Below are 102695 nucleotides of genomic sequence, written 5' to 3'. Positions count from 1 at the left end.
TTGCACCAGATACCTGCACAACCTACATACCTGCAACAGGCAGGCTGCAGGCACTCGACTGACTATAAGATTTATTTTTGTGGAATGGGGTAGAGAAAGCCCTGTTGTCTGAAATCCCCCTTTCCTAGGCAATACTGTTGTGACGAATGTAGCAAACTCTTAGTAACAGCTGGCACCGGCAGGGTCATGGTTCAATTACAGCCTGTTAGGCACTTCCTGAACTGAGAATCGGTGCTTTAGCTGGATACGCCACCACAGAGCTCTCCAGAAATGGTGATTGATTGATGCTTGGCAGTTTATTTGTATGCGCATGCAAGGCTGTGTTGGCCTGTTCTCTCAGTCACTGTGACTACTGGCTGCATAACATAGAGGATGGCTGTCCAAAAATGCAACCTTATCCAAGCCATTCTGTCTGGAGAAGTGACCATCAAGTCCAGTGGTTCCCAAATAATGTGAGACGGCGTAATGTATGCCATGTGCTGTACGATTATTCCCTTTCCATGGAAGTTCACACTAATAAACCGAAACACTGCGCTGGTCAGTTTATAGATACTGATATTACTGAGAAATGTTTACAGTTATTATAATGTATGCTAGGCTGCATTTTAATAAGGAGGGGATCTCAGTAGATCTCACTTATCAGCAAGGCATTGCAGTTAGATGGTTTGGGAGCCCTGGTCAAGCCGGTGTGTTCAAAATAGGCTAAGAAAGTTGCTGTTTTTAAAATTGTGGCTTAGTTTTGAATTATGCAGTGCAGTCTAGGTATTCCCATATTGGCTACATCTAACCACACAGTGTTTTGTTTACGGGACAGCTATTGGGACAGAGTTCCAGAGATCTCTACATCCTCTACAAACCACTTAGTCCCTGTCCATTTTCCACTGTGGTCTGAAGACGCATCTCTTCAGACTGTACCTGAATTAACTCTATCACTACTCTACAGGGTACTCTCAATCTAGGATCGCTCTTATCACATGTATAGGCTATCCTTCTATCTTTATCTTCTAGCATTTTCATGTTACACTTGTATCTTCATTCAGCACTTATATTGCACTTGTATCATTATCTTGATGTTGTAGCTCTGTCATACCTTGTTGTCATGCCTCATTCTAGTTTGACTTGTCATGACTTTCTGACCTAGCCCAGGCTTACTGTGTGAACTGGGCTTGATGTTCTTGATGGCTATGGATAATTGTTCTATAATGAGTACTGTACCTCATCGGACCTGTATTTTGTAGTTGTCCAATGACCTTCGGTATGCAATTATTTTATGTCACTTTGGATAAAAGTGACTGCCAAATATAATGCAATGTAACATCAGCCAATGGGTAGGTATATATTGGACAGTAGTAGCTGAAAATGAATGAGGGTATATGTGAGTAATGAAACTTGAATGTAATTACTTTAAAATGAAAAATAAGGCGCTATGTATGTAATCACATATTGTATATTACTACAACAAAAATTGGTGAGATATGGGTATGCTCTTTTTACTGTCATCATGTTTTGCGTCTCTTAATATTAATAAAGGCACAATTTACTTCAAAGCCCCTTGTCATTCTTATAAGATATCTTGTATGTATGTTTTAATAGTTTTTGCTGACAAGCCATAACACTTCTCTTGTTTTTCACAGGTTCTGATGACAAATGAAGTTGTATTCTGGAATTAGAGTAAAACGCTTCATCTTCTTTCAATACTGCTCCATGGTGAAATGCAGTTCAGATTTCAAGGTTCTAGGTTCAAGGTCACCCAGGATTATTCAGAGGTCATAAATGGGTTACATACTGAACTAAACTATCTGAGACTTCCAGGTTGCAATTCAGCTGACTGAAATAGTTTGTAGTATGAAATGAGTTTCAGTCTTATTTAGACCTTCATCAGTGCATCCGATGGGTGCAGAAGTCGCAAGCACTGAAATAGGGAGGAGCTAATTTGCTTCAGCTGGAAGACAGTTACTACTGAAAACATGTTCAGTACTGACATCTAGTGGTACATTTCCACCAGTACTCTTGGATGTCAAGTTCTCTTGTCTGATGATATTACCGTAATAGGCTCCATGTGAAGAGGCTGTATATTGTCATAGGTGGTGCATTCTGGCCATTTGGTACAGGGGAAATGCTCCCAGAGCAGCCCTAATAAATGTGATATAACTGGACAACTGGGTGCTTATTCTGTTTACTTTTTATTGTCTGTGGCACAGTACTCCATAATCCTGTAACTTCTGATTCTCTTTTCCTTGGTCAGAGTCTGTCAGGATCTTTGCCTGACCCCATTACTTTTCTTTGACAGAGCAATATGTAAATCCCCAAGATTGTGCAAGGAAAATATTGTGGAAATATTTTGCATTACTATGGTCCAGTTACCTTTGCCATCAATTCACTTTAAACAATATGGCTTGATAGAAATACAGTAAATCAAACCAAATGCAATGTGTCTATTCAGGAAAAATGCATAATGAAATGACAATGAAAAGCTGCAGCAGCAGGGAAAGGGGGACAGACTGGCATAGATGGGGCACTGTCAGCCTGTGGGCAAAAGCACCCTGAGAAAAAGTGTGCTGCTTGGGCTGCAACATTTTTTTAAATTTTTACATGCATTGTGAAGTGGCCAGTATGCCAGTGACTGCATTGATTGGCATGGGCTGTACTATTAGTTCAATTCAAACAGGACTGTTTGTGATTACTGAGCTCACCAGTGCTCTCTTTCTTCTTGATGAGGTTCCAAACAGATGATGTTGGTGAGCCTATGTCTCTGACTTTTTTTTTCTCTCCCTCTCCTTAATTCTCAGGCTCATAATGGCTTCCTTGACTTTCATTGGCACAATTCGGGTCCTCATTTGACAAACACCAATAACAGACTCCAAAGACAGTCAAAAGACTAGAATCAAAACTGGATACCGGACGTTCTCTCATGCCTGCACTAAGGAAGCAGTTGAACACACCTGACTAATCAAAAACGCCTGTGATGTCATTTGTCCCAAATATTATTATGACCTGAAATGGGGGGACTACTTATAAAAAGCACTATTTAATACATGGTGACAGAAAAAATGTTTATAAATACCCTTACATAAATGCTAAGAATATGCACTTTAACCAGATTTAGTTGTTAGATTACAATTTACCAAAATAGTGGAGTACATAGCCAAATAAAGAAAAAATATCTTTGTCCCAAACGTTATGGAGCTCACTGTAGCCTGTAATCCTATACATCTTTTATTTCAGGCGGTGTAAAATGTAAATGTAAAACAAAACTTCAGCAATCCACGTTGCCCAAGAGTGTTCGGCTACAATACCGACCGGAAAGAAACGCTGCTGCTCGGTAGCATACAACATCCATACATTTCTGAAGCTGAATCGTGCAGGGTCACCGCACTAAAGAGCTCATACTCATGAAGTGCTTGAAAATCATGCAGCCGAATTATTTTTTACATCGGTAATTTACACAAGTGTTTTCAAATAATTGGCCATTTCGGCGCGCTGTTTCACTTCAAACATGGTGCGACTTTCAGAAAAAATATAGGCATTACCTTCCATTGTCTTGTAAATAATATTTGCATCGTATGCTACATTCACTTTATACCATGAAAACAATTATTTGAATGGAAACGTGCATTCCTTTTCAATTCTGAGAAATTACAACTTGAATGTGAATTTGCTTTTAAAATTAAGATTTGTGATTTATTTGGGGAAAAAATGTAAACGTGTCAGTATGGTAGCCTATTACATATGTAGTATCTATATCCATTCCCAGTAATTTACATAATTGTGTGTATCTTTGAATGCGTCCTAATAGCAAAGTCCACGTTTCGTTGCAAACAGATTGCTTCCGTCTGTATCGATCACACTAGAGTTTAACCACCCCAATAAAATTAGAGAGTTTATTTTCCCTTCCTTGGATAACACACGGCCTTACTAATGCAATTTGTGTCTAACTGACTGTAGTAAGTCTTCCGCCGCGCGAAAACGAAGGCTTTTTCTGCGACCCCGGCAAAGAAAAGTGTGTGTATTTCGGCGACCGAGCATGCGCAATGACGGAACGTGCCATATTGGAATGAGACTGAACGAAAAGGCAGACGGAGACTGCATCTGAAATCGACGTGGAAAAACTCAGAACAGGTGAGATACGCATTTAAGGACAAACTACTTAAGTAGTTCATAACCTGTGCTAACGGATGAACGTGTTTTTGTGTTTATTTGTACTGCCTGGATCCTTTTTCCTGCTTCTAAAAAGCTAGACTGGGCACCCTCGAGCATAAGTGTCCCTATTGCATAGCACAAGCTCTGACGTTTCAGTAACTTGGTCACAAGCGGTGGACACGGTGTACTGAAACTGAAGCAGCATAGCCGCGCTGGACAGGGATTCGTACTTAGTGCTGTGCACAAACTGTCCCGAATGTTTTAATACGAAATGTGTTTTGGGAGATCTCGCTTTATGGCTTTTCTTTTTAGCATTCGATGAACCAATAGCTAGTAATCGCTCCCCTGATTTGAAAGTTGGCCAATTGGAGCGTGTTCTTGGGACCTGACATTACATTACATACTGATATTATTTAGTAGCTAGCCAAATATAGGCTATAGCCCGATATTGCCGTGTGTCGACAGGCGACCTAGCTGACTCTTAAAGACGATGATCCAAGCTTGAAACCGTATTAAGCCCTGCACATACTGTCTCTTTGTGTTGTTTTGTAATTTTGTATTTTTTTACTTAAACCAATGGACATATGAACTCTAATTCTTATGTGTGCTTAGGCCTATCTTAATTTGCTATGCGGAATGCTGCCCAAAGACATGCGCGTGTATGATACATCTTAAAGTCGCAACATAAGCATATCATACAGTTATTTTCCCTGTTACTGTAGCGAGCTCGACGATGTTTACACCCAAATTATGTAACATAAGACAGGCTTATTTGCGGTAGTTCAATCCCGGAATCCGTCCTGAAATTGCGAAATACATTTTCAGAATCTTGCTGGTTCTTTCACTGGTCTGGCACGAGTGCGGTTGAGTGGTGGCATCGGTCCCCTGTGCACACTCTCAAGATATGGCATGCTGAGCACGAGGGTGGGCACATAAACTAGACAGGTTACGTGATGATTCCTTGCAGAAACACTCGATGCATTTGTTCAATTCGTTCAGAAGGGAAGCGTCGGTTTAATATAGATGTAAGTTTGTAGTGTTATACGATTTACTGTAATTGGATTGTGATCATATTGCAAAGGGTTTGCGAATTTTACACACACATGATGTTATGGTCTGCTTTATATCAAAATCAGACGAGCATCATTATTCAAAATGTGGATTTAAGTCAGTTCATAGTCCCCTTACCACATCATTGCTCAAAGATGACCTCGACCGCGAGTGCGGAGGGCAAGCAACACCTGTTCGGTTTCATGAGAGCATTGGAGGGTGCCTGGCCATAAATTGATGTCAGCATGAGTGTGGTGATATGGTATGCAGATTTAGCCATACTTCAATCGACAGCTCCAGTTTGTTTTCTAGACACTTCACCCAAAAATTCCAACACGCACAGGCCTCAGGAATTCATTTGATCATTGTGGGCATAATAATAATCTTAGGATGGCCTAACGTTATGTCTCTTGACACAAATATACTATTTTTCTCTATGACTAATTATTATACTATTTCTGTCTATGGCTAGGAGCACTGTTTCATGATCAATTCGTCATAAATACAAATTCTCCTGAAGTCTGCAGCATTTGTTTGCCTAACCTGTCACTCCTGTGCATTCTCTGTGTTGATCCTAAAGCCTTTCCTTGTCACCTCTGTTCTAAATAATGGAGTAACTGTGCAGTGTGTTATGTGTGTATGTATTGTATGTCTATGTATTTCCGTTTTGTTATGTTGTTCACCTAAGGTAGCTGTTTTGGTCAAAAGACAGCAGACTACGTAGAGGTCATTCTCTACAGAAAGGCAGAAATGTTATTATTCAACACTTCAGTGTTACTGCATTTCCTTATAAAGAAAAATTGCACATGACCAATTCTTATGTGTGTTTTAGAAGTGCCTTACTCGCTGTTCTCATAAGAATCTCTTCCCTAGTCTGCCTGTTTTGTAGTAACAGACAAATATGCTGTTTTCTTGGGGGTACAGAGTGGTACTGCTTTTGCCAAATAATAAATGTTTATTTTGATGCTCAGTGATGTTGTCAGTAATGAAGAAGTGTGTGTTTGTGTGTGTGTGTGCGCATGTGTGTGTGTCTGAGTCTGTGTCTGTGTTTCTATATGTGTGTGTTTATTTATATACATGTATATATACAGTGCTGTGAAAAAAATATTTGCTCCCTTCCTGATTTCCTCTATTATTGTGTATTTGTCACACCGAATGGTTTAGTCAAAATGAAATATTAGACAAAGGGAACCTGTGTGCATACAAAACACATTTTCTAAATTATTATTTCATTTACTTAATGAAAAAAGTTTTCAAACACCCATATCACCCATGTGAAAATGTTATTGCCCCCTTAAACTTAAGTGGTTGCACCACCTTTATCAGCAATAACTGAAGCCAAACGCTTCATATAATGTGATATCAGTCTTTCATATTGTTGTGGAGGAATTTTAGGCCACTCTTCTTTGTGCAACTGCTTCAGTTCAGACAAACAGGCAGGTTTTTGAGCGTGAACTGCTTGTTTCAGGTCCGGCCACGTCATCTGCATTGGGTTCAAGTCAGGATTTTGATTAGGCCACTCAAAAACTAAAATTTTGTTTCTTTTCAGCCATTAAAATGTGGACCTATTTTTGTATTTTGGATCATTGTACTTGTTACATGCCCAATTACACTTCAACTTCATCAAATGGACAGAATAAGAATTTTCTGGTACAGAGTAGAATTCACGGTTCCTTTAATAATGGCAAGTTGTCCTGGTCTCGAGGCAGCAAAGCGTCCCTACGCCATCGCACTACCACCACCACGTTTGACTCATCTGTCCATAGAACAGTATCCCAAAAGACCTGAGGATCATCCATGAGTTTTTTTGGAAAATGTGAGACAAGCAATGATGTTTTTCTTTGTTAGTAGTGGTTTCTGCCTCTCCCATGAATCCCATTTTTATGCACTCTCTTTTCAATTTTGGAGTCATGAACGCTCACCTTAGCTGAGGCTAGAGAGGGCTATAGTTCTTTGGATGTTTGTCTGGACTCTTTGTGACTTCCTGGATGAGTTGTCCCTACACCCTGGGAAGATTCACACATTTTCAAGTGTTCTCCAATTGGAGATAATGGCTCTCACTGTGGTTCGGTGGGGTCTCTGAGTCTAGGAAGTGGCTTTGTAGCCCTTTCCAAACCAATATATTTCAACAACTTTTTTTCTAATTTCTTCTGGAATTTCCTTTGATCGTGACGTAATGTACTTGTAGAAACTTTGTGGTGACTACTTCACTCTGATGGTAAGGTTCAATATGAGTGATTCTTAGATTCAACAGGGCTGGCTGCAATCAATTTGCTGAATGTAGTTATGAATTAATTTTGGTTCATTGGTTGATTGAGTAATTGAGGGGAAGATTACTTTTTCACATGGGTGACATGGGTTTGATAACTTGTTTCATTAAATAAATGAAAAAATTTAATTTAATGTGTTTTGTGTTTACTAAGGTTCCCTTAGTGTAATATTATGTTTGGTCTAAAGATCTGAAACCATTCTGTGTGATAAACTGAGGAAGTCCGGAAGGGGGCAAATACTCTTTCACTACACTGTATATAATACACGCATATGCATGTATAAATGAAACAGGAGAGGGGCACAGTGTCTGAGAGAGTGAAAGAAGTGCGCTTATTGCTCTGCTTTAGTGAGGCGGCCTCTCTGCCAGCTGGGGTAGTTTGTTAATCTTCCTGTCTCGGTGCAGTCTGGGTGGTGGAGGGGCCAGCTACTGATGTGCAAAGTCCTGGAAGCTCTTCGCTCTGAGCACCTGATTTAGAGATAGCTCTGAACTCTTGAGTTTTCCTCCCCCAGTATGGGAATTCATTTTCATAAAACATATATTTGTACAGGTACATTGCACTAGTACCAGTAAGAGGACTTGTATCCATCAGGTTCATAGGTTTTATTCCCGGGGATACACTGCCATTGTGTCCATGAGCGAGTTATGAAACCGTCAGTAAAATATCTAGCGGTATATTGGAATAACATGCTGAAATGTGCTTTAAGCATTCCTGAATAAGTGCATTGGATGTGCCAGTGTATTACAATGAATTACGCATAATTGGGCTTTATGAGAACATATCGGCCAGGCCTTTTCAGAGTTGTGCTTTTTCAGTAATTAAATGGATGGTTGAATCAGATGTGACTGAGTCATTCTTGCCCGGAGGATGCCTTTGTCTGTGCTGTGCTGCTCTTTTCCCCCCTGTTTGTCTTGAGCTGGGACCTGGCCTTCCAGCGTGTGACATTCAGCACAATGAGACTCTGGGTGTGCTGGCGCTCCTAATCCAGGGTGAGTGGGAAAGGCAGAGTGAATGAGCAGCTGGCAGCAGAGCTGTCTGCCGCTCGTCTCGCCATTAATAAAGACATCAGCGCTCACAAAGACAGCTTGACAGCCCATCTGAATGTGTTTAGACCACGCTGTGTGTGTGTGTGTGTGTGGTTAGATTGATGCTGTATTTAGTGAGAGTTGTACAAGTGGATTGTTCTTAATGGTAGGGTTCCAGTTCATTGTTTCAGAGGGAATGATTACTGAGATTGTGAATAACATATTGTGAATAGCATTTTCCAGAAAATGTGTATATTTCACAAGTGGTACAAGTATCAGTGTTTTATGTGGACTAAAAATAATTAACAGTTGCCAATATTCCTAAGGAGTATATGGCTTGGGAGAGAGAAACAAAGCACATTTAATTTCACTATATCGATCGATTACTTTACAAAAGTGTGTGTGCATGTGTGTGTGCGTGTGTGTTTATTTGTGTTGTGTTCAGTGAGTGAGGGTAAATAATACTGATTAGTGTGATGGTCCTCTGTGGAGATTCTGGGGTCATGCCCCTCTGTTTCTGGTTTCAGAAATGCACAGAACCCCCTCAAAGGGCTGCATTGAAGTGGGAATAGGGTGGGTGAGTGTGGAGGGAGGGTGGGTGAGTGTAGAGGGGGGGTGGGGGATCAGGGATGGATGGCGTCCCACCCCCTTTTTACTTGCTGTTGTGTGGGGTATGGGGTACCAGATGCCCCCAAAAGCATGCATTGGTTTTATGTCTTTTTATTTACATAAAACTTTGTGGTTGCTGGATGAAATTGTTGCTGTACAAAGGGATGTACTACTCATTATGACAAAATATGTGCTGTGGATATCATGAGAGCAGCTGAAATATTCTGCATCTTTATGCTCCATATGAGGAGAATAGAAAGCACTATAGGCTTGCAATTTTATTTCAACATCAGGCTTAAAAAACTGTGGTAATATGTGGTAATTTCCTGAACTGTTTTTAGCATGTACACTGTGCTGTAAATCATAACACAGAAAAATGCTAAAGAGTGGTCAACAAGAAGCATGTTATATTTCTGCAGGTTAAAGTACGCATGGTTTTTCAAGAGCAGTATTGCACTCAAATTAGGCCTATTTGTAAGTATTCCTCTGTGTTCAAATAATACCAGACAAAAACACTCCTTTCCCCAAGCCTGTGCTTGCTATCCCCCTCTCTTCTAGTAGTCTAATCTCTCTTGTCTGGTTTCTTTTGCTTTATCTCTGTCTCTCACACTCATTCCCTGTCTTCCTCCATCAGCTCTTTGTTTGCTATGCTCGCACTCATTTTTAAAAGCACCTGTAGAGCTGTGTACTTGAAATTTGGGGATCACCATGAATGCAAACCATATGTTCCGGATTAGGTTTGGTCTATTTTCTGTATGCATTCTCTCTCACACACTCTCTCTCTCTCTCTCTCTCTCACACACACACACACACACACATACGTGCAGGCACACACACATACACACACACACACACACACCTGTTGTGTGTATGGTGCTTTGGGCTTGTGGGTTCCCAACAGGTTGTTATTTATTCAGAAACTGCTGTCACCTGCATCAGCATGGAATGCAGGAAGCAGTTGTTGCTCTCTGCAGTGCATGTGCACCCATCTGCGTATAGATCTCAACCCTGTAGCATTTTCCATTAGAATGAAGCGGCAGGGACCTGTACCTGGGTGGTAATGTTTTTGTTGTTCTGCGGAAGCGCACAGATAGTGCGTAGGTCCTTTATGGAACACAAGGGTGCTTATATGAGACGGAGTGTCTGTTCTGTGATCGCTGATTTGCGAAACACTGGGGACACATCAGAATGTAAGGACACCTGGTGGATGATGCAGAAATGGGAACGGTGTATTGGATGAGTGCCATTGTCTTCATCAGTTCTATTATTTTCTACCCTCTCTCTGATTCAGTCATTTAACCAGTTCTCGTGTCTTGCAAGAGTCCTATTGTGCAAGTTGGATACAGATGATGAAAAGTACTGGAGGTGGACATCAGGGCAACAAAACATCATGTATATGAAACCATTCATGTAAAAGTCATAACTGCCTGAAAATTATTCTATTGAAAAACTGAATGGTACAGTATAAACTGTATCATTCCATCTGGTTACATCTGGGCCATCAGTATTCAAGCATATAGACACTAGGCTGTATGTAAACTCAGTTGGTCATTCTCTGTAAGTGGGCCTCCTGCTCCTCTGTACTTGTTTCAGTGCTACCAGGTTTTTAAGAGAAATATCAGGTATTTCTTGAAATTATTTTTTTAATTCAATGAACAAATAAATCATGACCATTTTTGTCCTGGTGTGAATTTTAGCAGTCATTATTATAATCGTAATCTTTAGAGTCATTATTTTCAATTACGAAAATAATGAAGTTAATTTCAAAAAGTAGCCCTGCCAAAATTACGATTTTTTAAAGAAAGTGCTATATTTTCGATTTAATACAATAAAAAAGGCAATATGAACTACACCCAGTAAACCCTTAGTTTTTTTTAAAAACTAGCTAACTGACAGACATTGTCCTACTGCTCAAAAGTTGCCATCTCTTGCAGTGTAAGGTGGGAATTCGTTCTAAAGTCTCGCTGTTCATGGGGCATGTCACAAAATGATACTGACAGTTCAAAATACTTCTCCATTAATGCAACCCATTGTTCATATTAGAAGAGAAACTGTTGAACTGAGTTCTGAGATTTGATATTAATAGTGATAAAACTCAAATGAACCAAACAACTTGTCAAACAGTTGCGATAGGAATAAGTTTAATGGTAGCACAGTACATTTTTAATTGCAAATGCCACAAAATTGTTTCCCTTTACAGCCCTGCTGAGTCTGAGGCTATATTGATTTTTCTCTGATGTTTGTGGAGGCGCAGTGCCTCGGCCTTTAATACCTGGGGGGACACCATGGAGTTTGTGAGGATGGCTTTGTGTGTATTCCTATTCCTGTGTCCTGTGCTCTTCTAGAGGAGGGGGCGTTTCTAGCCTGGAGCTGCACGCAGTGATCATCATTGGGTGCCACCATGAACCATGAGCCGCTGGATTCTGGTTAGTTCAAATATTTGTTTGACTTTCCTTGTGTTAGTGCTTATGTGCAGGTGAACTGAAAGGGTAGGCTGTATTGATTATATGAGTGTCTGTAGATTATAATAATGGTATAACACAGTGCAGTCAGTGAGATGTTCTGTGTTCATTTCACAGAAGACACAGGCTCTGGGCAGGATGACTCCGAGTTCAACTGGGATGAGTATCTGGAGGAGGAAGGGGCCACAGCTGTACCCCACCATGCCTTCAAACATGTGAGGCCCATGTTCCTGCACACATGCCCACACTAATCAGCCACGATTGATTACATTCATCACTTGATCAGGAATGTCGATTGCACCAAAATTTGAGTCTTATCAGACTTTTTTTCAGTGGGTTTTGCAAAACTAACAGAATGAACATGAATTTAGTCTGTACTTTTCACAGCTGTACTGCTGAGATTGGTTCTGAAACAATACAGGTGGTCCTTAGCCCTGCACTCCACCCTCCTGTCCGCTGAAGGTGGGGCCAGTAGTGGGCTGTAATAATGAGCCCTGCCCCCTGTGCCCTCCAGGTTGACCTGAGCTTGCAGACGGGCCTCGCGCCGGGCATGAAGCTGGAGGTGTCTGTGAAGGGCGAGCCTGAGGGCTTCTGGGTAGCCACTATCATCACCACTTGCGGGCAGCTGCTGCTGCTGCGTTATGAGGGTTACCACGACGACCGCCGGGCAGACTTCTGGTGTGACATCATGACTGCTGACCTGCACCCTGTTGGCTGGAGCCAGCAGCATGGACGAGAAATGAGACCTCCCGACGGTGAGCTAAGATATTTAGTATTTAGTTTGCATTCTCAAAAGTATGGTTTTTTTCCCGAATTTTACTAAAGACCCTAGGTGCCCCCAGGCCCCAGTTTGGAACTGCTTTTGAGATGTTTGTGTGACCTGGCCAATGTAGATTGTTGACAGCAGATTAGTAATTTTTTTAACATTTTAAAGTCAGTTAGAGATTGTGCTTGTGCTTTATTCAGCCCTGTGACACATGCTTTTTATGGCCCTCCTCAGGTGTCCGTGAGAAGCATGAGGACTTGGAAGCCCTTCTGAAGAAGTCTCTGTCAGAGGGCTGTAGTGCACCTGCCAACTTGCTGGAGGGGGTAAATGAGAGGGGCCATTTTGTACAGGGCTGTGTATGTGAGACAGGAATGTGGGTGAGAGACCGGGTTTTGGGTGGCCACTGACTCAGGCCATTCACATGAAGCCATGAGATAGATGATTTTGGAAAGAATTACAATTTTACATGAGCAGACGCCCTTACTTAGGGTGATATGGACAGCCATATTATCACATTTTTCCATATGGCTAAGTAATCCCTGAATCAATACAGGTATTTATTGTGCATTAGACAAGAACAGAGCTAGACTTTCAGTCTAACCTGCAACCTTCAGATTACAATGCTAACCCCTTAACCTCTTTGCCACACAGCCAAAAATCCCTCCAAACATGATAGTAGACCTCAGTAATTCAGACCAGTGGTGATTAGAGAATGACCAGGGACTCAGGACACAGTGGAGCCCTGTCCCTGTGTACTGATCACTGTCTTACCGCCACCCTCTTTCTCTCAGCCACACAGGGGCAAGAACCCTCTGGACCTTCTGGCTGCGGGTTTGAGTGTGGAGCTGCAGGACCGTGAGGACGCTAGTACGGCGTGCGTGGCCAACATCGAGGAAAATGTTGGGGGACGACTGCGTCTCCGCTACGCTGGCACAGAGGGGTTGCCCCAAAAGCAGGCCACTCTCTGGCTCTTCTACCTGCACCCCTTCCTTCACCCCCCAGGCTGGGCCAAAGAGCATGGATGCACACTATCTCCCCCTGTTGGTCAGTGTGAGGGCTACACATACACTATACATGTGTGCTTTCTACCTATGGTATAGGGTATGAAAAGGCCACACGGCACATTAACGGTGGTTAAACTAATCAGAGAAGCTGAATTGTTAAGAATGAATTGTCACGGTGTCGGTCTGTAAATCAGTTGTAGTTTATTAGGTTTTCAGACTTTTGGAAAGCTGACATGTTTTATGTTTGCGTGCGTTGTTCCATTCCTGGAGTTTTGCACGCGTAGGATGTGTGACGTGCTGTGGCTATTAAGCGTGTGCTATGTTACCTGTGCTAAATGGGCGCTTCTCTGTTCTCCAGCACTGCGTAGTCTGTGCAGCGAGGCCGAGTGGGATGAGGTTCGGCAGAGGATCACAAATCAAACGCAGGATAGCGACATCACCGAGGAGCTCTTCAAGGTACAGCCTGCTGACTATCTCCTGCTGTCTCTTTCGCTTTCTCTTTCTCCAGCTAACTCTCCCCTGTCCAGCTCCATTCCCTTCTCTCTTTCTCTAGCTGTTCTCTTTCTCTCTTCTGCTTTCTGTCTTGTGCTTTTTTTGGACATGTTTTGGATGGGTGTGGACTCTGACGCTGTGGCTGAATTTGTGCAGGACCAGCAGGCCATCTGTGCTCACTCCTTCACTGAGGGGATGAAGCTGGAGGCTGTGGATCCTGCCGCTCCTTTCTGTATCAGTCCGGCAACTGTCACCAAGGTAACTGCCACCCACTCTCTAACACATGCCCCCTGTCTTATAGTATATCCCTCTCAGTTCGTCCTCAGCCCCCCACTATTTACCCAGTAATCCCTACAGTTCCCACCTCATCCTAAGCTCTGATTGGATGAGCCTGCCCATACAGTGGATTCATTGAAACTGGAGTTTTGATTGAGTGAATAATTGCTATGGCTATTTTGTGGCTAGTGGTTTATAACTGCAAGTTTGTGAACTAACTTTCTATTTAATTTGCATAATTAGGTGAAATATGATGGTAAAAACATAAGTCTTTTCTCTGGTGGCAGTGGCCCGGCTGTTTATGTAAAATATCATATGTCATATTCTGTTTGTCTTGTACAGGTGTTCAGTGACCAGTACTTCTTGGTAACTATGGATGATCTCCAAGAGGAAACGAGGGTCACAGGGGGTCGTGGCCCCTCCTTTCTGTGTCACCGGGACAGCATTGGGATCTTCCCAGTGCAGTGGAGCCTCAAAAACGGGGTACAGCTCAGCCCCCCTCCAGGTCAGATTCCCAGGACATTGTTGGGTGCATTTACAATGCCACAGCAGGCAGGTGCAGATACACGTAAATAAGGATGATCACAACCACATGAGCAGACTAGACATTAGCACTGTTTAGTGCAAAACTGACTGGAATACACAAACATCAAATGAGATATGAAGTATGCAATGTTCTAGTAATCAGCACAGCAATAATAACTGGAGGAGCTTAACAGATGAGTGTACTTTTAAACTTGAATTCCAAAACTGCCAAGCAATAAATTTTGTTTCCATTATTTTAAATTTTGGGTGAATAGCATCACTAATAGGACCTAGTTTCATAAGCTGCAGTCCACATCATTCAGCTGTGCTGAATACTTTTTTGTTTTACCATCTAACAAGTGTCTCTGTTTGTTGCTTGTGGTGTGTGTGTGTGTGTTTGTGTGTGTGGGTGGTGCAGGATACCAGGGGCAGGACTTTGACTGGGCAGATTACCTGAAACAGTGCGGAGCAGAGGCTGCACCCCAAAACTGCTTCCCCACTGTAAGTCAGACGGACAGACGCAGTAGGGGGCTCAAATACCAGCAGACAATACACTGACTTACAAAGTATGATTCTACACTATCTGTACACAGTGACTTTCAGGTGATTCTTTACAAATAACCTTCTTAATGTGGAATGCTCAGAGAATGGGATGGTAGTATGACATGACCATGTGCTAAACATAAATCTGCCTCATTCAATTCAGCTTGCTTCAGTTGCATTAAATGTTTTATTTGCATTGAATTCTTTGTGTAAAAACATCTCTCTCTCTCTTTCTCACCATCTCTCTTTCTCTGTCTCTCAGGAGCAGTATGATCATGATTTTAGGGTATCAATGAAGCTGGAGGCAGTGAACCCACTCTCCCCAGAACACATCCACGTGGCAACTGTCACCAGGGTCAGAGGTCAACACATCTGGCTTCGACTGGAAGGTGAGTGTGGCAGTGAAGTAGACATTTTTTCTGCAACACAGGCCAACTTTGCCTGTGGGTCACTGTTACAAGGCTACAATGTTGTGGCTGTTCTACCATGTTAAAGCAAAGAGAAAAGCATAGCGAGTGGAAATGAGACGTATATAAATACCGAACTGTGGGATCTACACAAGATTATTGTGATGACTGCACTGCCAGTGTGTGTGTTTGTGTCATCTGCATCTGTCTGTTCTTTGGCCAGGGTTGAAGCAGTCTGTTCCAGAACTGATTACCCACGTGGACTCCATGGATATATTTCCTGTCAGCTGGTGTGAGACCAATGGCTACTCCCTCCGACACCCCCGTAAGCCCCCAGGTCAGTCCTGAAAGGGAGGCGCCGTATAACTACACAGATGATACACAAGTATTTCCTGCTTTACAGGTCCCTCTCTGCTCAAACCAGTTTTCCCTTCACCATGCTAATGAGTTGCCCAAAATTATCAAAATATATCAATTAAATAGATAAATGGATGAAATACCGATGGGATGAATACTGGTCACCATTAAAGCATCTATGTTTGAAAAAAGTGATGTGTTGGTCATTTCCATGGTAAAAATCCAATTGTGTGCTGATATAAATGCAACAGAATCTGAAAGATGTGCACTTGTATGTACTGTACGTACTGTAAGTTGGCTGCATGTGGAATGAATGATATGTATAAAGTTGCTGCCATTAATCATCAGTTTAACATGCCTTTGCAGTTCAGAAGCAGAGGAAGGTAGCAGTGGTCCAGCCAGCTAAACAGTAAGTATTACAGACACAGAAGGGAATAAATACTCTGCATGCTTTTCAATGTGCGTCGCGGGACGGGGGGAGATCTACCGTGAATAAATGTATTGCCAAAAGGAAAAATGATTTGGCTGGCCAATTTTGTCCAACAGTCACAGTTATTTCTTTCTAGTATTTCTCAGTCGTGTGGGTGGAAAGGCACTCTAGAGGTCCCCTGGGCCTGTTATCGCTCTCATTTCTTCCCCTGGAAGTGTTTGTTTTAGACTTGTCTTTGTAACCATTTTTGCAGTCCCCACTGGTCTGAGGTCTCATTTTCTCACTCTACAGCAGGACTCTGCCAAGGGCTTCACTTCCTGATGCTCTGAAACAGCAGGTGAACAGCCAATCAGAGAACGGTGAGTGTTGGTCCTGCACATGCCCACATAGACCTTATTTTCCTCATTTATTCCATGTCAGTAGAAATGATGAACACATTGCAGCATGCTCTAGCTGGTTCTGTGCTTTGGGTTTCTGGCACAGCAGGAGCAGGGAATGGAAAGTACAGCTGCCCCAAGATCTACTTCAACCACCGCTGTTTCTCCGGGCCATACCTGAACAAGGGTCGCATCGCTGAGCTGCCACAGTGCGTTGGGCCTGGAAACTGTGTCTTAGTACTGAAGGAGGTGAGAGGAGGATTGGACTGGACTGAAACTGTGCTTCACGACAAAGTGGATTTACGCACTTCGACTTTTTAGTGATGTCATCCTTCCTCACTCCCTTCCTGTCTCTCTTCCCCGTGCTACACGCTTTGCTTTTCCCGTCTTTCTCTATTCATCTGTTTTCTTTCGTCTCCCCTTCCCAAACTTCTAACACTTCCTCACTCGCTGTCTTCCCTTTTCTCTCGCACATCATTCTGTCGCTCCGTCCCCAGGTGCTGACGCTCCTGATTAACGCTGCCTACAAGCCAAGCCGTGTGCTGCGGGAGCTGCAGCTGGATGAGGAGGCACGCTGGCATGGCCAGGGGGAGGCGCTCAAGGCCAAGTGAGAGAAACGTTTTTATACTGAGCCCTGCCGTGTAGTAGTTCTGAACCACAGTGATCCAGCAAACCTCAACTGTGCCGACTGCAGTAAACCTTACTGAGCCACTGTAGACCTCAACTGTGCTGATCTGCAGTACTGAACCCTTTTGTGTTGCCATTTACCATGTATTGCTGTTTTGTACTTTATTATGCAGAACTCAGACATTGTGTAAAATGTCTTATTGGTAGGCTCCTATTACAGATCACAAGACTGTTTTGCCAGTGGCATAATGCAATACTGGGTTTACCGTTTACATTAAGATGCAGGGCTGCATAAGCTCTCAGGTGCACCAAACCTGGACAATATAACTTGTGCTGGCCTGAGCTGTTCTATGCCGTGTGGTTTTGTCCTACAGATACAAGGGAAAGAGCTACCGGGCCACAGTGGACATTGTGCGCACAGCAGACCAGGTGGCTGAGTTCTGCAGGAAGACCTGCATGAAGCTTGAGTGCTGCCCAAACCTGTTTGGACCACGGATGGTCCTGGAGCAATGTTCCGAGAACTGCTCTGTTCTAACCAAGACCAAATACAGTCAGTACCAGTGCTGTCTTTATGTCAGTTGCACATATCCTGTTGTTCACGAGATACACACGGCACCACTGATAACCATGGTGTAAACCCGCCCTTCAGTATCATGCAGTAACCTGTGTGTGTGTGCGAGGGTAATGTTCCTTATGGAAAATAAAATATAAAAAGGCGGTGAAGCTTCACAATCCAATAAGATGGGATAAGGTGGACACACCCCATCTGTTGAAGCCACTCTCCTATGACCAGCCCAGTTTCAGGCCACTGGCTGTCCAGTTCATTTCATAGAAGCAGTCTGTACGTTTATGGTGTTGAGTTTTCTGTGCTTGTTTTGAGGGTTGTATTTCCTTAAGGATATTTTTGTGTTTACTATAGCACATTACTATGGTAAAAAGAAGAGCAAGCCTGTTGGACGCCCACCGGGGGGCCACACCAATCTGGAGGGAGGGATGAAGAGGCCAGGAAGGAGGAGGAAGAGAAGGAAACACTTCTTCGTCCACAAGAAGAAACGCTCCTCAGCCTCGCTTGACAGCACTCCTGCTGGCTCACCACAGGTACTGCACCCAGATAAAGGATAGACACAGATAAACAAAAACATGCCCACACGCTCTCACACACATATACATATCCACTTCCACCAAAAACATACACATACAGAGACAGAGTTTACTCACCCCCTCCCCTCCCCCACAGGGCAGTGGTGAGGATGAGGAAGACCTGGATGAGGAAGACTTCCTGAGTGAAGACTCTAGTTCCGGGCTGCAGGATGAACAGCAGGACGACTCGGAAGTCTCCGAGAGGAAATCTCAGCCCCCCTCCCCCACAGAGAAGCCCCGCCCCTCCCGCCGCCGCAAGGCCCACTCCTCCTCCTACTCTGATGACGAGAACCAGCCTCCCTCACCCAAGGTGATGCGCTAAACACTCCTTCTATTCTACTACTTCCACACTGTTTCCATACCCTGGGAGCACCAAAAGCCTGTGTGCCAAGGTGGCTGTGTGCCACAAGTCATGCAGTGTTTCTTTTCAATGACTTCTTATTTCTGATGTTACAACATTGTGGTGTGTGACTGCACTGTCGGTTGTGTGACTGTGCAGTCTGTGTTTCCAGACTCTCGGAAATGTGAATGTATTGCAGCGCTGCTTTGTGACTGTTATGTCTGTGTATTGTGCAACTGTAATGTCTGATGGTTAACTGTGCCATGTCTGTTTTATGCAACTGTGCTGTGATTGCAACGTGGTGAATGTGTCGTGTCCCTGCTTCACAGCTACGCTGTCTTTTGGGTGTTTAACTGCTCTGTACTGTGTGTGTCCCAGAGCCTACGGGGGGAGGTGCCACAGAAGCTGCACTTGGACAGCAGCCCGCTGGAGTGGAGCGTGGCAGATGTGGTGCGCTTCATCAGGACCACAGATTGCGCTCCACTGGCGCGCATATTCTTTGATCAGGTACAGACATAACCGCACGTATGGGCACGCCCTCTGATTCACTCTCACACAAGTGAAAATAAAATACAAAATAGGTGGACTAACAATAAAACACACATTCTTGCAGACATGCGTTTTCCACTTTCTTGGCTGAAAGTGTCAGTACAGTAGCTCTGAATATGCATGTTTTTATATCCCAAATATTGCCAGACTGTTAAGCCCTGTCTCAGTTACTGTGTTTGTCTGTCTAGCTGTATACCTCACAGCAGTTGTGTGTCTTGAGTTCACTAACTATGAATACAATACGCTCCATAAGCCTGTAAGTGTATCTTTGCTTTCAGGAGATAGATGGACAGGCCCTACTCCTGCTAACCCTACCTACAGTGCAAGAGTGCATGGACCTGAAGCTGGGCCCAGCGATCAAGCTGTGCCACCACATTGAGAGAGTCAAGTTGGCATTCTACCAGCAGTTTGCCAGCTGAGGGCAGTAGAGGCAGGAACGAGACATGCCACTGGGCCCGTTGCATGAAACTGGACTAGCTCCCCATCTGTGCATAAACTGGAACCCACATTCGGTGCCATAGAACCTAGAAACCTCTGTCATCAGTGGCAGTGCGATACTACCTCTTTATTTCTGTCATTTTTAGTTGTGTTGCTGATCTGTCCGGAGCAGAAACATTTTAGTTTCTCAGTGGTGGTTGTCTCTGATTCAGGGTGTAGATCTCTTCAACAGGCTCTACAGGAAGTGATCACAGTATTTAATTTTGATTATACTGGCTCTGGTGCTGGTATTGCTTCCAATAATCGTACCACATTGGAGATATTATTGGAGAAGGAGGCATTTCTAATGTTGAGGGTATCTGTGTGATTGATAAGCTGGTGTATATACAGTGGCCTCCATAACATTTGGGACAGAGACATATTTATTTCTTGATTTGGCTCTGTACTCCACAATTTTAGATTTGTAATCAAACAATTCACATGTGGTTAAAAGTGATCATTCAAAGCTTTTATTTAAGGATATTTTTATACACTTTGGTTTCACCATGTAGAAATTACATCCACACCTGCCTCCTGAAGAGTGTTTCTGATCTGTTGGATAGATGTTTGGCAGTTTTTCTTTATTATGGTGATAATTCTTCTGTCATCAACTGTAGAGGTCTTCTTTGGCCTACCAAGCCGTTTGCGATTACTGAGCTCACCAGTGCTCTTTTTCTTCTTAATGATGTTCCAAAAAGTTGATTTTGGTAAGCCTAGGGTTTGTTCTATGTCTCTTGATTTGTTTTTTCGTTTTTCTCAGCCTCATAATGGCTTCCTTGACTTAAATTAGCGCAACTCTGGTCTTCATGTTGCTAAACACCAATAACAGACTCCAAAGGCAATCAGAAGCCTAGAATCAAGACTAAATACTGAAAGCTCTCTTATACCTGCACTAAAGAAGCAATTATAAACCTAACTAATCAGAAGCACTTATAAAGCCATTCGACCAAACATTATTGTGCCCTGAAATGGGGGACTACATATAAAAAGTGGTGTAATTCCTGCATGGTGAAACCAAAATATATAAAGTTACTCAACAAGAAAAGCTGAGAGCACTTTAACCACGTGTGAATTGTTCATTACAAATCTAAAACTGGAGCGCAACGTCTAGAAAAAAAAATGTGTCCCACAAAGTATAGAACTGTACATTAAGGAATTTTGTGGGTGGGTTTTTTTTATCATGTTTATAGTTGTATATTTTAGGCACTGTTGAACAGTAGAGCTAGGTATTGCAGCATGAATGTATTAATATCACATGTTCCCTCAGTAGTCAGCACATAGACCTCATTACTGTGCCTGGCTGCAAATCCACTGTTTGCTCAGCACTCAGTTAATACAGCACAAGGAAATAATTTACTCTGTGGCTATTTAGTGCCAGTCCAGTCATCGTCAACATGAGCAGTAAGGACAAACTTACTGTGGAGGAATCTCTTCTTAAGTGGGGTATATCCTAACCCACATCATTTTGCCAATATTCCTGTCAATGTTGGAACAGGGTTGTCACATTATTACAGGGCTATGCCTGTGTCATGTGACTGCTATGCATTAGTTGTTGGCATATTGTTTACATGCAAATCATATCAAAAACTTTTCTCATTGTAGCACGCATTTCTCACTATATTTGTTATGAAATTATAATGCAATAATATAGAGTTTTGAGAATTGGGAGGAGCACAATAAGTAGGATCAAGTAACAGAGATTATTTTGGCTACAGTACAAATTTTTTTCTGATAATTTCTGTTCAATTCTTTGATGCTTCCTGTGCAGAAAATGTGCACTTCATCTGTATTGTGTTTTGTTTTCTGAGGATTTACTGCATCCTCTCCATGGTAATGATGTCCTATACAGTATAAGCCATGTCACCTGTGTGTTGAGTGATGTCCATTAGGCAAGGGAATAGGAGCAATCATTTGTGCTGGAGAGAGGTTACTACAGATCAAGGTTTTCCCTATTTCTCTCATATGAGAAACAGGATTTGAATTTTAAAACAATATTATTATGGCTGGTTTTGTAGGATTTGGCTTTTACATTTTCAGATGGCATCTTTTTAATTCTGACAGACATCTCATATCTCACACATTTCCTTTCGTGTCATCACCATCATCAGCACTCGTTAAATTATTATTGACTTGTGGTATCAATAGAAGCCGGATCCAGTGGAGTTTGAGCATTCTGAGTGTACGTGCCCTAGCCAGCTGTAAATGAGTCCTGGATTATGATGTCATAATTTGGGATGAATCAGTCACAAAGGCACATGGGAATGGTGATTAGTTGGTATGAAATTAACAAGCAGTGTAGGCTTGGTGCAATTTATCATCCGGTGTTCAAGTAATGCAAGTACTGCAAAAAATCTCAGCATGCATCATTTATTCATGGTCAAACACAATTTACCCTCATTGGTTTCTGTCATCTAGTATTGCGTGGGCTAGTTGAAAGTGAAATGTTGACCACATGATATGTTTTATGCTTTAATGATTATTTTGTTAGCTTTTCCTTTTTGTTCATAGAAGAAAACTCATTATCTTATTGATTTTATTCTCTGGTTAAAAAAATAACAGGGATTGTGATATCTGATTAATAAATTCATTGTTTGACATGCATATGTAAATATTGTAAGTACGTTGATGGAATATGATTGCTATTTAAAACATAAATAGAAATTAATTTTAACAAAATAAAGGATTTACAGTGAGTTATTTGTTGTCTTGATTATAGAAAAACCTGAGTTCTGAAGGTCACCTTTCCAAGACTTGCCATGTAGACATTCACAGGGTTTGGTGAAAAAATGTGAACCTGTGAACCCACAAAAAAAGTCAAGTATGGTCATAGGTAGAATGACAGATAAAGAAAAGGGCAACTCTAAACCAAATCTGAACTCAACAAGATAAAAAGCATTCCCCTGAATGGAGATCTTCCCAAATGTGGAGGCCTTATCTGTGGCTGGTCATGCTCATGTTTCGGTCATAGTGTTGTCAAGATTGCACCAAAATGAAGCACCGAAATCTGCATTGGGATTTTGTCTGGTAGTTAGGCTTACTGGTCATATGGGAACCGGTGTCATAGTGCTACCAGCTGGGTTTTGCTAGGACTCAGACCGCTACAGTAAATTACTACAACATATACCATAAAACCATGGACAACAATTGCTGGCTTTGCCCACCAACAGGCTTGTTATGCAGGCCTGCAGCTGGGTAATATTGGAGTCATTCTGCAACAACGTTACATGCAGCGATCGAAATACTCAATCATACAGGCATGATAAGTGATGATCATTTTTTAAAGACAGTGCTTTGTATGCGTGTGTAACAGGTACTGGCATTTTTCTATGTTGAAAACTATTGCAAGCTGTTGAAGCTTTTATTCAACTTTTTTTATATATCAATAATTCAATATGAACTACTTTGAAATTAATAGGAAAATTCTTGAATTATGACTAGTATAATGGAATTGTTGATATCAAGAATTTAGATTATTACTAGTTAAAATGTCATTATTGATAGCAAAAAATAAAAGGAAATATACGCGCTTTCTCTACCCCCTCCCTGTCCTACAATTCCCAGGGTGCAGTATGAGACCTCATCAGGCGACGACGGACTTCTACCGGCTGGACGTCACGATTTCCCGGGGATGGACGAGGAAGCGGTGCAGAAAAAATACAAAATTTAAAAAAACCAAAATGAAAAGAAGATTAATTTTGAATGCTAACAATATGGAGCGCTTACGTAGTGTTCAGTAGCTATGTTTTTACCTGTCTGTTGGAAACTCAGTGACTTGAATTGTGGATGCTAGGAATGCTAGAGTAGTAATGTGAAGTTAGCTTCTAGTCAAGAATCATTAGCCTCAAGCAAGCTAACGTCACTGAACCGGTGAACCTAGCGGACAGGTCTCGTGATCAAGCTATCTAACATTCGGGATGTGTACGTGACGCCAGGAAAGATGCTGCTGTTCTGGAAATCGATGCAAAGGATGCGTGGTACTTATTAGCTTGCGTTCTTACTAGAAGCATTCGAGACAGCGTGTATAGCTAAACTACAAACGATGGGTAGCTAATGTACGAATGCTGTTGTGCATGGATGATTCGCATTTCGGTTGGGATTATCGCATTTGGCGCATGCAAAACGTAGAACTAGACCAACTAGACACGTGTGTGCAAATACAGTAGAAGGTGCCCAACACAGGTTGAAGTAGACTATGTCGGATATTAGGTAGCCATTGGCCTAAAGTTAACCCGTTTACAGGCTCGATTTAAATGTTTTCGAAGCTCAGATGTTGCTACCATTGTTGCTGTGGTCCGTAGGACTATGATTGTAACTACTGCGAGGATGGGTCGGATGTACAAACGAAGACGAGTCTGTTGTCTTTGGATAACAACATTCCTCCTAGCTTTGCGTATATCACCAGCAGAACTGATAGTGTAGGAAGCCGACGTTGGAGCTTTTGTGGAAGGGGCATCTATAACGATAGCTGCTATGTTAGTGAATTGATACTGATTAACTTTAGTGCTGGCCATCACAACGTCTTGGTGCCCCGCTTTATCATGACTTATTTGTTAACCATGGGGGAGAGCGCCGTAAGGATGGTATCCCGGCCCGGGGAAGTAGTTGCACTGGGTGGGGTGCTGTCTCCCGTCGCTTCACAGAACTCGTCCACTGGCCACACCTTGGACCCCCATGACAAGGGCTGCGAGAACGGCGCATTGATGGATTCGTTCGGGATCTTTTTGCAGGGGCTGATAGGCGTCGTGGCCTTCAGCCTCCTAATGTGTGAGTACAACCTGTCCTTTCTTACTCAGTCTTTCGATTCGTACTGTGTTAGTTAGGTATGTCTCGTGAATTCTACTGCCATTGTTGATGAAGCAGTGTCGGCATCTGTATCTTTTCAAATTAAATAAGGTGATCTACTGTAGGCAGTGATTATCAGTAGTAACATTAGCAGACTGCAGACTTCAGTCCTTTTCTTGCAATAATATATGCCCCTCTCCCCTCCTGATGTTAAAAAGTGGAGAACATCACTGTTCATCTCAGGAATACAGAAATGTGATATCACCAATGTCCTGTTTTAATCCCAGCCAGTGTAAAGTTAGCCAATCAAACCAACAATTAGCGTTGCAAACAAAAGTGAATAACATTACACAGATACCTCTTTACACAGGTATACCTGTAACATGAATTGCCTAAAAATAAATGTTTACACATTCCTTCTGTTTGACAGAGCCCGGTCTCCGCTCTTTTTATATGCCGAGCCAAGCAGCAGGTCTGATTCAAATGCTGTCACATCCATAACCTGCTGTTGCAACTTGGCTCAGTTCAGAACGGGGAGATTTCAGGAGAGGCCATCGTTTGAATTCAGAGCTAAAAGGGATAATTTTTGCAGAAGCCGCAGGAGAGGGAGAATTATAAAAAGAGAGAAGGAATCGGAGAGTGAAGACGAATTGTGGTGAGATAAAGATACTGCTGTGGAAAGGTCTGGTCTGATTGAGGCTAGGTCTCTGATGGTTGTCAGTGGTGTTGTGAAGATAGGCTCCAGAAGGGTTGAGAGGGCTGTAAGGGGTCCCTCCTGTACTTGTCCCATGTGCCAGTTCACAGAAGTCTGCCTCTTATCAGACTCTCAAAGTAAAACAGACTGTTTACTGTGCTGACAGCAAGTCAGTAGGTGTAATAAAGAGACAGTGCTCTGTTGCAAAACATCCTACTGGATCAGCATTTTGTGAAACATAGGTTCTCCATAATACAATGTAATTATGTTTCATATTGTTGGGAAGTTGATGTCATTGGTGCTAGTAGTTTTATGGTACAGGCAGTCCCCGGGTTACGAACATCCAACTTACGGACAACTCTTACTTACGTACGGACTGCCATAAAGCCTATTATATTAAAAATTTGAGTTAAATACAATGGTTTGTAATAACGAACGCACACATTACTTTGTGACGCTCATGAAAACATTGCGCGGTGTATTTGGAAGTGTTTCTTAAGTGTTTTATAGGCATAGAAAGGTAAAATATATACTATATACTAAGACAAACACTTGACTAACTGACACTAAATATGAACCTTATGTACCTGTTCCAACTTACCTGCAAATTCGGCTTAAAGACAGACTTAGGAATGGATCTCGTTTGTAACCCCGGGACTGCCTGTACTAATAGAGTGGTGCTGACAGTGAGTCAGCACCACTCTATGATGCACCCGGCGTGGATGGGCCCACCTGGGATTCTAAGCTTTTAGTCCTGTGAGTGCATACGATCTGCTTAGAGTTGACTGTAGACGCACAGTTGTGAGAGAAAGGCAACACTTTGCACTGCAGTGTGTATTTGCATCAATACCCATTTTTCTGGGCAGTTTGCAAAGTGTGCAGTCAGGACATTTCTTGAAAACATTGATTTGACTGCGGATGCGTGATTTATGTTGGCAGCCCGCCCACTCAGAAAGTGTAAACCTCTTACCCTTTGCATGTCCTCATTTCCTCCCTTTTGAGAGAGAGCGAGTGAGTGAGGGAGGGAGGGATGGAGGGAGAGAGAGAAAGAGAGAGTGAAATAGGATAAGTGGGTTATCTGCTCCACTTCATATCATCTTCCCACTTGCTTAAGCTGTTTTCTAGGCATGAAGTGGCTATTTCTTTTCTTCCAAAGTTTTAAAAGAAAAAATTTCTGACAGGAATGTTCCTCAGCTTAGCGGTCTGTGGGAACAGGGAAGTGACAGGTGATGCCATCGCAGCTTTTCTCTTTAATGTAACAAGTAGACACATTTTTTTCTTTTACATTTTTACAAAACAGATTTCGGGAATACTTCAATAAGAGGGGATTTCAGTCGGCAGGGCTTTCTCTGTCTCTCTGTGTGAGAGCTGCTCCTGCAGTGCATGGCTGTGGAGTACATCACTTCACCGTGCAGATGTTTAACTCTTTATTTCCTCCTCCCCTGGGCAGTGAAGCGGTTCCGGGAGCCCAAGCATGAGAGGAGGCCCTGGCGGATCTGGTAAATCGGCCGTCCTGCATTCTCATTCGCTGCATGCATACGAATGACCACCTACACCAAAGAGGCAGAGGTTGGGTTTTGGAAGTGCTGCTGAATGAATTGCTCAACCCCAACTTTGTGAAAGCAAGTGTGAATACTTCAGTGTGATCCAGTCCATCTCACTTCGCTACAATAGATGCGAGCACGTGAATAAATCCTGAATACCCTAGCCTAAGCAGACATAAACGGCTGCACATGTGGTACAGGTCACCCGGTGGTGGGTTGCACATGTCACTCGTGTCATGTTGAGTACCTGTGTGCGGTTGCCTTTGGCCAGGTGAACATTCAGCCCCTCTTCCTCTGCCCCACCCCAGGTTCCTGGACACCTCCAAGCAGGCCATTGGGATGCTTTTTATTCACTTTGCCAACGTCTACCTGTCAGACCTCACTGGAGAGGACCCCTGCTCGCTGTAAGTGTGTGCGTTTGTGTGTGCGCTTTTCTCTGTCCCTGAGTGTGCACATATGTGTCTGTTTGTGTAACGGTATGTGTAAATGTTAATATTCCATTAGAGCCAGTTAGTCACATCTTCCTTGAGGAAAATGGCTCCTCTTCATATTAATGGGCACACAAGTTTTTGATATCACTGATGTCACCGGCAGTGTCGGTGACATCAGGACTACTGTTTATATGCACTACCTTCGGCTGAGTTTTTATTGGCTGTACCAGTGTCCAGGTCTCTGATTGGATATGAATCCACAGGTACCTGATTAACTTCCTGTTGGACGCATCTCTGGGCATGCTGTTGATCTACGCAGGGGTGCGGGTTGTGAGCGCAGTGGTGGAATGGCGACAGTGGGACTCTCTGCGTTTTGGGGAGTATGGTAAGAGCCACAAAGCCAGGGCCACTGGAGGGGGTGGTATGTGGGTACCTTCATCTGCTTATAAAGTTTTCTTTTAAAGATTACTTTTTTATTGCACTTTACTTTTAGCACTTTTCATTTTCTGCAGTACGGTGCTTTTGCATAAATTACTTATATACCCATTACCTGAGATCAGTTTGAGTTGACTTTAAAATTATTTACAGGGCCTAAAAAACACCACAGTGAGATTAAATGTAGGAATAAGATTTCATGGTGTGCCTACATGTTAGGAATCTGTAAGACTAATTAAGCATTTCCTTGGGAGCTGAAACACTTCCATTGCAGCACTGTCATGTAGATTGCATTGAGGGACAGGAATCCCCTATTTTCCATGTAGCAATATGCTACTGGTCTTCAGTCAACATATGTAATCCCTGTGTAGTTCTGTAGGTGGCAGCACTTCCTCATTGTGCTCTAGGATGTTCTGCAGGACTTTCACGTGCACATTGTGCCTGTACTGAAGGGGAAAAGAAGATCGAAACAGCCTTTGAAAAGAAAATGATTTACTGGTCATTGACATCTTTATCAGTCACAGGACAGTGGCCTGGAGTTGCATAGGCCACTGTGTATTTTGGATTTACACAGGGCCCTGACGCTAAAGTCCGTTTCTAAAATAACATGACTGCCCTCTGCCCCCATTCCTCATTCCCCCATCCATTAGGTGAGTCGGTTCAGTGCACGGCTTGGGCAGGCCAGTGTGCTCTCTACATCTTCATCATGATGTTTGAGAAGGTCGTCATTGTTCTCGTCCTTCTCATCCCGCAGTGGAAGCAGGTGAGAGAGTGGGTTGATATGGGCAGGGGGAGGGGCTAAACAGAACTAGGGGTGACATCCTGTGAACTGTTGGTGAAAATCTTTTGTCCCTGTTGATGTGAAAATGATCATGTAGCTTCCGTCATTCAATTAGTAATCGGCTCCATACAAGTGGTATTTCAGTGGTATAGTTCCCCTGGTAGCTTTTAAGAGACAGATTTTCCACTGTAGTTCTATAAACTAATAATATAGTTCCACCTGTGTCATCACATGGCTCAATAATGTCGCTTAGCAAACTAGCCAGTATTGGTGGAATGCCTTAACGTGCAATAAAGTTATTCAAGTCTCTGATAAATATGTACAAATTAGCTGTGGATTGAACAATTGGACAAGATTTCAAGATTTCTAGTTGACGTACTTAATGAGTACATTTCCGCAACATGGCACAAGGGATTTCCTGTTGGAATTAATCCTGCATCTTCCTATTCCCACTTTTTAATGTATTTAATTACTACAGGATTAAATAATACCAGAAAAATATGAAAAAAACCTTTCAACCAAGTATCATTTTTATTTTTATATTAAAATTTTCATTTGTATTTTTGTGTTGAGGTTTGCTTTGATTTGATGCTTATTTTGAATGAACTTGATTTAGTTGTTTAAAATGTTGTTTAATCTGTGTATGTGTGTATGGTTGTATGTCTATGCTGTACATGTGTTTGTGTACCTGTGTTGTCCCTATTTTTCTGTGTGTGTGTGTGTGCCTGCGTGCGTGCATGCATGCGGGCCTGTGTGTGTTTGTCCTAGCTTGCTGTTCTGAACCCTATAAAGAACCCACAGTTGGAGTTGGCCATCGTCATGTTCATCGTCCCCTTCTTCGTCAATGTAAGTGACGGGCACTCTCATGGGTCTTCTCACTGCAGGACAGGGCGGCTGTCCAGCCTCAGTTATATTAGAGGGCAATGCATGGCTCTTTCTCAGCGTGTGTCTGCTACTTTTTTGCCTTTGTGTTGTTTGTGTTGTATGCATTGTGTTAATTATGTGCAATCTTTTATGCGTACTAACACTGTAGTTTTGTATAATTGTGTGTGTTTCTGTGTTGTTTCTAAGCGTCTTATGTGTTTTTGGTGCTGAAATCCATTGTCCTACCTCAATGAATTGCATTTTCTTTCTAGTATTTTGTGTGTTTGTGTCTGTCTGTGTGCGTGTGTGCGTGCGTGTGTATGCGTGTTTGCGTGCATGTGCTAGAGAGTCTATATTTGTGTCTGTTAATGGGTTTGTGATATGAATAGTACATATGTGGTCGCCAGGCCTTGATGTTCTGGGTGGTGGATAACTTCCTGATGAAGAAGAGCAGGACTAAAGCCAAGGTGGAGGAGAGGGAGGGTGAAGCAGAGTCTCGCAGCAGCGGCAAGGTGCGCTACCGACGCGCACTCTCTCATGACGAGTCTGAGTCTGAGGTGAGCTGTGTGCGCTGCACGTATAATAATAACAATAACAACAGTACTAATTATTATAACATGGATGAACCCGGTCTATTGTTCCCATTGGTCAGTTTGCTGACCAATGATAAACCACTGGTAAATAGAATATTTGCACATCGTTTTAATATCATTGCAGTTTCTACCAGTTTACGTTGTCATTGTATATCAGTAGCCTATATGATTTAAATAATTGTCGACAGAAGGCACAATACTGTGATGTTTCCTGATTGAGAGGAGTGTCTTGTTCAGTCAGAGCAAAGATTCCAGTAGTGGTAGTCCTGTCCTTTTCTGCTGATGCGAGCGGCCACCCTCCCCCCATAGATCCTGATCTCGGCTGACGATGAGATGGACGAATCAGATGGAGAGGAGGATTTGCGGCGGTTGACCGACCTCAAGCCTGTGAATAAGAAGAAGCACCGGCTGGAACTTCCTGTTTGACCCCTTTCTTTTTGGGCCTGGTCCCTCGCGTATGGCCAGGGGTGGCCCCCCTGTTTTTAAAGCATGCAACAAGAACTGCTATATCCATATTCATTTTGATGGAGGCAGATGGGAAGCATGCTTCGGATTGATGATGAAAGGAACCAATCAGAGAGCTCTTTTTGTGTCAGCAACCAATAATTTTAGGGCTCAGACCGTTAAGGACGACAGGATAAACAAAGTCAAATACTGGACTTACTGAATAGTAGCTCTTTTGGAATAAGACTGGATGGTCAAGGATAACCTTTCTTGACACGGCAGGTTCCATTGTTTACAATGCTGCTTTCTGATTCATGTTACTTTAATTTTTAAAATAATTTCCAAAAGACAATAGAAACCACTCAACAGTTTTGTGAATCGTTTATTTATTCTATATTCAGCGCAGTGTCTGAATGTTGCTATGGTTACTTTTGTACCTGGGCAGCTGTGGAAAGATCATATTTTGAGCACTGTGCGTTCCTTTTCAGGAGATTTCTGCAGTTGATGATGTGATGGGAACCACAGTGGTTTGAGAGGTAGTGTTTAGATCTTTATGGAATACCTTTCCATTTAAATCCTCTCCTGTAAAGTGGGTGCACTGTCTTTGAGCACCATTTTCAGAACTACCTGTGCATGTGTTTGAATTGTTTTTTTCAGACCAGTCATTTATGGACGAAGGCGTGGTGTGACAGCTGTACCTGCCCCTGCCACACTGTTCCTACATGAACACGGGGCTCTGATGTGTTTGATTGAGATGGCAATGGGGGTGGTTGATTCAGTCTAGCAAAAGGTTTGATTGACATGAGAGGCAGTGGAGACGGTGGGTGAAGCAGTTTGAACAGATGTTACTTTGCTGTCAATCAGCACGGCTTACTGTAAACACATGACTTCATGTAATACTATCTATTCTTAATAAGTGCTCTGAATACAAAAAGAAAGTATGATGCCTGCCTGTGAGCACAGAGCATAGTGCACAATGAAGGCCTTCCCCCTACTCTCACTGCACTGCCTGATAACAGGAAAAGCTGAAGGGCTTTTACTGAATACCCATATCTGTATGTGGGACAGGTGTATGTGAATACGGATTCACTGGCTAACATTCACTTTGGACTGTTTGTTCATAAGCCCTCTTTGTGTGGCAGCAGATTTGGCACAGTACTGGGTTCTGTACTGCTCAGGGATCAGTTCTTAGACCTTCCCCCCCACATCACAGAGAACCCCTCACATAAAAACAAGACTATGGGAGTGTCTTCTCTGCTGCCGGTGGTAGCTGGAGAGCTAGTTCTTTATTTCTTCTGTGTTGTATTTCTTCTTTGGCGATTTTTGCCAAAATATGGAAGATTCCTGAGAGCACTGCTCCTTTGATATGTAAAGGCAATGCGCGATCTCCATTTCTCCCAATGTTCGGTGTTCTTGTGTTGTTTTGATGGGAGGTGTGGGGTGGTGGGTGCGTCTGTATTTAATTTTACTTAAGTTAATTATTGGGGTTCTCCAAATTCTGTTCCTGTTGCCTTTGAAATGGGATACCGTGCCTATGTGTGTAGTGTCGTGTCTGTGGTTATGATCGTGGTTGTGGTTAGTGTTATCGCAACAGTCAATTAAATTTATTTTTTGTCTTATTTTGTTTTTTCATTTTCATTAAACCTATTTAAAATTCATTCTAAGCCTATTGAAAATGAATTTTAGTGCTACAGGTCAAGCGGACAGTCTTAGTGTTGTTGGGGGGTGTAACCTGATATCCCCTTGTGCCCCCTGTCAGTTGGAGTTACTGTACTTTTCTACCTGCCTCAAAAAGGGACAGAGACCTTGTGTCTGTGATGGTGGAGCAGTTTCCCAGTATATTTCTAATGGGTAATGCGGCAAGCAGGGAAAATGCATGGGCAGGGAGGAGGGTGATCTCTTTTTTATTTTTCATTTCTTATCATGTGTGTCTCTCAGATAGTCAAGTTGGATGGTTCATTTCCCCTGTCCCTTGTTTGTAGTTGAGTCTGTGCGTGTCTGTGTCTGTGTCCGTGTCCGTACACGCATGTGCCTGCACCCTGAAGGCGACCATGCTGATTTCATGTAGCTGCTTTAACCTTGCAGAGACAAAGATGGTGACAGAGCCAGTTTGATCCAGTCACGTCTAGACAGATTAATAGAATTCCGTATGAAGATGACACAAAATAACAAGATGGCCCAAAATCATAAAATAATCAAAAATTTCTCAGTGCTCCATCAGTGACCACCTGCCGATATAGTCTTTGGAATACTGAAAATAAATAAAAATGCCTCTCTGTACAATACGATGTATTTACATTATATATTTGTTTACAATAAAATTAATAAAATAATGTTGCAGTCGTTGGTGTATTTTGCCACATGGATAAATTATGTTGGTGAGGATGTGTGTGTGTGCATCAAGGGCTACCACCTAAATCTCGCCTCCAGGACTCCATTTGCACTGTCACATACATTTGAGTATATAAGATTGTAAAATTGAGGAAATAGAATGTTTTTGGCATGATGTCTAAGATACAAAGACATCAACAGCAGTTTTAGCCAGTTTCCCAGGGGGATAGATAGATTTTATAAAATGTCAGACCCGAAGGTATCCATAAAAGTGTGTAGGCCTATTTGGAATGTCAAATTTTGTAGTATACCATGAATCTAGGCCAACCCAGGTAGTGCCTGGATCTTCACAAATCCATTCAGCAATAATCTGTGCGTGGCATTGCATTTTAAGTCAACATCTTTTTTAATGCCAGACAAATGTTGAGAAATGGTTATTTAAGTCATCTACTGATTTTTTAGTTAAATACAATGGGAACATTTGAAAAGGATATATTCCCCATGGAAATTTCAGTAAGGCTGGGAGTCACAGAAGTTGCAGGTGCCACGGATTTCGTGGCTTTCTCCTTTTTTTCCATTTTACAATTTTGTCCATTTTAAGTACTTTCTGGGACATTTGGGTGGATGGTAACTGTCAACCTTAACGTAGCCTACGGTCTTATTTGTACAGGCCTACACATTTTGCCGATAGCCTATAAACTGAAAAGGTGGCTGCCTGAGGAAGAGAATACGGTATTGAAATGCGTTGTGGCGTCAGCACATGTATGGATGCAGATGGCCTTTTTTTTGCTCCTGTGGCTACTTATATAGTACGGTTTTGTGCAGTTTAAGCCTAATAAATTTATTTCTTCAGTACTGAAGAATTTCCCTATTTTTTCAAATGTATTTATTTCTTTATTTATTTATTCATTCATTTTATTTTATTTTTGTTTATTAGGTTTGAGTGCCTCAATAGCCTATTGCCAAATTCTGGGAGAAAGAAAGTGCCATAGTATTCGTGAAGTTATTCCCTTGGTGTACATGCGTGCAGGGGAACAAAATGGAGTGACGGTGTTTTTGTGAGTGAAAGTGAATAAAATGGCCAATAAGTGGCACAGGGAGTTAGCTCTTGGGAACTGCTTATTGAATTAGACAAGGATTATATGAGGGAATCTATTCAGTTTGCATGGTGAAGGAAACCCTCTGCACCAATTCTGAAAAGGAACAGCTATTATTATCCTCTCTCTCTCTCTCTCTCTCTCTCTCTCTCTCTCTCTCTCTCACACACACACACATAGTCTCATAGACACAGACTGACTCACTGAGTTATCTCTCTCTCTCTCTCTCTCTCTCTCACACACACACACACACACACACATATAGTCTCATAGACACAGACTGACTCACTGAGTTATTATTATCTGCAGCCCCCCCCCCCTCCCCCCTTAACCATATTGCATTCACACAGACTGGCTCATCATGCCATCTGACTTTATATGCCAATGAGCCACATATTTTTGCCATTTAAGATGAGCTAAAAAAGTTATAGTGTATCACAAAAAGAATTTTAGTAACATGACAATATGACACCTTTTGGTTATATTAGCTCTTCAGTGTGAGTATTAGACACAGCATGAATTAAATGAATTCTCTTAAAAAGTTTAATTCTCAGTTCAAACCCTGGTGTGAGTAGTACTTGGGAATATCTGATGTACACCAGCAAGGAGACATGGTGTTGTGGGTAATTATGGGTAATTAATAATTATTGGTACTTTGCTGAATATTTTGTATATGGAACCAAAGGTCATGGAAGAATAAAGGTTGATACAATGCTTTAAAAAATTGTGCTAAAAGCAACTTATTTTTATTATAAAAATAAAATTTACAGAATGGTTTTCAGGTAACTAATAAGACTGTCCACACTTGAAGTTTCAGTATCTCCATTTAGGTCCCACACCCTTTATCCCTAATCCCGGAAATGCATAAAATGAAGTGGTAAGGATGTTTGATGGCTGAGGACATGTGGGGCAGTGTGGAAACAGTCATCACACACATGTGAACACAGAGGAAGGGGGTGGGTGTTGTTGTTTATGTCTCCTTCAGCTGTTCCTCTGGAGCTTGACGAATTAGAAGAAACTGTCCCAGCTATATCAGCTGTTATCTCATACCTAATAATACACCCTGACAACAGACTGACACACAGAGAGGGAGAGAGCCCACTGACATAGTTTCTGAGTCATTGCTGACTCTCACACAGCCAGATATATAATAGGTTGGACAGAGAGAAATTGAGGAGACGACCACTCTGTCAGGAGCTTGTTTTCCCTTGACTCAACTTGCCTGCGTACACCATGTCCCAGGTAGGACATATTTTAGGCAGACTCTGTATTTTGGATGGTACAAGGTTGTGAAAGAGCAATTGCAAAGTGCTAATGTGAAACGTTTGTGAGCAATGCTCAAAAGCCTCCATTCATTTGGAATTATTCTGCAAAAGCTATAATTTCACATGGAGATGACTTCTTTGCCAGGGACACAGTGCGGTTCTCTGGTGGTGGTTATAAGCACTTAGAATGCAAGTGCTGTTCTGAGAAAGAGAACACCAGCTGTGTCGAAACATCAGAACTTGACATGCGATTGAGTAGGAAATTCATTTCTGGTCTGCCAATGATTCTGTTAGCAAATAGGTTCAGTAAGAAGTTAGCATGACTGTCATGGATCTGAAAGGAAGTTGCCTTGGGTTACATTTTCCCCTCTGTTCTCCTCCCTCCAGCCTGGTGAGGTGAAGAAGAAGAAGAGGCCAGTGATGAAGGAGGAGGACCTGAAAGGGGCCAGGAGCAAGCTGGGCCTGAAGGGCGAGGTGAAGAGCAAGACCTACGAAGTGATGGTGGAGTGTGGTGAGTTTGCCAAGCAAAGGCTTTAATACCTTCTGTGAGAAACAAGGAGGCAAGGCAAGAGGACAATTTTTGTCAGACTGAGCACATATACTGAGCTGAGTACAAGTTTCCATTCCTTGTATAGACTGTTGCGTACAGGGTGTTGCTGGGGGTGTGGTAGTCTGATTTTAGGCCAGTATCCACGTGGCCTCGTTCCCAACATAGAGAACACTGGTCACTCAGAAAAGACCCCAGCAAAGCAAACAAGCAAGACACTGTATTACGTTTTGAATCAGCTATTGAGGAGACTCAAGATCACTGGTAGATTGTACATACCTCTCAGTTTGTGCAAATATCTGTTTGGCAGGCTTACTAGAATCTGCTAATCTCACTTACTGCTGTTTAGGAATTTTTAAAGGTTTTTTTTTTCTTTTGATTTTTTGATATTTTTAAGAATGTTCATGTACTGTGCCTTGCTGACTGCATCATGCAGAATGTTTATCTTGCTAAACAGTAAAGAGTATGGCACCCACATTGAAGCAGTGCCAGGACATGCCATCTTGTGCGCTTTTTGTCTGAGGTCCTCACTTACTGTGATTTACCTGTCATCCCCAGAGCGCATGGGGAAGGTGGCGCCCTCTGTCTTCAGCAACGTGCGGTCTGGGGGAGAAACAGCTCTCCAGCAGCCTGGCAGCAAGCCGTCGGGCAGCGTCTTTGGGAAGTAGCGCTGTGCAGTACACACATCCCTCACTCTGCTGTCCATGGAGTTTGAGAGAGAGAGACTGAGAGAGAGCGAGAGAGAGAGAGAGAATTTGCAGAAGGATTGAAAGAAGAACTTTCTCGAAAGATCTGTCTCATGCTATGTGTTTATTGGTGTTTGTGTGCACCAATATGCCATCTGCACACATATGTATATGTCTGATCTCCATATGCCAGTTATTTTTATATGTAATTTAAGTTCTGTGCATATGCTTTAGAATATAAAGTACATGAACTGTGTACATTACAGTATATGTACATATGAAACCAGCACTAATTTATATCAATTGTAAATATATGGCAAATATTTTGACATATATTAAAATAACTTTTCTTATGTTCTTGAGTTTTATATTCTACCACACACTACCACACCAGAGGAGTCGAGGATCACACTGTGAAGATTTCACTGTCACACTTACACCAATGCACTGCATAAATGCAAACTCCTGACAACAGTAATTTGGCTCCATTCGTGAAGTATGAGGGTTGAGTCTTCTGTAGTTGGTTTGCTGAAACTCTGGTGAAAACAAAGTGTTAGCTATCTCGAATATTTACTTGACACATGAGGTCAGAGAACATTGTGGAGCAAAAGGGCAAAAGATTTTTCTTCTAGTTTATATTAACTCAGAGTACAACAGAAACAAACCACTGACTCAAGATAAAATAAAGATAGAACTGAGACAGAAAAAAACCAAATGATTATTTCTAAATCTGTAATTACCCATTTGCAATAACCATAAATATTTTTTTCTTAACCCAGAACTTATAGCAATACTTGCCAAAAGTGAAAACAAGCATATCATTTCACTTTACTTATTTACCTCACATTCATTAGCTATGCACATACAAGAATATGACATTGTCCATTTGCAGAAACTACAGATTTCAGAAAAAGAAACAGGAAAGTAATAAAAAGTAAAAGTGATACTTAATGCATGTAGTAGTGGGTAAAGAATGGGTTTCTTTCACTTGAATCCAGTATCCTTGTGAGAATTAACTCTTCAGTCCAGAATCATGGTAGTATAACTAACAGAAGAGTACTGCCCTGTGAACATTACTTATTGGAAACACAAAGAGCTGAATCTGTAGCAGACAAACAGTGGGGAGTGTGCTCAAAACATTATGTCATTCAGTATATTTGCTTCACTTCTTAAGACGAGGGTGTAACCCTTTGGAATCTGTGACATCAGTACTGACGAGACGGCATCCTGTCCTTGCTCACACTGCTGATATTTGTGCTATGCTGATGGGAGGTGTGTGAATGTATGTGGGGGTGGGGGTGGGGGAGGGGATTTAAGTGATTTATGTAATAATCATCATCATCATCATCATCATCATCATAATAATAATAATATAATACAATGTCAAATTGTGTTTATGTTTTACAAATTCTTTCTATGCCAGTCTAATAATTAAGATATTTCAATTTAAATTAATGCATTCTGCTACTTTCACAGCAGAGAGACAAAAACAACAAGGAAAAGAAGCTGGTGTCATTTCCCTTTTTAGTGCATGGTGGGTAGGACACGCATAATAGATTCAGTCATGGCACAGCAGCAAATGGGAGGAGGTGCTTGAATCTGCATTGGTCCTAGAGAACACTTCTTCTATTTTCTCCTCAGTCGACTGTGTCTGAACTAGCATATACATCATTGCATGCTTTGAAAAAGTATTTGCCCCTTAGTGATTTCCTCTATTTTTGCATACTTGTCACTCAGAATGGTTTCAGATCTTTAGACAAAATGTGATGAAAGCAGCTATCAAACACCCAGAGTCACTCCATGTGAAAAAGTAATTGCCCCCTTAACCCCTTAAGTCACATTCAGGCCAGTGTGTTTATTTGCATTCATTTGGGGGTTTTTTTACGGTGAAATTTTCAATCAGTCTGGTCACACAATACACCATCTAAAATATTAAAACTCATAGTTCTACCTCTATACATTATTTTACCATGCCAATGATTTAGTGACAACAGTTCCTTATTTTGTAACGTGGGGTGGTCGAAGACCCATAATATCATTTTGGTTAGCCATGTCAATGAAGACAAAAACAGGGAACACACAGCCTATTAATCTTCTTGCTATGTTCTCTTTATGACAGACTGGTTGAGAATCTGAATCTGAATCTTACCCCTAACCCTTTGTTAGCCTTTATATGCATGAACTAATTAATGAAAGGCACACAGCTGGCCAAGTAACAGCTGAACTTCCAACTGTCCAATTTCTTCTGCCCAAAATGGGGGGACTATGTATAAAAGGGCTGTAATTCCGATATGGATCAACCAATATGGATGTAAATACCATACTCAAATTAAAGCTGACTATACTGTAACCTCTTATTCATTGTTCCATTTCACATTCAATGTGCCGGAGTACAAAAATAAATAAAAATTATGTCACTGTCCAAATACTTTAGCATTTAACTGTGCATGCAAAAGTAAAAAAAAATCCCTGTCCCAAAAATTATATTTATATATATATATATATATATATATATACATACTCTGTGACCTGGCTTAGTGCTATCAGTTAGACTTGGGCCAGGTCTGCTGGTCATTGCTCCGGTCTGAGGCTCATAGTCCTGTTGATTCTTCCCACGCGCCCCACCCCACCCCACCGCCCACTCTATACAAGCACAGAAAGTTTCATAAGGCGTTCTGCTGGAATTGGTCAGTGCTGTTCTCAAACTTCATCATGTTGGAACTGAGGATTGCGCTGCTCTGCGTGTGTATCGTCGCCGTTACCCATGGGGCACTTCTCATTTCCCGGGAAACCCTGCATTCCGGGGAAACCCCGATCAATTTCGACTCTGTAAGTCATCAACTCTGTTCACTAAATCCAGTTCTTTACTTTAATTACTGCTGCTGTGATGTAGAGGTACATTTACCTTCATAAGCACTCATTTGTCTTTCCTTTCATTTTTCTCTCTTGCTTCAGCTTCCATTCAGTTGAATTTTGAGTGCAATATCTATTTGTTTTGTAAATATTTGTCGAACTGTTGCAACGATTATTTGTAGTTAGCTAGTTGTTGAGTTTCACGGTTCAGCTGATAGAGGGGGTTCTTTCAGTGACATGAGTAGCTTTTGTTCTGAATTTGTTTGGATACACAAAGAATGTATAATAGTCTTACCTTGGGATAACAGGGAGGTTTCATTTGCCTAACTGCGTCCACAATGTGTGGCTTGGTGTATTTTCTTATACACCATAAGTATGCCTGGATGCAGGTTGTCAGTTATATTGTTATCTTGGTTAGTAAGTGGGTTCCATTCCTTACTGTCATACAGCAGCATTGGCTGTAATAATCAGTTATTAAAACATAATCATATGGGTATTATCATTTGTCACACAGTAAGAATTAATAATTAATTGTGAGCTGTAGTGTAATACCATATTGGAACAGGCCAAGTGGTGTCTCCTTTCCAAATCTGTCTTTTCTATGGGAAATAATTATTTTGAGCTGTCTTTAAGTTTTCTGCCCAAATGTGACAGTATTTACCAGTATTTATGGAGGGGCTGGGGCTGGAAATGTTTAAATATTTGTAAATTAAAAGATTTAAAACAGTGCTCTGCCCTTACTTCCAGGATGCTCAGAGCGAGACCAGGCATCTGAAGGTACTGTCCTCTGGATTAGCTCCGAAAACCAGTGTACTGTTAAGGTTACATCAGTTTCAATAATGTTGTTTCTTGTACGTCTGTAGAGTTTCTGGTCAAATATGACCAGCCATAGGAAGTGAATGTATAATAGTGATTCTCTTTACTGTTTTTCTGCAGAAGCGAAGCCCTGTCAGTGAAGAGGTAAGTATTATGAAGCTTCTTCTATATGTTCATGTCTTCAACTGTATTTTATTTTATTGTATTTATTCAATTTTATACTCTCAAATTTTGTAAGGGAACAACTCATTCAAATTGATAGTTTTTTCAATTAATTCCATCCATGAGGGGCAAAGTACTGAAAACTTATTTTTCCAACTCAGTGTTTACATGTGGTCTATCTAAGGTTAAAAAAGTCCTGAGACCTGGTACCATAGTTATTGGATTTAAAAGTAACTAAAGATGAGAGATAGTGTGGAAGTAGAGCCTTATGGATATACAAAATGGAATGCAGTTCCTTTCTCTTTGTTAAAGAGCAACATCCTACTTTTTCATACAAAAGACAATGATGAGTGAGAAATATATCTCCTGTGATAAAAAGCAAATGCACTGTGATACACTGATCAAGAGGTTTGAAAGTGCAAGGGGCAACCTGTCCCCATAACCTAATACAGACAAGACATTTGATTGTGCAGTGGTTTTCCTATTAACAAAAGAAAAACATACTTTATTTCAGTACAAGATTCCAATTTTATCTTTTGGTTTTTGAGGCAGATGTTCTACAACCATAACAAAAAATAACCATAAAAATAATGAAAATATTGTTTTAACTTAACTAATGTGTACTTATAATTAACAGTTATTTCAGTCTGCTTCTTCAGTCTCTCTCTCTCTGATATGTCATATTGGGGCATACAAACACCAATGAATGCATTATAGCATGAGACAGATCTTTTGAGAAAGAAAGATTTGTTTTTCAATCAATTCTTCTACAATCTCTCTCCCTCCCTCCTTCCCCCCCCCCCTCTCTCTCTTTCTCTCTCTCTCTCATACACTCTCCCTCTCTATATGAAGGGGAAAGTGGAGGTGCGCAGTGTGAAAGTGGTCTCCAAGGTGGCATTTCGCTTTGCCCTAACTGTCATGACCTCCACTGTTATCAACACAGCTAACTCATCCCAAGAAGTTTTCTTTGGTGTGGAGCTTCCTAAGACTGCCTTCATCACAAACTTCAGCATGTCAGTGACTTTTTGTTAACCTATACGCCTTTATAATGCAAACAGTGCAAGGGAGGGAGCAGTACGTGAAATTAGACAGACAATCTTTATTGAACTCTCTGCTGACATTTTGTGTGTTTATGTCTGTGTTTATGTGTGTGTATGTGTGTATGTGTGTGTATTTCAGGGAGATTGATGGAAAGCTGTATGTCGGTGAGGTGAAAGAGAAACAGAAGGCCAAAAAGGAATATCAGGCTGCAGTCTCTAAAGGGCAGACTGCGGGACTGGTCAAGTAAGGGAACCCACTTGACTTTTAATCAGGTCAAATTAAAACTACACATTATTTCACAATTTAATTGTATAAATTCAGTAGCAATTCAGTAAAGCAATTTTATCAAAATAGCAGAAAAAAAATAATATTAGCTAATACTAACCCCCATCCCATCACAGATAATTTGTTGGTTATGCACAATTGGTAAAAGGCATGCTAATAAATATACAAAACTGTGTGTTGTCTGTTGTTATAATCAATGCATATTGTGCAGTTAGAGCAGTGCCTACTAGTGAAGTGAGCATATGAACTGGGCTGTGTTAATGTGTAGGTGTCACAGGATGACAAAATGTTAGTCATCTGGGTAAATTTGCAAGGCTCCTCTATGACGTAATGTGGTTCTACAGCAGTGTGTCAGTACATCAAGGCGTTTTGTAAGAAGCTGCCATTTCAATATGGCAGTGCCCTTCCTCTGGAGTGCACAGCTATAGCAGGGCTTAGTGTGAACCTTATGATCCACAAAGTGGGGTAGTGGGAATAATGATTACAACATTTATAGAATGCCATTTGTTACTGGTCTGCTCCAGGCATTTTAATGCACACTGCATTTTGAGAACATGGTGTAAATGTCCAAAAAATGTTTTACATTTTTGGACAGAAATGGTCTGAATGCCTTTGTTAAAAAGGAAAAGGTGAACCTGGATCAGTGTTACTAAATGGTGCTGTGAGCCGGGTCCAGTGGCAGCCAGTATTAGGGCTAGGACAGGGAAAACAGTGGCATAGAAAGAACATCAGCCACCTTGTGATCTCTGTTGGAAGAACCATACGTACCCCCGATTCCAAAATGTCAATCCAGGAGCTGGACAGTGAGGTTGAGACACTCAAGGAGATCCTCTTGTTAGAAAAACCTGGAATGGATATTTTGTGTAGAAACTAATTTTTTTCACCAACAGTTTCACACAGAGACACAAATACACACATGCATCTGTGAGCAGGGAATGCTCTACAGTAACAGTTGATATGACCTCTCACCTTAGACCTGTCCAGTGTGGTAAAAAGCTGCCAGGAGTTTCCTCCTACTAGTGTAGCTCATAGCGTCAAAGAATTTCACAAGGCTCCTGGGCACAACAGGGTGAAAGGTGACAAGGAGGTGATTTATCTGGTTCTGGAATGTCTAATAGAGATACTTTTCCACTGTTTGTAAGGTAAGAAGTTGCATTTAAGGAAAACGGCACTTATCATATTTGAAATTCTATTTGTGTACATAGTGATTAGGGATAGGCATTTGGATGGTCTTCCGTGCTCAAGTAGCTGGGTGGACTTTCGATAGTGATTTTATGGACTTATGCTCTAAGGATTTCTGAAACTAACATCATTACCCATAAAACAGAAAACTGCTAAAGCTGCCATGTAAAAATAAAGAATGAAACTAAACATTTTAATTCACATGAATTTATTTTCAGGTATTTTTTTTTCCTGAGTACCGTATAATGCTAGAGCAGTCCTTATCTTTCTAGTATTCAAATGCTTGAGTACTCGTGCCCATTCTTAGTAGCAATATTGGTTCATGCATAAGAAAGCTAACAAAAGGTTATATTTTGTTAAGTTTTATAGGTTATATTATCGGTATGACATTTTAATTTGGAGTCTTGTGCCATTGTCTGCCAACGTGAGGATTAAAGTGGGATATCTTGGTGGTTTTATTTAACCAATACTAAATCACTGAGATGGAGACCAACGGTATGATGATGCGGACTCATTTACTGGATCACCAGACAAACATATCAAGCAGTGAACGTGCTTTTAAAACAGACAATAGGAGGAGCCCAGACTAATGAATAATATTCTAGTACTGGAATCAGGACAATACATTACACAAAGAAGTGTCAATGCCAGTAAAGCAGGCCATCATGAAACTGAAAAATCTGGCTAAACTGATCAGACATAGCAAAACATTGGGTGCGTCAAAATCAACTGTGATAAATTAAGAAGCAGGAATGCACTGGTAAGTTCAGCAATAGCAAACAAACTGGTAGACCATGGAAGACCACTGTAGTGGATGACCAAAGAATACTTTCAATTGTGAAGAAAGACCCCTTTTAAATTATGAAGAACACTCTCCAGGATTTAGGTGTAAATGTGTTAAAGACTAGCATAAAGAGAAGACTACACTAGCTTAACCTCAGAGAATTCTGGTATGGACAGATCAGATGAGTATTAACCTGTACCAAAGTGATGAAAAGAGGAAATAAGTGTGGAGAACTGAAGGAACCCCCCATCTTGGAAACATAGTGGAGGTTGTATTATGGCTTGGATATGTATGGCTGCCACTGGAATTGGCTGACTTGTCTCCACTGATTATATTACTTCTGACAGCAGCAGTAGGATGAATTTGGAAGTGAAGCATCTTATGCACTCAGATCCAGCCAAATGGCTCAAAATTTTGGAGGGTATGTCACCTTGCAGCAGGACAATGATCCCAAAGGCTCTGCTAAAACAACCAAGTTTTTCAGTGCCAAAATGTGGAACATTCTTGAATTGGCTAATTCAATCACCTGACCTGCATCTAATTGAACACACATTTCACTTGCTTGAGACAACACTGTAGGTAAAAATCTCTCAAAACAAACTTAAACTGACAATGGCTACAGTACACACCTGGCAGGGCATCACAAGGGAAGATACCTAGCGTCTGGTGATATTAATGGGTCTTACACTCCCAGAGTTGTCGCACAGCGTGTTACTCATAGGCTATGTTTGTGTGTTTCAAGGGCATCCGGCAGAAAGATGGAGAAATTCTCTGTGTCTGTGAACATCGCAGCCCATAGTGAAGTTACCTTCACACTGACCCATGAAGAACTATTGAAACGCACTGGCGGCAATTATGAGTTCATGACACGAGTGAAACCCAAACAGCTGATCCAAAATTTTGAGGTTGGTAAGACCATGCAAAAGACATAGTAATACATTTTAAAATGTGCATACTATGAGAATACTATGTTTCTGTCTTTCATCAACAGATTGTAGTTGACATTTATGAACCACAAGGAATTGCTTTTCTGGATGCCTACGGTACTTTCATCAGTAATGAGTTACTCCCACTTGTGGAAAAAACTGTCACTGAAAAAAAGGTAACTGTCATACTGAAATCGGAGAGCAATTGTATACATTTAAGGCGGGGGGTTAACAATAACCACAGTAATAATATCAATTCCCATGAAAATATTGGGGGTGACATTTCTCCCTGTCTCACCCCCAAATCTACATGTACGGCTCTATCCTAGTAAATGGCTCACAGCATTGCACCTCACATTGCTTAAGCCAAAAATAAACCTGAGGCATGGGTGGTCTAATAGCCTACACATCTCCATATGAGTTGGGAGCTTGCTGTTGAGCCTGCAGTACAGCTAAATGGCCACAAGGAAAAGTTTGTACCCATCATCTAGAGGTTGCATATTTATAAGAATGTTAGTTTCATGTTTTTTAAATATCAATTTCTGCGTGAGATTTCACGTAAGATCAAGTCTATTTCAAATCTAGGGATATTCTAGGGATATTCTTGGGATGTTCAAACCTACTCTTTCTCTAACCCCCCCCCCCCCCCCCCCAACCCAGGCACATATCTCCTTCTCACCAACACTGGAGCAGCAGAGGACATGTCCTGACTGTGATGGGACCCTAATTAATGGGGACTTCATCATCAAGTATGACACAAATCGAGGGGAAGGCATTGGTGATATTCAGGTCAGTAACTCATGCTTCATTACAGATTTTCCAAGTTATACAATGTTTTCTTTGGGTAGGTTGTTTTTTGTTTTTGTTTTTTAGATTGACTTTTTTCAAGTTGCTAAATAACTTTGTTTATTTTTTAGTTATTTAAATATTTAAAGTATGAACGTATGCACATGCACACACACAACCTGAAAAATCAAAAGAGGGCAAGAACACACAAAATTGAGTGGGAGATCTAAAATAAACACAGCACAATCCTTGTGAATAACATCAATGATGAATTGAGCAACACCAAACCATTTTATAAAATTAATAATGGAGTCTGCTCAGCACAACAGGACTGACTTTTACATACATTTGATGTCCTTGCCGAAAGGTGTATTAATTATTTTTTGAAAAAAGGTGGATGAGAAATTATTATTAACAATGGAATTTAAAGCATGGAGAATTGTAATACTCAAATGAATCCCGGACACTTCCGGTGATATCCATTTTGAGTTTGGCAAAATAATAGCGAGTCAGCTGATACTTCAGATGTTTTTCTTATACTCTTAGAATCTCTTTTAGATATGAGCTATGACAATGCTTGTAAGTTGTAACCCCGCACAATGGGTCAATATGTTTATCGTTGGTATTGTGTGTTGGTATTTTGGTTGATTTACTGAAGAAATGCCTTCTGCTACATCCACAAAATGCTTAGGCAAACCTGGTTTGATTTGCAAAATGAATCATAACCAACAAATTCTTTGTTTCTCTCCCAGATAGTAAATGGGTACTTTGTGCATTTTTTTGCCCCCCCGGATTTGCCCCATGTGCCAAAGAATGTAGTTTTTGTGATAGACACCAGCGGATCAATGTATGGGACCAAAATTAAACAGGTGAGTCAGTGTATATGTGTGTAATGTTGCGATGACATTCCTTGATTTCTGTTACAAAGTGTTTTGTTGGGCACAGGTGATATTATAATAAGAAGAATAAGACGAAGAAGAAGAAGAATACATTGTATTTATACAGCATCTTTCAAACACAGAGCAAGCGCTTTCCAGAACAGAGGGATCAAGGGCAGCTTTCTTCTACTCTGGCTGAACACAAGCCATCTTAAAATAGTCTGGGTCACATCCAAAATGGAGAGCTATTAAGAATACAATATTCACTGTGCTTTTGCACCACGATAAATAATGTTTGCATTTACAATCTTTTTTACACCTTGGACTCAGACTTGCTTAGACTTGCATGTTAGGTGTTAATGCGTGTCAGGTGTTACGGGGGTGCCTCTGTAATTATGATGTCACTCCCTCAGACCCGTGAGGCCCTGCTGACTATCCTGGACGACCTCAATGAAGATGACCACTTTGGTATAATCCTATTCGAGTCCTCAATCCAAAGAATGAAACCATCCCTGGACAAGGCCACTAAAGAGAATGTTGAAGAGGCTAAGGTCTTTGTCAGGAAAATCACTGACACTGGAGGTGAGTGAGAATCAATCTTTTAGCAATAGCATTATTATAAGCATGTACAGCTCTCTCCATAATGTTTGGGGCAAAGACATATTTTTTCTGGATTTGGCTCTGTACTCCACAATTTTTGTTTTGTAATCACATGTTAAAGTGCAGATTTTCAGCTTTTACTAAAGTGTATTTTTAAACATTTTGAATTCATTCTGTAGAAAGTACAGCACATTTTATACATATTAATCTCGACTTGACACCATAATGTTTGGCACATATTACTGTTATGTAAATGAAAGTAGTCATGTTCAGTACTGTTGCATATCTATTGCATGCAATGACTGCTTGAAGTCGGTCACCCATAGACATCACCAGGTGCTGAGTATCTTCTTTGTTGATGCTCAGCCAGGCCTGTATGCAGCAGTCTTCAGCTCCTTCTTGTTTCAGGGGCTAGTTGCCTTAAGTTTTCTCTTCAGCCTATGAAATGTATGTTTTTAGCCAGTCCAGAATTATCCAGTTTTTGTCTTTGAAAAACTCCTTTGTTGCTTTAGCAATATGTTTGGGATAATTATCTTGCTGTAGGAGGCATTTGCTTGAACCTGACCAGAGGGTACTGCATTATTAAAGTAAAAAAATAATAATTTGAACACTCAATTTGTGTTTTGTTACACTAATATAAATCAAGCTACCAGACCACCCTAAATAAAACAAAATGTTCTATTTCGTTTCACTATTTTGGTACTTAATATGTAAATCTAGCAGGGGCTTTTTCTTGTTTCTATTAAACAGGAAGTTTTCCTTATAAAAAATCTGGATAGTTTACAAGTCCTACCACTTAAGGTATTATACTGAACCTTAATGTACCATTTCCCTATGTGTTCCTCATGAGCTCCATGCATTTCATGATGGGGTCACCAAGAGATTGTAGGAGCATATGTTTTTACAGTTATATTGCTTTTAATTTCAATGTATTTCTCTGTTTTGCTTTGGATGGTGTGTCTTTCTGTGTATCTTTTTCTCTCTGCATGGCTTTCATCTAAATCTTGTGATTTTCCCACTTCATCTTCCCTTAGGTACCAACATCAATGATGCTGTGATTGATGCAGTTAAAATGCTGCAAGACGATGCAGCTAAAGAGAAGCTGCCAAAGAGGAGTGTGTCTATGATCATCTTGCTGACAGATGGGCAGCCTAATGTTGGTATGCTCAAGTGTCATTAATTTTTTCACTATTAGTCAGACAACACAGCCACAACACTCAATAAAGTACTGTTTAGTGGACAATAGCAATTACTAAACAACGCCAGTATGTGACTCACGTAAAAGAATAACATAGTTGCATTATTGTTAAGGGAAAACAGTCTGTTTAAGTGCTTGTTTGCTTGTGTCTGTGTGCAGGGGAGTCCAGGCTTGACAAGATCCAAGAGAATGCACAGAATGCGATGAATGACAGCATGACTTTGTTCTGCCTTGGATTTGGCTATGATGTTGATTACAATTTTTTGGATGTGATGGCGAAGCAGAACAATGGATTGGCCAGAAGGATCTATGAAGACTCTGATGCTTCCTTGCAACTGCATGTGCTGACCCCTTATTAACCCCCACATTGTTACCTTTGCTGTAATACATTTGTATGTACTGGGCTCTGCTGTACCAGCACTGCTATATAGTTAATTATACTCCCAACAACTCTTATGTATTTTTTACGATAATAATCTATATTATGCCTTGCATGCATGCTTGAGTGTGAGATCATACATTCATAGCTCTTACATATTTGTCTGTTTTAGGGTTTCTACTCTGAGGTGGCCAGCCCTTTGCTCTCTGAGGTAAACATGCATTATCCAGAAAATGCTGTCGAATCGCTGACCAACCATCACTTCAAGCAGCTCTTCAATGGATCTGAGATTGTTGTGGCTGGCCGACTGTCTGATAATGACCTGAACAACTTCCTGGTGGAGGTGTCAGCACAGGGGGTGAGATACAGTAACACTGTTTTGTGTGTTGTCACATGTATGAGAATGGTCCATGCTAACAATTTGTTAATGATTGGAAGTGAAAGAAGGGAAATAAAGAAAAACCATGTGAGTCAGGCCTGGCACATGCTCAGATAGACACCAACATATGTTGAAGCCTCTACCTCCCGTATGGCAGCAAAAGTGGCCTTTCGGCTGCAGAGATTTTTTCCCTCTGTGTATTTTTTCTTTTTTAAACGACAGGTACTTTTTTATTTTGAGCAGGGCTGCCTCTAGGCACAGGTGACAAGGGCAGTTGCTGAGGTTGCGTCCATGGTAGCCCATGAAATCCCCCCACCCCCCCGGTCCACAAAGGTTTCACTGTATTTCTGTATTACTGGCAACCGTTTCCTCTGCAATTTTCCCATGTACGCTTTTGCCTCCATCAACTTACCTAATCACAGAGTTGCTAGCTGCTATACTAGCCGCCACTACAGGACCAATCTTATGAGAGAGTGCCAACCCCTGAAGAAAAAAAACAAATAAAGATAAAGGTGTTTCTCAGAAACGCCAAAGGGCTTAAGGCACCTTCTTGTGAGCCAAGATTAGTGAAACTCTGCAGTGTTTTGGCCGTCATACACATGAATAAGGCCCCTGTGGGAGAGCAACAGCATGGCCACTGGCTGTGTTATGCAGATAACCATGATGCATAGGTAATATATAAAGACAAGTGAAAGGGAGAACCAAAAAGTCACCATGATGGACAGGTGGCACCAGACAAGGGTCACCTTTCAACCTGTAATAAAGGCTATCTGTAAGGTTATCTTTATCAAAACCTGCAATTCAAAATAATTTAAATTACACCATCTGCGCATTGAAGATCTGTGCTGTGAATATATTTAGAGTGTGAGTGTAGAGATTGAAGAGTACTTCACAATCTTAAATAATGTCAATAAAATATGCACAATTTTTGTTTAATTACAAAATACTGGTGTTGACTGGTATTGATGTGCAGTGGAGATAACACAGTAGATGTGCACAATATGCCACTGGTTAAACCGAACACCACAGCAAGTCTAGCATCAACCACTAGAGAAGGGATTGTGTTATGACTGCTCAGCTAGAGGACAACAGCATGGAAAACACATGCTTGTGTGCATTCTCCCAAATTGATGGAGCGTATTGCAGTATTTTACGACAGCCAACAAATAAAATAGGACATTCCAGTATGAAGGAAAGGGTAAAACATTATGGCAATACAAAATGAGAATACATTTTTATATTGCTATGCACAGTTCTATCCACCCCTGTGCGTGGTCTTACCTCCAGTTCAACACTGCTCTGAAATAAATGCCCCTTGTTCAGCACTGTGTCCACTACCCCTCTATAATCACTGCCCAAACCTTGCAATGATTTATGCACTTTGCTGTGTCCCCAGGTGGAAGAGGATTTCTCTTACAAGGGTCAAGCCAACACCCTGGACTGGAATGTGGTGTTCCCAGATGAGGAGTATATCTTTGGGGATTTCACAGAGCGTCTTTGGGCGTACCTCACGATCCAACAGCTGCTAAGCAAGAAGTCAGTATGAATCCCTTCTGTGACAGTACATGACACTTAGGCTGTTAGAGAAGAGTACCACTTTGATCCCCAAAACCGTGCATGTCCACTGTTTCACATTTCAGTTTCAATTCTGTGACGTTCTACCCTTGTCTAACTAAAGCCACTGACTCACAGATTAGAAATGTCTCCATCATATGGAAGGATTGTTCACACTACCCTCTGTCTCTGTCTTTGACCCTCAACAGGGATAGTGGCCCGGCATATGAGAAGGCGAATGCCACTTCCCGTGCTCTGGAACTGTCCCTGCAGTACAACTTTGTCACTCCCCTCACCTCCATGGTGGCCACAAAACCACAGAGTGACGAGGCCCCAGCGGACACACTCATTGCTGACAAACTGACTGAGGGTATGAATCGGAGGCGGGAGGGGGGTGGGATAAATATTGTAGCATGTACTACTCACATATGCGCTACAGAATAATCTGCTGTAAATCATAAATCACTGAGGGCCAGATTTACTGAGAGAGAATTTAGAAATCATAAAGAATGCAGATGCACAGATGGTGTAATTTAAATTATTGAAGTGCAGGTTTTGTTAAAGATAACCTTACAGATAGCCTTTATAAACAGCAGAATCTCTGACTGGTGATCCCAAGCACTGGTGATAAAAGCATTGACATTTTGTTTCATGTTCGTTTATAGGTGAGCGACGGATTCCATCTTCAACTGGTTGTAAGTATTGGTCAGCTATGAAACACCCTTTGTTTACCTACATTTCCTGGAATCTCAGTGAAATTCTCAGTCATCCATCTAATCCTGCCCTAGTTTAACATTTTAATAAGATTAAAAATGTGTTAAAGCAGATTTTATTTTAATCAAAATTATTAAATATCATTTTCATGTTGTGGCACACGATCTGCCAGAGAAGCAGATTGGTCTTGGTCACACCTGCTGGTGGAGAGAGTTGCGTTAACTAACCAGGTGTGTTGCTCTCCACAGTTTGGGGCCAAGACCAGGAGCTCACACCCAGCGGCATGCTAAAAAACAGTCCTGGGTTTTACTTTCTTTTTTCTTTATTATTTTAGTTTGTTGTTTTAGTTTATTGTTTTCTGCCTGGAACCTGTGAGGGGGAAGGGTGAAGATGTTATTTTATTTGATTTTGCGTTCGTGTGGGTGCATGCTCTCTCTCTCCATGCGGAAACCGACGGTGTTTCCCGGTACTGCCGCATCTTCATCCTACGGGTGTCACGCTGGCATGTGACACATGCTATATATATCATATTCAGTTGGAAAATATATGTGTATTCCATGGTCAGATAAGTGGTCTTCTAAAGTGGGCAGTCTAAACTTATAGAAAATCCCATTGTCACTTAACCCCACCTGTCACTGAAGGTGATGATGACATAAAATGCATTTCTGATTTCAGATTCCTCCCAATCCTGGCACACATCGTATCACCAACCTGTTACAAGCGGTGCGTTCCAAATTTTCCTTTCTGGTTCTCATCCTTTCACTGATCAGCTGAAAACAAATTCCACATAATCAAACATTTTGCTATTGTGTACAGTATTTGGAGGCATACATTAGCATGAATTTCTACAGTTCAGTAAACTGACCAATGTAACCATCCACGGCAAAACACAAATACCACACAGTAACTAAGCTTTATACCCATGTCCTATAAGACAGCTTGGTTGAAGTGGGCATGTCTGTCAACATGGGAATTATCTGTATAGGAGCAGAAATAGCATGTTTCCCTCTGATGAGCATTGATTCTGTGATATTCATTGACAGTGGATGGTGACCCCCACTTCATCATCAGTGTGCCAGACCAGAAAGACTCTCTGTGTTTCAACATTGATGATGCACCTGGAACCATCTTCAATCTGGTCAGAGACCCGCTGCCAGGTGAGATTTGGAGTGCAGCCAATAGTATATTAAAGAAGTGCATGTGGAGATACAATCTACTTCATTCCTGTACTGAACACATGTGGCGTGGACATTGGGATGATTTTGCAAAGTGTAGGTCTTGAAGCTCCACTCCAAAATCACTCACAGTTTCTGCTTACTAAGCTTTAAAAATCCATCTGATTCCATTGGCTCTGTGTACTCACAACTATTGTAATTCTGAATAATTGATTTATTCAGAAGAAATGAAAACCTGCTACAGTAAATGTAGTAAATATCGGTTGTGTGGCCAATTGTGATGCTGGGTTAATCATACGCAGCTCTGTGGGGTTGAGCAGAATTCATAAATGCATTGCCTTGAACTGTTCTTCCCCTTCCTGATGTGTGCCATTTGACCCCTGAACCGTCTGCAGGAATTGTGGTCAATGGGCAGACTATTGGGGACAAGAAGGTGGACCCTGGGAGTAAAATCAATACTTATTTTGGCCGATTTGGGATCATTCACCAGAAGCTTGGGCTCCGACTGGAGGTGACCACGCAGAGTATCACAGTGTTACAGGGTGGGACACAAACTTCACTCTCCTGGTCCGACGCGGTATCCCTCAAGTGGCCCAGGTGAGCAGCAAGTAAAAGCTCACAATCTTCCAAGGCAGTGCATAGACTTTCTTAGTCTAGCACCTTGTTCTTCAAGTGACCCTGGTGCACAGTTATACACTACATGGCCAAAAGTATGTGGACACCCGAACATCACACCCATACGTACCTTTTGGATGTTTCATTCCAAAACCATGGACATTAATGTGGAGCTTGTCCCGTCTTTGCTGCTATAACAGCCTCCACTCTTCTGGGAAGGCTGTCCACTAGATTTTGGAACACGGCTCCAGAGACTGGCTTCCATTCAGACACAAGTGCATTAGTGAGGTCCGGCAATAATGCCATTGGGGTTGAGGGTCAGGGCTCTGTGTAGGCCAGTCAAGTTCTTCTACCCTAAACTCTGCCAACCATTTCTTTATGGACCTCACTTTGTGCATGAGGGCATTGTCATACTGAAACATACCTTCTCCAAACTGTTGCCACAAAGTTGGAAGTACACAATTTTCTAGAATGTCATTGTATGTTGAAGCATTAAGATTTTCCTTATGTGGAACTACGGACAAAACAGACAAAACACCTAACTTTACTGTTCACACTATTCGGGCAGGTGGCATTCTCCTGGCATTCGCCAAACCCAGATTCATCCATCAGACTGCCAGATAGCGAAGCGTGATTCAGCACTCCAGAGAACCTGTTGCCAGTGCTCCAGAGTCCTATGGTGGTGTGCTTTACACCACTCCAGCCAACACTTGGCATTGCGCATGGTGAGCTTAGGCTTGTGTGCAGCTGCTCAGCCATTTAAACACAATTCATGAAGCTCTGGACAAGCAGTCCTTGTGCTGATGTTGCTTCTAGAAGCAGTCTGGAACTCGGTAGTGAGTGTTGCAACCGAGGACAGATTATTTTTATGCGCTACAAGGTTCAGTACTCGCCGGTCCCATTCTGTGGGCTTGTGTGGCCTACCGCTTCACGGGTGAGCTGTTGTTGCTCCTCAATGTTTCCACTTCACAGTAACAGCACTTATAGGTGGGCAGCTCTAGCAGGGCATAAATTTGATTGACTGACTTGTTGAAAAGGTGGCATCCTGTGACAGTACCATGATGAAAGTCACTGAGCTCTTCAGTATGACCCATTCTCCTGCCAATGTTTGCCTATGCAGATTGCATGGCTGTATGCTTGATTTCATGCACCTGTTAGCAATCAGTGTGGCTGAAGTAGCCAAACCCATTAATTAGAAGGGGTGTCCACAGACTCTTGGTCATGTTATGTATGACCCTTCCATTAGACCTGTAAAATATGAGCAAAAATAAAGTGCATACCAAAAGATTATGGTCTAACAAAGGATTTGTATGTATTGAGTATGTAAATAAAACTAAACTAAAACACAGGCAAGGCAGCCTCCACTTACCAACAGGAAAACAAATAGACTCACCCCGGCCATAGGAGGCTGTTCTCCGACCCATACCAACGCGGTCAGCAGTATGTCACTGCATGTGAAACACATGCCCAACTTTTTTAAAATGTGCATGCGTGTTAATGAGATACGTTAGACCCCAAGCCCATCACAATAGTAGACAAAATGCTTACAATTCAAAACCAAAGAGGACAAATCGACTTGTCTGTAATTATTGCCAGTGGCTATTGCTATTGCTAAACACTAAATAACACCCCAGCCCCCCCCCCCCCCCCCTTCCAGTCTCACCCCCACCTGAACTAGAGTGCTCTATCTTGCAGTGTTGACTTGCAGGTGAAAAAGGACCGAAGTCTGACTGTTGCCCTTAAGGACTCTGTGAAGTTCGTCATCATCTTGCACAAGGTGTGGAAAAAGCATCCCTACCACAGGGATTACCTGGGTTTATACACCCTGGACAGCCACCTACTCTCTCCCAGTGTCCATGGCCTGCTCGGTAAGACCAGGGACTGGGCTGGCTTGGGAAATTATTTAATCTTCCTGTATATCTATCTCTATGTCGCTGTGAACTGCTTTTCAGTGTTCTTGTACAGTAATTGTATTGCACATAACTCTATGTGTTCTCTGAAACTTTCCCCCCAACATAAAGGCCAGTTTTATAAAGGCGTGCATTTTGAGGTTGGTGAGCTCCATCATTCAGACACACCAGACAAACCAGATGCCACGATGATGGTGAAGGGATCAGAACTCTCTGTTACCAGGTAACAGAAAACAACACACACGTATCTGATACAGATACGTGCGCACACACACGCACGCGCGCACACAGACACACACCACGCACACACACACATGCACGCAAACAAACACAATCAGACATTACAACACTACATTTTGGTCTCACTGTCATTCACATGCATTCTGTGGCTCTATGGTGACAGGGGCTGGCAGCGAGACTTCCGTTGGGATATGAAGAATGGGGAGCCCGTGCCATGCTGGTTCATTCACAACAACGGCACAGGACTCATCGACGGCAGAGCCAGTGACTACATAGTTACTGGATTATTCAAAACCAGCTAAGCTGCACCAAGAGCTGAACATACATCTATTTTTTTCCACAGACAAGGATAAATTCCTCAAAATATGAAAACCTAAGATTGACTGTACAATCTCAAATAAATGTTATGATGGACTCTCCCTGACTTGTGTTTGCCATCACAAAAATAAAGAGAATTTCAAAATTAACAACTGATCACTAGTATAAATATGTATAAATACCTTGTTATTTTCTAATTTCAAAATTAAAATTGTTGAGTTGTTAAAGTAATCAGGTAGGCTGATTTAAAGGAAAATTTGGGTATGTGTGCTTTAGTTCAGAAGTAGCCAAGAAAGAAAATAATCATTCTGGAGCACCCCACAAAAGGGGGCAAATGGGTATGTGTGTGTGTGTGTGTGTGTGTGTGTGTGTGTGTGTGTGCGCGCGCATGTGCTTTCATCGTGGAGGCTTAGACGTAACTGTTTTACTTTCAGTGTAAACTGCTTATGCCAGTTCCGGGCTGGATCCCATCTTGTTGCTATAGTGGCAATGTTACTATGACTACATGCCCTGGGTCAGTAGCAGAGTGCTGACACTCACACAGCCAGATATACAATAGGCTGGACAAACAAGAGTTGTCCCAGGTAGGACGCATTTAAGACTGTATTCTGGATGGTACCAGGTTGTGAATAAGCAACTGAAAAGTGCAAATGTGAAAATAAGTTTGAAAGCAATGCTCATAAGCCATTAGTTTGGAGTTATTTTGCAAAAGATGTAATTTCACATGGAGAGGAGTTCTTTGCCAGGGACACAGCCAGTGACAGACTGATAATTGGGCAAGATGGGCAAATGCCACAAGGGCTGCCTGACTACAGGCCGCTTGGGCCGCTCAGAATGGATTATTACTTTGAGCAAAAATGGATAATAAAATAAAAATAAATACTAAATAAATTTGTCTTTTATTATTTATATTCAAAAGAACATTTAATATTTGCCCTCTTTTTTGTACTTTTTAATAAATAACATTAAGCACCAATAATCCCCCTTTAACTGAAATAGACTAATCGTTGTCATGGATGCTCTTCAAAGACAACTGAGACATCAATACGCATATTGTGCAGGGTGCACACTGACTCTATGATTTTGATTTAAATGTCCAGCCTGGTGTTCCGGAGGTCACAAAGTCACTTCCACTTACACTTCATCCTTCCGAAAACCTGTTCTACCACCACTCTACCATGGCTGATCCTGGCACTACTCAGATCCTCCTCAATCAGTGCACCATTATCACACTTGATGAAGGTAGTATCACCAAAAAGGCAATATGTCTCCAAAAACTGTGGCCAGGTGTCAAAAAATGTTGAAGCCCTCAGCATTCTGGCATCATGCCAGCACAAATGTTTAGGAGCCATCCTTTATCATCCACAATGTCCTGGAGGAGGACTGAATAGAAAGATTTCCTATTCAGGTCATCCCCCACTCTGACTATTGGCCACATGATTTTCATGTGGCACCCATCAATGGCACAGATGATGTCCCCAGTACCACACGGATGTTGAAACACAGCTGAACTTGTTCTTTTTTCTCTCTCTGTGGGTCAGGACAGTGTGCAAGGGTACAAGTACGTTTCGAAATCTCCAAGACTTTGTCATGAGCTGATCAGAAGCTGATCAGGACTGTGTCGGAACATCAGAACTTGACATGGGATTGAGTAGGAAATTAATTTCTGGTCTGCCAATGATTCTGTTAGCAAATAGGTTCTGTAAGAAGCTATGACCTGAAAGGAAGTTGCCTTGGGTTACATTTTCCCCTCTGTTTTCCTGCCTCCAGCCTGGTGAAGAAGAATAAGAAGAGGCCAGTGATGAAGGAGGAAGACCTGAAAGGGGCCAGGAGCAAGCTGGGCCTGAAGGGCGAGGTGAAGAGCAAGACCTACGAAGTGATGGTGGAGTGTGGTGAGTTGGGGTTCTTTCAGTTTGCACTGCAGCAGGTCAGAGGCTTTGCCAAGCAAAGGCCTTTAACACCTTCTGTAAAAAACAAGTGGTGAAGAGGGAGAGTTTGTGCCAGACTGAGCACATAGAGTACACATTTCCATTCCTTTTATAGACTGCACAGGGTGGTGTTGTGGGTGTGGTAGTCTGATTTAGGCCAGTATCCATTTTACCTCATTCCTAGCATACAAAACACTGTTTCCTCAGAAAAGACCCCAGGCAATCAAACAACCAGGACACTGTATTACTTTTTAAGCATTAGTGCTTGAGGGGGCTGAAGACCACTGGTAGACTGTACTGTTTGTGCAAGGATCTGCTTGGCAGGCTTGCTAGAATCTGCTTATCTAACTTGTTGTCATTTAAAATGATTTTTTTCTTCTTTTTTGTATATTTTAAAGAATATTCATGAACCTTGCTGACTTGTCAGGCATAATTGTTACCTTGCTAAACAGTAATGACAGCAAAGAGCATGGCACCAATATAGAAGCAGTGCTTTTTGAAAGGCTATTTGCGAGAGAGAGAGAGAGAGAGAGAGAGAGAGAAAGAGAGTAGAAGGAATAAAAGAAAAACTATTTCTTGAAAAATCTGTCTCATGCCATTGTATGCACCAATATGCTATGCATACGTGCATTCTCCATATGCAATAATATTTCTAAGAAATTTGAAGTTCTGTGCACATGCTTTAGAAAATAAAATACATGAACTGTGCACATTACCGTATAGGTATAAAGCCAACACTAATTTATATAAATTGTAAAAAAAAATATTTTGTTATATATTACAAGCACCATTGTTATGTTCTTGTATTTTATATTCTACCACACACAAATCAAATCTGGCTTCATTCATTGAGTGTGTCTTCAAGAGTTTGTTTGCTTAAAATCTTGTGACGACAAAGTGGTTCCTATCTCAATTATTTAGTAAGGACTGGGGCCAGAGAACATCGTAGAGTAAAAGGCAAAAGGTAGCCTTTTCTTCCAATTAATGAAACAGGTATAACACTAAGACCTGGCAGATGACCGATAGCTCTCTCATGCACTATCGCGTTAGGTCATATTTGCGCAAGTTACAAAATGCGGTTTGTTTTATTCGCTCTCGCCCCTTTGTCTCACCTCCATTGTTTGGTCACTGGAAGAACATAAATACGGTATGATTGAAGCTAAAACTAATTGTACGCTGTGATACTGAGTGAATTCTACATTTTTGTTTTAATAATTTCATGACACTCGCATACATTGCCAAAAACGTAAATAACATGTAATCTTATTTTAGATTCACCCTCGCACCAGACGTAACTAACCCGACTCTACTGTCTAAAAAAAAAAAAAAAAGAGCAAGGTATTTAATCTTCTGCGGTCGTAGGGTTTGTTTTTATCGTGTGAATGTGTTCCAAAGAAACAAACGCTTACACAAATACTCTTGCTCAGCATTGTCGGCCCTGGAAGCACCCGGTTCGTGGCAGCCCCGTATACAAAGGTTGCTTCGAAGAGAAGCGCAGCGTTTGGCCACTGTTTTTCTCCACTAGAATACTAGAATATATTTATGGTTACTTGATGATTGAGTAACATGATTTTATGCGGCTATAGTAGCAAGTGCTAATGTGTCTGACGGCTGTATTTACTTCTAAATCTGTAATTATCCATTTACAAGCCACACTTTTCTTCATCTTTTCATTCTAAAACCAAACCCCATGGCGCTATTTGCCAAAAGTGAAAACTAGCTTACCATGTCACTTATTTACCTCATATTCATTAGGTATACACATATAAGAATGTGACATTTTCCTATTGCAGAAACAACAAATTTCTGAAAAGGAACCAGGAAAAGGAATAAAGGTAAAAATGATACAATTAATGTATGTTGTAGTTGGTAAAGGTTGGGGCTCTTTCTCTTGAATCCAGTATCCTTGTGAGAATTAACTCTGCACACAGTCCAGAATCATGGTAGTATCGCTGAGTGCTGCCCTGTGAACATTATTCATTGGAAACACAAATAGCTGAGTTTGTTGCAGGCAGAGAGTTAGGAATGTGCTGAAAAAATTATGTCATGGTGTATATTTGAGTCACTTTTTGAGACATGGGAGTAACTCTTTGGAAGCTTTGACATCAGCACTGATGTAACGGCATCCTGTCCCTTTTCTACTGATATTTGTGCTATGCTGATGGGAGGTGTGTGAATGTGTGTGGGGATTTAAGTGCTTTATATGACCTTGCTCGATAATATATAATAAGCTTTTAGCTGTGGAGCACATTTCATACAAGGAAACAAGCAGGCTGAAGTGCTTCACAGTGGAATAAAGACAATATATAATATGTATAGAAGTGTGTGTGTGTGTTTTCCAAACTCTTTGGATAACGTGTAGGCGTATCACTTTTGCAAGGCAGGATCAAGGAGTCATTAGGCATTGGCAAGAGAATTCACTACAAACTACCAATACTTTTATCTTTCTTCAATTACTTATACTGGAAATTACCAGTCCATAGCTTGCTAACTAAACACAGAGGGGCAGTTAAACAGCCCCTCTGTATGGTAAGGTCTTCCTTTCTTCAGGGCCACTCATTCCATCCTTAGACCTAATGGTGCAAATTTTAGAAATTTAAGTGGCGTGCAACTGACAGCTGTGGGAGTTTACCATCCTTCTGTCCCCAGATGTGCTGCTGACAGTTTGTCCATTTTGCTTTCTAGTTATGTGTTATTAGTTATGGGTGATCTGAACCTAGACTGGCTAACCAGCTCCTCGGACGTGGTCAGGCAGTGAGTTCAATCATACACAGTTACTATCCAAACCAACTTGACCTAATTTAAAAAATGCAATTCTGACCAACAGACCACATACATTTATTCTCTAGTGGAGTCTTTGCTTTGGACGTCAGCAACCACTACCCCATCGCTTGAATTTGGGATGTGACAGCTACTGTATAAAGGCTTGCTTACGTGTTGTCTGCAAAAGGAATTATAAACATCTCAGAACAAACATTCACTCATGATTTATGTTTAAGTGACATTGGCTGTGCAGCTTCCATTCCTGACCCAAAACTTGCACTTGCTAAAAACTGTAGAAACCATGTTTCTACAGTTTTAACACTATCACAGATTAGCATACCCAATTCAAGCAACAGAAGGTGAAAATAGATCAAATCCATAGTTTTCCATGGACCTCACTGACAGACTTTGCCAAAGAGATAAGGCATGGTCACATGCCAGAGCATTTGACTCACCCCAGGATTGGTTTGCTTTCAGTCCCACTTGGTTTCTGGAAGATTCTGGAATCTCTGATGAATTAGTCACAAAAAACATACTGAATCCACATCAATGCGATTTTAGACCTGGACACAGCACCATCTGTGGTGAGATGGTATGCTTTAGATCTTGAGAAGTTCCTTTTGGCCATGGGGTTTTTCTTCATTATACTGAGGATTCTTCGCTCATCAACTGTGGAGGTCTTCCTTGACCTGCCAGGCCCTTTGCCATTACTGAGCTCACCAGTGCCCTCTTTCTTTTTAATAATTAAAGATACAGAAAGCTCATGTATGCCTGCACTAAGAAAAAAAATTAACAAACCTGACTGATCAAACACCTGTGAAGCCAGTACAGTGTGCTGGACACTATTATTAAAGTTCCAAAAAAATAAAAAACATTTAAACACTCAGCAAAGTAAGGATTTTTTCAGCATCCTGGAGGAACAAAATCTTGCTTAATTTAGAAATGTTCTTTAGGTGGAATGAATGTGGGCCTGAAAGGAGAGATCAGAATCAAAAGTTATGCCAAAGTGACTGAAAAATGAAAAACTATCTGCTGTAGTAAATTTTGTTAAATATTGGTTGTGCAGCCATTTTTGATGTTGTGTTGAACAAAGGAAACTGTGGGTCTGAGCAGAATTCATGGATTCATTGCCTTGAACTCACCCTTGAACTCACCCATTCCAATGTGTTCCGTCTCACCCCTGAACCCAGGAATTTGTCAGGCCTCACAGAGGATCAGAACCCAGGTGCAGAGATCAAACACAGAGGCAGGGCCAAGTTAAACAAAAGGTATTTACAGGGAATATCGACCAGCACTTACAAAACAAATAACAGGGCAACACGAGGGATCAGGTAAGCAAAAACTAGACATGGGGAACTAGCAGCTAGGACTACATGCAAGAAAACACAAAGACCAAACACTGAATTCTCCTCTTTCATGCCACTCATGTTACATATCCATTCCAGCACTTATTGTATTGTGTATCATTGTCCTGATGTTGTAGCTTGTACTGCCCCCTAGCTTGACTTAGCATAGGTTAGGTCAGAGTATTGTTCACTGTGTGTTCTTGACTATGAATAACTGTACAACATGAGTATTGTACCTTATCGGACCTGTGTTTTGTAGTTGTTCTGATGACATTTGGTATGTACGTTTGTACATCACTTTGGATAAAAGCGTCTGCCAAATGAATGTAATGTACTGTACGAACCACTTGATGGCAGCATTGGTTTTCAAAGCAAACATGAAGCCCTAAAAAAACTCTTTCATGCTACTCTAATATTTCTCTCATACAAAAACAATACAAACGACAAATACAAGTAGGTGGTCATTGCTTTACCTCAAAAGACTATACACTCATACCAACAAATTCTAGTCTCTTGAAATGAGAGATTTTCAGTTGATGAAACCAACATTTAATTTCTTGGCTGGGGCCCTGCAGTTGGCACCTTCATCGAAGTATCTGAAAGTAGTCTACCAGCAGGCAGAGCTCTGGAAAGTGTATGAAATGTAAATTATGTAATTTACATAATTTGTTTGATTTTCAGTAAATCAAACATTTTTTAAAATAATGCAATGCACAGATTTACAGAGGGTGTGGTTGTTGATGCAGGGGTAGGTGAGGGTTTGTGTGTTTTCATGTGTGTGTTTATGTGTGTGTGTGTTTAGATGAAAAAACCTCTGCCTATTTTCTAGTCAGACATTACTCAAAGCTGGTGTCTTCCAACTGTGTGACCTTGTTGTATCATACCCTTCCTGATGTACTCTGTGCCCATTTGGACCCATAGTGAAAGAACAAGAAAATGAACTGCCTTCATTAATAATCTGCAGTGTAATAGTTCTCAGTTCCCCGGGACCACATTGCATTAGTTTCAGTAACTCCCACGTAAGAGAGTATCATGAACAGTCGGATTTGCTGGTGACTTGAGGTCAGGCACCTAGGACTGTGCTGGGGAAATAATGTTGATGGGCCCTGTGTTAAAACTGAAGTGCATAGCTCCAGCATCACAAACTGTGGGACATGCTGATGTTTTCTTCTGTGAGGGCTTCTGGTTGATGTTTGTTTGCAGTTTTCCAGTCTATTTTCTATCCTTTGCTTTATTTTTCACCTCTTAATCGAACCCTTGCCACATGGCCTCCCTCCTCTGCACCCCACCTGACCCAGTGATACCTCAGCCCTTGCTTAAATATTTAACATTTCTGATGTTTGTGGTACGTGTCTCTGACACTGAGTGTGCATTGTGAGCATGGGCGTGGGGGGCCGAACATGCGGGCCCCTGGCACGGGGTGCCGTGGCACACGCGCGGCCCCGATTGACGCCTGGCTGTCTGACACCGCCGCCTGTTTGGACACGCCTGACCAACACAGGCACTAGCGACTGCCCTCTTTCACTCATTCGATCTCATTCCTTTTCGCTTTTTCACTGGCTCCTCCTCCCTCAAAGCCTATTCTTGTCTGTATATATCTCTGGTCCTCACAGAGGAGGTAGGGGTAAAGTTTAAACAGAAATGGGCCACATTGGGTTTTAACCGATATTAGTGTGTTCCCTTGAACAGTAGTTCTTATACAGTGAGCTCCATAATGTTTGAAACAAAGACTGATTAGTCAGGTGTGTTCCATTGCTTGGTTTTGGTTTTGGTTTTGATTGCCTTTGGAGTTTGTTATAGTGAAGCAGACTTCACCATAACCATGAGGAATGTCAGTTATATTTTGATTTGTGACAATGAAAGCCAAGGAAGCCATAATGAGGCTGAGAAATAAGAAAACATTCCAATATCGAGACATAAGTGCAAATAATTTTTTTATTTGAAACATTTTTTTTTTTTTTTTTTTTTACCGTCCTCCACATAGATTATCCTATCCAGGCCAATCTTGTTGATGTGGTCAGTGTGATGGCTGCCTTTGAGTCCAGGGATAATAACAGGGAGAGTTGACCTCGATGTCGGCATCACCATGATACTGCATCAAACGCACGAGGTGAAGGGATACAACATTGTCATGATTTCGTCCTTCACCATAACTGTGAAGAATGTCAGCGTTGAATGTTTTACGTTCTTTTCCTTTTCTCTGCTTCATTTGGGTTTATCTTCTTTCTCTTTCACGCGCAGGGCTTTGTCAGTCCCGCTACTCTCGGTCTGCGGCCCCTCCTTAACGTCATGCAGAGGGCTGGAGGAGAGGACAGGATGGAGAGAACAGAGCAGAGAGGGAGGGGGAGCAAAGACTGTGGTGCCGTCTGTTTATCAGGACTGTAAGGGAGAATTCCTGATGGAGTGATAAGGAAAACAGGCAAACAGAATCATAAAAATAGAAAGAATTCAAATGATGAGAGGGAGGGCAGATGAAGGGAGGAAAGAATTTTGTTGAACATTTCATGTTTATGAACGTGTGTGTGTTGGACTCATATAATTATATAATATAATGTGACTCTCTCTGGTGCAGTTGTGGTTAGACCGCTATTGTCTCCTGTCCCTTCACCTGGGTGAGAATGTGCCATGAGTGGCAGGCTTTGAATTTTGGCTCTTGTTTTAAGAATTCCATTGTGTGGTTTCTGTTTTAGATGCATCGTGTTTATTTTGCCTTGTGCTATTCAATTTCTGTTTGCACACAACAGCTCTGCTGACATCCCTCAGCCCTGTTCAATTCCAGCCAGATGTTTTCAGCGGGAAACCACATGACAAATAACTGTACCCCAGAGTCAATGCTACCAAGACCTCATCTCTTAGTAGTTGAGTGTCATAGTGAAGACCAAATAAGCAAGATCATAAACAAACACAGAATCAAATATTCTAGTACTAGTTTTCCAGCTATGCTTTCATATTCAGCATGATAAAAATGTTGGCCTGGTCCCAGAATTAAAAAAACATATCCTTTATGCAAGGCATTGTGTAGCCAATGAGATATAGGGGATGATTTGGTGGCCTGAGAGAGCCAGTTTTAGTAGGAAACCAAGACACCTGGATTAACACCCCTACTCTTTCGAAAAAATGCCATGGGATCTGTAATGACCACAGAGAGTCACAACCTTCATCTGAAGGATGTTAATGTTAATGTACTTCTTTGAGGAAACAGAGTGTGTATCAGGCACTAGATTTGTGGTATCAGGGAATGTTGTGGGAAGTGTGTATAAAACAATGCCTTTAGTGGATATTTAGAGCAGCATTTTTCAAAGTGGGTGCGGCAGCACCCTGGGGTAATAGTGTGTCGTTCCTGAGTGATTTATCCTTTTAGTGAACGAAAGGAACTGACTCACCTCGATGAAAGGATTAATTCCTTTGGTTAGGTGCCAGTAAATTGTGAACTTGCCGTTCACTGAAACCACGGTTACTCCTATTTGATTACAATTTTCGCCATTGGGCTCTGTAGTAGCCATTAGCCAATGACAGCTTCGATCCACTTGATCGTGGCGTGCTTTCTGCGTCCCTCCCATCGGTGTGATCGAAAGCAACGGCTCCTGAACTGAAAGCGTGGCGGAACAAATCCAGGAAGGAACTGGGTCCACAATGAGTTCCGCACTGGATACCGCTCTATCGCTCTCCCTCCCCCTAGTGTGTTCGTATTGTAATGACAAACACTTACCTGAGTACAATTAAAGCAATTGGCTTTTAGCTTAGTCCAACTCTTTGATTTTATGATATAATGTAGCCTCAATACAATGTGAAAAAGAGTAGGCTATGATTTTAGTATGCATTTCTCAATGGATTCCGTACCAATAATTGCCCACGCTGCTAAATATTGGGCTCTGTTAATAAAATAGCCTATTAATTATATTGTTATAATTAATCTTTTGTTGAATGCAAATGATTTCATAACTTGCGTCTCCTATTTGCGAGTAAGTCCTCCGTTAGTAAACTGTGCAAAAATATGTTTTTTTTTGCGAAAACATCTGAAGCAACATGGAGCATAACAACAGTGTACTGTATCGTCTTTTTTTAAAAGATCATATCAAAAATCAAGTGATAAATGGCAAACGGGTACCCCCATTAATGTAGTCCAAAGCTTTTTTTCCCTTCATAAACCTTTAGGAAAGCGTTGTGTCTCCATGAGTAGATATTATGTCAGGTGAATCACACAAGTATCCTAAGCAAGTGTGCAGTAGTGTGAGAAGAGGAGAGAGATGCTTCAAACAAAAATCTCTCAACCTTGTCACGCACATCTGAATATGATGCCTCCTCCTTAACCCTTCACTTAGGTGTATTTTTTTTATTGCTCCTAAAGGCAAGATCTAAAGGCTTAATTTTTTGAGAGGTTGGAAGGAGAGATTTGTCCACGTGCACCACTGCATTCCCCCCTGAGACAGGCAGAATGCCTGAAGCACCATGACCCCCGTGTCACCCTGTGCCTTTACCAAACTGAGAAAGGGAGTGTTGAAGACGGTGAGCGACCAGCGCAAAATCACAACCAGATCTTCACTGCGGCTGTTTCTTAACACCTCACACTTTGTCTCCTAACCCAGCATAGCTTTCCTGCATCACGAGGGCCTCCAGTCACAGCCATCTGCTTGTGTGACTGTCTCCTGATAGGGTTAATAGACAGTCAACAAGCTGTTTTTCATGTGAGGGAAGTAGACGGCAGCAGCTTGATTTTGAAATTGATATTAGTCAGGATAACACAAATGCCCTGTTTCCAGGCCCTGCATCTCAACCTGTTTTTATCACCTGTACATAATTTCATCATAAAACGTCTCTGTAACATGTCCCCCAATACTATAAAACCTTTTCCATATTTTAGCCATAATATTGTCTGTCCTAGCCTTCTCAAAACTTTCTCTCACACTTACTGTCTTAACACCAGACTTAACCAGATTTTTTCCTCTTGCTAGTCTTCTAACTTGACTTTCTCCTAAGACAGCCAAACCATCCACCCAAAGTGGGGGTTGATTTGTCCCAAAACAATTGAACCTATCCCATATTGTGAACACCTCCTAACAAAACAAAACATTCTCCACAATTGTCTCCTAACAAATGAAGTCATTCCCAAAATGTTATTGTCTTCCCGTACAGTCTTCATCAAAATTTCATCATTACCTTCCACCCAACTGCCTGTATGTCTCTCAGTCCTGAGAAGTGGGACTGCCTTTGTGTTCAGTCTGCCTAGGACAATACACGCAAGCATACGCCAATACTTTCTAGAACACTGTGGTCTAATGTATTTGGCTTAATAAAATATTCAACAACCATGTGTTAACTTGGTATGTCAGTATGAATACGTCTTTTATGGAAACAAGTCTAAGAAGTGTAAGTTTATTTTCATAATCTTGCTCTGTCCTCAGGCTGTTTTTATTTTATTTGCTTGCTTGCTTCTTTGTTTGTTTTAGTCTGTCCCTTTTCATTGTGGTCATCTTCTCTCTGGCTGTTTCTGTTGGGTCATAAGAATCAGGTGTGGTTGTGTGAATGGAGGACAGGAATGGATGGAGAATGGAGGGAGAGGCTGGAGTATCGTTAGCTCTGCTAAAGCTGGCAGTATACTCAGTAAGAAGAAAGAACTTCAGGATTGAGAACCACCGGCAAACATGTCCACGAACACTGTTGTCGGTATACTCAGTGAGAACACCGCACCGTTTAAAGTTGCTCCACGCCGCTGGGGCGTGAATAAATTACGAATAATTAGGCGGGAGCTATTAACCGGGGCTGGAATCTCAACCAGTCTCGCGGCTACGCCATGGATGTATAAAGAGAAGGGCTACGCGAGATCACAAAACAAAAAGTTTAAAGTGGCTTTAGTTTACCTAGCTATGCAAAAGAAGAAAAAAAGGCAAAGAAGATGGTACGTTCTCCCTCTAAATCAGAATAGGACTGAGAATGGAGAGTTTTTTCTGTACATTCGTCAAATACGAGTTTAGACGAGGGGGTCCATTTTTTCGTATTTCTGAATGTGTGCTAGGCGTTTTGATGACTTGCTGAAACGAATAGCACCATTCATCAAACATGCGAGAACTCACAGAATTTCCATCTCTACAGAATAGAGATTGGCGTTGACTCTCCGTACGTTAGCGTGTGAATTCAGCCCTCAGAACTCTCAAGCGTGATATAACCAACTATGTGATATTTGGACCAGTAGCTGAGAGGGGGAGGTCGAACAAGAAAGAACTTTTCGAGAAGTTCTCCCTGGAGGCCGTCGCACATTGCACCGTACGAACACACAACACTGCGTCTTTTTGTTCGTCAGTTGTTCTGATTGCTTCGTTTTGCTCAAAAAGTTCTACTTCGTACGGAGTATACTGCCGACTTAAGTTGCTAAAGAACAGCCCCACCCCTCCTCCTTCTCCTCAACCTCCTATTTGTTCCAAGCAGGCATTCCCCCCTCCCCCCCCACCTCCTTTGACCCCTGCCTCATCCCCCACAAGGCCTCGGGCTCAGCAGCCTGGCACCAGACAGTTATTCCAGCCCACAGGCGTCATCACCACTGTAGGTCACAGCAGAGAGAGAAAGGGAGAGAGAGGGAGAGGAGAGAGAGAGAGCAGGGGGGAGAGGCTTGACTAAAAAAGGTCATCTTTATTTAATCACAAAAATAATTAGAAAAAGGGACCTGGGACAAAGAAGGGAAGAGAGAAGTCTACCAACTTACACAATGTCACATGCCACACTTCAAGTGCCTGTGCGAGAGTACAAGGAGCACAAAGGGTTGTGTGTTCAGTATGTGTTCAGTAGTTCAGTGCTTTAAGAATGAGTAGTATTACACAATATGATTGTTTCATATGTTAGTTTTGTGTAGTAGAACGTGGCACATAAAGTTGTGTGTGTGTTTGTGTGTGTGGGGGGGGGAGAAGTGTGTTAAGTATCTCCTCTGTTAGAAGTGTGTTGTAGCGGTGTGTTCAGCAGCTCAAAGTGGTTGCTTCTCATTAAAGGGCTGGTCGCTTCGGCTTTTTAGTTAGTAGTTCAAATATTTACTTCCAACCAAAGCCTTTTAGTGTACCTGCATAATTTATAATTAATATAAGCATTTTCACATGCAGTAAATCTGTCTTCCCTCTACAAAGGCATTTTCTTTTAAGCTCAAATCTCTGTTTCACATACCTCGATATTTTAAACTAAACAAGAAAAAGAAAATGTTTTACTCATTCATTAGTTTTATTTAACTGTTGTTTTGAAGCACATATGAAAAGAAGACAGAAGGCTCTAATTGACCGCAGTGGCTCTTTTGCGAGCACTGGAATATGCCTCTGACGGTTTTTTCTGTTTTATTCTTGCGTTTGTAAAGAGGCTTGGTGTCTATAGATTACCTGTGTTTCTGGGGCCTACATGTTTTATTCATCAATACCTTCCTGTGGTTCCTGTTTGTTTTATTGTGCTTTGAGGGATTAGTGAGTAGTGTTTGGAGTTTGCAGATGATAATACTGGGCAAGTAGTCCTTGCTCAGTCTCAGTCTCAGCCCTTCCTCTTCCTCCCTTTCTCTTTCTTTTTCTCTCTATTTCTTCCCTGGTATCTAAGACCTCTTTCATTTCCAATTCTTTACCCTTTATAGGCCCTTTTAGGGCGCTCTCTCTCTCTCTCTCTCTCTCTCTCAGAGTTGGAGAAGGCAATATGTAGCAAAGTGTGTAGTGGGTGCACCAAATAATTGACCAAGGATATTGTTTGTTGCTAATTATATTCCCTTGTAAAAGTTACAGTTGAAGTTGAATTTCATATTGAAGCTTTTTATTGTTCACTGATGACTGATTTAATGGGTGTGATGGAAAGAAGAAGAGATATTTTCACGGAGGATTATGCATGGATTGTTTTTGAAAATTGGGAAAAAATATTGTATTCATTACGATTAATAGTATCAACCAAATGATTGTCAGCTTACTTGTTTACTCTTCATGTTCCCTTTCAACAGCCAATTTTGTTTGCCGTGCACTACATTTTCTCACTGCTAGCTACAGTAACAGCAGACATTCATTGCAAACAGAAAAAGGGCTACCACATTAAAAAATTTTAGCTAACCGTTGTCCTCGTTGCGTCAGATGAGGCTGCTTGAATACGAGACTGCTCAGGTGGGCTTTGCATTCACGTGTGGAGACCAGTGATGAAGGGCCTGTGGCACATGTATGAGCACAGCAGAGAAACAGGGCAGCATGCTGGGACCGATCATTATCTCACAATCTTCTCCATCTTCACTGGAATCAGAGCCCTACATGCCTACTGGGGACCTGTCTCCTGGGGACATTTCTGCTTGGTCCAAAAAAAAATCCCTTATCCCTGCAATCATGCTTACTCCCCATTGTAACCCATGCAGCTTGGCCTGATTTCTGTCACATTTGGCAAGCGCTGCCTCATTCATGCAAACTCGGAGCAGTTGTTTGAGCTGTCATATCCTGCGACTGACAAGTAGCTTTTGTGGTCATTAATGAACTGTTTCAGGAAAGTGCAGTTTGAAAGCTGTATTGGGCAGAACAACAGTTACCATGGTGCTGACGGGATTTGAAAGTCATCTCGGGGTCTTCTGTGCTCATACCTGCACACCTGGGGTTGTGGTACTGTCGGGGTAGAGGGTGGATTGAGAGGTGGCGTGAGTGGTGGAGTAGGAGGCCAAAGTCAAAACTCTGGCCTTCAACTCCTTTCAGCCTTGTGTGTCCGTATGTGTTAGTGGGCATACAGTGAGCTCTATAATGTACAATGTTTGGATCAAACAAAAATATATATTAGATTTGTAATCAAACAATTGACATGTCATTAAAGTGCAGATTCTCTGCTTTTAGTAAAGGTGTTTTAAATACATTTTGTTTTCACCTTGTAGAATTTACAACACTTTTTGCTTTTTATACATAACTGGTCAAGTCAATCACCTGACCTGAATCCAGCTTAATGTGGGTTTCACTTGCAGAAGACAAAGCTGATGGCAAAAACAGACAGGAACGGAGGAAGGCTGCAGTACAGGCCTGGCAGAGCATCACCAGTGAAGATCCCCCGCACCTTGTGATGTCTATGGGTCACAGACTTCCAGCAGTCATCAAATGCAAATATTTGCAACCGAGTACTAAATATGATGACTTTATTTATAAGATTATGTTAATTTGTCCAATTACTTTTGGTTCCCTAAAGTGGTGGAACTATGTATACAAAGGGCCGTAATTCCTACATGGATCCCCCCTGATATGAATGTAAATGCCCGCAGATTAAAGCTGACAGTGTGCACTAATCCAGTTTGCTGGAGTACAGAGCCAAAACAACTAAAATTATGTCGCTGTCCAAATACTTATGAACTGCACTGTTCGTTAGATGTCTGAAAACAGAGCGTGTGTTTCTGGTATATCTGTGAGTATGCAGTACACACGAGACAGCAAACACAGAGAACTACATCATGTTATTGTAAAGCAGGTGCATGAAGCTAGACGTGCCAATAAACTATCCCTCTGGAGATCTGTTATATCGGAGCAGGCATCACTGGAAATCTGAGTTGTTGTGCCATTTGTCGAGAGAGAGGGAGAGGGACAGAAAGAGAATGAGAGAGGGAAAGTAAGAGAAGAGCAAAAAGATGAGAGTGAGGGAGGGAGAGAGGGAGAAAGTGAGACCGAGTGAGAGAGGGGGAGATGGTTGGGGGAGGGACAGTGCCTGGATTGTTCCGACAGACTGACGGCCCTTTTAGCTTTATCTTATCTTGTCTTAGTTACTCTTACAGAAAACCAAGCTCACCCATTCTCTCCTTCATTTGTCCCTTTCTCCAGTTTCTCCATCCTGTCTTTCTACCTCCACTTTATTTCTTCCTTTTCTCCCTGTCCATCACTCTCCACGTTTTTTCTTCTCTCCGTCTGTTCCTTCCTTTTTTTCCATTCTTTGTTCTCCCATTCAAATGCTTCCCTCTCTACTGTACATCCTCCCATTCATATCTGCTATTTCCACTCTCAATGCGTTCTGCCACCATTTGGCCGAAATGGCCTCTGGATCACATTGACTTCTGTGTAGAAGATGGAGGCTTGCTGCACATCTGTACCTTTCACACAGCAGGTGTGTGCCTCCGCGCGTCTCTGCTGGGTGAATGTGTTTACATGTTTGAGGGTGCATGCGTGTTCGTGATGTATGGGCCTGTCAGGGAGCCTTCTCCGTTGGCAGTGGGAAAGGGGGAATGGCAGAGGGGAGAGGAGATTAATAAGCAGATATGAATGGGAGGGGGCCTGGATGAGGCGAGCGAGCTAGCGGCACAGGCTTTTTTAGACGGCAGAGCATTTATTACCCAGATGGGTCTTATCTGTCCTCGTCTGTGGAATTCACGCTTTGATGGGCGTCGAGTTTGCAGTTAATATATTTTTGATTGATAAGCTGAAATGAGAGTGAGAGAGGGAAAGAGCCAGAGTGTCAGAGAGGAAGGAGATGAAGCAGAAGGTTTATGGGAAGATGGGAGTGTAATATGGAAAGAGAATTCTGCATGTCGTAAAATAACATCGGAAACACGCACGCGCACGCACACGCACACACACACAGACACATGCAGGAACACACGCTCGCGTCACATGGGTACTCGTACAAATCCTTGCTGATGCGCACAGGCACAAAAGGTAACTGGGATATACTCAAACTCACCCCTAAACAGACCATAGAGCAGCTGCGTGTTATAGAGCAAAGCGAAACCTGTCAGAATTATATGCGCGGGTCAGAAGCTAGGAGCAGCGAGATAAGAGCTGAGCGGGAGATGAGACGCAGTTTGAGTTACGTCCAGCACTCAAGGATAGGGTCACTGCAGACGCCTCACTTCTCGTCTTTGCTCTGGGCACGAGGTTCTGTTATCAAAGGGAGCCACGGGGCTGATAAGACACCTATGCTCATTGATACCCTGGACGACCGCCCCATCGAGATGGGAGGAGAAATATTGAGCCATATTTCATTCTGTGCACTAACCCACCAGCGCCTTTAGCTGAACATGGCGATCACAGCTGTGTGATTCTCTGGTGTGTGCCTGTCTCCATTGCTGTCTTGTAGTGAGATTAAGGGTAAATTACCCTTAAGAGTTGTAACAGCATCAGGTCTGTGGCTACCATGGTCATTTATCAAGACTAGGGAAGCACCAAATACACATTTTAAGGTTTTAGTAAAAAAAAAAAATTGTATATATATTGCCTTGCATCCATTTAGGAATGGTCTTAGCATCTATAACATATCTTATATCTTTGATTTACATTTACACTCCTAGAGTCAGTATTGGTACAAGAATAATCACTGGATTCCGATACTGATACATAATCACATTTTCTCTGAACATATCCACTATTAAATGCAGTGTTCTGATTAGAAGCAGTTCTAGGAAAGGGGGTTGGGGTTGAACAAGCTTAGATATAGTCTGAAGTGGTGGGTTTTCATTTTGCCCCTGTAGAATGTCAGTGTCTCTGCTGCCCTGACCACTATGGGAAGCTCCTTCCACCCCAGGAGAGTCAGAACAGAATTACCAGGACGTACAACCATTCCGGAGAGGGGTTTTCAGATGCACAAAAGATTCAGTCAGTTTCTAGATCACATTTTGAAAATCTGAAGTGAATGACTAAACCTGAAAGTAATTATATCTAGCCACGAATACTCTGTATATCTTTGCCTTACACTGTTAAACTGAAGAATACTGACAAGATCTGTTTTCACCAAATATAATTAATCTGTCATTTGATTATATTTTTTATTATACAGTGCAGGTCAAAAGTAGTAGGCCACCTGTGTTTTTTATTTTATTTTTTACTTCATGTCATTGGCCTGTTGTGTAAGTAAAATAGGCGCTAAGTTGCGTGAAATATGGAAAAGAAGGGTTAGATGTGCGGCACCAATTAAACATATCGTAGCAAGGTTATTCCCAGCAAGAAATTGAAAAGAAGCTTTAGATTTCCAGGTACAGTGTTCAGTAAACACTCAGAAGGGTCCAGCTGATGGGCAGTATGTTAACAGGAGCAGACCTGAAAGAATAAGAATAACATCAGAGGCAGAAGATGAATATTTAGTGGTTTCTAGCAAAAGAAACCATCATATAACTATGGGAAGAACTCAATGCAACAAGAGAGAAGCCAGTTTCCCTGTCTACAGTGATCTGGTTTAAAAGGATGTGTATCTGCCTTTTCTCAATCTTTCTTGGTCCAGTGTTGATGGTGCTTTGCCCACTGGAGTCTTTTCTTCCTGTTACCAACATGTGGCAAGGGCTTTTTTGCACATACATGGAGATATTAGAGGTAATTGTGCAGCATCCTGCTTGAAGAAGAAAAAGAATAGACAGAATTTACCTCTGTTCATCCCCCTTTCTCTGTGGATTAGCATCTTTTCCTGCTTCATTAAGGGAGACAAACAACTGTGGGCTGTGTTTTCTTCCCTGTATCTGTCTGCTGTAATGCCCATGGTAATCCTATCTGTCTTTGCTGGGAGCGACAGGGCTCTTTCTGGGTAAGATAACACAGTGTTGGTGGGGTGGGGGCTGGCTGTGTAATCCCATCTTAAAGACTGCTGTTAATTAACAATGAGAGAAAGACACGGCAGCTTTCTCAGGGCTCCTGGAACGACTCCTATGAGATACATGGAGGGCAAGGGACTGAGAGGAAGGAAAAGATCAAACACCAACACTGCTACAGTAAGAGAGATTAAATACCAGCACTGTAACCTTTGAGAGATCAAACACCAATACTGTTACAGTGAGAGCTCAAACACCAACACTGTAACAGTAAGAGACATTAAAGACCAATACTGTTACAGTATAAGAGATCAAACACCAACACTGTTATAGTATGAGAGATCAAACACCAACACTGTTATAGTATGGGAGATTAAACACCAATACTGTTACAGCATGAGAGATCAAACACTGGCACCATTACAGTATGGGAGATCAAACACCAACACTGTTACAGTATGAGGGATAAAACACCGGCACCGTTACAGTATGGGAGATCAAACACCCACTTTGTTACAGTAAAAGAGATAAAACATAATCACTGTTACAGTATGAGAGATTAAGAGATTGCTGGCCAAGTAAGTGCAGACACCTCCCCTGCAGGGCTAAACTGAACAGGGTTGTTGGCCTGTTGTCAGTAGACTTTTAATGAACCAATTGATTGGATTTGTTCAGCTCAGGCCGTGTCTTTGTTCATATATTAAACTCAACTTTAACTTTAGGCTACGTGGTGACTTGACATCGACTGATACAGCTGTTTGGATCACACAGACATTTAACAGGAACCGGAGAATAATGTGCAGTCTTGTGATAGATTTTCACCTATGTAGATAGGCCACGGTTGTATCATACACAATGGAATTGTATTGAATTGCCTTACTTTGTGTTAATTTTTAAAGCTATTAAAACGGTTGGTGTACCCCATGCCACATTAGTTTTTACCCCAACCTTGGGGTTAAATGTAACATTTCACTCTCTGTACTTTCGGTCACTTTGCTAGTGAATGCTATGTCCCAGAAATGTAATTGTGGTGTGTAATCGTAGCCAAGGGATGTAGGTTGTTTGTATTAAAAATGATTAATCTATCTCTAGTAATATTTTCAGAATTGAGCCAAATACAAAAACCATGATTTCTCCTCTCTCCCCTAATCCCTTTGAGTTTCATATAGGAACATGAAAAATACACTCCCTAAGCAGTATATTTTTGAGCAATGTGTGTTTCCAATTAAAATGGTTAGTGCCAGCATACTCTACTACTACTTCCTTCAATATCTCTCTATGCACGCACACACACACATGCACACACAGTTTTTGTTTGTAAAACAAAAAAGATGCTTCATAGCCATCGGAGTTGAATGTGTACTCACCATTCTGATGTGACAGAGTGAATAATGAGATTAGCACTGAGATTTAACAGGAGGGAAATGTAACTAATAGGGAAGGTGAGGAATTAGCCTGATGTTTATTAAAAAGATGGAGAAGAGTGTAGCGGAGAGAAGAGCTGGGTTTTGAATAGTGTTTGGCAATGAGCAGAGCGCTGTGGTGATGCCCCTCATAAATCAACATCATAGTGATTCGCGCTCATCACCAGGACAGCTCCAGTCTGCCATCATACAGATAGAGAGAGAGAGAGACCACCTCCATCCCTTGTCACCACCCACTGCTGTGTCACTGGTGATGAATGGGACCGACATAACAGTTCGGCTTTGTTTTGTCTTACAAACTACATATTCATGTTATATTGTTATCTAGCCTTTTTAGATTGCAAACAGAGATTTCATTGGCCGGAGCCCAAGTACAATAATTACCAAGTGAATTATTACGTTTTTGATTCTGCTATTAGTACACATTCTATTAGTACACAGAGAAATGACCTGGAGTGTGTATGTGTGTGTGTGTATAATTCTACAGTTTATTCACACATGCACTCAGACATTCTCATATTCAAACTGAGCATAATTGTTTGCAACAAAAAAATCTTTTTGCAAAAGCATCAGAAAATGGCCCACCAAGGCCACCATTAATCACTCATTACCGTTGGCTTGTTTGCATATCTCTAGCTGCTTTGTTATACACTCAGGGAAAAGCATTTATGCAAATTAACCCAGACACCTTATCAAAGCAGAATATATTGATATTCTGCTCCCAGCTTCAAGCCTTGCATTGTATTTCTGTCTGTCCATAGAGCACATTGGGCCTAAAACAGTTAAACAGAGCATATAAGGAAGAGTGCACTAAAAAGAGTGTCAATCAATCATTCCTGCCAGCGAGAACCCAGCTGCTATTGGACAGAGGAACTTGAAATGTAAAAAATTTTTGGCACCTTTGAAAACACTCCACCATCACCGCAGACCTACACTGGACTCAGAAATTTCTTACCTGCCATCTTCCGACAGGTGCTTTGAGTGTGTGTTAAAGCATGCTGAGGCTGGACTCATGGGCATCACCACTCCCCCCCGACCCCATTCCTGTGGGGTAGAGATTGGAGTGCGTGGTGACAGTATGTCAGGGTATGAGTTTCAGGATGGAAGGAGCAATGGACAGGCTTTGTATTCAGGCCACTTATGACCCCTCCCTCCCTCCCTCCCTCCTTTCACATGCATGTCTCCTTATTCTTCACCTTCTCTGTTAACAGCTTTCCTTGTGACTGCTTGTCAGCAGATGCTTAGCAGTAGCATAGTTTTTGAGGAGAGTTCTTTCTACTATAAATGAATATTTAAATAGTATGCATCGATTTACTTCTGCACATCGGGTCAGTGACATCATCATCATACCTGTTTTCTCCTGCATATTAATTTCATAAAGGATTTACGTGCTAACACTGTTTATTTAACGGCCACATAAGGATGTAGTCAGCTGCAGAATTCAGTGCTTACTGAAGGAAGTACACAAGTCTTCATTCAACATTGTTAAAGGAATGAATGCTTGATCTGCAGATGAATAGCATTAATGGACAGATCACAGAAGATATTACTGAAATAATACAAAATACAATGTTCCAGCTCTTCACATGATATACAAGTCCAAGAGAGATCAATCAACAAATTATTTTGCTGTATAACACTTAGTTTCTAACAAAAAGTTGGAAGTACTTTCATGTATTTAAAAAATAAAGTGTCAACACTAGGCCTTCTTGCCCCTTCTTGCATAAAGTACACAAAGTACATATCACTTTTCAGGTGGTTCTTTGTAGTATTGTCTCTTTTCAGTGCCAAAAGTAAATCTCCTAGTGCATAATTTTATTCTCATACAATTACTTTGGATGCAGTAATGCTTCTGTAATTAGGAAGCAGTGTAAGTGCTGTGGGTGTGGTTCGGTGAGTATAGGAGGGATCATATGCATACACATGCATTCCTGCCAGGACCTCTCTCACTCACATTTTTTTTGTTCCTTTCTTTTTCCCTAACATCTCCACATAAAACACATATAAAAGTCAAATCTGAGTGACCACTTAATGAACAAGACAACCGCTGCTCTAATTACTGAACTATTAAAACAATGAACCACAATTGGTACTGTTTTTAATGGAAGGCAGAAATGTATGACACTGTCTTTCTCCTTCTCACTTCTGCTCTCTCTCTTTCCCTCTTTCCTCCTCTCTCTTTCGCTCTGTCTTTTTCTGAAAAATGTAAAATATTTAAAATGCACCTGATGCTTTACTGTTAACTCACTAGCAGCTGGAATTTTGAAAATGCTGAGAGCAGAACTGTTAACCATGGGACCTTGGCCACCCTTAATTAACCTTTGCACTCCTAAACTTCATGCCCCAGACACAATGCCCTCTGTCTCCAGGGTAGGTCTATGCGAATAGGTCACACACAGGTTTTTGGGCATCTTGGGGTAATGGAGAGATCTCAAGATCCTCAAAAAATCCTTGCTCCTTGCTTCCCGCTGTACAGGGCGATGCCCCACTGCTCTGTCACTCTCATGGGTTTGGTCTCATCCTAAGGAATTGTGTTAAGATGATGGATGTCAGTTTTTTTCGAAACTCTAGTCTCACGACAGTTCCGCAAATGCTATCATAAAATGCTGCCACACCACTGAGACCAAGGTGCTTTATGTCAACCTCTGTAAATATAAGCTGCCAGAATGAATCTAGAACAATCTGTGGCAGCAGTTCCCAAATAAAGGAACGATAATCAACCTGCTGGAATAATGCCGGTCATGTGAATGTTAACATGCAGATGAATTAACATCTCCTTTGATGTGATGGACAGGCCATTTAAGCACCAGGAAGCCATGACATCATAGCTTGGGACTGCCTGTGTGGACTGCCTTTGAAGTGTCCGCTTCTATATTTGTATCATTTCATTGATGTGCCTCATAGCTTGCTGGTCGGTATGGGGGGGGGGGGGCAAGTGGGGAGCACGCTAACCATAGAGCAATCTAACCATAATCATTAACTCACTCACTCACTCGCTGATGAGCTATCAGCACTTGATGTTTGAGTTCAAACACAGTTTTGTGGCAGGCTGAGGGGGAGTGGGTCTTGTGGCTTTGTCAGTGTGGCTTAAGCAGAGGACTGGGGGCACAATTTTGGCAGGGGGACACCAGGGAACAAGGGTCTAGAGTCTGAGGTTTGGATCTGATTTGAATGGGGTCATGTGAAAACCCCCGGCCTGCCGATCAACCCCAGGAACAGCCGTCGCAGCGCGACCTGGAAGTGATGATGTCAGGGGTCACGGAGGAAGGGCAGTCTGCATTGGCTGCATTCCATCCTTCTGCATCTCTGCTTATATCCTGTTTCCTATTTTTTACAAAGAGAGTGCTCCGTTTTCCCTTCTACAAGCACAATAGAAGTACAATAGAAGTATAATGCAAAATACAAATGTACAGATACATTTATGTCAATGTATAAAAATGAAATGGACCACCTGCCTTTGACATTTTCATGCCTACAATACATTGTAGCATTATATTTATACATATTTAGGGAGGGCTGATCTAATTACACACTTTGGTCTGTTTAGTGCCAACAATGGTTATGGTCCTCTCCAGTACATATTTTGAAATAAGAAGCTGATGAAAGTTTGGAATTCATTTAAAGCATTCTTGTATAATGCACTGTGTGCAGTTACAACAGACTTATAAATCTTCCTCGCTAATGTGGAGAGTAAATCAATGCCACCTGTCATTACAAAATGTGTCAGGCTCTGATTATTTGCAACATTTGACCGCAAGAAAAAAATAAAAATAAATAAAAAATAGTGTCCCGCCGATGAACCTGCATCTGATAAACTGTGCTCCAAAGGACCGATGGTGTGTTTGTATTACAGGTTAAATAAACAGTTGACTTTTTAATGTGAACCACCAGTGGGTTCATGTGAGTTCAATAAATCAGTGTAAAATTTGCACAAGTAACCTAATTTTCAGAGAAAACAAAGGCAGGAATGTTAATTGGGCTTAATGGCGCTGGAGTCGTGGGGCAGTGTAGGAGAAATGAAGCAAAACGAATGGGAACACTAACGGTTTGTGTAGGCGGTCATTGCTGCTGCAGGGAATGAGCAAACCCTGTGAGAATAAATTAAGAAGAAAGGAGTATCGAGACACGAGAGGAAGAGCCATTTCCAAAATCATTCTATGAATATATTACTTTGTTGTTTTTCTTTTATGGTGTTGAGGGCGTGTATGTTTTTGTAGCATTTATGTTAACATCAGAAGCAGACATGCGTGTCTGCATGTTAACAGAAAATGTTAAACACCGTAAAATTATAACGTCTGTGTGTATATAAAACAGCAGTATAGCAACAGTATAGTAGAGTTGAAAGGGACGCTCAGACTCCCTTTATTCAGCCTTGCAGCTCGGGCAGGGCAGGTGGGGGGTTTAGGAGTGGTTTGATGTATCTGTGTATACCTCTGCACTTCAGCAGTCTGCCAACCCCCCCCCCCCCCCACCCCCCCCGCCCCCGCCCCCCCCCCGCCCCCATGACTGGTGATATCAGCTGGGTAATTCATCAGAGTCCCGTTGTTCCTCTTTCAGATGGTCATATTAACTTCAGCTTGAAAAGCCTTCTGATAAGCTTTTAATAGTAATGGGCAATCCCACCCCTGCCTCTCTACTGATCTCTCCCCAGTCTCTCTTTTTCCTCACACCCACTGCTTCACTGACTGCTCTCTGTGTTCCTGCTCTGTCCATTCTCTCTACAGTTTCTCCTTCTGGCGAGTCCAGTTCACCAGACACTGTCTCATGCTGGGGCCATTCAGTGCTTACTGCCAGCAGTGCATTAGGGGATAAAAACAGAGTCCAGTTTTAAATGGTTCTCCGTTTTGGACAGAACCAAATTCATTGCAGCTCTTGTAATCATTAATCACATTTTTTGCAACACTTCTAATGAGTTATATCAGTGTTTATGTTGGTCTGCATTGAGGGCGTGATCATTGCTGGTCTGTAGATTTTGTGCATCAGGTGTGAGCTGTTAGTGTGTGCAGTGCTGTAGAGTGTGGTTTTTTGTGATGTTATTGGTGCAGTCAATGATGAGCACTATATTTGGCATTTTGGGTGAACCTATCTGACAGGACACCATTTGGTTGAAATTTCCTGTATCCCATTCAGACACAACCGTGGTAGCATCATTGTCATGATTGGAATACTTTTGAGATGAATACTTTTGAACAAAGCGTTTCTGAACTTGTGCAAGGATGTCGTCTGTGGTTCTTTTTCGAAATGTTTGTACGTTCTTGGGAGTATACTGCCTACTTCAGTCACTGACTGTCATAATGCCATGTTTTGCTATCACATTTCTCTCGTGAAAAGAAAGAGGAAAAGTTATTAAAATCTCTTCCTCCTCTGAAAATCTGGTGGATTTTCCCTCATTCATTTCCCCCTGCTATTTCTTTCCACCCTATTTTTGAAGATTGAGAGAGCTAGAGCATTGACTCAAACATGGCTACGCCCCAAATCATCCTAACACCAACAACTACTCTCTCCTCACTTCACCTCAGTTGCCGTCACTCCAAGAGACACGTGTGCATCGCCCAGTCCATTCCCCCCTTCCTTCTGCCCAACTGACTGCCTCAGACTCAGTTCCTCTGCTTTGAAGTTGATTGTGCGTGCAGAATGGAGATTCTGTGCATGTTAAATTTACTGTGGCCTGCAGCATATCCATTACACAAGTTTTAAGAATGGTGAGGAGATGCTGTGAAGGCCTTCCTCTTCTCAACCAATCCCCCTGTGATTTCCAGCCGGGGCTAGCTGCCAGCCATGTAATCTCTAAATTGTGCCTTTCTTCTGAATACTGCTCTCCGTACTGCAGTGTTTGATGTGCAATTATTTTGTTCATTACAAGTTAATTTTATTGTTACAGTTTGCAAATGTATCCCGGGGTCACAATGTTAGAAGTTTAATAAAAATAAAATAAAATTAGCAATAGAAAAGAAGACAGAATTTAGGGCGAGGGGGTAGATGAAGAGTGTGTCGGTTCCTATATGCTAGTGTGACTGGCTGTCAGGTTCAGTACCTCTTCGATTGAATCGAGCAGTGTTTTTACAATTTTAAATGCTTAGTTTTTGTTTGTGTTCTTTTTGTTGGATGTGAATCAGCTGTGCTCTGTGAACTCTGCTTTAGCTGTACAGCCCCCAACCCCCCCACCCAAAGAAACTTTTTCTGTGTCCTCTATTCCAAGGTTTAGACACTGAGATTTCCTTCTTTGGTGTGTATGGGTGTTTGTGTACTTGTGTGTGCATATGAGAATGCATGTTCATGAGTTCAGAAGTATGTGTATGACTGAGTGCTGAAAAATAAATGTTTTCACACACACTGTACAGTTTTAGACAATTGTCTGCCTTTTCAATTATGAACCAGTATAAAGTCCTTGATGTTTATTATGGTTGCTATGTCAAATCAGACCACGCCAATAGCTGTGTTACCTCATTCTTGCTTTGTACTATTACTGTTAATGAACCTTCAATGGGAGTGTGACATGCATGCATTCTAGACATGCTCCGTTTCTCTGTGGGGGAGATAAGACTGATTTTTGCAGCTTCTATTTATTTATTTTCATTGTCAGTGTCAATAAACTTCTTTGAAGGCATCGGTGCTATTTGAAGGCTTCAGTGCTCGCTGTCCTTTGCGATGTCATAATAGCATTCTTCTAATCCTCAGTAAGAACAAAAACACACAGTAGGTAGAAAGGCAGTGTGTCTCTTTGCTTTTTTCTCTTAATCCTCCTGTTTCTTTAACACACTTTTCTCTGTTGCATGTGCTCTTCTCTCAGTTTTCAGAGGGTCTTTTGTCTGGCGAACTGCTTCATCATTTTGATACAGGCACTCATTAGTCGTTGAATTTAATTAAAAAGGTCTATTCATATGAAAATGTGTGACTGATAGTGATTTTTGTCCCAGGCAACAATGCCCTACCTTTTACAGCAACTTTTAATTAGAACACAACTTGATTGACAGGGAACCATACGCGTACAGCATAGCATGCACACAGACTCACACAGTCATGCACACATATAGTCTCTCTCTCTCTCTCTCTCTCTCTCTCTCTCACACACACACACACACACTAGTGATTGAAGCCAAACCTATCTGAACACTGAACTGTATTACTGCACCATGCACACTGGACAATTAAAAGGAACCATATGAAATGGAGTCCATAAGGAAAGCAGCTCAGAGTGCCTGCAGAGGAGCTAATCAACCTCTTTGCCCTGCCTGTCACAGGCAGTTTCTGCATTTTGAGCGGTGAAAATTACTTCAGGATCATAGTGGGGCCCGGATCCCCCCATCCCCTGATGTGTCTGCAGACCTACAGCAAAGGTGCAGCAGTGCAAACCATACCATTATGCTGAAAGAAAGAGCCAGGAGCCGTATTAACATGCATTCCTTTCATTTGCTGTGATTGTGTGCGTGTGAGTGTGCATGCGTGTTTGGTCTAAATGAGCGGCTCCGCGATGAAGGCGTTCTGTTCTTCTCGTTCTCTCTCTGCTCTGCCCATTCTCTTCTCTGCTCACCAGCTTCACGTAGATATGCTCCTCTTCTCTTTAATGGCAGTCAGCCATAACAGGATTTAGATTTTCTTTTTTTCTATCGGTTGCACATTGGGGCAAGGCCGTCAGCGGTGACCCAGCGTACCATGTACAGAACGGTAAAGGTGCTCAATGCTCAGTGGCAGGCCTGTGGGCTCGAGAGTGGGCCAGCATCTCCAAACCCCTGCGTCTCAAGCTGGGTTCTCCTGGACTAAGGGTGCTGCACGCCCTCAGATGAAAGCATTGCAGGAAACACAATTGGACACACTCCACATGAAAAAAAAACCCAGAATGCTCTCTGCTGTCTTCCAGTAGTGTCCTAGGAAATGGGCTATCAGCATGTATTTATTTTTGTGCTTACCCTCTAGCTACAGTTTGGGAATGATTTCGATGGTCTTACCCACAGGGCTGGAAGTCGGAGGGGACAGAAATGTTGTTCCAATTACAGTGTTAATCATGGGTTTGTTGATGTTTTTTTGTGGGTTTGGGGGGATGGGCTCTTCCCCAGGGGTCAAAGTGATGTGAATACAAGGGCCAATTTATTTATATAGTGTGCTTTTTTTGTCTCCGTTTTTTTATTCAGACATTACTGGCCACTGATTGACCAGAGGAGTTACTCACATGCAAATGAGTATTTCTGTTAATTCTGTCTGACAATCTGCATGTCTGTCTGGTAGTCTGACTGTTATTTCTTCTATAAGTTTGACTGTCAGTCCAAAGCAGATGAGCAAATCCCAAAGAAAGATGGTGGCTTAAGGCTTCACAGGGAACAGACTATGGTTACATTTATCTGCAGTGGGGAAATCAGTCTTGCCATTGGGCATCAATAAGTATCTTTGCAGGCTGATGCAGAGGGGAGTTAATTCATTGATATCATTCTTCCTTCCAGTCCTGGTGCACCAGTTGTTCACTTCCAGGTGCTGTCAGTATTCATGATCCTGATAGATCCATTTTTTTGTATTATTTTATCATTTCAAATATATATGTTTTATATTTTGATATTATAGGGACCTTTCAAATACAAAATAGAAAAGAAAAAAATCAACATAAAAGGTCTGGAAGTTATCCAGCAGTTTCATCTGGATATAGTTTTGTGTTGTATAATTTACATTTTCATTTTTTCATAATTCATTCATATTCCTACCTTTGTAGTTATGTTTTCTCAAAGTAATGAACTGAAAGTGTTCCTGCTTCAGGGGTTTGCTTTTCTCTTTATTCTTTTTTTTTTTGAGGGAGCGCTCTTTCCTGGCCTTACAGTATGACCATGCATCATGACATGAGGATGCTAACCATCACTGTACATTAATTTCTCCTCTGGCTCCTCTTCTTGTTCTGTGTAATAAACTGTCTTACCCTTCTACTGAAGACTGCTATACTGTCTTTCTTAACTTATTGGCCTTCAACGGCTGAAAAAAAACAGTAATAACGTTGCCCAGCATGCCTCATTGTTCCATATTGGGAAGGCTTTCTGCTGGCAGTAGTGTGTGTGTATTTGATTCTATTTAATCAAATAGACACTGCACATTCAGGAAGTACAGTGCCTCAAAGGCTCAAAATGGCTTCCTCTTCACATTCTTTAGCTGCTTGGTAGTTCCTGTGATGTCATTCACTGAAGGGCTCTGCTTAGCCTTGAGCTCTGAATGATCTGTATTTATAGCAATGTGGGGGTAGCCTGTGTTCACAGAATGACTGTTTTAATGCCTACAGGTGTGGTGTTGGACATGTGAGAGACATAGTGTCTCTAGGGAGCCAGTGGAGAGCAAATGGTTTCTGTGCAGGGGTGGGTGATCCTCAGGGGTGTATAGTATCTGCTGCATGGTCCAGGAAGTTTGATGTTCTAAGTCCTGATCCAGCTGTAATGTCAAAATAGAGCGATAAAGGAAAGGTTTGTGGATTTCCAAGTGAAAGCACTTTTCCTCCTCCATCCCCCATCGCTTTTTCTCTCTCCCTTCTACATCCCTTCTCTGTTTCTCTTTCCCCCCTCTCTGTGTCTCCCTCCTCCTGCCCCCCACCCCCACCCCATTTCACTCCCTCCCAGTAAGGAACACCCTGGAACCTTGCCGAAGAAAACACTGGTTCCGGTCTGTTCTGGGGTATTCCGTTGTGTGGCGTGACTGTGCGTTCTCCTCCCGGACTCGGCCTTTCCTGTTGCTCCCACAGAAATGTGGATGTGTTGTCACAGTTCAGGAAGGTATAATTTCATTAGCAAGAACATTGAGTAAAGAAATGTTTATCTTCTTTTTTTTTTTCTTAATATCCAACCCTAACTTATTATAAACACTGGCCTGGGAAGGAGCAGCGCAAATGCACGGACAGACTGACTGACCGACAGAGGGGACAGCCTTGCTGAGGCACACAAATGCATGCAAACACACACACCCTGAAAGTTACACAGTTCCAAAATAAACAACGGCTTTCCTCTGACTGTGTTTCAGCAAGATCAGAGTGTCCCAGTTTCACCCTCTGGCCTATTATTGTAGTCTGGACTTGGATATGGATATTGATTGGAGTATTTGGTTGTGTACAGTCCACACACTACAAGCCATGTGCAAAGGCTTATAGTGCGTACTAGACTAGAGAAAAAGAGAAAAGCCAAGCAGCTTTCAGTGTCTCACCAATAGAATTAAGTCTGTCAATGCAGAAAAGATACTTTTCCCCAAAAAAATATCAATTTTTAGGTATTTATTTGTATTTGCTGAAAGAAACAAAAGACAATTATTATTCAATATCTTGTTATTTTTTAGTCTAGAGTCACTATAATGGATTCAAATGAAGTATTCAAATATACATGGGTGCATTTATCTGTTAACAGCAATATAGATGTTAGTGCCACACACACACACACTCACACAGTACTCTTAGAGATACTTTTATTAAAAGTCAACATGAATGAACAGCATAAAGGGCAGTAGGCTGTGGCTGCCATGAACAGAGACGAAGAGAGCAGGAGAACAGAAAAATGGTGGGATGAGGAGAGGTGAGCGAACAGACACACAGTGTGAGTAGTGCTCAGAATGGACCAGAGGTGCAGGACGAGAGTGGGGACTGAGTAACCGACAAATCCAGGGCGGCCTCTTAGTCACCCCTCTGCTACGGTTGCCCTCTGATAAGAGCCATGGTGTCTGTTGCCACTAGCAGCGCTGCGCTAAGCGCCCGTAAATGCCTGGGATCGAGTGTCCCCCCTCCTGCTCTTCAAGATCATTTAACACAGATTAACTTTGCACTGGACAGCACTGCCTCCTCCAGCTGCCCAACATTAGAGTCCTTCTTATCTTCCCCCCTCATCAGGGCACAAAGGGGTTTGAGTGTGTGTCTGTATCTGCACCTGTGTGTGTGTGTGTGTGTGGGGGGGGGGACTGTTTTCATCCAATGGCAGAGATATCCTATGTGTGCATGCTCCTATTTGGCAGTAAAGGTCTTTCACATTCATATTTCACGTTCTTCATTGTGACTTAATTGTACAATTGTTACAACAAATGTATTTTTGCGATCACTGAAAACTAACAGCCTTTCATTCAGAAAAATTGAAGGACAAATGTGGGTTTGAATTTGGTTGACACATTCTTGTTTTACTGTGCTTGAGAGAGGGTTTGTCTTGATCCATGGCCAAGTTCAAATGCAGTATATCTTTTAAGTAAAAATTATTTGTACAATATTTGTCAGTATAATTATTTTAGTGCACAACTTTTGTACAGAAAAACGATCTACTAAATTGAAATTTCGTGGAGGAGGTACAACCGTGATTGTCAGCGTGCTGTATAAAAAACAATGGAATCACTAATCACAGCTTTCCATGTTTTCAGTGTGCCAAATAAGGAATAAATCTTTTTATTTTGTATTTCTATTTAATTAATTACATAGCGCCCACCATGGTTCTCCATGTAACTTGAGATTCTGCCTAGCTTCTGCCTGGCTGTTTGGGCAGCATCTTAATGTCCGTTTGAAAGTTGATTGATGGCTAAGTTGGCTTGATTGCCAAGCACAGATGCAGGAGTGTTGCAGTAAACACTTGAAGCAGAATTACTTATTGTAATTAATCCTCCTTTTTCCCCAGCACGCGATGCTAAATATGCTACTCTGTCATTGCACAAGGCCATTTTAAATTAGATGAATAAATTTGGAACTTAATTATTTTTGGACCTTAGAGCTATTATTTTTGCATTATGAAAACAGGGGGAAAACACACAAACGATGCACACATTCGCAGCCATGAGCATTGGCAGAGGCGCAGCGCAGATTGACAGACGCATCTTTGTATCTTCCCCGGCACACATATGGAAGCCCTTCCTACAGATCAAACTGAATTAACCTCCTCCTGCTCCGCCCTAACCCTAACCCCTCGCCCGTGTTCAGTGAAGTTTGCTAAACGGTCAAAACTTTATTTCTCTGGCTGGCGGTGAAGAGGAGATTGCAGTTATGAGGACAGAGGTCTGCTGTGTGAGATGGAGCTGTCTGTCACCAAAGGGGCGGGGCCTGGCTGTCTGCATGTGTGATAGTACATGGGAAAAGGCAAAAATCTGCATTTATTTTGACTCAGTTCTATTCGCTGAGAGAAATTTGAGCGGTGTGCAAGTTGAATGCACGCACATTCCATGACACTGCAGGCGCATGCCGTGATCAGGATTGAACAAATGCAGTAATTCCTCTGAGGGGGAAAATGTGCAGGCTTGATTGACAGCCCTAGTGAGCATTCAAATACATTATACAAACAAGAGCAAAGAAACACAATCTCTGAAAATATTGCTGGGCCATCAGTCACAGTTTATGTAATTTACTTGGCTTTTTTCATATAATATTAGTTTAGCTCTTTGCATCAAACAATATTCAAGCTGTTGCGTGTCAGAATGCACCACGTGTCTTTCTGTGATGGTTGTGCTAGTTTTTATGGATGTCTCATCACTTTTTTAAATGACAAAACATAGTGTAATTGTAGTTGGGAGAATTATGCTGCAATAGTTAAATCAATACGCACTTAGGATGGAATTGTGACTGTGATCCCTTCACTCAGTGTTGGTTTGACAGAATATAAACACTTCTCAACCTCAATAGTGAGGAAATGGTATTTTACTGTTGATTATCTCTTTAGTGTAAATCTCTCTCTGCTGGCTATGATTGCAGGGTCATGTTTACCCATACTTTTTAATAGGGCTTTCTTCTCTGTTCTGATTGAAAAGGGAGTGTGCATGCAGGAGGGCAGTTATTAGGGAAATGTAGGGAAACAATTACAGCTCCCTTCTCTCTTTCTCTCCCTCCTCTGTGACTTCCACTCAAGTCCTCAGGCATAAACTCCTCTATTTATTTATGTATCTAAGCAAAGGAAATGGTGGAATGATGTCCCAGCCGAGAGAGCTGGGGTGAGAAAGAGGTAAGGTGGTGTGTGTGCATGCGTGTGCATGCGGGTATGTGCTAGTATGCATGTGTGGGGCGTCGAGGTGTGTATACGTTATTATGGGATGTATATTTGTATATGTGGGAATATGTGGGTGTGAGTGTATGACGTGTGAGCGCATTAGGGTTGACTGTATAGCTCTGAGACATGGCGCTGCTTTACCGTTGACACCCCTATGTGTACCGGGAGCATTATCCTCTTCCAGGCTCTGATACACAGGCTTGCATTTCACTGTTGTCCTGGAACCTAATCTAAGAGCACCAGGGCTATATCAGTCCTATCTACCTTTCTTCTGTATCCTCGCTATGCTTTCTTCTCTCCATTCTTCTTTCCTCGAATCTCTGACGCTCCCTCCTTCCCATTTTTAAGATGTGTATGCGGGGGGGGGGGGGGGGGGGGGGGGGGGGGGGGGGGGGGGGGGGGGGGGGGGGGGGCAGGGGTTGGGGTGATAGACAGCATTATAATGTCCTCCTGTTTGTGGTGAGTTTTGGTTGGAGGGGGCCTCTGTGAACAGAGCTAGGTTCAGTAAATAGATCCGGACAAATCTCCGTTATCTACTTAGTGATGGAGCCAGGTTTCCCCATCGTCAGTCTCTCCCAGCCCCCCACCCCCCCCCTCTCTCTCTCTCTCCCTCCCTCTCTTCCCCCCCTCGATTTCACTCTTTCTCTCTCTCTCTCTCCTTCCTTCCCTCCCTCCCTCTCCCCACTCCTGCAGGCTGTGGCCCGGTCCTGATAGGCATCTCTGCTGGAGACTGCCAGTCTTTCTGCAGACAAAGTGCCTTCATGCATGGAGCTCTGCTTTCCTGGGAACCTTCCCCACCCCCTGCCCCCCACCCCCTGCCCCAGCCAGGCAGTCGCACCAAGGTTGGGGGTGGGGGTGGGGGGCAGGGGGCCGGGTGGTCACATTAAGCCTCTGCTTCAGCACGGCACACAGAACGCAGCCTGAAACTGGAACACAAAGCCATGAGGCGCGCTGTGTATTTGGGTAAGGATGCATCTGCAAAGGGATCAGAAAGCCACCCGGGTAATATTGTGGTGCCACTGCAATCGGTTGGCAAACAAGCGGCCCTCTGGGCCCAAACAGACCATTCAGCAAGGGCGGTAATCAAACACCGGCCATCGCTGTCTGTCACACAAGCACTCGGTCCCCTGAGCAGCAAGCCCGAGCAGGGAAGCGGCTGTGCTGAAAACAGAGCCCCGTGAACTTGTCACCCGCTCGCAGGCCGTGTGCGATCCGGAGGCCTCTAATCCCCTGGGCGCGCTGCGCTTGTGGCCCTCTGTCGCGTCACACGCCGCAGCCTCAGTCTGCTCCGCTGCAAATCAGGGCCTGGCATCACGCTGGACATTTTTCCAAAAAGAAAAGAGGGGGGGAAAAAGGAGAGAAAAGAGAAAAGGGGGAAATAACAGAGGGGGCTGGTGATTATATCCTGGGCTCCCCAGCTCCTTCCTGTGGCTGACCCTTGGATGACCTCCAAAACTTTCAAACACGCAAAAGGAGTCAAGGAGTCTATTCTGTGGCAGGGGCCCCGGCATGTGCGCCCCTCACTGCCTATCGCCCCCATCGCTCCACAGGAATTATATAATTGCAGCCTGTGATCTCTTTTAAGGCCAAAACACACTCGTTTTTCCTCAAAGACAATTTTTGAAGTTTCTCGTTTTTTTCTTTTCTTTTTTCCCCCCCTGTCTCTTTTTAGCATTTTTAAAATATACACATTTAATCTCCCCTCCTCCCTTTCCGGCTAATTCCCAGTCTCCCATCTACTTCCCCTCCCTCAGCCTGTTTATCATACTTATTGAATGAAATATATTCTATTTGCCCTCTTACTTAGGCATTTGCCTTTTTACTTTTTTAGTTTGAGCTGAGTGTTGCAGTGTCTTATTTTCCCAGGAGTAAAGGGAAGAGGGAGAAACAGAGATCGTTAGAAATGAGCTATGATACATACGCTCATCTTTGTCTCAAGGTCAAGGATTCATCCACTTGCATGCAGTCACCTGCGTGCAGGCACTGTCAGTTATGACATCACAGAGCATGTCTCTTTCCACCTGCCTTACATGACAGTTTGATGTCAGCATGATGATAGGTGTGAAGAATATCTTGGGGTTGCTCCTGGGGACCTTGTTCTGGGGATTTTTTGTGTGTGCATGCATTATGCATAAAAACTTTTTTTTTTTTTTTTTTTGAGTGAAATGTTCTACTAAAGGAGCAGTATCTTCACTCAGGCTCAGATATTTCGAAAGCAAATTTTTGGCAGCAGAAGTATCTGAGTGGCTTAGACACGTGTAGTCTTATCTGGAGCGGGATTAATTCAATGTTATCTCATTTATCCAACTCCAAAATAATATTTTAACCATTCCTCTGCGCTAACAGTTATTCATAGAAGGAGACTGCAAATGAGGGACTATAGCCTCTTTCCACTAGTAGTGTGGCTCTATATGGATCACTATTTATCTTGGTAGGTGCGGACTTGCCTCTGGCATGTGTAGTCTGCAAGAATACAATGTGTATCTTGGGATGGCACTGGTGTGTAGACAAGTTACTATGGGGTGCAGTCATAGTGTATGTTAGGACCTTAAAACCACTAGGCATGTAGTGGTTTGAGTCAAAGAGGAATGGCAGGTTAAAGTGAATGCAATTTATTATGTTCAATAATGACAATATACAATGGTGTAAAATGACAGACAGCATTTCTTCACGCATTAGTTGCCCCTTGCCAATTACTTTAGAATAGTCACTGCTAACATTATTCAGTCACACAGACCATTTACTAATGTCTGACAATCATCATAACTCAAGGGTTTAGTTATGTACGCAAAAGAACATCACCCCACAGAACAAATAAATGATGTTAACAACTGAAATGAATGGTAATAACATTGTATTAATTTGTTTATTAATGACAGTTAATGAGCTAATTAATTACATTAATCAATATAAACCTAAGAACTTACCTCCTCACAATTTTGTCCAACCCAAGTGAAAACCTGTTCTGTAGAATGATTGCAGCTGAGCTAAACATGCATGACATGGCTGATGTGTTTCCTCAGTAATTCACATGCCTTACAAAGTCCTGTCACACCTGCAGTATCGACACAGCCACTAGTGGGGAGTAGTGATCTGTGAGAATGTGGAGGCTGGGGGAGAGGGAAAAGGAGGGAACACACAGCAGCTGCTGATCAGCAATGGATGGTTCTTTCATGCTGTAGATTTATCACGAAGGGGGGCTCAGCCATTGTGTTATTTATGTCTTTTCTCACTCCTTTCTTAGGGGATGAAAAAGCAGCTAGGCTCGGCTCGTGTCTGTATAGTGTGTGTGGTGTGAAGGGAGGCGACTGTCCTCTAGTCAACAATTTTTCCAAAGATTTAACTGGATGAAAGGGCTTTGAGTACATATATGTAAAATTATCTTTTTTTCTTTTTATTTTTCTCATTTCCTTTTTTATAAAGTGCTGTTTTCTGCACATTTAATGTGGCTGGCCTTAGTGACAGGCAACTCAATCTTGCTTTGTCCCTAATGACAAAAATGCTCTAAGACATGTCAGTTCACTGGTAAATTACTTAGTGCTTTCTGCTGTCTTAAAGTACTATATGTGATATGATATGATGTTACATAAGTTAATACAGATATGAGTCATAATCCTCCCAGGATCAGCAGTTTGGTCTTCTTTTGCAGTGATGTGCTCTGTGTTACATTACATTTGTTTAGCAGACACTTTAATCGAGAGAATCTTATCATATATGAAAAACATAAGTGCTTTTTCAGTGTGTTTGTATTACAGAGCTCATGTCCAAGCCACTGCATTGATTTTTGACAATCAAATTGAAACCATCTTATTTCAAAAGGATGTTTTACAAAGCTATAAATAAAGCTAAAATAAAGATCACATTATCATATTATACAAAAATAATAATAATAATACTGGTAACAGTAATAATATTAATAACAGTAATTGCTAAAAAAAATAGCATTCGCAATGTTGAAGATTGTGTTGAACCTCTACCTAATAGATATGCTTTCTTTAATTAAATCATAATATATGAACCACACAGGCATTCTAGATGTGCAAAATGACTGCATGCATTGCATTTCATCAGTAATTTCCTAACATTGTAGTTAGTGAAATCTGACTTACAGGGATTTTTTGGTTTCGCACCTAAAAGCTGAAAATACAGCACAGGTTTTGGAAGACTCCCAGAAGTGTGTGCATGTGTGTGTGTGTGTGTGTGTGTTGTTTATGTGTAGAGAGCACCATGTGTTGTGCTCCACAGAGAAAATTGAATAAAATGATTATTTACTGGAAAATTGAAGTGTTCCATAACACTCCTTAAAGTCCCTACTGCTCTGTCCAACCTCAAAAAACCCTGACGTTTAGCATGGAGATGCATGAACTCAATAAAAAATAAAAGTCACCTTTTCAATACAAAAAAAAATCATTCCACTACCAAAAAACCATCATTATGGGAACAGAGAAACTGACCACCAGATATCCCCTCTTACACATACACACACTCACATTCACTCAAATACATGGACACACACACACACACACACACACACACACACACACGCACGCAAACACACACACACAATTACGATTAAATGTATTTATACTCGCAGCCATAGAGATAAGCATGTTTTCATATGTGCACAAATGCACACAAACTGCTTAAACTGCTGACGTGAGACATTCACATATAGGCCACTTGCATGGTTGCAAAGACAGCAGATGGAAGAAAGGGGAAAAAGACAGAATAGGAAGGAAATGAGCTTGAAATATAGCTGTAAGCTTCCACAGATCTTATTACACAGGAGAATGATAATGATCTGAGTTAAAATAATATTTAGCACATGCTGCACTTTTAATTAACTATTCATATCTGCAGTGAAATAGAAAACAGAGGATTTTTTCCCGCTCGGTTGCAGGTTTTCATCTATCATCCCCCTCCCCCTTCCTTCCCTAATAATATTCTTTAATAAAGAGGTGGAGTGAGAAGTGGGTGGAGAAGGGCAGACACATTTCTGTCTGAAGTTAAGGTCTTCTTTAAAGTGTTACACACTTCTAAGTGAGAGCCCCAGGGGCTGGGCTGGCTGTGCAAGCATAGGGACGTGTGTGTGTGTGTGTGTGTGTGTGTGTGTGTGTGTGTGTGTGTGAGAGAGAGAGAGAGAGAGAGAGAGTGAGAGTGAGAGAGAGAGAGTGTGCGCGTGCGCGCACGCACAATGTATTTTCAGTGCTTATTGAAGGGTGGAGGAGCGTAAGGGTACTGCCCTTTTAACTATTTTGTTAATGCTTGTGATCGGTCTTGTTACTCTTCGTTTTCTCTTACTGTACTTTAGGTTTAACTCTCATGCTATTGTTTACTGCAGATCTTTGAAGTTGAGGATGACTTGCAACACACAGTCTTTAAGAAAGTCGTAGTATGTGTCATCTGTGGTTTGCTCAGTGGTGTAAAAGTGTGTGAGCAGTGTTCAAACAACACTGGTGATTGTCCTGTGACTGAAACATGCCTTGTACTTTATATTATTCGTTGAGTATCAGGTGTCAATAATGTATTTTTTCTTGGGATGCTGTCCTATTTTTTTTTATCGGTGTGTCAGTTTCCTACTTTGCAGCCAATACACAGACTGAAAACAAGGTGTGGACTTTCCTGAGATGGGTCAGACCACACCCTGGTACATGGGCCTGAGTTTTATAGCAATAACCATGTGTGTTTTCATTTGTGTTTGTTTTTTGCATGATATAAGCTGCAGTAACATTGCATTTTATTTGCCACCGCAGCTTGTGAAAAACTGCACGCAACATGTTTTTTATGTCACTTTTCTGTTGGAAACTGATTCACAGCTCAGAGGTGCTTCTACACGTGCAAGTATAACAGTTCAGGAACACCGGATACAGAAGATTTAGGTATCTTCTCAGTTTCAGTTGGCTCACGATGAATTTCAGCAAGGAGTTGAGGAAGGCTTTTGGAAAGTTCATAATGCTTCTACTGCTTGTTCCAGGCTTTTTAGTGAAGATACTGTACTTTTGAACATATGAAAAATGTTTAGTTTTTCCAGACAAAAGCGAGGACAATCATACTGCATGCACTTCAGAACAGCCTGCCTTCAGAACTTCTTTCTTAACTTTGACCTGAGTTACAATTAAATGCAAATGCAGATTTTGTCTCTTCATACTTATAGACAAATAGACACATACAGTAATGATTATAATTTACTTGCCAAACTGTTTTCCCAAGAGAGAATCTGTTTCTTCAAGGTTAATTTAGTTGCAGAACTAACGGTGGGAGAAGGTTGAGCTCCAACCCCCCCCCCCAAACACACACAAAAGTTAGTATGGCAAGAGGACTTCAGGGGATGGGCTGCTCAGTAAAAGAGTGTCGTGTCTGAGATTAGGTCATACATCCCAGGGGGTCTTGCATAAACTGCCCTTTAGAGAGGAGACTTAATCCCCCTGTGCCTCCCCCTTTACCCCCACCACTACACTCACTTCCCCCTGTCCTCACTAGCTATGTTTTGACTCTGTACATTCCTAACACATGTTCTCTCTCTCTCTCTGGCACCGACAAATACACACCCACCTATGCACTTCTGTACACAAAACCACTATCATGTGCACATATAGTATCATTCATCCACATAACTGCATGCACTGAGACACACACGTGCACCTACACACATCATAGCAATTAGCGTAGCAATTCATTCAGCTCTTTATTGACTAATACTTCTAAAATCTTTACTGATACACATGATACTTTATTTGCATTCTCTCTTTCTGACAGTCACGTGGTCAGCTGTTAATCTGTCATACTTCCCATCATTGATATACGCACTGCAGTTCTCAATGGCAGTTTAGCTCTATTTCTAAATCAATTTGGGGTTTATTCTGAATTGCATGGAGAAAAGAGCCAGAGGGACACAATGTACAGATATAAACATCCCATACTCCATAAAAGACCTAATTAAGTTAGCACTTTATGCACCCCCCCACAACCAGCCCCCTTCTCTGCCTGAATGGCAACAGTAGCCCTCATTTGCACACACACAGGCACTTGTGAACTGCAAAGGGCACATGCAAATTGGCAGAAAGTTAAACACGCAGAAAAAAAAGAGAGAGGGTGCAACTCCAGGCTCCATCAATTTGTTTAATTCTATTAACACACACAAATAAGACAGGCTGGGCCAAGAACAGAGAATCGCACCTGCAGCGATGCAGTCATTGTCCTGGGCCTTCCTCCGCCCTCCCCCACCTCCCTCTCTGGAGAAAAGATTTGCTCGTTCCTCTTTTCAGGCAGCCTAGACCTTTCATTAGGGCCCCCGGTCTCCTCTGCGTGCCCCCCGCCCGTCACTGCGCAAACACAGCTGATAGAGCCGCTCGCGTGCCGGGCCACAAATCCCCCACAATCCCACAACCTCCACCCCTCACCCACTGTGTGTGTGTGTGTGTGTGTGTGGGTGTGGGTGTGTGTGTTTGTGTGCAGTAAATGTGTAAGGGTGGAAGAACTTGCTTCCAGTCAAACAAAATCTGGTGTTGGGCAAAGAAAAAAATTCAAGCTGAAATTAGCTGTTCAAAGGTGAACTAGGAAGCAACTTGGGTAAGGGGTGATCTCTTATTTGAAGTGATGCCTTAAGAAGTGTGTTTTTGGGAGCTTCATCTTGTGGGTGAGAGTTTCTTAAAAGCTGGGATGCTGTGCAGACAAAGGTCTTTGATGAATTTAGTTCTCTCATGATATGAGACCTTGAAAGCTTTCCAATTGCAATCACAGAGGTGTGATTAAACTTGATTTTTTTTTTAATGACAATAACCCAACAATTATACACATTTATTCAATTGGGCCTAAACTTCTAAGTGATCACTATCCTGCAGAATAAATGTAAAATGTAAAATGCTAGCTCTTGTTTGCAAGCATTCAGTGACCAGAGGCTGCCAAGCACACAAACAGCTGCAGGCTGTGTGAAAATTGCAGTGCTATCGATGAAAGCACTTTCTTGGGGAGTTTGATTAAATGTAAAATCGTCAGTGCTGAATTATTTTTTTATTCAACTGATAAAGTGGTTATTATTGTCCTGATTCTTTCTGAACCTTTTACAAAATCAAGATGTGAAAGCTGCGATAGTATGTATGTTCTATATAACAGGCATAACATATAAGGGATGTATTGTAAAATACTGTAGCATTAGGCAGGAATCGAGGAGAACAACATATTTTGTATTATATCTATACTAAATAGATATAATAAACTTCATAGATCATATGAAGGTAACATGTTGTATGTTGAAAGTTTATAAAAAATACTGAAAAACGAAAAAGCTCCTCCATAATAACTTTCTAATATGTGGCTCAGAATTGGTGTCCATTACAGTCCAGACATACCAATGTGCACAGAACTGTGTACTTCACAGAACACTAGTAAGCCTAAATAAACAAGCAAACAATTAAGGAGATGATAGAGATCGTGTTTTCATTGCAGTAAACATCAACAAGAAAGAGGAATTTGCATGCATACTGTTAGGGTGTGTGTGTGTGTGTCTGTCTGTATTTGTGTGCGTGTGCATGTTTGTGTGTGTGTGTGTGTCTGCATATGTGTGTGTGTTTGTTTGCGTGTATGTGTTTATGTGTGTCTATGTGCGTGTGAGCGTGTGTGTGTGTTTGTGCATGCGTTTGTGTGTGTGTTTGTGTGTTTGTGCATGCGTTTGTGTGCGTGTTTGTGCATGCATTTGTGTGTTTGTTTTGAGTCTGTGTTGTGAGACTGTGTGTCTGTGTGTCCCTGCAGGTACAGTTAATTGATGAATGAGCATGTTGCTGTGCTTAAAGCCCTCTCCTCGTGTCTCTGTGTGCTGTGCTGCTGTCCGGGTGTCTAAACGCTTTGCTTCAAAGGGAGTCTGGCCTTGATGGATTAGGCTCGTGCTGGCGGTCCAGTCCTTGTCTTGACAGCCACTGGTATTCTAACCATGCTAGCTTTTACAGCCCTGGTGTTCCTTTACAAAGAGCCATGCAGCTGCCCCCATACAGCTCTATGCACTCCAGGTTAAAACAAACAAAAATACCCCCCTCCCTCCCTCTCTGGCTCCAGCAGCCCCGTCTAGAGGGTAATAAACTCGTTATCTGCCCCCATTCAGATCCTAATCTGAGAGAAGCCTTGCACGTTGCCAGGTGACCCCAGGGGCTCATTCTCCGTTTAAATCCCTCACCCTCCCTGTGCCGTCCCTGGGCATTGACACCAGCCACCCCTCCCTACCCCAAAGTGTCCCACCCCACACCCCAGTCAGCCCCTTCAGTGCCCTGAGGTGACAGAACCCCCTCAACCCGCCCATCTCTTAATCCACCCATTGATGCGATGTTGCTCTCGCTAATGTGTCTGGTGGCATCCTGTGTGTGAAAGGCCCGTCCTGATTTCTGTCTCACAGCCAAAAAGCGAGGGTAAGCCTGCGCAGCGTGTGTACCCCAACAATGCTAGCGTGTGTCTGTGCCTTTTCCTGCAGGGAGGGATGAGCACTGAAAGCGAGTCGGGGGTAAAGCTGGCGTGACTTCACTCCACACCTCCTTGAGAGTGAGTCACTATGACTCCACAGGCCAGAGACGCATGGGGGGGGTCAGACCCAAGAGGAGGATGAATTAGTGGGTCATGTGATCCGAGCGGATCAAAGCTTGCAATGTTCAGATCCATTTTTGAATGCCGTCATGTTCTTTTTATAGGAGCTGCAAAGGCTCAAGAGATAAAGGAGAAGAAACAAGCTGTACAGGGCCTTGTCAGTAATGGTCATCAGTCAACCGCCAAGCTCAAATGGATGGAAATAGAGGTAGACGTTCTCACAAATTAAAACTCATCCTCCCAGAGCAGGTGAAGCAACCACTCTCCTAACTGTGAGGGTGCTTCACAATAACAGCAAACACTATGTAAATGTGTAAAAGAACATGGCTCTAAATCATCATCAAGACATGAGGTACTACTTTGGAGACTTTTTTGGAGATTTTTTTAACTGGAATTAGGCCCATTTTGGAGTATTCGGCATGGATGGTGTGTTGGACAGAAAGCCACTTCACTGTGTCAAATTGTGAATGCCCCTGTTCTTTGGGCTGAAAGGGGCATTATGGAGCATGGCAGGGCGGGATATCCTGGCCCTGACCTTTTACCCTTGACCCCTAACCAGAGGTCAAGGAGAACAGAGGGCACACTAGAGCCCTCATAGTTAGGGCAGAAAAATCGCCACCACATTCTTACCCTTGGGGGAGGGGCTTCCATAACTTATCATGATGAAGGCCTGCTCACATGATGCCTCTATCTCTGACAGGAAGAGCTCTTACCAGTGCTGATTGGCTAAAGCCTATGGGCAACAGGCCCAGACACACCCAGGAGAGGGTCAGACAACATGGCTGCTCTGTGCTCATACCCACAGGAACATTAAACACAGCGCCTGTGTATCTCCTCTTCTGCCTGTTTTGCTGACCATTTCTCTGTCTCCTGCACTGTCTGTCTGTCTCTGTTAGTTTACCCAAATGTATTTCCATACATCTGCCTATATATACAGTGAGGTCCATAATGTTTGGGGCAAAGACACATTTTTTCTTGATTTGACTTCGTGCTTGTCAGTTTTAGATTTGTAATCAAACAAGTCACACATGGTTTAAGTGTGAACTCTCAGCTTATAGGAAAGGGTATTTTTATACATATTGGTTGCACCTTGTAGAAATAACAGTACTTTTTATACATATTCCCCCCTTTTCAGGAGATCATAATGTTTGGGACAAATGGCTTCAGATGTGCTGTGTGTGACGAGTCAGGTGTGTTCAGCTGCTTCCTTACTGCAGGCATAAGAGAGCAGTATCTAGTCTTGTTTCCAGGCTTTTGTTTGCCTTTGGAGTCTGTCATTGGCATTTGTCATCATGAGGACCAGAATTGTGCAAATTAAATTCAAGTAAGCCATAATAAGACTGGAGAAGTTAAAACAAAACAGTCGATGACATAGGCCAATCTTAGGCTTACCAAAATCAACAGTTTGGGACATCATTAATAAGAAAAAGAGCATTGGTGAGCTCAGTAATAATCACAAAGGGCCTGGTAGCCCAAAGAAAACCTCTACAGTTGATGTTTTTCTTTATTTTTTCCTATTATCATTTGAACAGTTTTAACTTTCCTTTTGTAAGAGCATATAGTGTCTTGGACTTTACGAATGGCCAGACTCTGTAGGTCTGGGGAGTTGGAGATGTGTTCTGGAATTTGTCTCCTCTACTTTTTATCAGTATGATCCTTAAAACAGGAGTAATCCAGGGATCATGCACTGTTTATCTCCCCATTTGTAACCACAGGTAGGGCGAGAATGTCAGGCCACAGCACCCACAAATCACGCTTTACAAGGCAGGACGGTGGTGGGCACGGGCAGGGGTGAAGCATGGGACGGACCCATGAGATCAGGGTGGGACGGGTGATGGATCAGGGCAGGGGTGCATCCTGAGGCTGCTGCTGGGAGTGGGATGATTTAGGGACAGAGGGAGAGCTATGCTTTGGGTGATGGATGAGTGGTGCAGGGAGGCCTTAATGCCCACCCAGGTGTAGCTGTCTGTGGGAGGGTGGACATCACCTGGCCATAGACTCCTTATCCAGGTTTGAGCCCCGATCCCTGGTTAGAGATCCCTCATTGAGGAATGTTTCCAGGCAAAACCTTTCAGACTCTGGACTCAGGGTTCCAAAGGGTCTTTTGCTGGATCCAGATGCCTTTGGAGAACAGGAGCCTTGATATGACCCTCTTAATGCTACTAATGAACATGGAATGACGTATAAAGAGCAGTGTATTTTCTCGCTATATTTCAGCATCATTAATACATTGGTTTCAGTCTGTGTTCCTTGTAGAGCACAGGGAATCACCGGATCCACTCTGAGGAGAAGAGTTCACAACCTCTACTCCCTCCAGTTTTGCATCGCACCATTTGGGAGGAGTACATTTTTAAAAGGAAAAAAGGAGTGGACCTTAATTTATACAGCTTTATTAGGGAGCAGAGATTTACAGAAGGCTTGCTTTCAAGTGGACAGTGGAAGCCGTAAAACTCAGGGGCTTTTGTAAAAGGCATGGCGTGGTGCACCAAGCCAAAGCAAAACAGCAACTACAGGGAGGTCTGTGTGGGCTGCCACCCCACAGCTGTGCCTCGGGAGTGCTCCCTCACCCTGTGCCCCTCTCCCCACGGACATGCTTTATGGGCGACGTCCTCCCTGTACGACATCTTCAGGGAACTCTGGCCTTATTTACTGCCTGTGGAGGTTACAAAGAACAGGGAGAGCTCTGCCTTCAGATTCCACAAAGAATAACACACACTCACACACACACACACACACACACACACACATACTCACATATATGTGTGCACATGCATTTATGTACACATACACACTGGCACACCTACATTTATGTTCACATTCAAACACACATGTACACAAGCAAACACTGACACACAGCTTGCCTTCACACAAACTCATATACATGTTCACTTACATGTACGTGAATACATGTACACACACAAACACATACAAACACAAGCACAGACACACAAACTTATGTGAGTACAAATATGTGCAGCCATGTACAAGCATACACACAATATGTGATACTGTATACACTGTTCTGTAAATGTTTGTGGATAAAGTCTGGTTCATACTGTTCTCCACTGAGTGGGGCAGGCTGTGCACAGAGATTAAATCAGTTTTTTTCTGTTCTCAGTTCAGTAACACAGGTTGTAGGTGAGAACTAAAGGCTTGAAATTAAGAAGTGATTGCAAGATAGTGAAAGAGTAAAGACAGAGATCAGATGGAGAGAGCAGGTAGTGGAGAAGAAGATCATCTGTATGCTTCCAAATTATCGACGACAGACGCACACAAAGACTAATGTTGAATAGAAGTAAACCCGGTGATGCTGTGTGGTGTAACCCAGTACCCATTCAGAGAGGACGCTGGTAGCTTTGTGTGCAGATTTTGTGTGCACCTTCTCACATTCAGATGGTCCTTCTCATTGGACTGCTCATGACATTCAGTGGCACCAGCAGAGTGTCACAGCAGTTTCACTTACACTAGCCACAGACACTGGGACAGTCACACCCGCAATGTAGTGAACACAGGGAGCTCCAAGAAAGAAAAAAAAAAGGTTTTTCATAATCCAGTTCTGTCAGTGTCAATCATAGATATGGCCAATGGTGAAGCCATGGTTACTGATGGTTATCACAAATCACAAAGAAGAATGCATGCAAGTCTCACACACCAAACAAACGCTATCTAAGGTTTTAGGTTTTTCTCCAGATACTTCCTCGTGCATACCAGGTAGAATTGATGCATGACTATCTCCCTCAGGTTCTCAGTATCACAGTGTGGCACGTGCGTCATAATGTTTCCACGGTTCTGGTTTTGGGTTGGATTCCAGATGAGGGGGAGGAGAAATCACGCAGGTGCCTTTACTGTGATGGTCACTCGTCTGTCTGTTGGAGATCAGAGGAAACATGACAATCTCTCATCTCTTTCCAGGTGGCTCTCTCTGTCTCATTTTCCCTTTGCCTCACTGGGTGCTCTTTTCTGCCTTTACCTCAGTCCCCATCACTTTCTTTATTTCATCTTTATAAACATGAAATTCTCACCATGGTGTTCGTTCATTTTCAAAATGTCTCCACATCGTTTTGAGTATACTGCCTATGTTACCCATTCCTCCATCCTTTGAACTCCGTTGGCACAAGGGTGTTTGGTGTGATATACTCATATTCCAGCTACACTCCATACAGTGCATTATCCAGTTTAAACAGTTTAGAAACATTGTCTAAGTTAGATCTACTACCCCCCCCCCCCCCCACCACCACCACACAAATGGCACCACTGACCAGGAGCTTAGGGTAATTACTTGCAAGAGCCGCAATGTGGATATTGTACTGAATTTGGTGAGAAGCTTTTAAGGATTCCAGCTTACTTTTACAAGAGCCACACTGTCAGACACAAATCGTGTCACTTTTTTAAATTAACCTGCCAATTTGAACAAGGGGGTTGTTCCTGTACTGCTTGCTGAGGCCGAGGGGGCACAAGGCTTGCTGGGATGTATCTGAGCAGACAGAGCAATGGTCAGCAAAATTCACTACATAATGTACCATTTCCATTGAACAGCTTGTGTCTGTGTGTCTGTTCACTCATCAACACACTGGTGCTAAAACACACACTTAGATACTCAGTAACATTTATATGTGCATATGTTTTGCAATCTCACTCTTTTTCACTGTATCTCGTTTCTCTACTCTTTCCCCCAACACCCCACCTCCCCCCCCCCCCCCCACATAAATACAGACATTCAAAGTTTGAGAGATCTCACCACAGTGTATGTCTTGTTTGCGACACGACTTTTGCTCCTGACAGAAACCATTACTATGGCAAATTGCTGGCAACAACTTGGAAATATCAAGTGCCTGACTGCTTAACAATAATGACATCCCTGCTGGCCAATCCAATTAGTGCCCCAAAATGGCCATCAGGGGTCCTGTGGATAGGGAGACAGTGGGCCTGAGGGGGCTGTGTGTGTGTGTGCGTTGGGGAGGGGGGGGAGGGGTGTGAGAGAGAGAGAGTTAGGGGGAGGGTACCTGCCTCTAGCTGGCGAGTGTCACTGTCTCAGGCTAATCGAATTGGGAGAGTAAAAGCGGCTAATGCAGGCTACTGCCATCAAGCCCCTG

At 42.1% G+C, this 102695-nt stretch overlaps 4 protein-coding genes and 1 long non-coding RNA gene across 12 annotated transcripts; all 5 read left to right on the top strand.

Annotated features, from left to right (window-relative positions):
* Positions 1-3842: 3842 nt before the first annotated feature.
* Positions 3843-20353, top strand: LOC118210488 (scm-like with four MBT domains protein 1). 5 transcript variants are annotated; one of them, XM_035386684.1, is made up of 23 exons: positions 7574-8449; positions 9013-9058; positions 9514-9568; positions 11440-11520; positions 11674-11771; positions 12071-12311; positions 12557-12645; positions 13114-13366; positions 13685-13782; positions 13975-14076; positions 14437-14599; positions 15038-15120; positions 15425-15551; positions 15793-15906; positions 16293-16335; positions 16648-16715; positions 16840-16982; positions 17231-17340; positions 17735-17910; positions 18280-18458; positions 18598-18810; positions 19219-19347; positions 19668-20353. In XM_035386684.1, the coding sequence occupies exons 4-23, from the start codon at positions 11496-11498 to the stop codon at positions 19806-19808; spliced, it is 2595 nt and encodes an 864-aa protein (XP_035242575.1). In that variant the 5' UTR covers positions 7574-8449; positions 9013-9058; positions 9514-9568; positions 11440-11495; the 3' UTR covers positions 19809-20353. The 5 variants fall into 5 exon arrangements, with proteins under 5 accessions (XP_035242577.1, XP_035242572.1, XP_035242575.1 ...); XM_035386683.1 differs by having other exon boundaries at positions 9013-9062; XM_035386685.1 differs by lacking the exon at positions 9013-9058.
* A 3097-nt stretch (positions 20354-23450) lies between these two features.
* Positions 23451-32767, top strand: LOC118211496 (store-operated calcium entry regulator STIMATE-like). 2 transcript variants are annotated; one of them, XM_035388743.1, is made up of 8 exons: positions 23452-24630; positions 26793-26841; positions 27195-27290; positions 27581-27702; positions 28403-28515; positions 29302-29379; positions 29805-29954; positions 30300-32767. In XM_035388743.1, the coding sequence occupies exons 1-8, from the start codon at positions 24405-24407 to the stop codon at positions 30414-30416; spliced, it is 951 nt and encodes a 316-aa protein (XP_035244634.1). In that variant the 5' UTR covers positions 23452-24404; the 3' UTR covers positions 30417-32767. The 2 variants fall into 2 exon arrangements, with proteins under 2 accessions (XP_035244635.1, XP_035244634.1); XM_035388744.1 differs by lacking the exon at positions 29302-29379 and having other exon boundaries at positions 23451-24630.
* A 2223-nt stretch (positions 32768-34990) lies between these two features.
* Positions 34991-36713, top strand: LOC118211497 (musculoskeletal embryonic nuclear protein 1-like). Its single transcript, XM_035388745.1, has 3 exons — positions 34991-35104; positions 35515-35638; positions 36233-36713. The coding sequence occupies exons 1-3, from the start codon at positions 35096-35098 to the stop codon at positions 36340-36342; spliced, it is 243 nt and encodes an 80-aa protein (XP_035244636.1). The 5' UTR covers positions 34991-35095; the 3' UTR covers positions 36343-36713.
* Positions 36714-39027: 2314 nt separating this feature from the next.
* On the top strand, positions 39028-55304 carry itih3a.1 (inter-alpha-trypsin inhibitor heavy chain 3a, tandem duplicate 1). Of its 2 annotated transcripts, XM_035389136.1 has the most exons (22): positions 39029-39189; positions 39961-39990; positions 40150-40173; positions 41044-41204; positions 41371-41475; positions 44226-44388; positions 44475-44585; positions 45070-45198; positions 45948-46064; positions 46487-46655; positions 47708-47833; positions 48031-48212; positions 48423-48608; positions 50026-50165; positions 50393-50553; positions 50849-50878; positions 51573-51620; positions 51941-52054; positions 52468-52669; positions 54383-54555; positions 54709-54820; positions 55001-55304. In XM_035389136.1, the coding sequence occupies exons 1-22, from the start codon at positions 39073-39075 to the stop codon at positions 55137-55139; spliced, it is 2739 nt and encodes a 912-aa protein (XP_035245027.1). In that variant the 5' UTR covers positions 39029-39072; the 3' UTR covers positions 55140-55304. The 2 variants fall into 2 exon arrangements, with proteins under 2 accessions (XP_035245028.1, XP_035245027.1); XM_035389137.1 differs by lacking the exons at positions 54383-54555; positions 54709-54820; positions 55001-55304 and adding an exon at positions 53256-53478 and having other exon boundaries at positions 39028-39189.
* A 2662-nt stretch (positions 55305-57966) lies between these two features.
* On the top strand, positions 57967-65035 carry LOC118211722. Of its 2 annotated transcripts, XR_004762069.1 has the most exons (6): positions 57967-58230; positions 58356-58421; positions 58877-58918; positions 61037-61114; positions 63177-63302; positions 63434-65035. It is a non-coding gene; the product is annotated as an uncharacterized LOC118211722 (long non-coding RNA). The 2 variants fall into 2 exon arrangements; XR_004762070.1 differs by lacking the exon at positions 58356-58421 and having other exon boundaries at positions 57970-58230.
* Positions 65036-102695: the final 37660 nt, after the last annotated feature.

The sequence above is a fragment of the Anguilla anguilla genome, chromosome 13 (assembly GCF_013347855.1).
Source record: "Anguilla anguilla isolate fAngAng1 chromosome 13, fAngAng1.pri, whole genome shotgun sequence".
Classification (NCBI taxonomy): domain Eukaryota; kingdom Metazoa; phylum Chordata; class Actinopteri; order Anguilliformes; family Anguillidae; genus Anguilla; species Anguilla anguilla.
This window is presented reverse-complemented; position numbering and strand designations above follow the sequence as displayed.

Bases quoted from the DNA above. Each gene is read 5' to 3' on its own strand.
- LOC118211496 (XM_035388743.1), top strand. From the start codon at position 24,405: ATGACTTATTTGTTAACCATGGGGGAGAGCGCCGTAAGGATGGTATCC. The intron at 27,291-27,580 runs GTAAGTGTGTGC...ATGAATCCACAG, and splicing joins GGAGAGGACCCCTGCTCGCT to GTACCTGATTAACTTCCTGT. The intron at 29,955-30,299 runs GTGAGCTGTGTG...CTCCCCCCATAG, and splicing joins ATGACGAGTCTGAGTCTGAG to ATCCTGATCTCGGCTGACGA.
- LOC118210488 (XM_035386681.1), top strand. From the start codon at position 11,496: ATGAACCATGAGCCGCTGGATTCTG. The intron at 12,646-13,113 runs GTAAATGAGAGG...TCTTTCTCTCAG, and splicing joins CTGCCAACTTGCTGGAGGGG to CCACACAGGGGCAAGAACCC. The intron at 17,911-18,279 runs GTCAGTACCAGT...TGTTTACTATAG, and splicing joins TCTAACCAAGACCAAATACA to CACATTACTATGGTAAAAAG.
- itih3a.1 (XM_035389136.1), top strand. From the start codon at position 39,073: ATGTTGGAACTGAGGATTGCGCTGCTCTGCGTGTGTATCGTCGCCGTT. The intron at 40,174-41,043 runs GTAAGTATTATG...CTCTATATGAAG, and splicing joins GAAGCCCTGTCAGTGAAGAG to GGGAAAGTGGAGGTGCGCAG. The intron at 44,389-44,474 runs GTTGGTAAGACC...TTTCATCAACAG, and splicing joins AGCTGATCCAAAATTTTGAG to ATTGTAGTTGACATTTATGA.
- LOC118211497 (XM_035388745.1), top strand. The intron at 35,639-36,232 runs GTGAGTTTGCCA...TGTCATCCCCAG, and splicing joins CGAAGTGATGGTGGAGTGTG to AGCGCATGGGGAAGGTGGCG.